Below are 144,179 nucleotides of genomic sequence, written 5' to 3' on the forward strand. Positions count from 1 at the left end.
TTTATTTCCACTGGGGTCCACTAAAGCCACAGGAGTCATAGTGTCAGGGGAATGAAAGACAATCAGGTTTGATCCAAGAAGTGAAAGTGGAAAGGTCCAATTAGTTGGATGAAAAGCCCTTCAGCATTACTGTATTATTATTATATTCACAAAATGCGCTCAACCCGCATGGAAAGCCCTCCTGCCCAATGGAAATAAGTCACCCTGAGTTTTTTTCTGGGGGGTGGAGGGGGTTATTCCAGACAACTTACACATAGGTTATTATGTATGATAATTTGTGTAAGTGTATTTGTGTGTAGCTGTGCCTAAATAAAGTTAATTAGCTACAGCGTCAGTCAGGGACCCCAAGTCTCTCTTAACAACCACATCCTGCCATCTATAAGCTTGCTTCCATACGCCGCTGATATCCATAGCTACTTTATTCCAAAAGATAGTGTAGTTTAGACATTAGTGAAGTGACAGTATGGTAAATAGAAGTATAATTTATGAAGTTAACTCCGTGTGAGATGATGTTGAGGTGAGCGACCACCTGACTTGCTTTAAGCTTATTAAGCTGATCTCAGCTTTCCTGCGTATTGCTCTCCTGTAACATTAATATAAATTACAATTTTAATGCAGAGAACTATCCTGAAACTCAAAAAGAGATGACATTGCATTATAAACAAATAATAATGGCGGGTAAATACGGACGGCAATCTGTTGAACCAAAATGAATAGGAATTTCTTCTACGGTTATAATATTAATATAAAAAAAATATGGGTATCTATGATAGAGTTAAGAAAAAAAATGGCTAGATCAAGGCCTTACCACGTCTCCAAATTTGAAAACTTCTTGGTGACCACCTTGCCCAGATCAATACCTAGGCGGTCTACCACCCGCTGGGCCAAGTCTGGGTGCGAGGAACCCGAAAAGATCTTGATATTGGGCATTGTGGTGTTGGTTGGGGGATGGAGCGGGCGAGGATCTCCAGTAATGTTAATGAGACAACTCAGGGTGATGGCTGGAGACCTCGTCCCCCTCCCTGCTACATCCAGCATTCCAATAATCTCCCTATACACAGCCGCGTTATTCTCACACCTAGCCAAACTCTTCCAAAATACTCGGGGAGAAAAAATATACGATAATTACAATGCTTTCCCGTTTAACTATATTTTTGTAGTGAATCTGTCTATATACACATTGGCAGTTTCCTGTTGGAATTAGTGAAAGCAGCAAGATATCTAATATTTAAGTAGTCCTCATTCCTGCCTAAATAAACTAGTCAAGTTATTTCTTATATATTAAACACAGGTCTTGCTACTATAGAAATTAAAATGTTACGATTTATCTTTCTTGATATATAAATACAAATCCGGTTTTTTGTTTGCTTGTCCGCGCAAATAAATTTACTTAGGTCGATTTCGTCTTACACGTAGATATTATATAAATTGTCTGCAAGTGTTTAATATTACGCATAATCAATAAGGAGGCAACGGGGGAAATTTATGATTAACCTACGATAAATTAAATAGAAAACATATTATGTCGAATGTTTCTAGGAAAAAAAAACTATGATCAAAATTAGATACACGACATTGTGTGACTACCCTGATTTATATGACATTTTACAAGGTTACAACACTAGCTGTAACTGTATTTACCTAACAGACCCAGGATGATTGTCATGCCCTACTACAACACATTCTCTCTAGGTTTCACACACAAGGCAATGAATTATTTTTATATGATACATCTTAGGCATTGTATATACATTTATTGAGGCGCGCTAAATACGGAGGGGTCTTACAGTGAGGCAATTATATTCGATCCAGGGAAAGGGATAGTAGCTCCAGTTCTTTGGATCACGACCCCTTCAGCGGCGTTAAGGCACCTAAGGGAAGATATTTTATGTATTAACAAGGTGATTTTGGAATCAAAGATGGTATGTCAAGGTCGATTTTTTTTATGAGGTAGGAGGTAGGCGGCCATGGTAGAGGTCAGATATATCCAGTTACAAGAGTAACTCTTCCAATATACTTGGGACAATCTTATTCCTGTTTTATCTGCCTTATTTACTGCTACTCTTTGACAAACACTGATCCGCGTTACTCTTCACTATTTCCTGTTATTTTATTTCAGACTCTCTAATCAAGATATTTAGTACTTCTAAGGCAATTAGTGTTGCCGATATTGACCAGAACGAAATATATAGGTAACATCGCTAATATAACACCTGCTGAACGATATCCAGTCTTCATGCATCATATAACTAAATTAAACTAATTTAAACAATCATAGTAGAGAATATTCACATCCTTTACCAAGTTTAACGTATAGCAAAGCTTATTTGTGAATTGTCTCAGATTAAAAGACCATTATAATTAAGACTATATAATGAGAAGAGAACTAGAAAGTACGGGCTGGCAGCTTCGTACTATGCTGCTGCTGCTGATGTTGTTCATCATGTAACTTATTACGTCGTGACCATAAGTCTAACAGCGCCGCCTCTTTCAGTCATGCAAGCTGTGTTGCAGTTAGACTAGTTTAATGGTACTTAGGAAAGCATCCTTAAAATGTATGTAAAATTCAATAATTCTGTGTCATGACCATTTGGCTAATAAACACAACTGGCGTACTAATTTCTAGTGTGGATTTTTTTTTTTTAATTTTCTGAACACCCGCAGTGCATAATTATGAGGGTTTTGTAGTAAAAATAAAGGGTATATATAACCCCACAGAAAAGGAGCCTGGAGTACTGTACATAAACTAAAATGTTGTGTAGTTTTAAAAAAAGGTTAGACACATGACTGGGTGTGAGTTCGACCTGACCAGCATGGGCCAGTAGGCTTGCTGCAGTGCTCCTTTTTTATGTTCTTAAGCATATCGCTGGGCACGCACATACACAGAACAGCGTCGGTGGCATATAAAGATAATTTCTTTCGGATTATTAACCTGGAGGGTTAGTAACTAGATAAGCCAACGAGGCCATTTTATTTGGCTTATTTCCACTGGGAATCTTTGATCTTCCACATGATGCAATTTACAATATTACATACATAGGGAACAGGGAAGGTGAGCACCATAGGTACACGGCGGGGTTTGGGGAGACAGCCTAATACTACAAAACTGAACATTTTCTGGGTAAATAATAAGCATTTTCAATGCTAAATAAGGCAGACTCTTTGATAATTCATTGATCATTTTGTGTTTGAGATTGATAAATTGCTTATAACCTCACCATCATGACTCACAAAATCGTAATGACATGACTGCAAACAAACCATACCACGGGTAGGGATAGAACCCGCGATCAGAGAGTCATAAAACTCCAGACCGACGCACTAACCACTTTTATCAAGAATAATAAATCTTCGTTATATGTACTGATATTTTATAAACATAATATTATATGGATATCAGGGTACTCTTAAGAAAAGTCAGGACAAATCTCTTCCACCCTCCTAACTCTAAGTAAAGTGCCACCCCATATAATAAGTAAGTTTATTAGGTATACACAAATACAGTTACATAGATTATCATACATAGCAGCATATGTGTAGAGAACTTTGGATAACTCAAAAAAGTCAGAGTGACTTATTTCCATTGGGGTCCTTTAACCACCTTATTATTGTACTAGCAAGGAGATAATATCTTATTATTACACAGCCTCAACTCACTTAGTGGTGCAAAGGTGACACTGAAACATTATCAAAGATGGCTGACACAAACCCACTACCATTATAGTATGCTCCTCACTTGGCGATGAATTCGTTTACCGACGTGGCATAAGGAATGGAACTTCGTCGTTAAGTGAAGAGAGACTGTACGGTAAAGGAGATATACTAGGAATAAGGTAAAATGAGTTACTAGCTAAAAAAAAATAAAAAATCATGCTCCTCCCTTTCTGTCCCTACATTCAATAGGCACCTTTTAGCTCTCTTCTTGAACCGGTTCATGCTATAACTGGCTTTGACATGTGCAGGCAGCCTGTTCCACTCCTTTATTGCTGTACAATAAAAGGTGTTTGAAGCCTGGCCACTGACTGTGGGTACTACAAAGTTGTGCTCTCTCCCCCTAGTATTATGATTGCTTTGGTTCCCAGCCTTTAGAAAATTAGCAGCAAGATATTCTGGACACTGTGAGCAATTTTATAAACTTGATATAACTTGAGTTGTATTATTCTGTCTTCAACATTCAGCATATCCAATTGTTGTAATTCATCCTGACCTACATGTTCTCTTGGACCCAGGTCCAGGATGAACCTTGCTATTTTGTTCTGGGTGATTTGCAGTCTTTCAGCACTAAACCCACAGAGGATCATACAGCGTCTGGGGGAATTAGAGGCAACGAGGTTCAACCTAAGGAGGAGGAGTATGGATCCAATCATTTGGATCAAGAGCATTTCACTAGCATCAAAGCACCTTCCTTGAGGGGCGACATACAACAATTCCACTCAACTACGTGGAAAAGAGCAACAGATGTAAGGAAATATGCCTACCATTTCCACTTGTGCTGGAATTAAACCCAGGTCCTTCAGCTGTGAGTTAAAGGTGATACCAAATGACCCACAAGCCTCCTGATGTGGGTCTGTATTTTTATTATTATATTTATGGGAAAGGTAGGTAGTAGGTTGGTAGACAGCAACCACCCAGGGAAGTACTACCGTCCTGCCAGATGACTGTGAAACAAAAACCTGTAACTGTTTTGCATGATGGTAGGATTGCTGGTTTCTTTTTCTGTCTCATAAACACGCTAAGATAACAGGGATATCTTGCTACTCCTACTTACACTTTGGTCACACTTCACAGACACACACATGCATATATATATATATACATACATCTAGGTTTTTCTCCTTTTTCTAAATAGCTCTTGTTCTTTTTTATTTCTTCTATTGTCCATGGGGAAGTGGAAAAGAATCTTTCCTCCGTAAGCCATGCGTGTCGTATGAGGCGACTAAAATGCCGGGAGCAATGGGCTAGTAACCCCTTCTCCTGTATACAATTACTAAAAAAGAGAAGAAGAAAAACTTTATAAAACTGGGTTGCTTAAATGTGCGTGGATGTAGTGCGGATGACAAGAAACAGATGATTGCTGATGTTATGAATGAAAAGAAGTTGGATGTCCTGGCCCTAAGCGAAACAAAGCTGAAGGGGGTAGGAGAGTTTCAGTGGGGGGAAATAAATGGGATTAAATCGGGAGTATCTGAGAGAGTTAGAGCAAAGGAAGGGGTAGCAGTAATGTTAAATGATCAGTTATGGAAGGAGAAAAGAGAATATGAATGTGTAAATTCAAGAATTATGTGGATTAAAGTAAAGGTTGGATGCGAGAAGTGGGTCATAATAAGCGTGTATGCACCTGGAGAAGAGAGGAATGCAGAGGAGAGAGAGAGATTTTGGGAGATGTTAAGTGAATGTATAGGAGCCTTTGAACCAAGTGAGAGAGTAATTGTGGTAGGGGACTTGAATGCTAAAGTAGGAGAAACTTTTAGAGAGGGTGTGGTAGGTAAGTTTGGGGTGCCAGGTGTAAATGATAATGGGAGCCCTTTGATTGAACTTTGTATAGAAAGGGGTTTAGTTATAGGTAATACATATTTTAAGAAAAAGAGGATAAATAAGTATACACGATATGATGTAGGGCGAAATGACAGTAGTTTGTTGGATTATGTATTGGTAGATAAAAGACTGTTGAGTAGACTTCAGGATGTACATGTTTATAGAGGGGCCACAGATATATCAGATCACTTTCTAGTTGTAGCTACACTGAGAGTAAAAGGTAGATGGGATACAAGGAGAATAGAAGCATCAGGGAAGAGAGAGGTGAAGGTTTATAAACTAAAAGAGGAGGCAGTTAGGGTAAGATATAAACAGCTATTGGAGGATAGATGGGCTAATGAGAGCATAGGCAATGGGGTCGAAGAGGTATGGGGTAGGTTTAAAAATGTAGTGTTAGAGTGTTCAGCAGAAGTTTGTGGTTACAGGAAAGTGGGTGCAGGAGGGAAGAGGAGCGATTGGTGGAATGATGATGTAAAGAGAGTAGTAAGGGAGAAAAAGTTAGCATATGAGAAGTTTTTACAAAGTAGAAGTGATGCAAGGAGGGAAGAGTATATGGAGAAAAAGAGAGAAGTTAAGAGAGTGGTGAAGCAATGTAAAAAGAGAGCAAATGAGAGAGTGGGTGAGATGTTATCAACAAATTTTGTTGAAAATAAGAAAAAGTTTTGGAGTGAGATTAACAAGTTAAGAAAGCCTAGAGAACAAATGGATTTGTCAGTTAAAAATAGGAGAGGAGAGTTATTAAATGGAGAGTTAGAGGTATTGGGAAGATGGAAGGAATATTTTGAGGAATTGTTAAATGTTGATGAAGATAGGGAAGCTGTGATTTCGTGTATAGGGCAAGGAGGAATAACATCTTGTAGGAGTGAGGAAGAGCCAGTTGTGAGTGTGGGGGAAGTTCGTGAGGCAGTAGGTAAAATGAAAGGGGGTAAGGCAGCCGGGATTGATGGGATAAAGATAGAAATGTTAAAAGCAGGTGGGGATATAGTTTTGGAGTGGTTGGTGCAATTATTTAATAAATGTATGGAAGAGGGTAAGGTACCTAGGGATTGGCAGAGAGCATGCATAGTTCCTTTGTATAAAGGCAAAGGGGATAAAAGAGAGTGCAAAAATTATAGGGGGATAAGTCTGTTGAGTGTACCTGGTAAAGTGTATGGTAGAGTTATAATTGAAAGAATTAAGAGTAAGACGGAGAATAGGATAGCAGATGAACAAGGAGGCTTTAGGAAAGGTAGGGGGTGTGTGGACCAGGTGTTTACAGTGAAACATATAAGTGAACAGTATTTAGATAAGGCTAAAGAGGTCTTTGTGGCATTTATGGATTTGGAAAAGGCGTATGACAGGGTGGATAGGGGGGCAATGTGGAAGATGTTGCAAGTGTATGGTGTAGGAGGTAGGTTACTGAAAGCAGTGAAGAGTTTTTACGAGGATAGTGAGGCTCAAGTTAGAGTATGTAGGAAAGAGGGAAATTTTTTCCCAGTAAAAGTAGGCCTTAGACAAGGATGTGTGATGTCACCGTGGTTGTTTAATATATTTATAGATGGGGTTGTAAGAGAAGTAAATGCGAGGGTCTTGGCAAGAGGCGTGGAGTTAAAAGATAAAGAATCACACACAAAGTGGGAGTTGTCACAGCTGCTCTTTGCTGATGACACTGTGCTCTTGGGAGATTCTGAAGAGAAGTTGCAGAGATTGGTGGATGAATTTGGTAGGGTGTGCAAAAGAAGAAAATTAAAGGTGAATACAGGAAAGAGTAAGGTTATGAGGATAACAAAAAGATTAGGTGATGAAAGATTGAATATCAGATTGGAGGGAGAGAGTATGGAGGAGGTGAACGTATTCAGATATTTGGGAGTGGACGTGTCAGCGGATGGGTCTATGAAAGATGAGGTGAATCATAGAATTGATGAGGGAAAAAGAGTGAGTGGTGCACTTAGGAGTCTGTGGAGACAAAGAACTTTGTCCTTGGAGGCAAAGAGGGGAATGTATGAGAGTATAGTTTTACCAACGCTCTTATATGGGTGTGAAGCGTGGGTGATGAATGTTGCAGCGAGGAGAAGGCTGGAGGCAGTGGAGATGTCATGTCTGAGGGCAATGTGTGGTGTGAATATAATGCAGAGAATTCGCAGTTTGGAAGTTAGGAGGAGGTGCGGGATTACCAAAACTGTTGTCCAGAGGGCTGAGGAAGGGTTGTTGAGGTGGTTCGGACATGTAGAGAGAATGGAGCGAAACAGAATGACTTCAAGAGTGTATCAGTCTGTAGTGGAAGGAAGGCGGGGTAGGGGTCGGCCTAGGAAGGGTTGGAGGGAGGGGGTAAAGGAGGTTTTGTGTGCGAGGGGCTTGGACTTCCAGCAGGCATGCGTGAGCGTGTTTGATAGGAGTGAATGGAGACAAATGGTTTTTAATACTTGACGTGCTGTTGGAGTGTGAGCAAAGTAACATTTATGAAGGGATTCAGGGAAACCGGCAGGCCGGACTTGAGTCCTGGAGATGGGAAGTACAGTGCCTGCACTCTGAAGGAGGGGTGTTAATGTTGCAGTTTAAAAACTGTAGTGTAAAGCACCCTTCTGGCAAGACAGTGATGGAGTGAATGATGGTGAAAGTTTTTCTTTTTCGGGCCACCCTGCCTTGGTGGGAATCGGCCGGTGTGATAATAAAAAAAAAAAAATATTTATGGGAAAGCACTAAACCCTATATAGAATCATACAGCACCTTAGAAATGAGGTAAGCCAGTTTGTTCCAAGGAAGGCAAGGGTAGTTCCAATTCCTTGGATCAAGAACCCATTGCCAGGATTACGACACCCCTTTGAAGGGTATGTGCTCCTATAGAAACAGCTTTCAGGAACCTTTAAAATAATTTAAGACTATTTATGACATATATCTGACCTAACATAAAGAATGCATTTGCTTGGCACCTACAACTGATGAAGTATGTAAAAAATAGAGAAAATCCAGAGATTCACAATATGACTTGGTCATGGAGCTAACAGGGCTCACCTATGAAACTAAAAGACTGAACCTGATGATCGTACATGAAAGGACAAAGAAAAACATAGTGCATTAGATACTCAGAAGAATTGGCAGGACACTGTAAGGTGAGGATTGGGGACAAGAGGCCATAAATGGAAGTTAAAAATGAAAATTAGTCACTAGTATATTAGAAAATACTTCTTCAGCTTCACAGTGATGAGGAAACAGGATAAGTTCTTATACACATACAAGAAATACTAGCGGAAGCAAACACATTACACATATTTAAGGATAGATATGACATGTCCCATGAGGTAGTAAGCTGGTTGTCTGCTGTTAAGAAGTGAAGGACCTGAGACTGAGAAGTGAAGGACCTGGAACTACAACTAGTCAGGGAATTATAATACAAGAGCTTGTGTTATAATTCGAAATGCAGACTGAGATGATAATTTTCTGTATCCAAATCCTTTTATTTTTCAATGACAAATTTAAAAAGAAATCTACAATGATCACAAGAGATGGGCTCATTGTTACTAGAGGCATAGTAGTGTTATAGTTTCATTTTACAAGGCCATAACATTATAAATGAACACTGAAATTCCAGAAAACACATACTGTACTTACCAAAGATGGGTTCCATGAAGGTATTAGAGGAGGTAGGGATAGAGTGAGGGAGTTAGGGCCATAATCTCTTCCATACATTGTTCATTGGAGTGACTGTCAATTCCTTCCTAGTGTCATCAATGATGATGATGGCATTCAGGATATTAAAAATCTTCCCAAATTCCTTAATTTTTGGCTTATTCTTTCTAGCAACAGGTTTTGTGAAAGTTTTCTTTACATAAGTTGATTTGAAAGAGTTGATAACACACCGACAGAATTAAAGCTGTAGTGTTCTGAAGAAGTCGAAGCTTGACATGCTTGAAAGCATGTGCTATTGTCACTGGATGCATTGTTGCTGCATTGTCTATGAGCGGTAATGCTTTATGAGCTAAGTATTTGTCAACACAGTATTTTTCAACAGCAGGGAAAACATAAGACTTTAATCACCTGGTATACATTGCCTTAGTTACCCATGCTTTCTTGTTGGCACACTACATTACTGAGAATAACCTCAATATTTTTCATGGGTTGTCAGAGAATGGCTTCAGCCTGAAATCCCCAGCTGCACTGTCATTTACAAAAATAGCTAGTTGGTCTGTTTGAGGTAAATGTTCCTGATGGCATATGCTTCCAGAACTGTACAGTTTCATCCACTCAGGATTTCAGAATATAAGACAGCTGCTTCAGCATCACTACTTCCTGCCTCACAAACTATCCCTTTCAAACTATCCCTTACTAGTAGTGAGAGTAATGTCTTGATGCTACCTTTTCCTTTCAATCATCAAACAAACTTAGGGCATGTTCATCTGGGTTTGGTCCTCAATCCACACACATTGAGATGGCCACTTCATATCCTGCTGTGAATCCTGTTTCTTGCAGGAGCAACAGGATTCACAAAGCTAAGACTTTCATCACCTATCTCGCATTTACAAAAGATGGCGCATACAATAGATTTAGCCAAACCAAGAGGCTTCGTTATGTCACGTAACTTTTCATCCACATCCACATGCCAAAAAACGCCCAAATATAGTTTATGAGTAATGCTCTTCCTCTTGACCTTAGGTGTAATGGCACTTTCAGAAACCACTGGTCATTTAGCAATCATGCTGTCATAGGTAAAACATGCAAAAAGTTCCAGAAAAACCAGAAGGAACACTGACACTTATGAAACACTGACACTTATGGAACACTAGTGGGCATATGTGAGCTGCTCTACTAAAACATTTTCTCATGAATTTTCACAAGTCATAACTTTAACAAATAGTGAGAAGTGAATCTGCTGCATCTTGTCAGTAGGCTAGCAAGCATCACACATGCCACATGTTGGTTTGCCTATGCTGCCCACTTAGAAGAAGTCACTGATCAGGGTAAGTTCAGCACAAACTGTGTGCACATATGTTGGTTATGTCAGTTCAGTCATTGTTCCATGAAATGGTCGCTAATCGAGAGCAAAAGTCTGCAGCCAGTAAATTTGGTCATTTAAAAAGTGGGAGCAGGTTGTTAAGTGGAAGGAGGATCCTTCTGTATGATTTTATTGGTTGTTATCTGGTATTAAGCTATGCAGATATTTAATAAAAGAGGGATCACTGCATTAAAAACTCCACTATAGGCTCAGTAGCTATGGTGGCTTAGAAAGTTTCAATTTAGCAGGGTTGGAGTTATTCTTATGCAGTATTATCTTCTCTCATGACAGTCCCAACACCAAAGTAGTGAAACTGTTTTGTGTATATCCAGTATATGGATGGGTGGCTGCATGAACTTGACCTTGCCCTTGGCTAGCTGGAGTGCTCTGATACAGGCACAGTACTCTGTACTATTCTATCAGGTGGCAACTGTCCCTTACAATTCCTTTTCTTTTAAGAATGTTAATCCTGAAAGTAGAGTTCATTTAATTTGCTAGTTTTATTGTGTAACTCATGCTCAATCTTAGGTCCAGATTCTAACATGTGAGGCACTGAGCTATGTTAAGCTTAAAAGGCCATATATAGTTATGTTTCAGGTTATTACTTTTCATAAAAGAAATAAAATATACAAATATAAAACCATAAAGCTCTAAAAAAAAAGACAAGGGGTTTAGTTCCAGAAATTTTAGTTCAACTCTAAACTTACCAAGAGAAAACTAATAATTTTTTTTTTTTTTCAACAAGTTGGCCGTCTCCCACCGATGCAGGGTGACCCAAAAAAGAAAGAAAATCCCCAAAAAGAAAATGCTTTCATCATCATTCAACACTTTCACCACACTCACACATAATCACTGTTTTTGCAGAGGTGCTCAGAATACAACAGTTTAGAAGCATATACGTATAAAGATACACAACATATCCCTCCAAACTACCAATATCCCAAACCCCTCCTTTAAAGTGCAGGCATTGTACTTCCCATTTCCAGAACTCAAGTCCGACTATATGAAAATAACCGGTTTCCCTGAATCCCTTCACTAAATATTACCCTGCTCACACTCCAACAGATCGTCAGGTCCCAAGTACCATTCGTCTCCATTCACTTCTATCTAACACACTCACGCACGCTTGCTGGAAGTCCAAGCCCCTTGCCCACAAAACCTCCTTTACCCCCTCTCTCCAACCCTTTCGAGGACGACCCCTACCTCGCCTTCCTTCCCCTATAGATTTATATGCTTTCCATGTCATTCTACTTTGATCTCTTCTCTCTAAATGACCAAACCACCTCAACAACCCCTCTTCTGCCCTCTGACTAACACTTTTATTAACTCCACACATTTTCCTAATTTCCACACTCCGAATTTTCTGCATAATATTTACACCACACATTGCCCTTAGACAGGACATCTCCACTGCCTCCAACTGTCTCCTCGCTGCTGCATTTACCACCCAAGCTTCACACCGATATAAGAGTGTTGGTACTACTATACTTTCATACATTCCCTTCTTTGCCTCCATAGATAACGTTTTTTGACTCCACATATTCCTCAATGCACCACTCACCTTTTTTCCCTCATCAATTCTATGATTAACCTCATCCTTCATAAATCCATCCGCCGACACGTCAACTCCCAAGTATCTGAAAACATTTACTTCTTCCATACTCCTCCTCCCCAATTTGATATCCAATTTTTCTTTATCTAAATCATTTGATACCCTCATCACCTTACTCTTTTCTATGTTCACTTTCAACTTTCTACCTTTACACACATTCCCAAACTCATCCACTAACCTTTGCAATTTTTCTTTAGAATCTCCCATAAGCACAGTATCATCAGCAAAAAGTAACTGTGGTAATTCCCATTTTGAATTTGATTCCCCATAATTTAATCCCACCCCTCTCCCGAACACCCTAGCATTTACTTCTTCTACAACCCCATCTATAAATATATTAAACAATCATGGTGACATTACACATCCCTGTCTAAGACCTACTTTTACCGGGAAGTAGTCTCCCTCTCTTCTACACACCCTAACCTGAGCCTCACTATCCTCATAAAAACTCTTTACAGCATTTAGTAACTTACCACCTATTCCATATACTTGCAACATCTGCCACATTGCTCCCCTATCCACTCTATCATATGCCTTTTCTAAATCCATAAATGCAATAAAAACTTCCCTACATTTATCTAAATACTGTTCACATATATGCTTCAATGTAAACACTTGATCTACACATCCCCTACCCACTCTGAAACCTCCTTGCTCATCCGCAATCCTACTTTCTGTCTTACCTCTAATTCTTTCAATTATAACCCTACCATACACTTTTCCTGGTATACTCAATAAACTTATTCCTCTATAATTTTTACAATCTCTTTTGTCCCTTTTCCCTTTATATAAAGGGACTATACATGCTCTCCGCCAATCCCTAGGTACCTTCCCCTCTTTCATACATTTATTAAACAAAAGTACCAACCACTCCAACACTATATCCCCCCCTGCTTTTAACATTTCTGTCATGATCCCATCAGTTCCAGCTGCTTTACCCCCTTTCATTCTACGTAATGCCTCACGTACCTCCCCCACACTTACATTCTGCTCTTCTTCACTCCTAAAAGATGGTATACCTCCCTGACCAGTGCATGAAATTACCACCTCCCTTTCTTCCTCAACATTTAAAAGTTCCTCAAAATATTCTCCCCATCTACTAACTCCCCTACTCTATTTTTAACTGACAAATCCATACTTTCCCTAGGCTTTCTTAACTTGTTTAACTCACTCCAAAATTTTTTCTTATTTTCATTAAAATTTCTTGACAGTGCCTCTCCCACTCTATCATCTGCTCTCCTTTTGCACTCTCTCACCACTCTCTTCACCTTTCTTTTACTGTCCATACACTCTGCTTTTCTTATAACACTTCTGCTTTGTAAAAACCTCTCATAAGCTAACTTTTTCTCTTTTATCACACCCTTTACTTCATCATTCCACCAATCACTCCTCTTTCCTCCTGCCCCCACCCTCCTATAACCACAAACTTCTGCCCCACATTCTAATACTGCATTTTTAAAACTATTCCAACCCTCTTCAACCCCCACTACTCATCTTTGCACTAGCCCACCTTTCTGCCAACAGTTGCTTATATCTCCCCCGAACTTCCTCCTCCCTTAGTTTATACACTTTCACCTCCCTCTTACTTGTTGTTGCCACCTTGAAATAAAATGAAATAAACATTCAAGGATGATACCCCTCAGTGTACTGCTAGCTGGAAACTGACAAATACTCTGTGTAACCAAAGGTTTGAGACTGCAGCAGTGCAGAACACATACATTTGCACAAAAGAAGAAAGATGAACTAGTGGTAGAAATTATTTTGTACAAAAGATTGAGCACAGGGAATTATTTACTCTACTAACAAAATTTAGTCAATAAATTCTAGAATTACATGCAAACATAAACAATTCAGACTATTAATAATCACCAAGTTAGGGAATTGAAATCAAGTAGGTACAACATTCTTGTGTTATATCATAAAGTTAAAATTTTTCCCTAATTCTACACCATCTGTATATATTTGAAAGTTGCGCCTCAGACACTCACCCAACAACTAAGGAGCTTCCCTGCTGATGGGATATGGAGACTCTATAATTAGAGCCCAGGTGTGTTACTCCCACTGCACCCTCTTTTAACGGTTTCATCATTACACTGCATAAAATTTGCCTAATTATAACTGTATTGTTTTATTTTATCTGTTTTGATTCAGTCTCATTTCTGTTTTATTGCTTATTTACTTCACTGTATAGTTGCTTTATTATATCATCCTTGCTTTATTGTATCACTGCTGTATTTTACTGAAAGAATATTTTATCTATGAGGAAGCGCTAAACTCACAGAAGTCATACAGTACCTAGACAATATGAACTAATCAGGTTTGATCCAATTCCTTGAATCAAATACTTCACTATCATCCTAAGACTTCTAAGCTGAGTGAACCCTATGCATTTAACGCTTCCACATCAATGTGATATGAGAATAATAGTAATGATGATGATAATGATAATAATTTTTTTTTTTTTTCAACAAGTCGGCCGTCTCCCACCGAGGCAGGGTGACCCAAAAAAGAAAGAAAATCCCCAAAAAGAAAATGCTTTCATCATCATTCAACACTTTCACCACACTCACACATAATCACTGTTTTTGCAGAGGTGCTCAGAATACAACAGTTTAGAAGCATATACGTATAAAGATACACAACATATCCCTCCAAACTGACAATATCCCAAACTCCTCCTTTAAAGTGCAGGCACTGTACTTCCCATTTCCAGGACTCAAGTCCGACTATATGAAAATAACCGGTTTCCCTGAATCCCTTCACTAAATATTACCCTGCTCACACTCCAACAGATCGTCAGGTCCCAAGTACCATTCATCTCCATTCACTCCTATCTAACACGCTCACGCACGCTTGCTGGAAGTCCAAGCCCCTTGCCCACAAAACCTCCTTTACCCCCTCTCTCCAACCCTTTCGAGGACGACCCCTACCTCGCCTTCCTTCCCCTATAGATTTATATGCTTTCCATGTCATTCTACTTTGATTCATTCTCTCTAAATGACCAAACCACCTCAACAACCCCTCTTCTGCCCTCTGACTAATACTTTTATTAACTCCACACCTTTTCCTAATTTCCACACTCTGAATTTTCTGCATAATATTTACACCACACATTGCCCTTAGACAGGACATCTCCACTGCCTCCAACCGTCTCCTCGCTGCTGCATTTACCACCCAAGCTTCACACCCATATAAGAGTGTTGGTACTACTATACTTTCATACATTCCCTTCTTTGCCTCCATAGATAACGTTTTTTGACTCCACATATTCCTCAATGCACCACTCACCTTTTTTCCCTCATCAATTCTATGATTAACCTCATCCTTCATAAATCCATCCGCCGACACGTCAACTCCCAAGTATCTGAAAACATTTACTTCTTCCATACTCCTCCTCCCCAATTTGATATCCAATTTTTCTTTATCTAAATCATTTGATACCCTCATCACCTTACTCTTTTCTATGTTCACTTTCAACTTTCTACCTTTACACACATTCCCAAACTCATCCACTAACCTTTGCAATTTTTCTTTAGAATCTCCCATAAGCACAGTATCATCAGCAAAAAGTAACTGTGGTAATTCCCATTTTGAATTTGATTCCCCATAATTTAATCCCACCCCTCTCCCGAACACCCTAGCATTTACTTCTTCTACAACCCCATCTATAAATATATTAAACAATCATGGTGACATTACACATCCCTGTCTAAGACCTACTTTTACCGGGAAGTAGTCTCCCTCTCTTCTACACACCCTAACCTGAGCCTCACTATCCTCATAAAAACTCTTTACAGCATTTAGTAACTTACCACCTATTCCATATACTTGCAACATCTGCCACATTGCTCCCCTATCCACTCTATCATATGCCTTTTCTAAATCCATAAATGCAATAAAAACTTCCCTACATTTATCTAAATACTGTTCACATATATGCTTCAATGTAAACACTTGATCTACACATCCCCTACCCACTCTGAAACCTCCTTGCTCATCCGCAATCCTACTTTCTGTCTTACCTCTAATTCTTTCAATTATAACCCTACCATACACTTTTCCTGGTATACTCAATAAACTTATTCCTCTATAATTTTTACAATCTCTTTTGTCCCTTTTCCCTTTATATAAAGGGACTATACATGCTCTCCGCCAATCCCTAGGTACCTTCCCCTCTTTCATACATTTATTAAACAAAAGTACCAACCACTCCAACACTATATCCCCCCCTGCTTTTAACATTTCTGTCATGATCCCATCAGTTCCAGCTGCTTTACCCCCTTTCATTCTACGTAATGCCTCACGTACCTCCCCCACACTTACATTCTGCTCTTCTTCACTCCTAAATGATGGTATACCTCCCTGACCAGTGCATGAAATTACCACCTCCCTTTCTTCCTCAACATTTAAAAGTTCCTCAAAATATTCCCTCTCCCAATCTACTAACTCCCCTACTCTGTTTTTAACTGACAAATTCATACTTTCCCTAGGCTTTCTTAACTTGTTTAACTCACTCCAAAATTTTTTCTTATTTTCATTAAAATTTCTTGACAGTGCCTCTCCCACTCTATCATCTGCTCTCCTTTTGCACTCTCTCACCACTCTCTTCACCTTTCTTTTACTGTCCATACACTCTGCTTTTCTTATAACACTTCTGCTTTGTAAAAACCTCTCATAAGCTAACTTTTTCTCTTTTATCACACCCTTTACTTCATCATTCCACCAATCACTCCTCTTTCCTCCTGCCCCCACCCTCCTATAACCACAAACTTCTGCCCCACATTCTAATACTGCATTTTTAAAACTATTCCAACCCTCTTCAACCCCCACTACTCATCTTTGCACTAGCCCACCTTTCTGCCAACAGTTGCTTATATCTCCCCCGAACTTCCTCCTCCCTTAGTTTATACACTTTCACCTCCCTCTTACTTGTTGTTGCCACCTTGAAATAAAATGAAATAAACATTCAAGGATGATACCCCTCAGTGTACTGCTAGCTGGAAACTGACAAATACTCTGTGTAACCAAAGGTTTGAGACTGCAGCAGTGCAGAACACATACATTTGCACAAAAGAAGAAAGATGAACTAGTGGTAGAAATTATTTTGTACAAAAGATTGAGCACAGGGAATTATTTACTCTACTAACAAAATTTAGTCAATAAATTCTAGAATTACATGCAAACATAAACAATTCAGACTATTAATAATCACCAAGTTAGGGAATTGAAATCAAGTAGGTACAACATTCTTGTGTTATATCATAAAGTTAAAATTTTTCCCTAATTCTACACCATCTGTATATATTTGAAAGTTGCGCCTCAGACACTCACCCAACAACTAAGGAGCTTCCCTGCTGATGGGATATGGAGACTCTATAATTAGAGCCCAGGTGTGTTACTCCCACTGCACCCTCTTTTAACGGTTTCATCATTACACTGCATAAAATTTGCCTAATTATAACTGTATTGTTTTATTTTATCTGTTTTGATTCAGTCTCATTTCTGTTTTATTGCTTATTTACTTCACTGTATAGTTGCTTTATTATATCATCCTTGCTTTATTGTATCACTGCTGTATTTTACTGAAAGAATATTTTATCTATGAGGAAGCGCTAAACTCACAGAAGTCATACAGTACCTAGACAATATGAACTAATCAGGTTTGATCCAATTCCTTGAATCAAATACTTCACTATCATCCTAAGACTTCTAAGCTGAGTGAACCCTATGCATTTAACGCTTCCACATCAATGTGATATGAGAATAATAGTAATGATGATGATAATGATAATAATTTTTTTTTTTTTTCAACAAGTCGGCCGTCTCCCACCGAGGCAGGGTGACCCAAAAAAGAAAGAAAATCCCCAAAAAGAAAATGCTTTCATCATCATTCAACACTTTCACCACACTCACACATAATCACTGTTTTTGCAGAGGTGCTCAGAATACAACAGTTTAGAAGCATATACGTATAAAGATACACAACATATCCCTCCAAACTGACAATATCCCAAACTCCTCCTTTAAAGTGCAGGCACTGTACTTCCCATTTCCAGGACTCAAGTCCGACTATATGAAAATAACCGGTTTCCCTGAATCCCTTCACTAAATATTACCCTGCTCACACTCCAACAGATCGTCAGGTCCCAAGTACCATTCATCTCCATTCACTCCTATCTAACACGCTCACGCACGCTTGCTGGAAGTCCAAGCCCCTTGCCCACAAAACCTCCTTTACCCCCTCTCTCCAACCCTTTCGAGGACGACCCCTACCTCGCCTTCCTTCCCCTATAGATTTATATGCTTTCCATGTCATTCTACTTTGATTCATTCTCTCTAAATGACCAAACCACCTCAACAACCCCTCTTCTGCCCTCTGACTAATACTTTTATTAACTCCACACCTTTTCCTAATTTCCACACTCTGAATTTTCTGCATAATATTTACACCACACATTGCCCTTAGACAGGACATCTCCACTGCCTCCAACCGTCTCCTCGCTGCTGCATTTACCACCCAAGCTTCACACCCATATAAGAGTGTTGGTACTACTATACTTTCATACATTCCCTTCTTTGCCTCCATAGATAACGTTTTTTGACTCCACATATACCTCAATGCACCACTCGCCTTTTTTCCCTCGACAATTTTCTTCTTCTTATTCTTTTTAGTAATCTTTACAGGAAAAGGGGCTACTAGCCCATTGTTCCCGGCATTTTAGTTGACTTTTACAACACGCATGGCTTACGGAGGAAAGATTCTTATTCCACTTCCCCATGGATATAAAAGGAAAAGTAATAAGATCAAGAACTAAAAAGATCAAATCAAAGAAAACTCAGATGAGTGTGTATAAATAAATGTATACATGTATGTGTAGTGTGACCTAAGTGTAAGTAGAAGTAGCAAGACATACCTGTAATCTTGCATATTTATGAGACAGACAAAAGACACCAGTAATTTTACCATCATGTAAAATAATTACAGGCTTTTGTTTTACATTCACTTGGCAGGACGGTAGTACCTCCCTGGGTGGTTGCTGTCTACCAACCTACTACCCATATGATGATAATAATAATAATAATAATAATAATAATCCTAGGTAGTAGGTTGATAAGACAGCAACCGCCCAGGGAGGTACTACCGTCCTGCCAAGTGAGCGTAAAATGAAAGCCTGTAATTGTTTTACATGATGGTAGGATTGCTGGTGTCCTTTTTTCTGTCTCATAAACATGCAAGATTTCAGGTACGTCTTGCTACTTCTACTTACACCTAGGTCACACTACACATACATGTACAAGCGTATATATACATACCCCTCTGGGTTTTCTTCTATTTTCTTTCTAGTTCTTGTTCTTGTTTATTTCCTCTTATCTCCATGGGGAAGTGGAACAGAATTCTTCCTCCATATGCCATGCGTGTTGTAAGAGGCAACTAAAATGCTGGGAGCAAGGGGCTAGTAACCCCTTCTCCTGTATATATTACTAAATGTAAAAGGAGAAACTTTCGTTTTTCCTTTTGGGCCACCCCACCTCGGTGGGATACGGCCATTGTGTTGAAAGAAAGAAAGAATAATAATAATAATAATAATAATAATAATAATAATAATAATAATGATGATAAACTCCCTCTCATGTAAATTAATAAATGTAAAAAAAGGAAAACTTTTGTTTCTTCTTTTTAAAGTCACTCTACTTCGGTGGGAGATGGCTGGTGTGTTAAAAACAATGAGGAGGTGGAAAAGAATTCTTCCTCTGTAAGCCATGTGTGTCGTAAGAGGCAACTAAAATGCTGGGAGTGAGGGGCTAGTAACCCTTTCTCCCATATACATTACTAAATTTAAAAAAGAGAAACTTTCCTTTTTCTTTGTAGGTCACCCTACCTCAGTGGGATATGGCCAGTTTGAGAGAAGTCGACGAATTCTTAACTCAAACTTGACTTATTACACCAAATGTGACTCTTGCCTATTATATCCATATCCACCGTGCTAACTTCTACACCTTGTTAACTTCTCTTTACTCACTCTTATCTAATGTGCTTACATAAGCCTACTGGATGCTCAAGCCCCAAGTACTCAAAACCTTTACCCTTTCTGGGACAACCCTTACCACTCCTTCCTCCCACCTGCAACTGGTACACCCTCTAAGTCATTCTATTCTGCTCCACCCTCTCTAAATGCCCAAAGTGCCTCAACAATCCCTCATCTGAATTATACAAGTTTTGACCCAACACCATTTTCCAATTGCTACATTCTGAATTTTCTGCATAAAATTCACACAACACACTGTCTTGAAACATAACATCTCCACTACCTCTAGCCTCCTCCTCCCAGCAACATTCAAGGCCCATGACTATGATTATAATAACAATATTCAGTGTGTTTATGAAAACTACTTCACTTTCTCATAGTCATACAAATCTTTCTTTCTTTCAACACACCGGCCGCATCCCACCTAGGCGGGGTGGCCCAAAAGGAAAAACGAAATTTTCTCCTTTTACATTTAGTAATACATACAGGAGAAGAGGTTACTAGTCCCTTGTTCCCGGAATTTTAGTCGCCTCTTACAACACGCATTGCTTACGGAAGAAGAATTCTGTTCCGCTTCCCCATGGAGATATAAGGAAATAAACAAGAATAAGAACTAGAAAGAAAATAGAAGAAAACCCAGAAGGGTGTGTACATATGTGCTTGTACATGTATGTGTAGTGTGACCTAAGTTTAAGTAGAAGTAGCAAGACATACCTGAAATCTTGCATGTTCATGAGACAGGAAAAAGGACACCAGCAATCCTACCATCATGTAAAACAATTACAGGCTTTCATTTTACACTCACTTGCCAGGACGGTAGTACCTCCCTGGGCGGTTGCTGTCTACCAACCTACTACCTATAAGTCATACAAATATTCTAAATAAAAATAATAATGTCTGATGGGCAGTCATGAGAGAATAGTCTCTTGCAAGTGTCTACATAGAAGTATAGATTACCAGTAAGCCAGATGTGGCATTAAAGATGTGCTCCCACATCAAATATAAAGCAGTGCAATAATCCCTAACTGCTGAGCTTTGCATATACATGTACCAATTTTTTTTTTGTTAGGAGAAGATGAGCATCTCTTAAAGAAACAGAAGAAATTCAATTAGAAATGATAGAATGATGAGTCATAAGGATTTGACTATACCAATAATGTAATGTATAGCCCATTTCTTTTTTTTTTAATGCCATTTTAAGACTCAAATTCTCAATATGTTTAAAATAAACAAAGAGTTTTAATATACAGTTTTACTGTCAGAATTGTAATGAATCTCATGAGTTACAATACAATAATGTATTAGGTGTAATATACTTCAAATCTGTAGCATACAAGTCAAACTTTCACAACTGTTTCTGGCATAATGGGGATATTTTAATGACAACACTACATTAATCAAACTACTGCTATTTCTGCACTGAACTACTATTATATTCATTTGTGCACTAAATCTTACCACAAATAACTATGATACACTCTTAACCCTATTTATATTAAAGAATACTTAACAATTAACTTGAGTGAAATGATATATTTATGAGATGAATGGTGAGTTCTTGAAGAAGTATTAAAACACACAAAATTTTTTCTTATCTTTTCTACTTTGCTGTTCTCCCTGAACTTTCTTTTCAGCTTCTTGCAATCTTTGTATCTCACTCTTTTTATTCTCTATCTTACTGTTGATTACTGATAGAGCAGCCTTATTACCACTCTGTCTCTCTCTTGAACATTCCATTCTTTCCACCTCTTTCCGAAGTTGACGAATATTTTCACTGAGCTGATAATTCTTCATGTTGAGATCTTTGGTTGAATCTTTTTGCAGTGCAGCCTTACTGACATTCATGAGTGGCTTTGAATTTGATTCATCATCGCTATCTTCTGCAGTCTGATCTGAAATTAATGATGTATGAACATATAAATGCTGCACTGAATTATCATAACCACATTAACATACCAAAATAGAAAAAAAACATAAATACAGTGATGTAAAAACAATGATCAGAGGTGGCATAAGTAATTATAATTTCATCTCTGTGATACATAACATAGCTATCCTGCTGTAGAACTGCACAGGACACAGCGAATCATCTAAAATTTAATAAGAACTCCTGGGACTGTATGTTACCAGCCAAATGTTGACTAGGGCCAAAAATCTGATTGTTACATATCCCTTAGTCTGTCATAGGGAAAGGGATAGAGGTATACTTTTATTCCCTCAAATTATTGTTTATTTTGAACATGAAATAATCAGATAAGATTTGTTTCAGTAGTTTTTAAATATGATTAAATAAGACAATTTTTTATAAAAAATACCTAGTATATTAGTTATTCTAATATACTGTTAGAATAGATAAGGTTTATTCAACTTTGCTTAAATATGATTAGGCTAACATACTACCATAATGGGTATTGAACTGGAAAAAATGAGGACAATTTACATGTAGATCACAAGAAGGAAATCATCAGATAAAGTATTTTAAGGTAAAATGACAAGATATGTACCTTTCCCTCCTAATTTTTTATTAATGATATCAAACACTGATGTTCTCTTTCTGAGTCTTTCTGCAGTTTGAGCTGATTTGGCTTCTTCCTTTCTTCGTTCTCTGTCAAGTCGCTTCTCGACGTCTAACAACTCCTCTCCATTTGATGCTTCTCGAAGTTCCATGCAACGATCTGTATTAATTTAAAAAAAGAATTATATACAAAATTTTAAATAATTATCTGACCATTTTGTACAATTAGGTACAGTAACAGTTAGTCATGCTTGAAATGAGGATGATATATATAATGTATTTATACATGACAGGCTAGACAAGTTATTCTCATAGGAAAACAACAGTAAGAATTAGGACTATGTGCTCCATGAACTGTGCAATGATGCCTTTAAGAAGCTCAACTCATTTCTCTTAAGAAATGAGTTGAGCTTCTTAATCCACCTTATTAAAAAAAAATTATTTTTAGTTATGAGCAACTTTACAGCAATTAACATGAATAAATGGTGTCAATCAAGCTAAACTCTTGAAATATTACTATAACCTGTGTCATTATAATTATCTAGGGGAGGGACTAAACTCACTAGGGTCATGCAACACCCAAGGAATGGAAGGCAATCAGGTTCAATCCAAGGAAGGTGAGGATAGACCCAATTCATTGGATCAAGAACCCCTCATCAGCATCAAGGCACTCCCTTGAGAGGTACTCCTAACCAAATTTATACTTAAATTAACCAAAAGCAAAGGAAATTTTGATTTACTTTGAGAGGTTATTTTGAAACCAGTAAGTCTATGTGACTGCCAGACTTAGTGATTTTATTAAACCCAAGTTTATGGACATTAGGGAGCACTGAAATTTTGGTCAAAGCTGCACTCTTCAGGCACTGTTCCTGATATATCTTAGATTCAGTGCCAAATATGAAGTTGATTGGCTGAGATTTAGCCTACAGCATCTGTGATTGAAATTTTGGAATATGTCTGTATTACTGAGTAGCATAGCACAGTGTTTTAGATGCTGTATCTATGTATGAGGCGACTAAAATGCCGGGAGCAATGGGCTAGTAACCCCTTCTCCTGTATACAATTACTAAAAAAGAGAAGAAGAAAAACTTTATAAAACTGGGTTGCTTAAATGTGCGTGGATGTAGTGCGGATGACAAGAAACAGATGATTGCTGATGTTATGAATGAAAAGAAGTTGGATGTCCTGGCCCTAAGCGAAACAAAGCTGAAGGGGGTAGGAGAGTTTCAGTGGGGGGAAATAAATGGGATTAAATCTGGAGTATCTGAGAGAGTTAGAGCAAAGGAAGGGGTAGCAGTAATGTTAAATGATCAGTTATGGAAGGAGAAAAGAGAATATGAATGTGTAAATTCAAGAATTATGTGGATTAAAGTAAAGGTTGGATGCGAGAAGTGGGTCATAATAAGCGTGTATGCACCTGGAGAAGAGAGGAATGCAGAGGAGAGAGAGAGATTTTGGGAGATGTTAAGTGAATGTATAGGAGCCTTTGAACCAAGTGAGAGAGTAATTGTGGTAGGGGACTTGAATGCTAAAGTAGGAGAAACTTTTAGAGAGGGTGTGGTAGGTAAGTTTGGGGTGCCAGGTGTAAATGATAATGGGAGCCCTTTGATTGAACTTTGTATAGAAAGGGGTTTAGTTATAGGTAATACATATTTTAAGAAAAAGAGGATAAATAAGTATACACGATATGATGTAGGGAGAAATGACAGTAGTTTGTTGGATTATGTATTGGTAGATAAAAGACTGTTGAGTAGACTTCAGGATGTACATGTTTATAGAGGGGCCACAGATATATCAGATCACTTTCTAGTTGTAGCTACACTGAGAGTAAAAGGTAGATGGGATACAAGGAGAATAGAAGCATCAGGGAAGAGAGAGGTGAAGGTTTATAAACTAAAAGAGGAGGCAGTTAGGGTAAGATATAAACAGCTATTGGAGGATAGATGGGCTAATGAGAGCATAGGCAATGGGGTCGAAGAGGTATGGGGTAGGTTTAAAAATGTAGTGTTAGAGTGTTCAGCAGAAGTTTGTGGTTACAGGAAAGTGGGTGCAGGAGGGAAGAGGAGCGATTGGTGGAATGATGATGTAAAGAGAGTAGTAAGGGAGAAAAAGTTAGCATATGAGAAGTTTTTACAAAGTAGAAGTGATGCAAGGAGGGAAGAGTATATGGAGAAAAAGAGAGAAGTTAAGAGAGTGGTGAAGCAATGTAAAAAGAGAGCAAATGAGAGAGTGGGTGAGATGTTATCAACAAATTTTGTTGAAAATAAGAAAAAGTTTTGGAGTGAGATTAACAAGTTAAGAAAGCCTAGAGAACAAATGGATTTGTCAGTTAAAAATAGGAGAGGAGCGTTATTAAATGGAGAGTTAGAGGTATTGGGAAGATGGAAGGAATATTTTGAGGAATTGTTAAATGTTGATGAAGATAGGGAAGCTGTGATTTCGTGTATAGGGCAAGGAGGAATAACATCTTGTAGGAGTGAGGAAGAGCCAGTTGTGAGTGTGGGGGAAGTTCGTGAGGCAGTAGGTAAAATGAAAGGGGGTAAGGCAGCCGGGATTGATGGGATAAAGATAGAAATGTTAAAAGCAGGTGGGGATATAGTTTTGGAGTGGTTGGTGCAATTATTTAATAAATGTATGGAAGAGGGTAAGGTACCTAGGGATTGGCAGAGAGCATGCATAGTTCCTTTGTATAAAGGCAAAGGGGATAAAAGAGAGTGCAAAAATTATAGGGGGATAAGTCTGTTGAGTGTACCTGGTAAAGTGTATGGTAGAGTTATAATTGAAAGAATTAAGAGTAAGACGGAGAATAGGATAGCAGATGAACAAGGAGGCTTTAGGAAAGGTAGGGGGTGTGTGGACCAGGTGTTTACAGTGAAACATATAAGTGAACAGTATTTAGATAAGGCTAAAGAGGTCTTTGTGGCATTTATGGATTTGGAAAAGGCGTATGACAGGGTGGATAGGGGGGCAATGTGGCAGATGTTGCAAGTGTATGGTGTAGGAGGTAGGTTACTGAAAGCAGTGAAGAGTTTTTACGAGGATAGTGAGGCTCAAGTTAGAGTATGTAGGAAAGAGGGAAATTTTTTCCCAGTAAAAGTAGGCCTTAGACAAGGATGTGTGATGTCACCGTGGTTGTTTAATATATTTATAGATGGGGTTGTAAGAGAAGTAAATGCGAGGGTCTTGGCAAGAGGCGTGGAGTTAAAAGATAAAGAATCACACACAAAGTGGGAGTTGTCACAGCTGCTCTTTGCTGATGACACTGTGCTCTTGGGAGATTCTGAAGAGAAGTTGCAGAGATTGGTGGATGAATTTGGTAGGGTGTGCAAAAGAAGAAAATTAAAGGTGAATACAGGAAAGAGTAAGGTTATGAGGATAACAAAAAGATTAGGTGATGAAAGATTGAATATCAGATTGGAGGGAGAGAGTATGGAGGAGGTGAACGTATTCAGATATTTGGGAGTGGACGTGTCAGCGGATGGGTCTATGAAAGATGAGGTGAATCATAGAATTGATGAGGGAAAAAGAGTGAGTGGTGCACTTAGGAGTCTGTGGAGACAAAGAACTTTGTCCTTGGAGGCAAAGAGGGGAATGTATGAGAGTATAGTTTTACCAACGCTCTTATATGGGTGTGAAGCGTGGGTGATGAATGTTACAGCGAGGAGAAGGCTGGAAGCAGTGGAGATGTCATGTCTGAGGGCAATGTGTGGTGTGAATATAATGCAGAGAATTCGTAGTTTGGAAGTTAGGAGGAGGTGCGGGATTACCAAAACTGTTGTCCAGAGGGCTGAGGAAGGGTTGTTGAGGTGGTTCGGACATGTAGAGAGAATGGAGCGAAACAGAATGACTTCAAGAGTGTATCAGTCTGTAGTGGAAGGAAGGCGGGGTAGGGGTCGGCCTAGGAAGGGTTGGAGGGAGGGGGTAAAGGAGGTTTTGTGTGCGAGGGGCTTGGACTTCCAGCAGGCATGCGTGAGCGTGTTTGATAGGAGTGAATGGAGACAAATGGTTTTTAATACTTGACGTGCTGTTGGAGTGTGAGCAAAGTAACATTTATGAAGGGATTCAGGGAAACCGGCAGGCCGGACTTGAGTCCTGGAGATGGGAAGTACAGTGCCTGCACTCTGAAGGAGGGGTGTTAATGTTGCAGTTTAAAAACTGTAGTGTAAAGCACCCTTCTGGCAAGACAGTGATGGAGTGAATGATGGTGAAAGTTTTTCTTTTTCGGGCCACCCTGCCTTGGTGGGAATCGGCCGGTGTGATAATAAAAAAAAAAAAAATAATCTATGTACTCTGCAATATTTATAAACATTAACTAACTTTCTTTTCAGATACTCTGATTACTTATATACTTTACTACTCAGATGGCTACAATGTCAATGAGGAAAGCCACGCAACATGCACTGCTTGGCCATGCCAGTGTTCTTTCAATGAACAAACTTTCGTCCAAAGGCGATATAAATGTGATGAAGGAAAGTTTACTGATGTTTCAGTGATTATCAAGATAGCAGCTAAGGATTGCTCTGAACTATGGGAGAAATCAATTGGAAACAGAAAGACTATTCCTATTCTCAGCCAGAAAAATACTAAGGAAAGATTGAGAAGATTGTACAGTAGAGAAATAGAACTTAATAGGAACAAAAATGTCTCCAAAAAAGCTACATTTCAGAAAGAAATGAATGAGTTGTTTGATATATGTAGTTGTTTCTGTCCTGCTGCCTCCTGTCAAGATGTAGGGTGCAAAATAAAGGAGTGTGACGGATACCAACTGGCCTGTAATTGTGATGTGAAAGTTCCTAAACGTGAGGTACAGTTCCTCCTTGACCTGAGTTGATAGGAAGATGAAAATTGGCTGTGTTGACATGACAGTAACGAGGATGTGGGATAGAGTGACGGTAAAAGAGGAGCAGGATGCAGCCAGAGCCAGGAAGCAGCTGGAGGAAAGACAGAGTGAACCGGCAGCTGGAGAAGTTTCTGATTCTGACGATAATTCAAATGATGCGATACTGATGCTGACTGTGTCTTGAGTTGTCTGACTGCCAGTAGCTCACAGCAGAACAGAACAAGACTCCCCACACTGGAAGCCACATGTGACTGATACTTGATCAGTAATTATGCTGGAGCTGCCATTGCTACAGCCACCTTAATGGTCTATGGCATTATCACCAAGGGCAACAAAAGTCAAGTTATTGGGCTACAGAAGTTACAAGATGCCAGACACAAATACCCAATGGAGAGGCAAGAAAATGAGCTAGCAAACTTGGAAAATATCACATCACTGTATTTTGATGGTGAGAAGACCTCCACTTGTGTAATGACAAAGAATGAGAAGATTAAGAAATGGAGTCCAAAGATAGTGGTGAAAGATTATTATGTCATCATGGTGGAGCCCAGCACTAAATATCTCACTCATGTGACTCCCAAGTCAGGCCATGGAAAGAAGATTGCCAAGACTATCTATACATTTCTGGTGGAACAGAAACTAACTCAGCAACCTGTTGCATGTGTTGGTTGCGAAGGAACCAACATAAATGTCGGAGCTGACAATAGAGCCATTCATCATCTTGAAATGTTGCTTGGTCATCCGGTCCATTCTTTCATCTGTCGGCTTCATGGAAATGAGCTGCCATTCCGGGCTGTTTTCTACCACTATGATGGTAAGCCAAGTAGTCCTGATCATTGGAGAGGTCCCATTGGCAAGCAAATCAAGGATCCTCTGAGCTGCCAGTTGTTGCTTTCCAGCCAGTCAATTTCACTGATTTCCCTGCTCTGAATGACAAGGTGGCTGGCAGAGGATCTGACCTGGGACCAGAAATACTTGTATAGGATTTGCAAAGGAGTGATCACAGGTGTGGCTGATGATGACTTGGCTGCTCTTGAACTAGGTCCACTGTGTGTGTCAAGGTGGAATACTTTATGGAGTAAGATCCATAGGCTGATGTGGCAACATCAAGACCCAGTCAGGAGCTGAAAAGAGCCATCATTATGATTTTAAAGTTCAGTGCTCCAATGTGGTTCCACATTAAGTTGCACCCTTATGTCACACACGGTCCAAAGAACGTCTTCCAGTCACTGCAATTTATAAGGCATCTGAACAGTGAAGAAAAGAAGATAGTAAAGAAGACTGTCCAAAGAAATTCCTACTTGGCCCACACAAATCAGCTGCTTCTTGGTATGTGCACTGATGAAGACATGACTGTGTGAGTCATAGATGTCTCAATGATAAGTAAAATTAGAGAATAGAATCAGCAGACAAAAGAAAGTACTGAGAGCTCTGATGAGGATGGAGAAGAGCCTGCCGATGCTGTTCATGAGGACTTGTTAATCTATACTGATGAAGAGGATGAAAGTGAAGATGAAGAGAATGACAATGTGGCTCCTACTGTCAACTCAACGAAAGTAGTGATTCCCAAACTAAAGTGGCAAGCAAAGAACTATCATTCTATGATTGACTCAAAGATTGAACTCAAAACTAAGCCTCCTTTCATTGTCTCTCTATCAGATCAACAGGTTCTGAAAATTACTGAGACTCCACTGGAGGTGCCCAAGTGGCCAAACAACACTCAGGCTGTTGAGAGAGGGATAAAATTGATGACTGAAGCTTGCAATGAAGTGACTGGACAGAAGGCAAGAGATGGATATATCGGCAAAGAATATTTTCCAGGAAAGTAATACCTAAGTTCCACACCAAGAAAGACTTCACTTATAACTAGTAATAGTTTAAAATTAAATAGTTAATGATTGATATATATAGCTGTATAGCCCTTGTGGCTTAGTGCTTCTTTTTGATTATAATAATAATTTTTTTTTTCAACAAGTCGGTCGTCTCCCACCGAGGTAGGGTGACCCAAAAAAAGAAAGAAAATCCCCAAAAAGAAAATACTTTCATCATCATTCAACACTTTCACCACACTCACACATTATCACTGTTTTTGCAGAGGTGCTCAGAATACAACAGTTTAGAAACATATACGTATAAAGATACACAACATACCCCTCCAAACTGCCAATATCCCAAACCCCTCCTTTAAAGTGCAGGCATTGTACTTCCCATTTCCAGGACTCAAGTCCGACTATATGAAAATAACCGGTTTCCCTGAATCCCTTCACTAAATATTACCCTGCTCACACTCCAACAGATCGTCAGGTCCCAAGTATCATTCGTCTCCATTCACTCCTATCTAACACGCTCACGCACGCTTGCTGGAAGTCCAAGCCCCTCGCCCACAAAACCTCCTTTACCCCCTCTCTCCAACCCTTTCGAGGATGGCCCCTACCCCTCCTTCCTTCCCCTATAGATTTATATGCTTTCCATGTCATTCTACTTTGATCCATTCTCTCTAAATGACCAAACCACCTCAACAACCCCTCTTCTGCCCTCTGACTAATGCTTTTATTAACTCCACACCTTCTCCTAATTTCCACACTCTGAATTTTCTGCATAATATTTACACCACACATTGCCCTTAGACAGGACATCTCCACTGCCTCCAACCGTCTCCTCGCTGCTGCATTTACCACCCAAGCTTCACATCCATATAAGAGTGTTGATACTGCTATACTTTCATACATTCCCTTCTTTGCCTCCATAGATAATGTTTTTTGACTCCACATATACCTCAATGCACCACTCACCTTTTTTCCCTCATCAATTCTATGATTAACCTCATCCTTCATAAATCCATCCATCCGCCGACACGTCAACTCCCAAGTATCTGAAAACATTCACTTCTTCCATACTCCTCCTCCCCAATTTGATATCCAATTTTTCTTTATCTAAATCATTTGATACCCTCATCATCTTACTCTTTTCTATGTTCACTTTCAACTTTCTACCTTTACACACATTCCCAAACTCATCCACTAACCTTTGCAATTTTTCTTTAGAATCTCCCATAAGCACAGTATCATCAGCAAAAAAGTAACTGTGTCAATTCCCATTTTGAATTTGATTCCCCATAATTTAATCCCACCCCTCTCCTGAACACCCAGGCATTTACTTCTTTTACAACCCCATCTATAAATATATTAAACAACCATGGTGACATTACACATCCCTGTCTAAGACCTACTTTTACCAGGAAGTATTCTCCCTCTCTTCTACACACCCTAACCTGAGCCTCACTATCCTCATAAAAACTCTTAACAGCATTTAGTAACTTACCACCTATTCCATATACTTGCAACATCTGCCACATTGCTCCTCTATCCACTCTATCATATGCCTTTTCTAAATCCATAAATGCAATAAAAACTTCCCTACCTTTATCTAAATACTGTTCACATATATGCTTCAATGTAAACACTTGATCTACACATCCCATACCCACTCGGAAGCCTCCCTGCTCATCTGCAATCCTACATTCTGTCTTACCTCTAATTCTTTCAATTATAACCCTACCGTATACTTTTCCTGATATACTCAGTAAACTTATTCCTCTATAATTTTTACAATCTCTTTTACCCTCTTTCCCTTTATATAAAGGGACTATACATGCTCTCCACCAATCCCTAGGTACCTTCCCCTCTTTCATACTTTTATTAAACAAAAGTACCAACCACTCCAACACTATATCCCCCCCTGCTTTTAACATTTCTGTCATGATGCCATCAGTTCCAACTGCTTTACCCCCTTTCATTCTACGTAATGCCTCACGTACCTCCACCACACTTACATTCTGCTCTTCTTCACTCCTAAAAGATGGTATACCTCCCTGGCCAGTGCATGAAATTACTGCCTCCCTTTCTTCTTCAACCTTTAAAAGTTCCTCAAAATATTCTCGCCATCTACCTAATACCTCCCTCTCCCCATCTACTAACTCCCCTACTCTGTTTTTAACTGACAAATCCATACTTTCCCTAGGCTTTCTTAACTTGTTTAACTCACTCCAAATAATAATAATAATAATAATAATAATAATGATGATGATTGATATAGCCCATGTACATTTGATTATACAATCTTCACAATCAAAAATTATATAAGCCATATACACTTGATAATTAACCTGGCAACCAATAAATTATAACTAATTGCTTTCAATGGTGTATAATTTGAAGAAAAGTCAATCGCAATGCTGCAGGGTAAATGGGCATGAAATGGTCTGAAATTTTTCACAGAAGTTTGTTGTGATCATACAAATAATGCCTGAAAAGTGCAGCTTGCATCTCTAAAATTTGTATTTTTTTAAATGCTCCCTAGTGGACATATCCCAAACCATAAGAATCTATCTCTAACTTTTCTTATGTTGATTTCCATATTTATTCTTACCATCTAAGGATATGAGTTAAATATTAGTAAACACACTGGCAGCAAAACAAAGTTAAAAGTGATGTTTGGTATGTAAAAAGTGTGGCATTCCATGTTTACATAACCCTGACACTACAAAGGATTCCTTCTCCCTCAAATTACAACTCACTGATAACAACATATCTGTGTTTGCAGTCACTTTTATTTTAATACAATGGATCTTTTCCTCCAAGGTAGCATGGTCCAAATAAGGAAACAGATTCAACATCAATCATACAAAGCTATCTTGCCAGAAATGAGCAGACATCACAATCCAACATTCCCACCCATCCTTTAGATTGGGAATCCAAATACAGACTCATTATGTTTTGTGATAATTACTCATAACTAAATGACAAGTGTACAATATCTGTAACTTTGTCTAACATCTATCTAGAGAGGTATAACTGAGTGACCTACCCAGTGACACTCCTTGTGGGTAAACATAGGCAGTCACAGGTTCCACTCGGCCATCTCCTTGTGGGCCAAGGCCGGTGCCAACCACATATCCCATCTTCTCCATCAGCTTTGATCCAATGCCCTAAGAAAAGAATTTGAAGCTGTAGTCACACATACTTGCATATATATGTGGTGCAATAAAGTAAACTACATGAATAATATTGGCAGATGATGCAAAAAAACAAAATCCTTTGCAGAATAAGAATTCAAGATGACTATAAAGTCCTACAAAAGAAATTAGATAAACTGAGCAAACAAACTCTCAAATGCATGGAGGAATTTAACATAGATATGTGCCATATAATAGAAATGTGAGGAAAAAAAAAAGGCTACATGAAGAATATAAATTAAGTGAATTACAGAAACAACAAATTACCAATATTAAACAACATATATGTCATAGTAAAATACTCATATATTATTCTGGCATATGATTACTACATGACATTCATAATTTTACAATGTAGAAAGTAATTTTTTTAAGATAAATCATGGAAATAAAGTAACTGCAAAATATATAAACTTTTTCAATGCTAATTCAAGCATAAATATTGCTCTAACCAGAAATACAACAAACTTTATAAAAGTGCAAAACACAAAAAAAAAAAAATTCAAATGGGAATTATAACCTTGGTATGCTTTTCCCAGTCACCGAGACGTTGTGATAGTGTGTGCTGAAACCAACTTGCAGTTGGAACGAAGATTGCTCTTTCATCCTCACTGCTATCAGGGTCACTAGCTTCATCAAAGGTAGGTCTCTACAAAAAATAAAAAAAAGAGAGAAATAACAAATGTGGCTCAGTCAGTAAGTCAGTAAGTTTGTTAATAAGCTCACCATTTAACAAAAGCTTTATTGCTGTATACTGTACAACAAAGTAATGCCATTTAAATCATAACAACAGATTATTATAAAAATAATCAAAGATCACACATAATGGTATAAATACAGTGAATGGAATTTACACAATTAAACTTATATAGGTTAACAACATGTGGAAAGCTCTGTATGTACAGTTGCAGAAAAAAATGCCTGTACTCACTCCTTGGCAGAAATAATATCAGGCAACTCAGACGTAATAAACAGAGTAATGATTTTTTTCATGAATGAATTAAAACAGCTTATAATGATGATGATGACTGGCTGACAAAATTAACTGCCGGTACTGTCTGTGTATCTATATAAAAGTAATTTTATGAATGCAAATACGAATTAATTACCAGTCGGACATTATATCCAATATATCATAAAACCATAATAACTATTTGAAAAGGTGACCGAATATACTGCAAAGGAAGTGTAAAGATTGATAACAGATCTGTAATCATCATACTTTACTCACATCTACTCACGTGAAGTATAATTTTGACAGATGAGTTAGGTGACTAAGTGAAAATAAATAAATACAGTGTTACCTCGGGACACGACCTTATTTCACTCCAGAAGGCTGTTCGAGTGCTGATACCGAACAAATTTGTTCCCATAAGGAATAATGTAATTAGATTAATCCATTTCAGACCCTCAAAATACACTTACAAAAGCACTTACATATAGTATACACTTACATAACTGTTCGCGTTTTGGGCTGTTCGTATCCCGCGGTACCACTGTATATAACAGAGGGTGTATAAATCTGTAGTGGAGGGAAGGAGGGGTAGGGGTTGTCCTAGGAAAGGATGGAGGGAGGGGGTAAAAGAGGTTTTGTGAGCAAGGGGCTTGGACATACAGCAGGTATGTGTGAGCATGTTAATAGGAGTGAGTGGAGATGAATGGTTTTTAGGACTTGACAAGCTGTTGGAGTGTGAGCAGGGTAATATTTTGGGAAGGGATTCAGGAAAACTAGTTAGCCAGACTTGAGTCTTGGTGGTGGGAAGTACAGTGCATAAATTCCAGAGGAGGGGTTTGGGATATTTGCTATTTGGAGTGGCATCTGAACTGTCATATCTGTGTGCCTCTGGCAAGACAGCAATAGTGTGAATGATGTTGAAAGCATTTCTTTTTTGGGTCACCCTGCCTTGGCAGGAGACAACCAGCACATTAAAAGAAAAAATAATAATAATAATAATAATCTCCATGAGTCTAGGTAGTAGGTTGTAGACAGCAACTACCCAGGGAGGAACTACCCTCCTGCCAGGTGAGTGTGAAACAGAAACCAATAATTGTTTTACATGACGGTAGGATTGCTGGTGCCTTTTTTTCTGTCTCATAAACATGCAAGATTTCAGGTACGTGTTGCTACTTCTACTGACACTTAGATCATACTGCACATGCATGTACAAGCATATATATACATACATACCCCTCTGGGTTTTCTTCTATTTTCCTAATAGCTCTTGTTTATTTCCACTTATCTCCATGGAAAAATGGAACAGAATTCTTCCTCCACAAGCCATGCATGTCATAAGAGGTGAATAAAATGCCAGGAGCAAGGGGCTAGTTACCCCTTCTCCTGTATATATTACTAAATTTAAAAGAACAAACTTTCATTTTTCCTTCTGGGCCACCCTGCCTTGGTGGGATATGGTTGGTTTGTTGAAAGAAAGAAAGAAGAATCTCAATGGAGAGGGAGAGAAGAATCCTTCCTCTATAAGCCATGCATATTGTAAGAGGCAACTAAAATGTATAAAGAAGAAAAACTTTATGAAAGCATTTTTTTGTGGGGTCACCCTGTCTCGATGGGAGATGGTCAGTGTATTAAAAAATAATAATAATAATAACAGAAGCAGCTAAAGGACAATTCTCCAAGCCTTCCTTCCAACCAGACTTCCCCTTTTATATAGAAATTCTGGAGCTGCCACTGATATTACAGTATTGTAGAATGCATCCTCCCTAAGAAATGTAAAATAATCCAAATTTCAGTACCGACCTCTTCTCTCTGCTCCTCTCCATCATTGTCACACTGTAGAGGAACCATCTGTGACAGCTGCACTTCTGCTATTTCTTTGTTTTTGTCGTATTTCACACAGAAGGCTGATCTATCTTCAAGTACATCCTCTACTGTAGCACTTGTCCATAGATCATTATTATATTGGACCAAAACCCGGCTTCCAGTTACTATGGTGTCGTATTCAGGTTCTCTGTAAGATACAGAATTGCTATACTAAATTCACCAATAGACAAAGACATAACATATTTAACTGTAGTAGTAATATACATACAGTATGAAGATATGAGAAGTACAGCAAATGTCTAAATGAAATTAATGTTACAATAACACATTCATTTTGAATAATTTACTTAACTGGAATTATTCCAAATTCTAAACTAGAAAATGCATCCTCAGGTTGTTCTTATATTCATAAATAACCCACAATTTAGAGGAGAACTTTTAGATCACTTTTTGTTCCATCATAAACTGTCATTAAGTCCAAGAGAGACCAAAATATTATTGAAAGTTTTCTCACCAAGTTGTGGATTAGTTGTAAACATTTCACCCACTGTATTCAGATCTTCAATTTTCTAATTTAAAATTTTGAATTAGATATTTGCTCCAAAATTATTAGGTTTCCAAATTATAGCGGTAATTCTGAATTGCAATTCACATTTTGAAGGAAAAAACTGCACATTTTCAGAATGAAAGAATGTTTTTCAAAATGTCGAATTCAAAATGATCTGAAATCCAAATTTTTCAAGATAAAAGTGAAAACTTGAATTTCATTTCAGATTCTGAAAAAAAAAAAATAGGGACCGCAAAGAATAAAAAGTTATACATGTACTACCATGGCTGGAACAATACGCAAATAACCAACACTTAGGAGAGGGAAACTTATGATGACATTTTGGTCCGACTTGGACCCATGACAAGTCATGATGTTTTGGGCCAAGTCAGACCAAAATGTCATCGTGTTTCCCTCTCCTAATGTGGGTTATCTGTGTAATGGGAACCTTTTCTAAACGAGAAAGAATGCTTCCAAAATTATTTACGAAAATTCCTCTAGTCAATATTCTTCTTATCTGCATTTCTCAAATTCGAACACATCACTGCATGCCTTATTCTGAATGAGAGAAAAATCACTGCAGCGTACTGCAAGACAAGAGTGGAAGAGGTAGCATGTACAAGGAATGGACTGAGAATATAACTGAATCAGAGTATGGTATATGTCAGTGGAGAGAACCAAGAAGTTGAAAAGAGACTTGGTACTAAATAGGAAAATTATGCATGGAAAGTTCATGAGTTAATCTGCTCCAATCAGGAAATATACACAAGTCGAGGGCATATGCCCAAAATGATTTCACAGTAATGGGACTGTGAACCTGAGCACTTCCACTGACTAGCACTTGGTCTAATGCATCCAAGCACGTTTCCCATCATCTTAAGATGATAGATGAATGAAGCAAAAGCTTGTAATCACAGTGTGTCCTACAAGGAAGCATTTTTTGCAACTGTACCAGCATATGCATTTTAATGGATACCAATGTGTTCAGAGAACCAGCAACAAATAGCAAAATTATGCCTAGCAGTAATTAGTAATAATATCATTAGATTATTTGCAGCAGGAGACTGGCAGAGTTTAGGATTCTAATATCTGCAACACATTTTAAAATGATCCAGAATACATTACAGAGGACAAAGCATGCAATTTCAAGATTTTTTTGAGCACAGTAAACATAACATAAATTTCTGCCATGAAGACAGATGCAGTAGCCAAGAGGGAGCCCCTGCTTTAGCAAATTTAGGAAATACAGTATAGTACTACGAAGTTCACAACACATGACTTGCAGACTTCGATAAACTTGTACAGATAGAAAATTATTTAGCATATGTGCAAGCACATACAATTAATAAACTGAGACAGTACAAACTAGCACAAAAAAAGAAAATCCCCTCTCATAGTCCTGCTGTTAGAGGTACCTGTTCTCTTATCCAGCCATTTTCAGCTAATAATTGCAAGCTTAAGAGAACATCTACTGTAGTTCAATAGTGAAATACTAAAAAAAATGTTGGATCAAATTTATAATCTGCAGACATAGTGGTGGTTTTTAATATAAAATAATAGATATATTAGAAAGTCCAACTACATACAATAAAACAGATCCTAAAGTTAAGCAACATGAATTACAATGAAAGATTGAGAATACTGGAAATGCTCTTCTTGGCAGACAGAAGAGATTTGATAACCACATAAGACCTTATAAAATATGAGATAACAGATACATTAGATATTTTAGAACCACCAACAGGAAGAACAAGATGGTTGAAAGGCAAAGTGCCAACAAATATGGGCAACACAAAGACACTTAGAGTAGAGTAAGTTCAAGGAAAGTTTTATTAAGTCATCCTGGATAAAGCCCTCATTCAGCTAAGCAATGTATTAACAAAGGCTTGCTCTGCTCTATGTGTCCTTGTATTAGAATAAACAAGAACCAACATCTATAAAGTAAGAAAGGCAGTGCTGAAAAACATGAGAAAAAACTTCTTTTACAATAGAGGGGTAGACTGCTGGAATAGGACTCAAAATGAGACAGTATGTACTACAACCACTGCAAATTAAAACACAATGACAACCAAAATATCAAAGACAGGATACCACGAGCATAGCTCTGCTCATATAACTACAGTACAAATAAGTACAGTAATTACACAGAAAGATAAAATCCATAAACAGACCTGTGTTCCTTAATATCAGAAATGGAGACAATTTTTCCATGAGAGAAGCGGCATTCATCATCAGAATACTTGCACCGGCCAGACAAGAAGAACCGGCATGGTAGCATTTCCAAACACGTTGGCTGACTAAACAAGACTCGAACCTAGAATTTAGTAATTAATTTACTAAGTGATAAAAACTTATACTCTATAAATATTTTTGGGCATAAATTTAAGACAAGCTGGGAAATGCAGCAGATGCTGGGCAATTTTTACACAACCTTCCTAGACGTAAAACGAATTTCATTTGGGAAAGATTCCTCGGGGACTCCAACCCCCTCTCCCAATCACATTCTACCTTTTCCTATGCCTAAATTAATGATAACATAAAATGTTACATAATATCACTCTAAAGGAGGGGTGTTAATGTTGCAGTTTTATAACTGTAGTGTAAGCGTGCTTCTGGCAAGACAGTGATGGAGTGAATGATGATGAAAGTTTTTCTTTTTCAGGCCACCCTGCCTTAGTGGGAAATGGCCGATATGTTAATAATTAAAAAAAAACTATCACTTTAAAATTGCAGACAATTAACACTCACCATGTTGGTTGAGATTCAATGGCACCAAAACATGAAGTAATTTGCCCAAGTTTTTCATTCAAATCAATCTGCCAAGTTGGATTAAGAAGAGAAAATTTCTTTAGTGTGCAAGTGCCCATCAGTGTCTTTTGCATTTTCTTTGATGACCAATTTTGATGAGGAAACACGATGCGCTTGCTCTCTTCAATCTATGGACACTTAAAATAATCACAGTCCTGAGGTCTGAACTGCACCTCCTTTATTGACATTAGTCCTCTGGCTGATTTCATGTCTTTTTCTTTAGTAAAGCAATGTACTGTACTGCAATAAATTACATAACTTACATTTCAACTCATATTATGCTCTACTTACTTCAGAGATGGTATCACCAGCAAGCAGAGTCAAGAAATTAAAATTTCTCAAATTATTTTTAGCTTCTCCTGGCACACGCACAGAACCAGCTCCTATTCATATTAGTAGTATAGGTTTCTCTTGCTTTCTGCAAGTTATGCTTATGAGAATTCACTATTATGCAATGTCCTGTCTCTGTCGGTAGTTCCTTAAGTGTAATATATATTTGCTACATGATCTTTGGGGTTTGCAAAGTATACCTGAAGATTCTTATTATGTGGAATTACATGTTGATGACCTTATTGTGAATAGTACAACTGCCTAGGGCCCAGAAAACAACCATATAAAGTGAAGGACAAGTCGACTATCATGGATATCTGAATAAGCCTGCATAATTCAAAGAAATCAAGAGATATATGAGTGAAATCTCTGTACAGTAAGTCCTCTCTTAACATCATTTTGTTCAACATCGTTTTGTTATAACGTTGATGAGAAAAAAATCAATTCCTGGCTGGGGCCACTGTCTGTGTGGAGTTTGCATGTTTGTTTTTGAACTGTCTGGTGGCATGAGGTACTCCTTGCAATTTTTGCTTTGCAAGCATTTATTCCTTGATTTAACCCTGTTGCAATGAGTGCTAAAGGTGCAGTGACACCCCTGATGTTTACAACAATTAGCCTATGGTAAAACTGGTTTTGTTATACGTTGTTTACAGCCTATCTATGACGTTAAGTGAGGATTTACTATATAACAATAATTGAGGGCACAATATGCCTACCTGTTTGTGAATCAATCATACATGCCCTGAGTACCTGTAACCAACAATGCATTCACAGATGAAGTAAAAATACAGTAGTATAAATTCCTTAACACTTAATGACACAGTACGGAATCTAAACTACAAATACAGTACAGTGCATAATTTAGAAAACTATGTGTACTAGTACCATCCGACTTACAATCTGCTCGACACACGACCACTCTGACTTACGACCATAACTGGCAGCAGGGCTGGGTGGGTCGATGCACACTGTCATACGACAGCTGACTGCTACTTGTGGCAATGTGCCATCTTGGGAGAGTTCTCACATCACTCAGGCAGCATCACTTTGAGTTACCCTGCCCTATCAGCAGCATCATATTGTATTAACTGTACTGTACGGTATGTGCAAGAATGGTATATAATACCGACAAGATGAAATTAAGACACATGTGCAACATCTGGGTATCTTTATTGTAGACGTTTCGCCATCCAGTGGCTTTATCAATACAAATTCTAGGACATAGCTTGAAGACAGTAGGACTATATACAGAAGATGAGGTAATCAGTCCCTCAACCTAGGAGTAGGTGCGAAGAGCACCATAGTCGTGGAGATTCTGAAGCAGAAGCAAGGAGCCTGGCGCTTATATAGTAACGTCAGGTGTAGCAGACGATGGCATAGTCACTGGTAGGTGGGATTCCCCAGTGGAAGTAGGTCCTTCCCAAAGAGATGGGTTAGTTGTAGTAGTAGTTGTCGTAGTCGTGAAGGTTATGTACATGTCCTCAGAATCAAGATTCCATGATGTTGCAGTGTCTGACAAGTTGTGCAAGAATGGTATATAATACTGACAAGATGAAATTAAGACACATGTGCAACATCTGGGTATCTTTATTGTAGACATTTCACCATCCAGTGGCTTTATCAATACAAATTCTAGGACATAGCTTGAAGACAGTAGGACTATATACAGAAGATGAGGTAATCAGTCCCTCAACCTAGGATTAGGTGCGAAGTGCACCATAGTCGTGGAGATTCTGAAGCAGAAGCAAGGAGCCTGGCGCTTATATAGTAACGTCAGGTGTAGCAGACGAGGGCATAGTCACTGGTAGGCGGGATTCCCCAGTGGAAGTAGGTCCTTCCCAAAGAGATGGGTTAGTTGTAGTAGTAGTTGTCGTAGTCGTGAAGGTTATGTACATGTCCTCATGGAATCTTGATTCTGAGGACATGTACATAACCTTCACGACTACGACAACTACTACTACAACTAACCCATCTCTTTGGGAAGGACCTACTTCCACTGGGGAATCCCACCTACCAGTGACTATGCCCTCGTCTGCTACACCTGACGTTACTATATAAGCGCCAGGCTCCTTGCTTCTGCTTCAGAATCTCCACGACTATGGTGCTCTTCGCACCTACTCCTAGGTTGAGGGACTGATTACCTCATCTTCTGTATATAGTCCTACTGTCTTCAAGCTATGTCCTAGAATTTGTATTGATAAAGCCACTGGATGGCGAAACGTCTACAATAAAGATACCCAGATGTTGGACATGTGTCTTAATTTCATCACTGTATGGTATATATGTACCTGGACAGTAAACTTATCCATGGCCCCTAAGAGGAAGTCTGAATCTTGCACTAAAAGCATAAAAAGTCAAGTAAAAAAATTAAATACAAAAATAAAACAATAAAATAAAATCATTACAATAACTGTCATGTTAATATACAGTAGTAAGATATTTAGTTAAAAGTAACATACGATACTATGTAGGTACTTAAATAGCAAAGGTTTAACATTATGCCCTACCCAGTATGTCAGCAATTTTCTAAGGTTTGACTTGCATCCATTTTGACTTATGACTGGCTGGTCGGAACCCAGCTCTGTCGTAAGTCGGATGGTACTAGTATACTGTAAATATTAACACAAAATTTGGTAAAACAATGGAGTTTACCTGGAAGGAAGATAACTGAAAAAATTGGAATTAAGAAAACAAGAGAATAATATGATATCCTAAGTAATCACTGTAAAAACAAACTTTTAAAATGAACCATATTACAAATAAATTCCTATGACCAAAATTGATGTCTAGTATATGCAACTTATAATGAAATATGTACCTGTGGCTTATGTAGGTCAGCTTCACCATCTTGTGTCACAATACTCAGAACAATAGCATTGTGATAAGAATGTCCACCCCATTTTTCAGTGAATGGTGAACGACACTGAGTTCCAACCATCTCCTCCAGTCCTTCTTTGGAGTACTTGGGTTCACTTTTCTCATCATCACTTCCTCCTGATAATGCTGCAATCTCGGACTGGTGAAAAACAGATTACATTCCTGACAAAATCATGAGTGTAATGTCACCATGACTGTTTAACATATTTATAAGTGAGGGGTATCAGAGAGAGGTGTGAGATTAAAGGATTATGAATCTGATACAAAGTAGGTGTCACAGTTGCTCTATGCCAATAACACAGTTCTATTTGAGAGACTCTGAAGGAAAGTTGAAAATGTGAGTAGACAAAATTGGGAGCAAGGCGATGAGAGTAACAAAAAGTCTACGCAACAAATGCTTGGATAACACAGTGAAGGGAGTATGGAGAAAGTAAATGTATTCAGACACTGAGATATGGACACATCAGCAGATGAGTCTATGAAAGACAAGGTGAACCATAAAATAGACAAGGGTACACAAAAAAAAAAGGTAGCTGGTGTGTAGAGGAATTTGTGGAAAGAAAGAGGTGTATCTATGGAGGCAAAAAAGAGGATGTACTAAAGTATAGTGGTATCAACACCTTTATATGGGTGTGAGCATAGACTTTATACCTTACAGTACGTAAAGGCTAAAAGCAATGAAGACGCCATGTTTGAGAACAATGAATGGAGCGATCATTATACAAAGACTTTGGAATGCAGACATTAGAAGATGGTGTGGGGTTATCAAAGGTATAATTCAGTGTTGAGAAGGGGTTATTGAGGTTCTTTGGGCAATTAGAGAGGATGAAGCAGAATACAGTGGACCCCTGGATATAGGTCGGTGCGGAAATAGGCCAATTCGGAAATTGAGGACTTCTTCGGCGAAATTCCCCCCCAGATAAGGGCCATCTGCTCGGAAATCATTGGCATGAGACGTGTCCACCCTCTAGCAATGTGCTTCCTCACACGTATCACATTCAGTCTGGGCGTCTCTCTCATTGGGGTAAGAATACTCTGTGCGTTTGTCCATTCTTTTTGGTGCTTGTTTATTGATTGCAACTGTGAAATTAGCCACCACAGGGCCAAAGGTGAGAAACACGAAAGAATTCAAGAAAGAAGTTATGGCAAAATATGAAAGTGGTGTACGTGTGGTGGAAGTGGCCAAGATTTATGGGAAATCTACATCAACAATCAGTTCCATCCTGTTGAAGAAAGCAGAAATCAAGGAAGCTCATGTTGCAAAAGGTATAAATATTCTAACAAAACAGAGGTCTCAAACTATCAAGGATGTGGAGAAGTTGTTGTTGGTGTGGATCAACCAAAAATAATTAGTGGGAGATAGTGTTTCGGAGGGGATAATTTGTGAGAAGGCAAGGCAACTGTATGTGGATCTCGTAAAGTAAATGCTGGGAACGAGTGCTGATGTTAGTGAATTTAAGGCCAGCAAAGGCCGGTTCGACAGATTCAAGAAGCGTAGTGGCATATAAAGTGTTGTAAGGCATGGTGAGACTGCAAGTTCAAACAAACGTGCGGCTGCAGAATTCATGCATGAATTCAAGGGTTACTCAGAGGCTGAAAGATTCCTCCCCCAACAAGTGATCAATTGTGATGAAACAGACCGATTTTGGAAGAAAATGCCAGAAAGGACCTACATCACACAGGAGGAAAAGGCACTGCCAGGACACAAGCCTATGAAGGATAGGCTAAATCTTTCGTTCTGTGGTAACGCTATTGGGGATTTCAAATTGAAGCCTTTACTCGTGTATCACTTTGAAATTCCAAGAGTGTTCAAGAAAAACAATGCCATGAAGAGTAAATTGTGTGTGATGTGGAAGGCTAACAATAAAGCATGGGTCATGAGGCTAATATTCATTGAGTGGGTCAGTGAAATGTTTGGCCTGAGTGTGAAGAAACACCTCCTGGAAAATAAATTGCCACTTAAGTGCCTCCTGTTCATCCTCCAGACTTGGAAGACCTGTTGTTTGAGGAGTGTAAGTTCATCACAGTGAATTTCTTGCCCCCTTAATACCACTCCTCTCATCCAGCCCATGGACCATCAGGTCATTTCAAACTTCAAAAAACTGTACACCAAAGCAATGTTTCAAAGGTGCTTTGAAGTGACCTTGGACATTGAACTGACCATAAGAGAGTTTTGGAGGAATCACTTCAATATCCTCCACTGCATAAGTCTTATATGTATGTAGATAAGGCTTGGCAGGGAGTGCCTTCCAGGACTTTGAACTCTGCCTGGAGAAAACTGTGGCCAGAATGTGTCCTCAACAAGGATTTTGAAGGGTTTGAGGCTGACCCTAACAACCCACGCCTATTGCGGAATCTATTTTTTCATTGGGGAAGTCAAAGGAGTTGGATGTGAGTGGCCAGGATGTGGAAGAGTTGGTGAATGACCACAGGGAAGAGCTAAGCACTGAAGAGTGGCAACACCTTCAACTGGAACAGCAACAGACCACAGCTCAGGAACTTGCTTCAGTGGAGAAGGAAGTGAGATGGAAGGATGTGTCTTCTTCAGTGATTAAGGACATGTGTGCAAAGTGGAATGAGTTGCAAAATTTTGTTTAGAAATATCACCCTGACCAAGCTGAAACAAGCCATACCTGGAACATGTTCAGTGACAAAACCTTGTCCCATTTTAGGGAAATCTTAAAGACACCAGAAACAGAACACTCTGGACAGTTATTTTGTGCGACAGGGGTCCAATGACTCTCAAGCTGGTCATAGTGCCATTAAAAGACAAAGAAGGGAAGTAACCCCAGAGAGGGACCTGTTACCTAAAGTCCTTATGAGGGGGATTCCCCCTTCCAAACAATAACCCCAACTCCTTCTCTCCTCCTCCTATCTTCCATAAGTCAACAAGTCTTCAATAAAGGTATGTAATAGTGATTTAATTTTTCATGTATTTATTTGATTTAGTTCTCACTGTTTTGTGTATGAAAAAGAGTACTTAATCTTTAAAAAATGTATTTTGTTAATATTTTTGGGTGTCTGGAACGGATTTTTTTTTTTCAACAAGTCGGCCATCTCCCACCAAGGCAGGGTAACCCAAAAAGAAAGAAAATCCCCAAAAAAACAATACTTTCATCATCATTCAACACTTTCACCTCACTCATACATAATCACTGTCTTTGCAGAGGTGCTCAGATACGACAGTTTAGAAGTCCCTCCAAACTGTCAATATCCCAAACCCCTCCTTTAACCCTTCCAGGGTCCCCAGGCCCTCTCCCAGACTTGTTCTCAGGATCCCCCAAATTTAAAAAAAAAAAAAAATAATTATTTCTTATGAAAAGAAAGAGAATCTTTTCCCGATCATAATGACACCAAAAGTATGAAATTTGATGGAAAATTTACGGAATTATGCTCTCGCAAAGTTAGCGGTCTCAACGATGTTTACACATTGGCAATTTTGCCCATTTTGAGCCCTATTTTCGGCCAATTCCAGTGTGCTAGTCGACAAAAATCATAACTATTTCACTAGAACTTTATTTTTTCTATCGAATGAGTACAAGAAACCACCCATTTACCAATTTCAACTATCCAATACAGTGGTCAGAATTTAGCAATTTTGCCAATTTCACACAAATTTCAAAAGATGCCAATTTCCAAATAGGGTCCAGAAAAAACAAGAAAGACATTACTGGCACTAAAATAACATTTCCTCTGTTGATTAGTCATGTCCCCATGCCCCTCTTACATTCTTTTCCTTTCCACTTTGAATTTTTTATTCTCACAAAAAAATATAGAAGATTTACTGTTATGCAGACTACTGCATTAGTGAAGAAATGGTATAAATAATATCGGTGCACTTCTGAAAGAATATTAGACTCATCAGTTGACGTGTATTGGACGCTTAGCATGATTTGTTTACTTTTGAACTTTGGTAAAAATCGAATATTTCTGCTACTTTGAGCTCAATTTCAAGGTACTTTTCATTGTAAAACCAGTCAAAATCATCTCAATTTCTGTAATATGTCTTCCATTCTATAAAATGAGACCAGGAAAACTAGAATACAATAATAAATACCATGCGAAAATACAGTGCAAATTCGCTGTTTTAATCCAAAAACACAGTCAAAGATTTTTTTTTCTCATTACACACTGTGTGCTGCAGGATTTTTTTTATACTGCGCACACTGACCACACAGACCCATTCTTTCATATGTAGGCCTACCAGCTTTCTCTCAATAGATTTGAGGGCGCTAGAATTTAGGCATACTAGTAGTACATCAAAAACCCTGGTGCGTAAGCTGTACTAGTACGTCCGAAACCCTGAAAGGGTTAAAGTGCAGGCATTATACTTCCCATTTCCAGTACTCAAGTCTGGCTATATAAAAATAACCGGCTTCCCTGAATCCCTTTACTAAATATTACCCTGTTCACACTCCAACAGCTCGTCAGGTCCCAAAAAAACCATTTGTCTCTATTCACTCCTATCTAACACGCTCCCACATGCTTGCTGGAAGTCCAAGCCCCTCGCCCACAAAACCTCCTTTACCCCCTCCCTCCAACCTTTTCGACGATGACCCCTACCCTGCCTTTCTTCCCCTATAGATTTATACGCTCTCCAAGTCATTCTACTTTGATCTATTCTCTCTAAATGACCAAAGCACCTCAACAACCCCTCTTCAGCCCTCTGATTAATACTTTTATTAACTTCACACCTTCTCCTAATTTCCGCACTCCGAATTCTCTGGATAATATTTACACCACACATTGCCCTTAGACAGGACATCTCCACTGCCTCCAACTGCCTCCTTGCTGCAGCATTTACAACCCAAGCTTCACACCCATATAAGAGTGTTGGTACCACTATACTTTCATACATTCCCTTCTTTGCCTCCATGGATAAAGTTTTTTGTCTCCACAAATATCTCAATGCACCACTCATGTTTTCCTTCTCCAATTCCATGATTACCCTCATCCTTCATAAACCCATCCGCTGACAAGTTAACTCCCAAATATATGAAAACATTCACTTCTTCCATACTCCCTCCCTCCAATGTGATATCCAATTTTTCTTTATCTAAATCGTTTGATACCCTGATCGCCTTACTCTTATGTTCACTTTCAACTTTCTACCTTTACACACCCTCCCAAACTCGTCCACTAACCTTTGCAACTTTTCTTTAGAATCTCCCATAAGCACAGTATCATCAGCAAAAAGTAACTATGTAAACTCCCATTTTGTACTTGATTCCCCATAATTTAATCCCACCAATCCCCAACACCCTAGCATTTACTTCTTTCACAACCCCATCTAAAAACATTAAACAACCATGGTGACATTACACATCCCTGTCTAAGACCTACTTTTACCAGGAAGTAATCTCCCTCTCTCCTGAGCCTCACTATCCTCATAAATACTCTTTACCTATTCCATACACTTGTGACACCTGCCACATTGCCCCCCTGTCCACTCTATCATTTTTTTTTTTTAACAAGTCGGCCGTCTCCCACCGAGGTAGGGTGACCCAAAAAGAAAGAAAATCCCCAAAAACAAAATACTTTCATCATCATTCAACGCTTTCACCTTACTCACACATAATCACTGTTTTTGCAGAGGTGCCCAGAATACAACAGTTTATTTAAGCATATACATATAAAGATACACAACATATCCCTCCAAACTGCCAATATAACGAATCCCTACTTTAGAGTGCAGGCATTGTACTTCCCATTTCCAGGACTCAAGTCCGGCTAAATAAAAATAACCGGTTTTCCTGAATCCCTTCACTAAATATTACCCTGGTCACACTCCAACAGCTCATCAGGTCCCAAATACCATTTGTCTCCATTCACTCCTATTGAACACACTCACGCATGCCTGCTAGAAGTCCAAGCCCCTCGCCCACAAAACCTCCCTTACCCCTTCCTTCCAACCTTTTCAAGGATGACCCCTACCCTGCCTTCCTTCCCCTATTCTGCTTTGTAAAAACCTCTCATAAGCTACCTTTTTCTCTTTTATCACACCCTTTACTTCATTCCACCAGTTACTCCTCTTTCCTCTTGCACCCACCCTCCTATAGCCACAAACTTCTGCCCCACATTCTAATACTGTATTTTTAAAACTATCCCAACCCTCTTCAACCCCCCCCCTTCCAATATTCATACAGTGGACCCCCGGTTAACGATTTTAATCCGTGCAAGAGGGCTCATCGTTATGCGAAATAATCGTTATGCGAATGAATTTTCCCCATAAGAAATAATGGAAATAAAATTAATCCGTGCAAGACGCCCAAAAGTATGAAAAAAATTTTTTTTTACCACATGAAATGTTAATTTTAATACACACAAACTGAAAAAGGCATGCACAATTAAATGACACTTACTTTTATTGAAGATCTGGTGATGATTGATGGGATGGGAGGAGGGGAGAGCATTATCTTCTTACTGTTTAGAAGGGGAATCCCCTTCCATTAGGACTTGAGGTAGCAAGTCCTTTTCTGGGGTTACTTCCCTTCTTCTTTTAATGCCACTAGGACCAGCTTGAGAGTCACTGGACCTCTGTCGCACAACAAATCTGTCCATAGAGCTCTGTACCTCCCGTTCCTTCAAGACTTTCCTAAAATGGGCCATAACATTGTCATTGAAATAGTCACCAGCACGGCTTGCAACAGCTGTGTCAGGGTGATTTTCATCTATAAAGGTTTGCAGTTCAACCCACTGTGCACACATTTCCTTAATCTTTGAAGTAGGCACAATGGATTCCACAACTGGCATAGGCTTCTCAGGGTTAGCCCCAAACCCTTCAAAATCTTTCTTAATTTCCATACTAATTCTCACCCTTTTTACCACAGGGTTGGCACTAGAAGCTTTCTTGGGGCCCATGGTCACTTATTTTCCAGAAACAGCACCGAAAACACTGTAATAATACGAAATATTCCGAGTGTATGCTTGGATGTTACCGCGGAGGCTGGCTGGTAAACAATGGGACGGCCGGCACATGTGAGGGCACATTGGACGCGTCTCGGACGAAAATCGGTAAGCGGGTTTTTAATCGGTATGCGCGGCAAAAATTTTGCGATAAAAGTAATCGGTATGCGGAAAAATCGCTATGTGATGCCATCGTTATGCGGGGGTCCACTGTACTTGCATTAGCCCACCTTTCTGCCAATAGTTCCTTATATCTCAAAATCTAGATGCCCAAAGTTCATACATTATTAATACTACACTGTAGTATAAATACCTACCCAAAACAATACTGCCTTACACCCAATTGTAGCATTCTCATACTACTTTCAACAACTCACAATGTTATATTCCCATAATATAATTTAAATACTCATTATTGAAACTATTGTAATTAGAGTAAAATTACTGTCTACTATAAACAAAAAAAGATGTACAACTAAAACAAACTATGATCAATTTCTTTAGTATTAAGTAGTCTGTAAGCCATTAAATTAAGTCTGCCCATAATGCCTAGGCATGATAGTGGCTCTCTTTGTACTGCAACTCATTAATGTAATTTCATAATCTTAATGTAATCTTGCAAAGAAATAAAATTTGTTTGTTTTGTTTGTTTGTTTGTTTAAATTCCTCCTCTCTCTTATTTGTTGTTGCCATTTTCCTTTTGTCCCATCTACCTCTAACTCTAACTGTAGTTACAACTAAATAATGATCCGATACATCCGTTGCCCCTCTATAAACACGTACATCCTGAAGCCTTCCCATCAACCTTTTATCCACCAATACTTAATCTAACAAACTACTTTCATTACGTGCTATATCATACCTTGTATACTTATTTATCCTCTTTTTCATGAAATATGTATTACCTATTACCAAACCTCTTTCTACACATAGCTCAATTAACCCTTAAATGGTCCAAACGTATATATATACGTTTTTTCAACATCTGAAAGTATGTAAAAAAATGTAGATCTTTTTTTTTTTTGTTTTACATGTGAAAACGTGTAAAAAAAACTTTTATCTACATTTTTTTTGTTATATTTGAAAATATGTAAAAAAAAGTAGATCTACTTTTGTAGCACTACGAATTTGAACGTCGATCTGTTTGGACCATTTAAGGGTTAAAGGCTGCCCATTTTCATTTACCCCTGGCACCCCAAATTTATCTATTACTCCCTCCACAACATTCTTACCTACTTTAGCACTGGGATCCCCAACCAAGAGTACTCTCTCACTTGGTTCAAAACTCCCCATGCACTCACTCAACATTTCCCAAAATTTCTCTCTCTCCTCTACACTTCTCTCTTCTCCAGGTGCATAAACACTTACTATAACCAACTTTTCACATCCAACCCTTATTTTACACCGCATAATCCTTGAATTTATACATTTATATTCCCTCTTTTCCTGCCATAACTTATCTTTCAACTTTATTGCTACTCCTTCTTTAGCTCTAACTCTATTTGAAACTCTTGACCTAATCCCATTTATTTCTCCCCACTGAAACTCTCCCAGTCCCTTCAGCTTTGTTTCACTTAAAGCTAGGACATCCAGCTTCTTCTCATTCATAACATCCACAATCATCTCTTTCTTATCATTCGCATGGATTAACTGTATTTACATTAATTCTCATGGGAAATACTGCTTCGAATTTATGCCATTTCAAATTTAGGCAGACCTTCTGGAATGGATTACGGCCAAAAAACAAGGTTCCACTGTACATTATTTCTTATGGAAATATTACTTCAGCTTTCAGTCATTTAGAATTTAGGCCAACCTTCTAGAACGGATCTCGGCTGATAACCGGGGGTCGACTGTATAATGATCCCCTCCCTCCAACTCAGGAAAGACTGGAGACAGGGGATAAAGAAAGTTCTTAGTGCTAAGGACTTGAATATCTAGCAGGCTTGCATGAGTGTATTAGACTGGAATGAGTGGAGACAAGTGGTTCTTATGGTTTGATGAGCTGTTGGAGCATAAGTAGGATAATACATATCAGACAATTTAGGAATGCCAGTTAGTAAGACTTGAGTCCTGGAGGGATTCATTGGAGTGCCTGCACTCTGAAGAAGAGGTGGGAATGTTGCAGTTAGGAGGGTCATTTGAAATGTGATGTTTGTGCACATCTTTCAAAACTGCAACCGAATGAATTATTGTTAATTCGTTTTCTTTTCGGAATCACCCTACCTTGGTGAGAGATAGTTGACATGTTAAAATAAAAAAATCATATCCAATTTAAAAGTAATATACAATTACAAAAATCAAAAAAATTTTAAATACTGTTTTCACATAAATTATATTATGACTAATATAAATCCAGTAAAATCAATTTTGATATGTTGTACATACCTGAAATAGAGCGAATTCATCATCTAATTTCTTTTCATCATCAGATATCAAATCCCTCTGTTCTGTCTGATGATCTTTTAGTTCAGTATGAGGTGAAGTTTCTTCCTGCTCGTGTGCTTGCTCTTCTTTTGGCTCCTTACTCAGCTCTTGTAAAGTAAGATCCAACAACTGAAGTAGGTTTGCCTGAAGCTCCTGAAGTTGAATCTTTTCTGCATTATCAGCTGTAGCAAGAGCACCTTGAATTTGTTGCAGCTGAAAGAAGAAAATTTATAATTACAGTACAATATATGCAGTACAGTAATCTTTCTGTAATTTTGCTTAACTCCTTATCCAACACTTCACACTTTCACTTTCATCTGACAAGTCCACTTGTTTCTTAAGTTTCCTCCCTCTCCAACTGCCTCAAATTTCTGTAAGGCATTGTAATAGTGTATTAACCTTTTACCATTGCTACATCAAAAAAATAGAAAGATTTCAGTGTGTTTTTAGTATGCTCCAGATTGGTCTACTCTAAGACATTTTTACTCATATGACTTTTGCTGCAACTTTCATAGTTTTTTATGTATTTTTTGAAAGTCCAAATGGTAGTTATTCATACTAATGAGCAACTGGGAACCACCCTCTCCCAAATCTAACTCTACACTGCTTCACATCTTACCTTCTCACTACCTTTGGGAAGGAGATACGGCTCTTTGATATGTTACCTGACGATAACAATGAGTTTCCCTATTGCCTGGAGGTAATTTCAACAATTTCAAATGCTATGATTAGGTTCTGGAACTTTTCAGATGTGAGTCCCAAACAGGGCCCTGGGACACTTATTTAGTTTTATTATACCTCCTCAACCTTCTCATTCCCTGCTTATCTCTCATCCAGTAACACCATTCCCCTACTCCATCTTCTTACTGTAGTTTTTCCTTTTGTTTTTTTAACAAGCTGGCTGTCTCCCATCGAGGCAGGGTGACCTAAAAAAGAAACACTTTCACCATCATTCACACTATCACTGTCTTACCAGAGGCATGCAGATACTGCATCTACCACCACTAAGTACTGATCAGATATACCTGTCACTCCTATAAATGCAGTGATCCCTCTCATAAAGTGACACTAAACAGTGATTTTTGTTTAAACACCACTGAAAAAGAGCACCCATTTTTGCATAGAACTTGAAATGCCTTGAGAGTATGCTCCATATGCACCAAAACATTATGTGCAAAAATCATGTAATATGTAATTATTCCTTAACTTGACTCTAGATTCCCTAAACATTTACTTAATTTCTTCCATGATCTCTCTCTTCTACATTCTTTTGATCTCCAGGTACATAAATACTAATTAGTACCTGCATATCACACTTTCATAGTACTGAAATTACACTCTGAACCAAACAATTCATCAACTGAAACACAAATACTGTATATATGTGCCTTTGGCAACATAAAAATTGGAAGCAAACACAGAAATGTATTACAATATTGTATTCTGATGTTACAGTGAAAATAAATGAAACAAGTTCCTGAAACAAATGTGTTATCTGAACAATCACATTCAATGTAACATGTTATAGTCATGGAAATAAATGGTCTAAAATACCGACACAATGGAAATATAAACACATATGCCTTATACTGCATATGTGTTTATATTTCCATGTTATAGCCACGATGAATGTGTCACACAAGAGTTCCTGAACATCTACAAAAGCTACCCATGCAGTTTTTGCTCAGGGATATAAGTCCTGATGGAAAACTACAAATGTCTGCAGCACAGTGATTGCAACTGTAATGAACTAATTTCAATTCACGACAAATTAAAAATGGAAAATTAAATAAACTTCCAGTCATAGCTTAAATATTCAATGCTTGTGCAAATATCCAGGAACATGTGTGTTAAACTATACACAAAGAACAATCATATCTAACAGAAAAGCTTTTGAAAATGTACATAAAAAAATGTGAACGAACCTGAGTTTGGTATACTTCTATTGAGGCTAGCAGTTCTTCTTTTGCCATGGTTATATTGAGTTCCTTCCAGTCCATGCAGACAGTAGTCAGCCTTTAAAGGAACTGGTAAAAGTCAATAAATATAACCCAAGAACCTGCAAAATCAATAATAGAATTGAAACATTGCATAATAAAATCTCTTATGCAGTAAAGATATTAACATTTAAAAAACTATGTTGTTATATACACTCATTGGCTACTTTATGAGGTGCACCCATCTAGTACTTGGTAGGGCCCCCTTTTGCTCCCAGAACAGCCTGAAGTTTTTGTGACATGGATTCAACAAGGCTCTGGAAACATTTCTTAGAAATAATGGTCCATGTTGAAATGATAGCATCATTCAGTTGCTGCAAATTTGTCAGCTGCACATTCATACTGAATATCTCCCATTCCACAACAAGCCAAAGGTTTACGCCAATTTATGACCCTACCATCTGCATGTCGTAGTAAAAATCATGATATTTTAGACAAGGCGACATTCTTCCAATCTTCAACAGTCAAGTTGTAGTGAGCCTGTACTCACTGTAGCCTCGGTTTCCTGTTTTAGCTGACAGGAGTGGAACCCGGTTGGTATTCTGCTGCTGTAGCCCATCCACTTCAAGATTCAAGGCATTGTGTGTTCAGAGATGCTCTTCTGCATACCACTGTTGTACACATGGTTATTCAAGTTACTGTCATCCTCCTGTCAGCCTGAAGCAATTTGGCCATTATCCTCATTATCAATCCATTTTTGCCCACAGAACTGCTCCTCACTTGATGTTTTGTGTTTTTCATACCATTCTCTATAAGCTCTAGAAACTTTTGTGTGAAAACTCCAGAAGATCAGCAGTTTCTGAGATACTTATACCACCTCTCTGGTACCAACAATCATTCCTTAGTCAAAGACACTTAGATTGCATTTTTTTTCCCCATTTTGATGTTCAGTCTGAACAACAACTGAACCTCTTGGCCATGTCTGCATGCTTTTAGGCACTGAGGTGCTGTCACATGATCGGCTGATTAGATATTTGCATTAGCAAGAAAGTGTATCTAATAATGTGGCCACTGACGGTGAGTGAGTATGCTTGTGCGTGAACACATGCACACACGTACTCATGCAGGATGTTCCAGAGATGGGGCTCAGAAACAAGGGGTCACAATTAGAAGCTGAAGACTCAGATGAGTCAAAGGGATGTTAGGAAGTATTTCTTCAGTCATAGAGTTGTCAGGAAGTGGAATAGTCTGGTAAGTGATGTAGTGGACGCAGGAACCATACATAGTTTTAAGACGATGCATGATAAAGCTCGTGGAGCAGGGAGAGAGAAGACCTAGTAGTGACCAGTGAAGAGTCAGGGCCAGGAGCTGAATCTCGACCCCTGCAACCATAAATGAGTACAAATAGGTGAGTACACACACACACACACACACACACACACACACACACACACACACACACACACACACACACACACACACACACACACACAGGCAGGGCCAGGAGCTGAGTCTCGACCCCTGCAACCACAATTAGGTGAGTACACACACACACACACACACATGCACACACGCACACACACACACACACACACACACACACACACACACACACACACACACACACACACACACACACACACACACACACACACATAAAGTGTTAATCCAAACATACCTGAAGTAGAGTCGAGCTAATGTAAAAAAAAAAAAAAAATTTTTTTTTCTTTAAGATTCTTCAAAAACTCTCGATTTTGAACACTAATATTTCCACCACAAAACCTAAATATTACACCTGATTTACACCTGATTTACACCCCTCAGGGAAGGTTCCTTGAAGCTGGTGAGGGGCTCTTGATCTGGGGAACTTGATTTGTGTTCCAGTTCCCCAAATTGAGTCTGAATACCTTCCATCCCCCCATAGGCACTGTATAATCCCTATGGGTTTAGCGCTTCCCATGATTAGTTAGTAACTTGTAACTACTAAATACTAGTATATACAAGTATGTATAGAAATAATGAATGTTAATGAAATAGTAATTTTAAGAGACAATTCAGCAAATACAATATTTGTATTTAAGAACTGTAGGGATGACTGACCTGATGAGCTAACAGAATAGTAAGCTAGTAGCAAAAGATAATTTAACCATATATTATAAACACTTATGATAATTAAATACAAAATATTACATCAATTCAGATATTACTGTTAAAAAGAAAAAACTTTATTCAGTTATTAACCTTGAAGAGTTAATAGCCCAGGAAAACCCAAGAAAGCCATGCAGTGCTCTTATGTATGTTGGAGTCCTTATGTCTTTGCCTAGCATGTGACCCAACAACTGACTAACTCCCAGGTATGTATCTATTTATTGCTAAGTAAACAGAGGCAGCAGGTGCTGGAAAACTTTTTCAAACATCTTACCCCACTCAGGCCTGAACCTGGGTCCTCTTGGTTGTGATTATTATTATTACAGTCATAACTAAGTGTTAAAACCACTAGGGTCACACAGCCTCTTGGTTGTGAGTCAAATACCCTACCACTAACCTCGAGCAGCATTTCCTCTTAATAACAGGCAGCACTTCACTGATGCTAAGACAGTCAAAGAGATGGCTGTTTAACGAACCACATAAACAGTGATTATCTGACTTATATATTACTAGTGCATGCTGCGAGTTCATGTTTCTGTTCACGCTTCAAAACATTTGAGTGCAGTTATCTTATACAGCCTCACCTCACTTAACAACAGAGTTCCGTTCCTAAGACCACGTTGGTAAACGAATTCATTGCTAAGTGAGGAGCATACCATAATGGTAGTAGGTTTGTGTCAACTATCTTTGATATTGTTTTAATGCCACCTTTCTGCCATTTATAACATTTCTGGTATATTTTTAAATGTTTATACAGTAACGTACTGTATATTGTAATAAACAGAATAGAGGAAATAAATTCTAATATACATTACATTATTGAAGTATGCATACTGGTCAGAGAGCCCGTCGTAAGTCTGAGTCGTTGGTAAACGAGTACATCGCTAAGTGAGGACAGGCTGTATTTCATTTATTGGCATTGTGGTGCCTTATAATTATTAATGAAAGACAATCTAACCTAACCTAAAGTACCCTTGGCTAAATAACATATACTGAGAAAACTGCTGTAAACTGTATGAAAGAAATCCACAAAGAATTTGTCAGGATGGGTTGAACTATGAGGTTTCTCCATTACACATTTTAATAATAATAATAATTATTATTATTATAATCATAAGTAATCACTAAACACACAAGGGTCAAACAATAATAATAATACATGTACTAATAAATGTATTTATCTTCTGCAGTAGTATACAGGTAGCATAGTTTACATGTAATAAAATACTGTTAGACACACAAAAAAAGCCACTAGCATGCAATGCATTTTGGGCAGACTAATCCTAATGCATAAGGCCTACTTAACAACCAGACATGGGTTATTACCTGGAATATACCTGGAGAGGGTTTTGGGGGTCAACGCCCCCGCGGCCCGGTCTGTGACCAGGTTTCGTGGTGGATCAGAGCCTGATCAACCAGGCTGTTGCTGTTGGCCACACGCAACCCGACGTATAAACCACAGCCCAGCTGGTAAGGTACTGACTTTAGGTGCCTCTCCAGTGTCTTCTTGAAGACAGCCAGGGGTCTATTGGTAATCCCCCTTGTGTATGCTGGGAGGCAGTTGAACAGTTTAGGGGCCCCTCACACTTATTGTGTTGTCTCTTATCTTGCTAGTGGCACCCCTGCTTATCATTGGGGGGATGTTGCATCGTCTGTTGAGTCTTTTGCTTTCATAGGGAGTGATTTTCGCATGAAAGTTTGGTTCTAATCCCTATAGGATTTCCCAAGTGTATATTATCATGTATCTCTCCCGCCTGCATTCTAGGAAGTACAGGTTGAGGAACTTCAAGCGTTCCCAGTAACTGAGGTATTTTATTGCAGTTATGTGTGTCGTGAAGATTCTCTGTACATTTTCTAGGTCAGCAATTTCACCTGCCTTGAAAGGTGCTGTTAGTGTGCAGCAATATTCCAGCCTAGATAGGACAAGCTACCTGAAGAGTGTCATCATGGGCTTGGCATCCCTAGTTTTGAAGGTTCTCATTATCCATCCTGACGTTTTTCTAGCAGATGCGATTGATACAATGTTGTGGTCTTTGAAGGTGACATCCTCTGACATTATCACTCCCAGGTCTTTTACATTAGCTTTTCACTCTATTGTGTGGTTGGAATTTGTTTTATATGCTGATATAGTTTTAATTTCCTCACGTTTTCCATGTCGGAGCAAATGAAATTTCTCATCATTGAACTTCATACTGTTTTCTACTGCCCATTTAAAGATTTGGTTGATGTCTGCCCAGAGTCTTGCAGTGTCTTCAATGGAGGACGCTCTCATGCAAATTCAGGTGTCAACTGCAAAGGAAGACAAGGTGCTGTGGCTTACATCTCCATCTATGTCAGATATGAGGATGAGAAACAGGATGGGAGCAAGTACTGTGCCTTGTGGAGCAGAGCTTTTCACCGTAGCTGCCTCAGACTTTACTCTGTTCACTACCACTTTCTGTGTTTTATTTGTTAGGAAATTATAGATCCATCTACCAACTTTTCCTGTTATTCCTTTAGCACACATTTTGTGCATTATTACACCATGGTCACACTTATCAAAGGCTTTTGCAAAGTCTGTGTATATTACATCTGCATTTTGCTTGTCTTCTAGAGCATCCAGGACTTTGTCATAGTGGTCCAGTAGTTGAGACAGGCAGGAGTGACCTGCTCTAAACCCATGTTGTCCTGGGTTGTGTAACTGATGGGTATCTAGATGGGTGGTGATCTTGCTTCTTAGAACTCTTTCAAAGATTTTTATGATATAGGCTGTTAGCACTATGAGTCTGTAGTTCTTTGCTATTACTTTACTGTCCTCTTTGTGGAGTGGGGCTATGTCTGTTGTTTTTAGCAGCTGTGGGATACCCTTGTGTCCATGCTCCCTCTCCATAGGATGTTAAGAGCATGTGATAGGGGCTTCTTGCAGTACTTGATGAACACAGAGTTCCATGAGTCTGGGCCTGGGGCAGAGTGCATGGGCATGTCATTTATTGCCTTTACAAAGTCATTTGGCATCAGGATAATATCAGATAGGTTCGAGTCTACCAAATTTTGTGTCCATCTCATAAAAAATTCTTTTAGTCTTCGACTCTCGGTCTGGTTAGCGACTCGCTAAAAACTGAGCCATACTGGGACTTGAGTAGCTCACTCATTTCCTTATTGTCATCCATGTAGGACCCATCTCATCTAAGTAGGGGCCCAATACTGGATGTTATTCTCGACTTTGATTTGGCATAAGAAAAGAAATATTTTGTGCTTCTTTCAATTTCATTTATGGCTTTTAGTTCTTCACACATTTCTTGACTCCTGTAAGATTCCTTTAGCTTTAGTTTGACGCTTGTTATTTCTCTGACCAGTGCCTCTCTAAGTATTACAAAAATGAGAGGGAGTTAAATTAGCATCAGAATACCAACAAGTTAAATACTGTTGCTGCCTTCGTTCAGATATTACAGCCTCAGATTTATGGCGACCCAGAGACGACTTATTGCACGTATATACTTATTGTATATATTATTATTATTATAATAAAAAAGAAGCGCTAAGCCACAAGGGCTATACAGCGCTGCCTTATTATATATAACCCATCGAAATGCACATGCATGCTAGTGGCTGTCTTTTGTACTTAACAGTATTTTATTATATATAAAATAAATTTTTAAACAAAACAAAGAATTTAAATTTGTTTTGTCTGCATGACTGCAGCTCATGTAATACTCTAGCTTATTCTTGCAGCCTTTCTAAGGTAATATTGACACGCCAGGCAAGTATTTTCACCAATAACTTAAGTTTGAAGCCAAGAATGACTACACCTGAAGAAATACATGAATCTTTAAAAAATTATACATCTGCTTACAGCAAAAAACAAATACTCAATAAGATTTTATTTGTTCATTAGTATAATACAAAGGCATGAACCCCTCAAGAACTATTACTGAATTGGAACAAAGTGGTATGAGCGCTTGAGTGAAGAATTCTGGTACACACCTGTACCACGGAAACAGCTCTGGAAACACATATGGAAAATTCAAGACATACAAGCCATTAATCTTGTTTATGTTGTTGTTGGGAGTGAAGGTTGAGAGAGATGGTGGAGCCGCATGAACTTTACCGTCTGGACACCAGAGTCCTGTGCCGCCACCTACCTCTCAGGAATCACTCTAACTTCAACTAAATACTAAATAATAATAATAATAACTATTTCTACACGTACATGTACAAGGCATACAGGCCTAGCTGACATCACTGACTTGCTACTATATAGAAAATCCCTTGTTATGCAGAGCATTTTGGGCAAATTAGGTCAATTTTGTTCCAGGATGCTACCCATTCCAGTTGACTAACACCCGGGTACCCGTATTGCTGGTGGGTGAGCAATGGACAGCGAGTGTCTTATGGAAACACTTCCTAATGTTTTCCAGCCGTTCTTCGAGATCGATCCCCGGATCTCAGTGTCTTAGCTGAGTGCCTTGTATAAGTACATGTACAAGGTATACATGCCTAGTTGACATTAATTACATACTACTATGTAGAAAACCTTTTATTATGCAGAGTATTTCGGGCAAATTAGGTTAATTTCGTTCCAGGATGCTACCCACATCGGGCAAATTAGCATGCAGCCCACACCAGTCCACTAATACCCTGGAAAGGGTCGCAACTGGAAGCTGAAGACTCAGACAAGTCACAGGGATGTTAGGAAGTATTTCTTCAGTCATAGAGTTGTCAGAAGGTGGAATAGCCTAGCAAGTGATGTAGTGGAGGCAGGAACCATACATAGCTTTAAGATGAGGTATGACAAAGCTCAGGAAGCAGAGAGAGAGAGGACCAGTAACATTCAGTGAAGAGGCGGGGCCAGGAATTGAGTCTCGACCCCTGCAACCACAATTAGGTGAGTACAATTAGGTGAGTACCCAGGTACCCATTTTACTAAAGGGTGAACACTGGACAGCAGGTGTCTTAAATTCTGATGTTTACTGAAGATTGCTTTAAGTCTCACCAATGTACTGTTAACTACAACCACCACAGGGTATCAAATCAAATCAAATCAAATCAAATCAAATCAAATTTATTCTCTAAAAACATTACAATGTGGGGTTTACATATTATAGGAAATTGTTTGGTTTACATATTATATAAAACTAATTATAGAGAGGGCCACTATCACACCTAGCATGACTAGGCCTTTCGGGCAGACTAAGATTAATTCAGAACTCTATATTGGTACAGATTAATGCTAAGTAACTGCATTGCAGTTCGCAAATTTAGCAATGTACAGAATGGGGTATAGAATGAGTCACATAACCAGAGACCAAACAAAACGTTACTTATCAATTCTAACCAGCCTGATAAGAGGGGCAAAAAAAAAAAAATTGTATTATGAGAACAGATTATCCAACTTAAAAGGTGATATAAAAAAGACCTGGAAAACCCTATCTGAAATTCTAGGTACAAAAAAGATATCAGGAAACAGAGCACTCAAACTTACAAAGCCAGATGAACCTCAACTCCCACCAACTGAAACAGCAAACAGACTCAATGTTTTCTTCTCCACCATAGGAAAAAACCTTGCCAATAAAATCCCAAGCTCAAATACCCCACCCAATGACTACCTCACTGGCACCTACCCGAACACACTGTTCCTAGCTCCGACTAACCTAACAGAAGTCTCCCTTATTATCAACACATTAAAAAACAAGTCAGGAGATTTAAATACCTTACCACCCCTTATATACAAAAAAGCTTTGCAAGTGCTGCCACCAATCACTGCAACACTCTTTAACAAATCCATCGAATCCTCTACCTTCCCTACAGTTCTCAAAATAGCGAGGGTCACCCCGATACATAAAGGAGGAGATCAAACAGACTTGAATAACTATAGGCCAATATCCAACTTACCCCTTCTCTATAAAATCTTTGAAAAATTCATTCATAAGCGAATCTATTCCTACCTCATCTCCCACAACATACTCAACCCCTGTCAGTTTGGGTTCAGGCCTAATAAAAATACGAATGATGCTATTAAACACATGCTAGACCAAATATACACTGCACTCGAGAAAAATGAAGTCCCATTGGGGATCTTCATTGATATACGTAAAGCTTTTGATACAGTTGACCATGATTTGCTGCACATAAAATTGTCTCACTATGGTATAAGAGGGCACTCCCTCAACTACCTAAAGTCGTACCTTAGCAACAGAAGCCAATATGTGTACACAAATGGAGCAAACTCTTCCACACAGCCAATTACAGTTAGTGTCCTACAGGAAAGTGTCCTTGGCCCTCTTCTCTTTCTCATTTACATAAACGACCTACCAAATGCATCGCAACTACTCAAACCCACACTATTTGCAAATGACACTACATACGTCTTCTCTCACCCAAGCCCAGTCATGCTAGCCAATACTGTAAATACAGAACATATCTACCTGGATGATAATTAACAAACTTACTCTCAATATTGACAAAACCTACTTCATGCAGTTTGGAAACAGAACCACAGATGTCCCTCTTAACATAATGATAAACGGATCACCTATCACAAAGCTCACAGAGGGAAAATTCTTAGGAATCCACCTTGATAATAGACTCAAATTTCAAACACATATACAACACATTTCCAAGAAAATCTCCAAGACCGTAGGCATACTATCGAAGATACGGCAGGTGAAATTGCCGACCTAGAAAATGTACAGAGAACTTTCACGGCGCGCATAACGGAGATAAAACAGCTCAATTATTGGGAGCGCTTGAGGTTCCTAAACCTGTATTCCCTGGAACGCAGGAGGGAGAGATACATGATTATATACACCTGGAAAATCCTAGAGGGACTAGTACCGAACTTGCACACGAAAATCACTCACTACGAAAGCAAAAGACTTGGCAGACGATGCACCATCCCCCCAATGAAAAGCAGGGGTGTCACTAGCACGTTAAGAGACCATACAATAAGTGTCAGGGGCCCGAGACTGTTCAACTGCCTCCCAGCACACATAAGGGGGATTACCAACAGACCCCTGGCAGTCTTCAAGCTGGCACTGGACAAGCACCTAAAGTCGGTTCCTGACCAGCAGGGCTGTGGCTCGTACGTTGGTTTGCGTGCAGCCAGCAGCAACAGCCTGGTTGATCAGGCTCTGATCCACCAGGAGGCCTGGTCACAGACCGGGCCGCGGGGGCGCTGACCCCCGGAACTCTCTCCAGGTGAACTCCAGTTTCTATTGAAGCTCCTGTACTGGAGTATCACAGGGTACGATGTATATATTCCAGCACTGATGTTATCATGCTTTGTTTGTCCTGTTCTGGTGAAATTTCTAATGATTTTTGTAAAGAATGAAGATAATAACATGTGCTACTGGGAAATAAAATAAATAAAACAGTATTGCATAACTGTAATTTAATAATTCTGTCAGTAAGCTGTTCAGTTCCCAATTATTTCACGGAAAAAAGTAGCATGTAACCTTAAATATTCCATGAAGGTTATATTCTGTGCATACAGCTGTAGTTTCCCAAACATTTTACCTCTTCAAACAAAAAACTCACCCGAGTGTATTGGAGTGGAAGGGAATTACTTCATACATATGTATTTCGAGAAGTAACTTCCCTACTTTACACTCTTAATGACTGTGTTAATGATGGTTGTCCGAAATCAGTATTAAATTGATTCCGTTTATTAGTTAGTAGTGGAAGAGTTGAGATGTTAATTGTTGTTTGTACACGAGAACACAGGCAAGTTTTATCTTGCTGGGAACAGCACCATGAATTTACTGCAACCTTATCATGCAGTTAGCAAAAATTAGTTATTACTGCTGTTATGTCTCTGAATCCATCAATCAGAGTTTGTGTCTCGGTGGGACCTAACCGTAGTCCTTTTTAGTTAGTTTAATATGTTTATTATGCACCCCATACCCATCCTGTGGGCGGTAGTCAAAAGATTACAGAGGTACATAATTGGTCCAGGGACTGGACTCCAAAGTTTTGATAGCTGAGCAAGTTACAGAGGTAATGAACTCACAATTTACAAAGGTAATGAACTCACAATTTACAAAGGTAATGAACTCACAATTTACAAAGGTAATGAACTCCAGGTAGGTCTGGTCACAATCATGACAAGTTACAAAGGTATTTACAGATTACAGAGGTACGTAATGGGTCCAGGGACTGGGTCCCCAAAGTTTTGATAGCTGAACTAGGTACAAAGGTAATGAGGTCACAAGTTACAAAGGTAATGAATTCTGTAGAATGGTTACTTATGTTTATACATGGCTACAGTCATGAACAAATTATAGAGTAATGAGCAATTCACACTTCCACACCCGGTCACAACTGTGGCTCGATTGCTAGCGCACTCACCTCACACACTGAGGTCCGGGGTTCGAATCCCGGTATGGCTGGGAAAAACACTAGGACGTGTTACCATAAGATACCTGCTGTTCCTGTTCACCCATTAGTAAAATGGGTACCTGGGTGTTAGTGGACTGGTGTGGGTCACATCCTGGAACAAAACTGACCTAATTTGCTCCTAAATGCTCCGCATAACAAGCGGCTTTCTTGGTAGTGGTCAATGATGTCAGCTAGGACTGTATACCTTGTACATGTACTTGTAGAAATAAAGATATTATAATTGTTATTAACAATGCCAACATCAAAATAACAATAATAACTAACAACGACAGCAATATTGTTTCTAATAACATTACAATTATTATTATTACTACTACTTTCAATGAACTAGCCGTATCCCATCGAGGCAGGGTGACCTAAAAAGAAAAACGAAAGTCTGTCTTTTTAAAATTAGTAATGTATACAAGAAAAGGGGGTTACTAGCCCTTTGCTCCCGGCATTTTAGTGGCCTCTTACGACACGTATGGCTTACGGAGGAAGAATTTTGTTCCACTTCCCCATGGAGATTATTAATATTATTATGATTATTATTATTAGTAGTAGTGGTATAGTAATAATAATATTAATAATAATAATAATAATAATAATAATAATAATAATAATAATAATTATTATTATTATTATTATTATTATTATTATTATTATTATTATTATTATTATTATTATTATTATTATTATTATTATTATTACAAGTACATGTACAAGGTATACAGGCCTAACTGACATCACTGACATACTACTACCAAGAAAGTCCCTTGTTATGCTGAGCACTTCAGGCAAATTAGGTAAATTTTGCCCCCAGGATACGACCCACACCAGTCCACTAACACCCAGGTACCTATTTTACTGATAGGTGAACAGGGACAGCAGGTGTCTTAAGGAAATACGTCTTAATGTTTCTACCCGCACCGGAGATCGAACTACGGACTTCAAAGTGTGTGAGATGACTGCGCTAACAATCGACCTACGGGACACAATAATCAGAGAATGTGTGGGGTGCCAACTGATATAACAATACTGACACAATATTGCATTAATATTAGTCTCTGTGCAATAACCAGAGAATGTGTGGGTGCCAACTTGCAGTTTTATTTAATAAACAAAATTGGGACATGCGATAACATGTGAAGGTCTCTTCTGATTGGCTCAAAATCTTCAATGCTGATGTTTAACTATATTACAATGCACCACTCTGTGCTATTCCTTTTGCTTGCATTGAGATAGAGTGGGCTGATCTTATGGGATACTGGGATATTTTTCCCAGATTGCGCAGTAATGGAGAGACTTCTAGAATTATCACTAATTACTATGACTAATTTTTGCTCTAATTTTATTTATGCGCACTCATGCGCACATGACTTCATTCACATTCACACATATACACACACAAACATGCGTTCATTACCAGTGTTAACTTGTTTAGTTATCAAAACTTTGTGGCATAGTCCTTGGACCCATTATGTGCCTCTGTAAACCTTTGACTACCGCCCACAGGATGGGTAATGGGTGCATGATGAAGCTAATAACCTAACATACATGTGCGAACGCCTTCATAAACAAAGCTGGTGGAACTGCATCTTCTTATGTAGGTGTAATTTGAAGGAAAAAAAAAATGACAGTATTTCTCTTCAAGGAATAGGTATAATGTTTGTCAGGAAACAGGCCAAGTGTTTCCTGATTTGGGTGTTAGTCATATGATGACCAGCAACTGGAGCTTTTGCTCGTCTGACCGAGGCCTTCGGTTGGCTAAGGGTCCACATCTTTTATAATTATGGTTATTTTTATAACAATTTGTACGCCATCCAAGGAATTTTTATACTTATCAGTATTGCTAACAAATGTAGATGCCCAAGCGGATTTTATGGTCTTCTGTTTTAATGTTTTTTTTTATTATTTTTAGTGTATTCATTATATCATGGAAGAATTAGCCAATGAAACTATTTTCACAAAGGTGATTTATTTGTTTATTTATAGAGTTATAAACAATGCGGGAAATTCATTGTATGTGAACCACGTTACATTGTAAATTAAGAACAAAGTTTGTATTGTCATTGTTACAGTCAGGAAGTAATTTTCTAGATTTCCCAAATATATGCCAGTCTGTTTTTATTCTCTTAGCGTTTGCTGCATGATTATTTAAAGCATATTAACATGTCGAGAAAATGTTTACGTCTCCTCTAAAACGGTAGCATTAGTTGGGTTGGGTGTTGGTCGGGTACCACAGTCAACATTCTCGGCCCAGTCGCATCTCATATTCACGTCGTCGAAGTACGGGTCTTCTCCACATTCGAATAGATAAGCAACTCCCTTAGAGCACTCACAGTATTCTTGGCAATCATCAGGAACGGCAATGTAATACGAAATCTGTTGTTGTGAACAGCAGAGAAGAGGTGGAGTGATTATGATGCGAAGTATATAGGAAAAGTATCACATTATGTATTTACTAACAAATCCACACACTAATATGGATTTGTTCAAGCGTATACAAATAAAAAAAACAACACGAGAAATGAATCCCACCATCGGGACCATTCGGAGGGAACATGTCGGATATTTCTTGATCGCAGGGGGTCCCTGACTCACCTAGGTTGAAAGCGGCTGACAATAAGGCCACTGACAGCAATATTAGCAACGACTTCTGTAGATGAAGAAGAATATCACGTAGCGCTAAAAAATTAACATCGGGTGGGTTATATATATAAATCCTAATGTAGTAATTTTCCAAAAGACTTTGAGAAGTCACTTAAAGATTTATTAAGACGTGAATGTCAAAATTGGCAAGATATTTGTGTGTTAAAGAAAACTACAGGACCACTGTAACTAGATGTTAACTAAATACTACAAACCGACCGTATCTCGACGAGGCAGAGTGGTTCAAAAGGGAAAACAAAAGGTTCTCCTTTAAACATTGCCTGGAGTTTACCTGGAGAGAGTTCCGGGGGTCAACGCCCCCGCGGCCCGGTCTGTGACCAGGGCTCATGGTGGATCAGAGCCTGATCAACCAGGCTGCTACTGCTGGCTGCATGCAATCCAACGTACGAGCCACAGCCCGGCTGGTCAGGCACCGACTTTAGGTGCTTGTCCAGGGCCTGCTTGAAGACAGCCAGGGGTCTATTGGTAATCCCCCTTATGTATGCTGGAAGGCAGTTGAACAGTCTCGGGCCCCTGACACTTTTTGTGTTGTCTCTTAACGTGCTAGTGACACCCCTGCTTTTCATTGGGGGGATGGTGCATCGTCTGCCAAGTCTTTTGCTTTCGTAGTGAGTGATTTTCGTGTGCAAGTTTGGTACTAGTCTCTCTAGGATTTTCCAGGTGTATATAATCATGTATCTCTCCCGCCTGCGTTCCAGGGAGTACAGGTTCAGGAACTTCAAGCGCTCCCAGTAATTGAGGTGTTTTATCTCCGTTATGTGCGCCGTGAAGGTTCTCTGTACATTTTCTAGGTCGGCAATTTCACCTGCCTTGAAAGGCGCTGTTAGTGTGCAGCAATATTCCAACCTATATAGAACAAGTGACCTGACGACTGTCATCATGGGCTTGGCATTCCTAGTTTTGAAGGTTCTCATCATTCATCCTGTCATTTTTCTAGAAGATGCGACTGATACAATGTTATGGTCCTTGAAGATGAGATCCTCCGACATGATCACTCCCAGGTCTTTGACGCTAGTTTTTCGCTCTATTTTGTGGCTGGAATTTGTTTTATACTCAGATGAAGTTTTAATTTCCTTATGTTTACCATATCGGAGTAATTGAAATTTCTCATCGTTGAACTTCATATTATTTTCTGCAGCCCATTGAAAGATTTGGTTGCTGTCCGCCTGGAGCCTTGTAGTGTCTTGAATGGAAGACACTGTCATGCAGATTCGGGTGTCATACGCAAAGGACACGGTGCTGTGGCTTACATCCTTGTCTATGTCAGATATGAGGATGAGAAACAAGATGGGAGCGAGTACTGTGCCTTGTGGAACAGAGCTTTTCACCGTAGCCGCCTTAGACTTTACTCTGTTGACTACTACTCTTTGTGTTCTGTTTGTGAGGAAATTATAGATCCATCGACCGACTTTTCCTGTTAATTCTTTAGCACGCATTTTGTGTGCTATTACGCCATGCTCACGCTTGTCGAAGGCTTTTGCAAAGTCTGTGTATATTACATCTGCATTCTTTTTGTCTTCTAGTGCATCTAGGACCTTGTCGTAGTGATCCAGTAGTTGACAGACAGGAGCGACCTGCTCTAAACCCATGTTGCCCTGTGTTGTGTAATTGATGGGTATCTAGATGGGTGGCGATCTTGCTTCTTAGGACCCTCCCAAAAAATTTTTATGATATGGGATGTTAGTGCTATCGGTCTGTAGTTCTTTGCTATTGCTTTACTGCCCCTTTTGTGGAGTGGGGCTATGTCTGTTGTTTATAGTAACTGTGGGACGACCCCAGTGTCCATGCTCCCTCTCCATAGGATGTTATAAGCACGTGATAGGGGTTTCTTGCAGTTCTTTATGAACACGGAGTTCCATGAGTCTGGGCCTGGGGCAGAGTGCATGTCATTTATCGCCTGTTCGAAGTCATTTGGCGTCAGGATAACATCAGATAGGCTTGTGTTTACCAAATTCTGTGGCTCTCTCATAAAAAATTAATTTAGATTTTCGACTCTCAGTCTGGTTAGCGGCTTGCTAAAAACTGAGTCATATTGGGACTTGAGTAGCTCACCCATTTCCTTGCTGTCATCTGTGTAATATATACAGGAGAAGGGGTTACTAGCCCCTTAATCCCGGCATTTTAGTCGCCACTTACGACATGCATGGCTTACGGAGAAAAATTCTGTTTCACTTCCCTATGGAGATAAGCGGAAATTAATAAGAACAAGAACTAGTAAGAAGATAGAAGAAAACCCAGAAGGGTTAGTATGTATATGCTTATACATGTATATATAGTGTGACCAAAGTGTAAGTAGAAGTACCAGGACATACCTGAAATCCTGCATGTTTATGAGACAGAAAAAAGACACCAGCAATCCTACTATCATGTAAAATAATTACATGCTTCCGTTTCACACTCATTTGGCAGGACGGTAGTACCTCACTGGGCGGTTGCTGTCTACCAGCCTACTACCTAGGTCAACCTACTGCCTAAATACTACTACTAATTTTAATAATAATAAAACAACTATACAATTAGGAAAATAAGAGCGAATGGTTATAAGGGCGTTGCATCACCATGGTTACTGTTCTCCTGCATAAACTTCTGTAGAATACAAGCAGCAGTGGAGGGTGTGTCACATTATATACCAATTTATTTGTTTATCTGCGTCACTCTGGATATCTCAAAAAGAGTCCTGGGTGCTCCTGATAATATTAAGGCTGGGAAGAGAGCCACCTTTGTCAACCTTGAAACTGAGAAAAGCTTTGTTGTCGACGCCATTTACACAAGTGTTGTCCTTTCTCCTTGACTTTGAATTAATTTGTGGGTAGTAACTGGAATATACTCCTCAAGGGAGGTTTCTTGATGCCGTTGATGGGCTCTTGATGATAGGAACTGGACCTAACCTCAGCTTACCTGAATGGAACCTGATTATCTCTCTTCTCCAGGCGATATATGACTCCTACAGGTTTAGCGTAGCACTGAGGTAGGTATACTGGCGTTCACAATGCCTTGCGATAATTTGAGAACGCCACTTCTGATATTTTGATATAATGTGCTGGAAAACAACGATATTCTGATATAATATTCTGGAAAATACTGAGATTGTGTTAGTAGGTATTGGAAAATGATTTTTTTCTATAATGTGCTGGAAAACTTAAATATTCTGTTATAATTTAATGTTATACACTCATACATTGTTCCCATACATTGATACAGTATACTGATACAATGATACATTGCTTCTGGTCTCTGTGCAGTAACCATAGAATGTGTGGGTGCCAACTTGCAGTTTTATTTAATTGAGAAATTGGGGCATGTGTTGCCATGCGATATGTGAAGGTCTCTTCTGACTGATGTTTAACTGCATTAGAATGCACCACGCGGTGCTATTCCTTTTGCTTGGATTGAGATAGAGTGGGCTGATCTTACAGGATACTGGCATACTTTTCCCAGATTGAGCAGTGATCCAGAGACATCTAGAATTATTACTGTGGTTGAGCTCTGCTCTATTTTTATGCGCACTCATGCGCACATGATTGTATTCTTATTCACACCTACACACGCACACACACACACACACACACATACACATACACACACACACACACACACACACACACACACACACACACACACACACACGCCCACACGAGGTGTCAGAGTGGGCGCCTGTGACAAGCGGGGTTCCACAGGGGTCAGTCCTAGGACCTGTGCTGTTCTTGGTATATGTGAACGACATAACGGAAGGGATAGACTCAGAAGTGTCCTTGTTTGCAGATGATGCGAAGTTAATGAGAAGAATCAAATAAGATGAGGATCAGGAAGGACTACAAAGAGACCTGGACAGGCTACAAGCCTGGTCCAGCAACTGGCTCCTTGAGTTTAACCCTGCCAAATGCAAAGTCATGAAGATTGGGGAAGGGCAAAGAAGACCGCAGACACAATATAGTTTAGATGGCCAAAGACTGCAAACCTCACTCAAGGAAAAAGATCTGGGGGTGAGTATAACACCGAGCATATCTCCTGAGGCGCACATCAATCAGATAACTGCTGCAGCATACGGGCGCCTGGCAAACCTACGGATAGCGTTCCGATACCTCAGTAAGGATTCGTTTAAGACTCTGTATACCATCTACGTCAGGCCCACACTGGAGTATGCAGCACCAATTTGGAATCCACACCTAGTCAAGCACGTCAAGAAATTAGAGAAAGTGCAAAGGTTTGCAACAAGACTAGTCCCAGAGCTACGGGGATTGTCCTATGAAGAAAGGTTGAGGGAAATCGGCGTGACGACACTGGAGGACAGGAGGGTCAGGGGAGACATGATAACGACATATAAAATGCTGCGCGGAATAGACGAGGTGGACAAAGACGGGATGTTCCAGAGAAGGGACACAGACACAAGAGGTCACAATTGGAAGTTGAAGACTCAGATGAATCAAAGGGATGTTAGGAAGTATTTCTTCAGTCATAGAGTAGTCAGGCCATGGAATAGCCTAGAAAGTGATGTAGTGGAGGCAGGAACCATACATAGTTTTAAGGCGAGGTATGATAGAGCTCATGGGGCAGGGAGAGAGAGGACCTAGTAGCAATCAGCGAAGAGGCGGGGCCAGGAGCTGTGACTCGACCCCTGCAACCACAAATAGGTGAGTACAAATAGGTGAGTACACACACACACACACACAACACACACAACACACACACACACACACACACACACACACACACACAGGTTCATTATATGTCTCTCTGTAAACCTGTGACTACCGCCCACAGGATGGGTAATGGGTGCATAATGAAGCTAATAACTTAACATACATATGCACCTGCATTCATATGTAAACATGATCGTAATTTTGAACTGCATTTTCTTACTAAGGTGTAATTTTAACCAAAAACAAAAAGAACAACAGTGTTTTACTTTTGTGATTTACAGACAATATTCCAAAATATCAGTATTTTTCACCAGCAGTTGTCGATGCCCAAGTGAATTTACGGCATCGAATATACTTATTATTACGTGCTGCCAGCAGTAACAGCCTGGTTGATGAGACCCTGATCCGCCAAGAAGCCTGGTGTCAGACCTGGCCGCGGGGGCGTTGACCCCGAAACCCTCTCCAGGTATACTCCTTTATGGGAGAATAAACCAATCAATTATTTTTTTCCAGTGAAAATTTATTTATTTATATAATTCTATACAATTCGAAAAGTTCATTACAAGTGAACCACATTTTTCTAAATTATGGCGAGTGGTTGAATTGTCATCGGAGTTTCCAACAGGAAGATTTTTTTCTAAATTTATTTCTAAATATATACCTATGTTTTTATTCTTAGCGTTTATTACATGAATAGTTAGAACACATTAGCATATCGAGAAAAATGTCTGCAGTTCCTGCGGTCTACGAGGGGGGACTAGCAGTAGTAAAAGTAGAATCAGTAGCAGCAGCAGTAGTATTAATAGTAGTAGTAGTAGTAGCAGTAGTAGTAGTAGTAGTACTAGTGCTTGAGCCGGGAATTGGTCTGGTGCCACAGTTAACATGGGTAGCCCAGTTGCATTCCTTAAGCACGTCGTCGAAGAGTGTATCTTCTCCACATTCAAAGAGATAAGCCGTTCCTTGTGAGCACTCACAGTATTCTTGGCAGTTTTCAGGAACGGCAATGTATAAAGGGTCTGTTGACGTGAACAGAGGTATGAGTGTGAGCTTAGAAGGTGGAGTGATAAGAACATAAGAAAGGAGGAACACTACAGGAGGCCTGTTGGCCCATACAAGGCAGGTCCTGGTATGTATACAGGAAGACAATTATATTACCTGGGTACTAATACATATACACATTGATACAGATTTATACAACTGCAAATATCTTACCTGGGCCATCTTCTGCCGGGCACTGGTCGGATATTGCGTCATCACAAGGGGTTCCTGCACCATCTTTGATGACAGTGGCTGATGATAAGGCCACTAGCAGCAATACTAGCAACGACTTCTGTAAATTAAAAAGAATATAACGTAAAACTAAAAATTAACATCAGATGGGTTAAATATTAGGTTAAGTTCGGTAAGGTTTGTCAAGAAATAGGACAAGTGTTTCCTGACGAGGGTCTTAGTTATACGACGACCCACAGCTGGAGCTTCCGGCCATCTGACCGAGGCCTTCCGCTGGCTTAAATATAATACGCTACAAGCATATGAGAAGCGGTTGCATTTTTTGTTATATTTAACTTGCAAAATGCACGCAAATTATGTAATATAGATTATATTTCTTAAAAGAACACATTAATTATAAAGCAGAAATTTGTCCAACAAATTTACTCTTTGCACTAAATATTAAAGCGAGAAACACAGAGACATAATCATCGCAAAACAGTATTCAGAAGTTATTTTTTTTAAGGTTTATGGCGGAATGTCAAAGCTTGAGAGATATTTGTGTGTTAGAGAAAACTACATGACCACTGTAACTAAATATTGACTAAATGATAATAATAATAATAATAATAATAATAATAATAATAATAAAAATAACAAAAATACTAATATAATAATAATAATTTCAATAAAATAACAGAAATACTAATATAATAATAATAATATTAATAATAATAATAATAATAATAATAATAATAATAATATTAATAATAATAATTATTGTTATTATTATTATTATTATTGTATACAATTAGGGAAATAAGAACGTATGGTTGTAAGAGCGTTGCCTCACCATGGTTGTTGTTCTGCTGAACTTGTGTATAATACAAGCAGCAGTGGAGAGTGTCACATTATATACCCAGTTTTGTGTTTATCTGCGCCACTCTGGATATCCCACAGAGTCCTGGGTGCTCTTGATAATATTAAGATTGGGAAGAGGGGCCACCTTTGTCGACCTTGAAGACTGAGAAACAGCTTTGTCTCCAGCGTCTGTTACACAAGTCTTATCCAGCCCACTTGACCTTTGAGTTAATGTGTATTTAGTAACTGAAATATGCCCCTTAAGGGAGGTTCCTTGATGCCGGTGATGGGATCTTGATGTAAAGAACTGGATGTAACCTTTGCTTAGCTGAATAAAACCTGATTACCTCCTTCTCCTATGGGTTTAGCGTAGCACTACAGTGCGTCTACTGGCCATCAAAATTTTAAAACACTGGATGCTTCCATTTATCTGAGACACATTACACCAGTTGACGTCGCCTTCCCAGCTCTACAAGAGAGTACATGTGAAAGACAAATAAGACAGGACTTGGAAATCCACACAGTAAGGCTATCCGCTAAGAACTATATACTTCTACAATAGATTAAAATCTATCACCTAAAACCTATACCTAAAACAGAAGGTTATCTTCCTATATTTCACTGCCTTCGGACTCACCCGGTGTGAGAAAAAAGGAAGAAGAATATACCAAATCCTATCTAGATAAATGGCATTAAATTTACAAGAGAGATGGAATTAGTTGAAAGTTATGAGCTGTTTAGTGCTATTATATTATGACACATCTTCCACCTGGTATGTTTACCACCTATTAGTATTGTTATTAACTAGGCTGCCTCGTTGTTAACTAATTACCCTGATGAACAAACATCAGGAATCTGCGGACTTCATATTTCTCCAGGGAAGTATTTAGTGTAAACATGTGTTTGCAAAATGCTACTCCAGCTGATTTTTGAATGACTATTGTCTTCAAGCTTACAACTTTATCAGATAGTTCATTCCGTTCTGTTGCAATCCTATTTACACAAAAGCCTTTACACTCGTTCGTGTTGCATCTTCCGTCTCGCTGTTTCATTCATCTTTTTCGAGTTACTGACTCAAAGATCACTTCAAATAATTCTTCTTGTCTGTGTCAAGGCCTTTCAGTGTATCTTGAAGGTTCCTCTTACCTCATGTCTTCTTTACTCTAATGCATTTATAAGCTCTATATATAAGCTCTATATATGCTCTATTTGCTTCTGTCTGTGAGAAATGATGAAGGTCCTGGCCAACGGAACATTTTCTCAATAAAATGACGTAAACTTCATTGTGTCTTATTTACACATTTGTCTGCATTTTCTGCCATTGAAAATAAAATAATAAATACAGCAGTGGTAATGAGAGAAGCTTTATTAATAAAAGGGTAATAAGCTAGCACACTGAAAGTCCTTTACAAGTTAAAATTTTTTTAAGGAAGGCGGAGTATATGGAGGGGGAAAAAAAAAGCTTAAATGACTTTGAGGAGAAAGAAAATGTTAAAAATTTTGCTAGGGGAAAAACGAAGCTTTGAGGTAAACATGTTGACAAGACATGGGAAATAAATACATTTGGCAGTGAATAAAAAAAAAAAAGAGTGGCGAGATGTTAAAATAGGGAGGGAGGTGGAGGTTCAACCCACTCTTCATGTCAGAAGAGAAGGTTCGAACCTAGGCACCTTGACCCTTCATGTCAGCAAGGAAGGTTCGAACCTGGGCACCTTGAGTCTTCATGTCAGCAGGAAAGGTTCGAACTCTACGGACCTTGACTTGTTATGTCAGAAAAGAAGGTTCCAACTCTTCTATTCCTGTTTGAGAACTCTTGTTTAAGTTTCTTTTTTACTTCTGTTCGCCTCTTTTATTTGGGTAATATTTCTTCTCCTGGCACGAGGATTTAAGGCTCCAGTTAACATGGAGTCCTTTACTTACCTTGATGCTGGTGTCCTTCACCAGCCTTGATGCTGATGTCCTTCGCCAGCCTTGATGCTGGAGTCCTTCACCAGCCTTGATGCTGGTGCCCTTCACCAGCCTCGATGCTGATGTCCTTCACCAGTCTTGATGTTAATGTCCTTCACCAGCCTTGATGCTAATGTACTTCACCAGCCTTGATGCAGGTGTCCTTCACCAGCCTCGATGCTGATGTCCTTCACCAACCTTGATGCTGGTGTCCTTCGCCAGCCTTGATGCTGATGTTCTTCACCATCCTTGATGATGGTGTCCTTTACCAGTCTTGATGTTGGTGTCCTTCAACAACCTCGATGCTGGTGTCCTTCACCAGCCTCGATGCTGGTGTCCTTCAACAACCTCGATGCAGGTGTACTTCACCAGCCTTGATGCTGATGTCCTTCACCAGCCTTGATGCTGGTGTCCTTCAGCCTTGATGCAGGTGTCCTTCACCAGCCTCAAGGCTGGTGTCCTTCACCAGCCTCGATACTGATGTCCTTCACAAGCCTTGATGCTGGTGTCCTTCACCAGCCTTGATGCTGATGTCCTTCACCAGCCTTGATGCTGGTGTCCTTCACCAGCCTCGATGCTGATGTCCTTCACCAGCCTTGATGCTGGTGTCCTTCACCAGCCTTGATGCTGATTTCCTTCACCAGCCTTGATGCTGGTGTCATTCACCAGCCTTGATGCTGATTTCCTTCACCAGCCTTGATGCTGGTGTCCTTCACCAGACTTGATGCTGATTTCCTTCACCAGCCTTGATGCTGGTGTCCTTCACCAGACTTGATGCTGATTTCCTTCACCAGCCTTGATGCTGGTGTCCTTCACCAGCCTTGATGCTAATGTACTTCACCAGCCTTGATGCAGGTGTCCTTCACCAGCCTTTATGCTGATGTTCTTCACCATCCTTGATGCTGGTGTCCTTTACCAACCTTGATGTTGGTATCCTTCTCCAGCCTCGACGCTGGTGTCCTTCACCAGCCTCGATGCTGGTGTCCTTCACCAGCCTTGATGCTGGTGACCTTCACCAGCCTTGATGCTGGTGTCCTTCACCAGCCTCGATGCAGGTGTACTTCACCAGCCTTGATGCTGATGTCCTTCACCAGCCTTGATGCTGGTGTCCTTCACCAGCCTCGATGCTGGTGTCTTTCACCAACCTCGATGCAGGTGTACTTCACCAGCCTTGATGCTGATGTCCTTCACCAGCCTTGATGCTGGTGTCCTTCAGCCTTGATGCAGGTGTCCTTCACCAGCCTCAAGGCTGGTGTCCTTCACCAGCCTCGATACTGATGTCCTTCACAAGCCTTGATGCTGGTGTCCTTCACCAGACTTGATGCTGATGTCCTTCACCAGCCTTGATGCTGGTGTCCTTCACCAGCCTCGATGCTGATGTCCTTCACCAGCCTTGATGCTGGTGTCATTCACCAGCCTTGAAGCTGATTTCCTTCACCAGCCTTGATGCTGGTGTCCTTCACCAGCCTTGATGCTGGTGTCATTCACCAGCCTTGAAGCTGATTTCCTTCACCAGCCTTGATGCTGGTGTCCTTCACCAGACTTGATGCTGATTTCCTTCACCAGCCTTGAAGCTGGTGTCCTTCACCAGACTTGATGCTGATGTCCTTCGCCATCCTCGATGTTGATGTCCTTCACCAGCCTCGATACTGATGTCCTTCACAAGCCTTGATGTTGGTGTCCTTCATCAGCCTCGATGCTGGTGTCCTTCACCAGCTTGAACATTAAAATGGTATAAAATACCCACAGATTGTTAGGTAAGACACATATGCAACAGTTAGGTATCTTTATTTCGAAACGTTTCGCCTACACAGTAGGCTTCTTCAGTCGAGTACAGAACAGTAGATAGAAGCAGAAGATACTTGAAGACGATGTAATCAGTCCATCACCCTTAAAGTTTTGAGGTGGTCAGTCCCTCAGTCTGGAGAAGAGCATTGTTCCATGGAATGAAACAATATGGAGATGAAGTGACAGGATGGAGCACTTATATAGCGCCAAGAGGTGAGACGTAGGTCACTAGAAGAGGTAAGAACTCAGACTGAGGAACTGACCACCTCAAAACTTTAAGGGTGATGGACTGATTACATCGTCTTCAAGTATCTTCTGCTTCTATCTACTGTTCTGTACTCGACTGAAGAAGCCTACTGTGTAGGCGAAACGTTTCGAAATAAAGATACCTAACTGTTGCATATGTGTCTTACCTAACAATCTGTCGGTATTTTATACCATTTTAATGTTCAATCTGTCAGACACTGCAACACATGGGTATCTTGGTACAGACCTACAATCAGCTTCGACAACCTCTACTAGTGAGAACGGCTGGATTTGAGAGGGACCTGACCTCCCAACATCTGAGTTCTTACTTCTTCTAGTGACCTACGTCTCACCTCTTGGCGCTATATAAGTGCTCCATCCTGTCACTTCATCTCCATATTGTTTCATTCCATGGAACAATGCTCTTCTCCAGACTGAGGGACTGACCACCTCAAAACTTTAAGGGTGATGGACTGATTACATCGTCTTCAAGTATCTTCTGCTTCTATCTACTGTTCTGTACTCGACTGAAGAAGCCTACTGTGTAGGCGAAACGTTTCGAAATAAAGATACCTAACTGTTGCATATGTGTCTTACCTAACAATCTGTCGGTATTTTATACCATTTTAATGTTCAATCTGTCAGACACTGCAACACAAGGGTATCTTGGTACAGACCTACAATCAGCTTCGACAACCTCTACTAGTGAGAACGGCTGGATTTGAGAGGGACCTGACCTCCCAACATCTGAGTTCTTACTTCTTCTAGTGACCTACGTCTCACCTCTTGGCGCTATATAAGTGCTCCATCCTGTCACTTCATCTCCATATTGTTTCATTCCATGGTACAATGCTCTTCTCCAGACTGAGGGACTGACCACCTCAAAACTTTAAGGGTGATGGACTGATTACATCGTCTTCAAGTATCTTCTGCTTCTATCTACTGTTCTGTACTCGACTGAAGAAGCCTACTGTGTAGGCGAAACGTTTCGAAATAAAGATACCTAACTGTTGCATATGTGTCTTACCTAACAATCTGTCGGTATTTTATACCATTTTAATGTTCAATCTGTCAGACACTGCAACACAAGGGTATCTTGGTACAGACCTACAATCAGCTTCGACAACCTCTACTAGTGAGAACGGCTGGATTTGAGAGGGACCTGACCTCCCAACATCTGAGTTCTTACCTCTTCTAGTGACCTACGTCTCACCTCTTGGCGCTATATAAGTGCTCCATCCTGTCACTTCATCTCCATATTCTTTCATTCCATGGAACAATGCTCTTCTCCAGACTGAGGGACTGACCACCTCAAAACTTTAAGGGTGATGGACTGATTACATCGTCTTCAAGTATCTTCTGCTTCTATCTACTGTTCTGTACTCGACTGAAGAAGCCTACTGTGTAGGCGAAACGTTTTCGAAATAAAGATACCTAACTGTTGCGTATGTGTCTTACCTAACAGTCCTTCACCAGCCTTGATGCAGGTGTCTTTCACCAGACTTGATGCTGGTGTCCTTCACCAGCCTTGATGCTGGTGTTCTTCACCAGCCTCGATGTTTGTGTCCTTCGCCAGCCTTGATGCTGGTGTCCTTCACTAGCCTTGATGCTGATGTCCTTCGCCATCCTCGATGTTGATGTCCTTCACCAGCCTCGATACTGATGTCCTTCACCAGCCTTGATACAGGTGTCCTTCACCAGCCTTGATGCTGGTGTCCTTCACCAGCCTTGATGTTGGTGTCCTTCACCAGCCTTGATACAGGTGTCCTTCACCAGCCTTGATGCTGGTGTCCTTCACCAGCCTTGATGCTGGTGTCCTTCACCAGCCTTGATGTTGGTGTCCTTCACCAGCCTTGATGCTGGTGTCCTACACCAGCCTCTATGCTGGTGTCCTTCACTAGCCTTGATGCTGATGTCCTTCGCCATCCTCGATGTTGGTGTTCTTCACCAGCCTCAATACTGATGTCCTTCACCAGCCTTGATGCTGGTGTCCTTCACCAGCCTCAATACTGATGTCCTTCACCAGCCTTGATGCTGGTGTCCTTCACCAGCCTCGATGCTGATGTCCTTCACCAGCCTTGATGCTGGTGTCCTTCACCAGCCTTGATGCAGGTGTCCTTTACCAGACTTGATGCTGGTGTCCTTCACCAGCCTTGATGCTGGTGTCCTTCACCAGCCTTGATGCTGGTGTCCTTCACCAGCCTTGATGCTGGAAGACGACTTAAGACGGAGAAAATGCATTGAAGCTGCACTAATTTCTGTCAGTAACACTATAAAGTCAGTATTTCAAAATTACTAAGCAAGAGGATATTACCCATCCTGGGAACTGGTGTTACTTGATGCCAGCAGGTCCCTCTCTAACCTCACCTCCTTAGTTCCATTACTTCACCAGCCTTGATGCTGGCGTCCTTCACCAACCTTGATGCTGGTGTCCTTCACCAGCCTTGATGCTGGTGTCCTTCACCAGCCTTGATGCTGGTGTCCTTTACCAGCCTTGATGCTGGTGTCCTTCACCAGCCTTGATGCTGGTGTCCTTCACCAGCCTTGATGCTGGTGTCCTTCACCAGCCTTGATGCTGGTGTCCTTCACCAGCCTTGATGCTGGTGTCCTTCACCAGCCTTGATGCTGGTGTCCTTCACCAGCCTTGATGCTGGTGAGAGGCTCTTGTGATCTGAGGAATTAAGAGCTACTTTCCTCTTCCGTGAAATCAAACGTAATTGACTCTCATATACTAGGCGCTGTATAGCCCCAATGGGTTTAGAGCTTCGCCATGAATATATTACTACTACTAATAATAATAATTATAACAATAATATTAATATGCTGTTACTACTATTACTATTACTCATGCTGCTACTACTACTACTGCTACAATTACTGCTACTACTACTACTGCTACTACTACTACTACTACTACTACTACTACTACTACTACTAATAATAATAATAATAATAATAATAATAATAATAATAATAATAATAATAATAATAATAATGCGACCATCAATACCCCTATAATGAACATTCCTATCTTATCCAGAGAGATATTCCGCCACACCGCTGGGAAGTGTTCAGCTGTTTCTTGTATTGGTTAACAATCTCTTAATAGATTAACACGCACTTTCTCCTGCTATTGCGTTGTTTCTGCTGACGGATTTGTTAACTGGCCTTAAAATCTATCGACTACACAAAGGATCATTAAGAATGTATATAGTCTATTCCTCAGCACTTAAGAATACTTTGCTCCCTATAATAGGAATTTAAAGTGAACTCTCAGCATATATACATTGAAGGACGTATATCTTTTGGTGTGTATACAATGAGAGATATACATCTCTCGATGTATATACACCGAAAGATATAAACCCTTTATTGTTTCATCTGATGTGTGTATTGTGTCATATCACTAAGTGGAAGTGTGGTTATGCTCCTTGCACATTGCTATTGGTGGAAGGGGTTGCCTTGATCTAGGTGTGGGGCTCTTCTTCCAAGGAGCTAGAACCACATTTTCCCTCGAATCGAGCCTAATTGCCCACCACATCTTCCTTTCCTCAGGAAAATAAATTACCATTATTAAAACCAATATTTATAGATATAAGTAAGTGGATTATTAATAAACTAATTATGGAATATTATAAATTAATAATAATTATTATTATAGTTACTGACACAATAATTGTTACCATAACTCCTTATGTGATTATTATTTCCACAGCCCTTGATGTGATTTTTATTACTACAGTATCTTATGTGATTGTTATTACCACAGAATCTTATGTGATTGTTTTTACCACAGTCCCATGTCATAGATATTTTGTTTATTTTAAATAAGAGATACATTTAATGTACAGTATTTGCTACTTTGTGGGCAAGTTGCACTACCTCCGCCATCCTTCAAGGAAGGAAGAGCGGATCCTCCAGTCTGGTGAAGGGATACTGATACAAGGAATCTGAAGTACTTTTCTCTTCTTTGAGTCTATCCTGAATAATTTATTTCCTGGGCGTTATGTGACCCTCACGATTATCAAGTTTGAATGCGAAAATAGTTTTCCTGCGCTCATTGCAGTGCTTTCCACTTGTCGCTGGGAGCTGGTATCGTCTTCTGCAGTGCCTTTCTGTTCTTCAGTAGGTGCTGGTGTCATCCTCTGCAGTGCCTTCTATTCGTTGCTAGGTGCTGGTATCGTCCTCTCAAGTGATTTCTAGTCGTTACTTGGTGCTGGTGTCGTCCTCTGCAGTGCCTTCTATTCTTCAATGGATGATGCTGTTGGTCGAGTGCCACAGTCCACGTTATCAGGCCAGTCACAGACATGTATTACATCATTGTACAAGAGGCCGGGGTCACAGGTGAAGTGGAATGCGGTGGTCCCGTCACACTCACAGTACGAGGTACAGTCTTCAGGATCAGCTAGGTACGTTGGAACTGTGAGAGAATCTAATATGTTAGAATCGTACATAGAGATTTAAGTCTTGGCATTATATGCCCAGCAATTGTTATAGCACAATAAGGAAGACAAGTGTTACTCCTCCGATCGATCGACCAATATTAGCAGGCTACACAGTAAGCGTTTAATTGTACATGTATATATAAGTGTTGTGGATATAAAGATATAAATAAGCAAGGGAGCAGTAAGGTTTATAAAAGAACATGTTGCTGAAGGCTATAACAGGAAAGATACCACTGGCAATTGCAAATATACGTGAAACTACTAGTTACAACTCACCAGGTTGGGGACCTTCAGGGCAGAGCGCCGACACTTCAGAGCTACATTCTACATCCTGGCCTCTAGTTCTTGCTACAGCCACTACTAGCATACATACACCAACCGCGCTCACAATCGTTAAAAATTTCTGCAAGGAACAAGAATTACTAGAGAATACACCACAATATCTAAGTTAGGTTCCACTCCCCCTCCCCCTTCCTAGCTGTACCTTTAAGTTGCTGCCTGAACTGTTTTCTCCCACCTACTTTTTGATTATTTCGTTCATAACTCAAGAACCCTTCGTCCGATCGGATTCAAATTTTTAACTCTTGTGTATGGTAACAAGGACCAGGTGCCCTATGACCAAAGTTATTAAACCCATTCCCAGCATCCTGGAATGGCTCGGATAACTCACTAAGCCGTCAGCAGCGTAGCCTTGAATATTCTAACTCGACGACGGCGGAGAGTGAAATTCGTGTTGGCGAAAATCTGACTCATTTTCTATGTAAAATCAGGTGAAATTTTAATTCTCGTTTAATCATTACTGTCAAAATACATGCGTCTACTTCTTCTGAATGGCTTCATTATTTAATGACTGATGTATCATACAGTCAGGGCAGTACCCGTGCAGTTTAATGACCGATGTATCATACAGTCAGGGCAGTACCCGTGCAGTTTAATAACCGATGTATCACACAGTCAGGGCAGTACCCGTGCAGTTTAATGACCGATGTATCATACAGTCAGGGCAGTACCCGTGCAGTTTAATAACCGATGTATCACACAGTCAGGGCAGTACCCGTGCAATTTAATTTATGGACAAATTTGTAAATGCAATAATTTATCTTAAAAACTTGAAATCTTTGGAATTTTTATCAGATTGGTCTATCTTAAAAAAAAAAAAACACAAAATAAAGTTTTTTCTTAGAAGGTTATAGGGAATTTAAAAATTCATGCAAGTGCAAAAAGAAAATTGAGCTATATTGAAAACTCGCGTTATTATGATTATTTTCATTTCTTGGGTTTAATGAACTGCGCAGCGTGATGCGCATTATGGATATTAATAATCATAAACATTTATGTTTTCATGGGACATCAGTTTTAATATGTATATTAATTTTATACAACATATATAATAATATATACCATATAATATAAACAACATATATAATAATAAGATTTAAAAATACCGTAATAACAATGAATAATGAGGATCAAAGGACTATGAAGCATACCAATAACATATATAATTTAATTAATCATTTTGAATTCTCATAGAATCATTTTAACTTAGACCAGAATGATCAAAAATATTGACAGGTAGATGAAGTCTTACCATGTTTGCGGAAGTGTTGTTGAGGTACTGTCCAGGGAAGCTGTCTCACCAGACTATATTGCTACCTTGTCACCAGTCACTTCTCGTTGCCACTCTCCACCCAGAAGATCTCCATACATCTCTCTCCCTCATTTCTCTCAGTTCAAAATACTCCTTCATCAGTATTAAACACAGACATCTAGCACTTCTCATCGACCTTAATTTACTCCGAAGGGCACAGAAACATGTTGAATTAAGTTCCAATTACAAAAATTTAATTTTAATTCTCGAAGCGGCAATTGCGAGGTAGAACATAAGGGTTACTTCTCAGAAGCCCTCTCACGGTACTTTTGTTTACAACCGACATCATTTGCAGTGTTATCTGAGCTGTTCCATATTTTAGTAATCGATTTTTCTTGCAGAAAAAATCTAAACACATGAAGTATATCGATACATTCATAAATAAAACTGCTTTCCTATGACTTTTTGCTATTTTACGATCACCATCATTATCAATATAGTATTAATATTGGTAGAATTATCGACAATATGTTAAGTAAAAGGACACAAATGGAAGTAATGTGACATTTTATTGTGGCAACGTTTCGCTCTCCAGGAGCTTTATCAAGCCGTTATGGCTTGATAAAGCTCCCGGAGAGAGAAACGTTGCCACAATAAAATGTCACATTACTTGTGTTTGTGTCCTTTTACTTAACATCATCAATATTATCATCATCATAAGAACATAAGAAACTTATGAAGGGAGGAACACTGCATTAGGCCTGTTGGCCCATACTTGGCAAGTCCTTTACAAAACCAACCCACTAACATCATCATCATCATCATCATCATCATCATCATCATCATCATCATCATCATCATCATCATCATCATCATCATCATCATCATTATCATCATCATCATTATCATGGTTGCATTTGTCCCCTGCGCTAATAATTTTTTGGGATGGCGTGTGCCAGATGATAAGAATTCAGTATAGGAAATGGGGTCATTGCGGATATTCGCAACTAAATGTTGGTGTAACACACTGTCTACTGGCCCATCCTAGGCAGGTCCAACTCACACCCACCCACAACCAATCATTTACCTGTCCAACCTATTGTTAAAGCTACCTAAAGTTCTCACGTCAGTGAAGCTACTTCAGAGTTTGTTCCATTCGTCCACAAAATCCATTGTCAAACTAGTTCTTTCAAATATTATCTCTAAATCTAACTTTGTCTAAGTTGAATTAATTGCTGCAGGTCTTGTCCTGGTTAAATGTTTTCACCATGTTATTTACTTTTCCTTTATTTATTCCTGTTTTCCATTTGTTCTCTTCACTCATGATTATCTCCCCCAGTTCTACGCCTCGCCTTATTAGAGAGTGCAAATTCAGTGCCCTCAGCCAATCTTCGTAGGAAAGATTTCTGATTCACGGGATCATCTGCTGCAATAATCTCTGCATGTTTTCCAGCGTAATTTTGTCCATTCTGCAATATGGAGACCAGGATATATGAAGCTGAAATATAACAGTGTACCCTGATAACTCCTCTTATTTATACTCTTTGATATAAACGCAAGAATCCTACTAGTTTTATTGCGATAACAAATGTACTGTTATCTTAGTTTTAGAGCATTACTAACTAGAACTCTACACTATTTAGCTTGTAAGTGCCATGGCTATTTTTTTCCACAGGATTGAAACCTTAGCTTTGACCACGTTGAACTGCGTTCCGTAGCGTTCAAGTGCCTTAAACAGATCTAACTGCCTATTTTAGTTTAATAAGCATGCTTATGTCGCTATTTATTGCCTCATCTACGTCGTTACATGTCCTCATTAATGGAAACTCTGTTGCCTCTTAGTCAATCAGACCTCTACCCTGAAGATAATTATCCTCTAATTCAGCGTGCAACTTCTTCAACAGTCTCCTGTGTGAAACTCTATCAGAGGCGTTATTGAAGTCCAAATACAACATATTGTATTCATGACCATGATCTCCCGCTTTGAATGCTTTAACGCATAAGGTTAGAAAATTTGTAAAGCATGGACGCCTCTTTGAAGAACCGTGTAGAGATTCTCTGATGAATTTATCTTTCAATGTGGCTTCGAATTGCCTCTGTAATTATTTATTCCATAAATTTTCCCACAGCTGAGGTTAGACTGATTGGTCTCTAATTCGAAGCTTTGCAAATGGGGATCACATTTGCGATTTTCCACTTATATGGCACGAATATTATTATTATTATTATTATTATTATTATTATTATTATTATTATTATTATTATTATTATTATTATTATTATTATTATTATCATAACCAAGGGCTAAACCTGTAAGGGTCATACAGCCCTGTATCTGGCACGATATCCATCTGTAGTGACCTTTTGAAAAGACTAAGTTCTTTCTTATATTCTTTTAGAATCCCTGACTACGGTTCATCATGGTCCGGTGATTTGTTTGGTAAGATAAGATTTCGTTCGGATTTTTAACCCCGGAGGGTTAACCACCCAGGATATCCCAAGAAAGTCAGTGCGTCATTGAGGACTGTCAGTCTTATTTCCATTGGGGTCCTCAATCTTGTCCCCCAGGATGCGACCCACACCAGTCGACTAACACCCAGATACCTACTTGCTGCTAGGTAAACAGGACAACAGGCGTAATGAAACACGTCGAAATGTTTCTACCCCGCCAGGAATCGAATCCCATCTCTCCGTGTGTGAAGCGAGAGGCTTGCTAACCAAGCCATCTATTTGTCTGAGAACCATGTTACTAGTGACATGATTACTACATTATTTATCTTCATCCTAACCTATATAATTATTGATTTCTGGAATTTCGCTTATGTGTAAAATAAAAAAAAAAACAGAGGAAATAAGTGTTAAAGACAGAGCACATTTCTTTGTCACTGATAATAAGCTGACCTGTGTTACTTTTAAGTAGCCTAATCTTAGTCCTATATTCCTGAAAGGAACATTTTGGGTTTCCTTTTGATTCACTGGCAGCATTTTGTAATCTCTTTTAGCTTTTATTATTCCTCTTTTAATTTCACTCTTCAGCTGAATATACTACTCCCTAATTATTATTCTTTTAACCCTAACTAAGCGTTAAACAACTAGTCCCTAAAATGTCCCTCTAATTTTTTGATTCACCCATAAATGCTTCTCCATGGACTTGTGAGATGTTATAGTCTACTATGTATCTTGCAGATGAATGGTTCAGAGAACCGACATGTTGTTGAATTAGATACATGTGCAACTCTTGGGTATCTTTATTGAGGAAACGTTTCGCCACACAGTGGCTTCATCAGCCCATACAAAGGAGAAACTTGAAGAACAGGAGGAGAATGAGGTAATCAGTCCCTCAACCTTGGGAATTCTTCACTTGCCTAACCCTTGGGCACGACCTACTTCCACATTGGACAAATGTGATACCACCTACGACTGCTGCACCTCTCCTGTCTACGGTTTATAAGCTGCTTCTCCGCTCATATGCCGCATTCTATTCAAGATTGATGGACTGAACACATCGACTCAAGGCTGAGGGACTGATTACCTCATTCTCCTACTGTTCTTCAAGTTTCTCCTTTGTATGGACTGATGAAGCCACTGTGTGGCGAAACGTTTCCTCAATAAAGATACCCAAGAGTTGCACATGTGTCTAATTCAACTACTATGTATCTACCCAGGGTGATATAGAGATCTGTAGAGCCGACCCAGGATGTACTTTTTACTCCCCTAGAGAAACTACAACGAACCAGATTCAAAGTCTGTCGCTTCCATTTTATATACGTCTTATAAATCAACAGTTTCAGTTTTCCATTGAGTCTTAGTGTGGAATAATTTGTTTCTCTATGTATCATTCAGAAAACATGTCCTTCCATTTTAGACTGTACCAGGCCTTGGTTACTGCAATAACTGCAATGTGATTCCTGCACGTGCAATTAGTTTTAGCTAGCCTATCTTATTGGTAGCGTTCATATAGCAGACCTTAGTTAGGGAATTATTTACCCTCCGCCATCCACTCTCTCCGACGACCTTTACCTCTGATTTTAATAGTAACTCTGTGACGAGGCTTTATTTATTTTTCGGAACTTTTCGTAGAAGTGCCTTGGCAATTTTTCGTCCTTCCATCTCTAACAATGCCATCCACTTACATCATTGCTAGAGTAAAAGGAATCTTTGAACATTATGTGGCAATAAGTTTTCAATAAGTATTTTATTATTAATAATATTAACAATAAAAATTATAATTGTTATTACTAATTTTTTTTATCAGTGTTGCAGGTGTTCAGTCACACAGTTCTCGACACCAGGCACCAACACGCACCACCACTGGCGGAATAAAATCTAAGACATTAAATAACAAAAAAAAAAAAAGCACAATACCGTGACTGGAACTGTAAATGGCCCAAGTCGGACCGAAACGTCGTCGTAGCTCCGGTATTTTATACCATTTTAATGTTCAATCTGTCAGACACTGCAACACAAGGGTATCTTGGTACAGACCTGCAATCAACTTCCACTAGTGAGAGAGGCTGGATTTGAGAGGGACCTGACCTCTCAACATCTGAGTTCTTACCTCTCCTAGTGGCCTACGTCTCACCTCTTGGCGCTATAAAAAGCTCCATCCTGTCACTTCTTCTCCATATTGTTTCATACTATGGAACAATGCTCTTCTCCAGACTGAGGGACTGACCACCTCAAAACTTTAAGGGTGATGGACTGATTACATCGTCTTCAAGTATCTTCTGCTTCTATCAACTTTTCTGTACTTGACTGAAGAAGCCTACTGTGTAGGCGAAACGTTTCATAATAAAGATACCTAACTGTTGCATATGTGTCTTACCTAACAACCTGTCGGTATTTTATACCATTTTAATGTTCAATCTGTCAGACACTGCAACACAAGGGTATCTTGGTACAGACCTGCAATCAACTTCCACTAGTGAGAGGGGCTGGATTTGAGAGGGACCTGACCTCTCAACATCTGAGTTCTTACCTCTCCTAGTGGCCTACGTCTCACCTCTTGGCGCTATAAAAAGCTCCATCCTGTCACTTCTTCTCCATATTGTTTCATACTATGGAACAATGCTCTTCTCCAGACTGAGGGACTGACCACCTCAAAACTTTAAGGGTGATGGACTGATTACATCGTCTTCAAGTATCTTCTGCTTCTATCAACTTTTCTGTACTTGACTGAAGAAGCCTACTGTGTAGGCGAAACGTTTCATAATAAAGATACCTAACTGTTGCATATGTGTCTTACCTAACAACCTGTCGGTATTTTATACCATTTTAATGTTCATCCTGTCTTCTATGTGCGGGTTATTTGTGTATCTAAGACAGTCTTTTAGCTGGTCAACGCTTCGCACTCAAGTAACCTATATCGAAGTTATGACCGAAATTCTCACTTTTGTTTCTGCTAAACCTGTCGGCATCTATTTTTTGTTTTTTTGTGTGTGTATTTCGAACCTCAGTCCAGCATAATTATAATACCAAAAGTATGATACTAACCAGTGGATGAATGAAAGGCATCTGCCTGTCCACCTGCCTTTGTATTTGAAGGATAAAATCTGCTGTATAGGCGGAACGTACTCGGGAATTTGTTCCAGTCATCCACACCTCTATTACCAAACCAGTGCTTTCCTATATCCTTCCTGAATCTGAAACCATTGCTGCGAGTCCTGTCTTGGCTGGAAATTTTCAGCACGCTATTTACATCCCCTTTATTTATTCCCGTTTTCCATTTATACACCTCGATCATATCCCCCCTAATTCTACGCCTTTCGAGAGAGTGCAGATTCAGTTCCTCTGGTTATGGTGCAGAAAGGTCTATACTTTTCACCTCTCGTAGGCTGTTTTGGAACTGTTTTCGAGATGATTTGCGCATTGTGTTGAGGCAATTGGGGCAGGTTGCTGGAGGCTGACAGTCCAGCTGACCTGAATATCGCAAATGGGTCAAAGGGAATGCTGTAAACAATTACTGTAATGTAACATAATCAAAACATTATTCTCTGCCTTATATCTACAAAGAAACCCTTAACTTATGGACATTTTAATGAGATTCATTTTAATGAGATTCAGCTTTTAGAAAAGGCATGTGATAGGGTGGATAGGGGAACAATTTGGAAGATGTTGCAAATATGTGTAATAGGTAGTACGTTACTAAAAAGAGGAAAAAAATTAATGTGGATAGTAAAGCTCAGGTTAGGCTATGCAGAAAAGAGGGGAAAATTATTTTTTTAGTAAACGAGGACCTTAGGGATGAGTGAAGACACCACAGTTGTTTAACATGTTTATAGATGGGGTTACAAATAAGAAGTGAACGCCAGGGTGCAGGGGAGAGGTGCGTGACTAAAATATAATGAATGTTCTACGTAGTGGGAATTATCACAGTTTTTTTTTTTTCGTTGACATGATTCTTTCTCGAGATTCGGAAGAGAAGTTGCAAAAGTTGGTGCAGGAATTTGGGAGGGCATGCAAGAGGAAACTGAAAGTAAATATAGGAAAGGCCCAGGTGATGAGGATAACAACAAATCTAGGCAATGAAATAATGGATATCAAGTAGGAGGGAATACGGGATGCAAAATGTGTTCATATTTTTGGGAGTGGACTTCTCGGCCTGTGGGACTATGAAATATGTATGTGGTGAGCCATAGAAGTGACAAGGAGAGAAAGGCGGGAGGCCATCTGAGGCATCTGTGGAGATAAAGAACTTTATAAATGGAGGCAAAAGGAGGGAAGTACCAGAGTAAGGCGATAACACTGTTATGTGGGTGTGAGGCATAGGTTTAAATTGTTGCAGAGGAGATTGGAGGTAGTGAAGATATCGTGTTTGAGAGCAATGTGTGATGTGAATATTATGCAGAGAATTTGGAGGTTGAAGATTAGACGGCGCGAGATTACCAAAAGTGTTATTCAGAAGGGATGGAGCAAAATATGATGACTAGGTGCGTGTATAAATCTGGGTGGAAGGAAGGTAGGATTGGGGTCGTATAAGGAGAGTTTGGAAGGACAAGGTAAAGGATATTTTGAGCGCTTGGAGCTTTGACATCCAACAGGCTTGTGTTGGTGCTTCAGATAAGAGTTAGTGGAGGGAAGTGACTTTTCAATGACCCTTTGTACTGTAATAAAGTTGGTAGAATTACCGACAATATGTAAAGTAAAAGGACACAAGTGGAACTAATGTGACATTTATTGTGGCAACGTTTCGCTCTCCAGGAGCTTTATCAAGCCATTACAAACAATACATGGACACAGAGGGTATATAAAGGCTCAGAGTGAAGTGAATACCAGTGAGGTACCATTTCGATGTTCACTAGTGGTAGTAGTAGTAGTAGTAGTAGTAGTAGTAGTGGTAGTGACAAAAGTAATACAATATGGTAGAGAAATTAATTCGTACATGAGTAAAAGGATATAAAAGCTATTACTTGGGTAACATAAAAATAGGTTGGACAAATATAAACTGGAATGAGGCAGCTTGTTTCAGTGTTCACTCTCTGTGCTTTGTGTAGTATAACAGGAGAGACTATGTGATGGCAGGGTTTACTGTTTTCAGGAGGATTCTTGCTAAGACTTCGGAGATGGTGAAGCTGCCGTTGTTTTGTTTAATTGTATTCGAAACAGCGATCAGTGCTGATTCGAGGCACTTGCGTCTGCGGAAATTAGTTTCTTTGATCACTAATTGGGCGTCTCTGAATTTCATGAGATGATTGGTGGAATTTCGGTGTTGTACACAGGCGTTGTTCAGGTTATCGTTCCTACATGCGTAAATGTGTTCATTGAGGCGGGTGTCGAGATTTCTGGCTGTTTCACCAACGTAAATCTTGTCACAGCCTCCACAGGGTATAGTGTAAACTCCTGCATTGACTGGTCCGTGGTGCTTGGATTTTGTCCTGGTTAAATCCTTTATTGAAGTGCTAGAAGCGATGGCGACTCTAGTGTTAGCTTGTGAAAGTGCTTTTGAGACGTTCAGTGCAACCTGACTGTTGGGAAGAATTATAACTTTGCTGGGAGTGGTGTTGATGCGTGGAGAATTTATGATCTGAAGAGCTCTTTTCTTGCAGTCTTTGATGAAAAAAGAAGGAAAATGTAACTCTGTGAATGTTTGGTGATTGTATGTACACTCCTCGTCAAGAAACTCAGGACTACAAATTCGGTATGCTCTTAGGAAAAACCCGATGATGATGCCTCTTTTGGTCTTGGTATCTTGACTGGAATAGAAGTGTGTGAGATCATTTTTATTGGTGGGTTTCCGATAAACTTGAAATCTTAGGTTGTTGTCTACTTTGTGAATGAGGACGTCGAGGAAAGGTAGCTTGTCATTGGACTCTTCTTCTAGTGTAAACTGGATCGCCGGTTCAACTGCGTTGAGCCTTGCCTGAAGATCCCGTACATCAAAACGTTTTGGAGTTATTACGAGGACATCGTCCACGAAACGTAACCAAGTGACGCTTGAAGGGATGATGTTGGCGAAGTGTTCGGACTCTAGATGTTCCATGTATAAGTTGGCTAGGACGGCACTTATGGGGGACCCCATTCCCATGCCGAAGGTTTGTTTGTAGAGCTTGTTATTGAAAGAAAAACAGTTGAAATTAACACAGAGTTCAATTAAGTCAACAAAATCTCCGGGAGGTAGAGGAAGATTAAGGTCCTGATTGACTTTACGTCGTAGAACCTCGATGGCTTTTTTTTTTTTTGGTAGGTACTTTTGTGAAGAGGGAAGTCACATCCAAACTGCTTAGTTTCTTGTTACGGATGGAGAGGTTACGGATGCGGTTGAGAAGGTCACCTGAGTGTTTAAGATGAGCGGGGCTGATGGTCCCCAGAAGGCAGGAAAGATGTTTGGCAAGAACTCCGGCTAGTTTGTGTGGAGCACTGCCTATTCCTGACGTGATTGGTCTGAGAGGAATATTGTGTTTATGGGTCTTGGGTAAACCATACATGTGTGCTGGTTTAGGGTTGCTTGGTAACAAGTACAGAAGTTTCTTCCCTTCTCTAGTGCGTTTGAGTATTTGTCTGGTTTTTTATAGAAAATCTTTGGTGAGCGTCTCCCACTGTTGAGTGCTGATGGGTTCGTATTCGTGATGGACCTTTTGAATGATCAATCTACATACGAACCCATCAGCACTCAACAGTGGGAGACGCTCACCAAAGATTTTCTATACAAAACCAGACAAATACTCAAACGCACTAGAGAAGGGAAGAAACTTCTGTACTTGTTACCAAGCAACCCTAAACCAGCACACATGTATAGTTTACCCAAGACCCATAAACACAATATTCCTCTCAGACCTATCACGTCAGGAATAGGCAGTGCTCCACACAAACTAGCCGGAGTTCTTGCCAAACATCTTTCCTGCCTTCTGGGGACCATCAGCCCCGCTCATCTTAAACACTCAGGTGACCTTCTCAACCGCATCCGTAACCTCTCCATCCGTAACAAGAAACTAAGCAGTTTGGATGTGACTTCCCTCTTCACAAAAGTACCTACCAAAAAAGCCATCGAGGTTCTACGACGTAAAGTCAATCAGGACCTTAATCTTCCTCTACCTCCCGGAGATTTTGTTGACTTAATTGAACTCTGTGTTAATTTCAACTGTTTTTCTTTCAATAACAAGCTCTACAAACAAACCTACGGCATGGGAATGGGGTCCCCCATAAGTGCCGTCCTAGCCAACTTATACATGGAACACCTAGAGTCCGAACACTTCGCCAACATCATCCCTTCAAGTGTCACTTGGTTACGTTACGTGGACGATGTCCTCGTAATAACTCCAAAACGTTTTGATGTACGGGATCTTCAGGCAAGGCTCAACGCAGTTGAACCGGCGATCCAGTTTACACTAGAAGAAGAGTCCAATGACAAGCTACTTTTCCTCGACGTCCTCATTCACAAAGTAGACAACAACCTAAGATTTCAAGTTTATCGGAAACCCACCAATAAAAATAATCTCACACACTTCTATTCCAGTCAAGATACCAAGACCAAAAGAGGCATCATCATCGGGTTTTTCCTAAGAGCATACCGAATTTGTAGTCCTGAGTTTCTTGACGAGGAGTGTACATACATTCACCAAACATTCACAGAGTTACATTTTCCTTCTTTTTTCATCAAAGACTGCAAGAAAAGAGCTCTTCAGATCATAAATTCTCCACGCATCAACACCACTCCCAGCAAAGTTATAATTCTTCCCAACAGTCAGGTTGCACTGAACGTCTCAAAAGCACTTTCACAAGCTAACACTAGAGTCGCCATCGCTTCTAGCACTTCAATAAAGGATATAACCAGGACAAAATCCAAGCACCACGAACCAGTCAATGCAGGAGTTTACACTATACCCTGTGGAGGCTGTGACAAGATTTACGTAGGTGAAACAGCCAGAAACCTCGACACCCGCCTCAATGAACACATTTACGCATGTAGGAACGATAACCTGAACAACGCCTGTGTACAACACCGAAATTCCACCAATCATCTCATGAAATTCAGAGACGCGCAATTAGTGATCAAAGAAACTAATTTCCGCAGACGAAAGTGCCTCGAATCAGCACTGATCGCTGTTTCGAATACAATTAAACAAAACAACGGCAGCTTCGAACATTAAAATGGTATAAAATACCGACAGGTTGTTAGGTAAGACACATATGCAACAGTTAGGTATCTTTATTATGAAACGTTTCGCCTACACAGGGTATCTTGGTACAGACCTGCAATCAACTTCGACAACTTCCACTAGTGAGAGCGGCTGGATTTGAGAGGGACCTGACCGCTCAACATCTGAGTTCTTACCTCTCCTAGTGGCCTACGTCTCACCTCTTGGCGCTATATAAGCTCCATCCTGTCACTTCATCTCCATATTGTTTCATACTATGGAACAATGCTCTTCTGCAGACTGAGGGACTGACCACCTCAAAACTTTAAGGGTGATGGACTGATTACATCGTCTTCAAGTATCTTCTGCTTCTATCAACTTTTCTGTACTCGACTGATGAAGCCTACTGTGTAGGCGAAACGTTTCATAATAAAGATACCTAACTGTTGCATATGTGTCTTACCTAACAACGGCAGCTTCACCATCTCCGAAGTCTTAGCAAGAATCCTCCTGAAAACAGTAAACCCTGCCATCACATAGTCTCTCCTGTTATACTACACAAAGCACAGAGAGTGAACACTGTCCAACCTATTTTTATGTTACCCAAGTGGTGACGTGTACTTAGCACAGTGGTGACGTGTACTTAGCTCAGTGGTGACGTGTACTTAGCTCTGTGAAGACGTGTTCGTGTGCTCTCTGTGAATCTGTACCAGGATGCCTTCTCTTGAGCAACTTTACCAGCAGCTGAGAGAAAAGCTCAGAGTTGCTAAGATGGAGATACGGCGATTAACGGAGGAGAACAAGAGGATTCGTAGTAATCCTTCTGTTGTGAGTCCCCAGGTTAAGAGGGGAGCTTGGTCAGTGGCCGGGCAACATGGAACCAAGCTGAAGATCAAGAAAACGGTTGGAGAGGCGGAAACAACGAGAAACCAGAAGACTACAGTGGAAACTTCCAACTCATTCTCGGTGCTACCTGACGAATGTGAGTGTTCTACTGGGAATGCCACAACGAGCACCAAAGAAGCATTGGCAGACGTGAGTGAGACATCCCTAGAAACCCCAACGAAGACCATCGAGAACGTCTTGACGAATTCTACAAGTGGTGTAATGCTACCTGGCGAATGTGAGTCGACTACTCGGAGCATCACGACGGACGACGCCAAGGAAGGTAACAACATTGTTGTTGTTGGGGATAGCCAGATTAGGTACATGGATAGGGCATTCTGTTTGAAGGATAGGAGTAGGAGGCAGAGAGTGTGTTTTCCTGGGGCTGGGATGAAGGATATTGTTAGCCGTCTGGATGACATCATGAGAGGTAATGGGAGCAATCCTATTATCTGTCTCAGTGCTGGAGGCAACGATGTTGGCAGACGTAGGAGTGAGGACCTGATTAGCAGGTATAGGTCAGCAATAGAGATAATTAGGAGGAAGGGTGGGAAACCTGTCATATGTGGCATTTTGCCAAGGAGAGGAGTTGGAAATGAATGGTTGTCCAGAGCAATTGGTGTCAATTGCTGGCTGGACAAGTACTGTAAGGAAAATGCGGTAACATTCATTGACAACTGGGACCTCTTCTATGGCAGAAATGACATGTATGCCAGGGATGGGGTTCACTTATCTAGGTGTGGGGTGGGAGCACTGGCCAACGCAGTGGAGGGAGCTGTTAGGTCTTTAAACTAGGAATAGTTAGTGGTATGGGTTTTGGCAGGAAAACTGTGAAGTCGCAGGGTAGTAACATGAGTACTAGGAGAACTAGTAATAGGCAAAATGAGGTGGATATTGGAAAGCCAGTGGCACTAATTGACAAGGACAGTAATAAGTTTAGTGGAATAACAGAAAGGAGCAGGAATGATAAAGAGAAAGGAGGGTCCTTAAGTATATATTACACAAATAGTCGCAGTGCTAGGAATAAGATGGACGAGTTGAGACTAGTTGCTAGTGCAGGTAACATAGATGTATTTGCCATTACTGAGACGTGGTTTAATTCAAAAAGTCGGGACATGCCTGCAGAATGTCACATTCAGGGTTTTAAATTGTTCCAAGTAGATAGAAGTATCGGGAAGGGGGGTGGGGTGGCATTGTATGTCCGAGATCGCTTGAACTGTTGCATAAAAACGGGTATAAAGTCTGAAGTAACACATACAGAGTCTGTTTGGATAGAATTTTCAGAGGGGCATGAAAAATTAATTTTAGGTGTGATATATCGTCCCCCAAATTTAGATAGGGACCAAGGGAGACTACTATGGGAGGAAATTGTTAGGGCCACAAGGCACGATAATGTAGTAATTCTAGGAGACTTTAACTTTAGTCATATTGATTGGAATTTCTTGACTGGGAATTTAGAATCATACGATTTCTTAGAAGTAGTTCAGGATTGTTTTTTGAAGCAGTTTGTGACAGAACCTACAAGGGGAAATAACCTGCTTGACTTAGTTCTGGCAAACAATGAATCCCTTGTTAATAATTTAGAAGTTTCAGAGGAACTGGGTGCTAGCGACCACAAATCAATTACATTTAGAATTGAATGGAAGTATGATAGTAGGGATAACTCAGTAACAGTCCCAGATTTTCGCTTAGCAGATTACGATGGGCTTAGAGAACACTTATCATCTGTTGACTGGGGTAACGAAGAGAGCTATCAATATGACAGTTTTCTGAACACAATACATGCTGCTCAAAGAACGTTTATCCCTTATAAGGAAATTAGATCAAATAGAAATGACCCAAAATGGATGAATAATAGGCTGAAATATCTACTAGGGCATAAGAAAGGAATTTATAGGCGTATCAAAAGAGGCGAGGGTCACCTTATGAATCAGTATATTGACATTAAGAGGGACATTAAAAAGGGGATAAGAAAAGCTAAAAGGGACTATGAAATTAAAGTTGCTAGGGATTCTAAAACTAACCCAAAAAGTTTTTTCCAGGTATATAGAACAAAAGTCAGAGATAAGATAGGTCCCCTTAAAAATAACTATGGGCATCTTACTGACAAAGAGAATGAAATGTGCTCGATTTTAAATAATTATTTTCTCTCGGTTTTTACACAGGAAGACACTAATAATATTCCGGTAATTAATTTTTATAGTGGATCAGAAGAAGATAAATTATGTAACATCACAGTCACTAGTGAAATGGTTGTGAAGCAGATAGACCGACTGAAGCAAAATAAGTCACCGGGTCCTGATGAGGTTTTTTCAAGGGTTCTTAAGGAATGCAAAATGGAAGTCTGTGAACCATTAACTAATATTTTTAATTTATCTCTTCAAACAGGTGTAGTGTCTGATATGTGGAAGATGGCTAATGTAATTCCTATTTTTAAAACAGGGGACAAGTCGTTACCGTCAAATTACCGCCCAATAAGCCTGACCTCAATTGTAGGCAAGTTGCTAGAGTCAATTATAGCTGAGATTATAAGAAGCCATCTCGATAAGCATAGCTTGATTAATGATACTCAGCATGGATTCACAAGAGGCCGGTCTTGTCTAACTAATTTATTAACTTTCTTCAGTAAAGCTTTTGAGGCTGTTGACCACGATAAAGAATTTGATATTGTTTACTTAGATTTTAGTAAGGCGTTTGATAGAGTTCCGCACCAAAGACTATTGAAGAAAGTAGCAGCTCATGGCATTGGGGGGAGGGTGCTCTCGTGGATCGAGTCATGGCTCACAGACAGGAAGCAGAGAGTGTCCATAAATGGGGTTAAATCCGAGTGGGGATCAGTAACAAGTGGCGTTCCACAGGGATCAGTCTTGGGCCCGTTGTTGTTTATAATATATATCAATGATCTTGATGAAGGAATTGCTAGTGATATGAGCAAATTCGCCGATGACACGAAGATAGGTAGGATAATTGATTCAAACGTAGATGTTAGGGAACTTCAGGAGGATTTAGACAAACTCTACTCTTGGTCAGAAAAGTGGCAGATGCAGTTCAATGTGGATAAATGCAAGGTTCTGAAGCTCGGGAGCGTCTATAACCCTAGCACTTATAAGTTAAATAATGTAGAACTTAGCCATACAGATTGCGAAAAGGACTTGGGGGTTATGGTAAGCAGCAACCTTAAACCAAGACAGCAATGCCTAAGCGTACGTAATAAGGCAAATAGATTACTGGGATTTATATCAAGAACTGTAAGCAACAGAAGTCCAGAGGTCATACTGCAGCTTTATACATCATTAGTAAGGCCTCACCTAGATTATGCAGCTCAATTCTGGTCTCCATATTACAGAATGGACATAAATTCGTTAGAAAACATTCAGCGTAGGATGACTAAATTAATACATAGCATTAGAAATCTTCCTTATGAAGAAAGATTGAAGACTCTTAAGTTACATTCACTTGTTAGACGAAGAATGAGGGGAGACCTGATCGAAGTGTATAAGTGGAAGATAGGTATTAATAATGGGGATATTAACAAGGTCTTGAGGATATCTCTCCAAGAGAGAACCCGCAGTAATGGATTTAAATTAGATAAGTTTAGATTTAGAAAGGACATAGGAAAGTATTGGTTTGGAAATAGGGTAGTTGATGAGTGGAACAGTCTACCTAGTTGGGTTATTGAGGCTAGGACTTTGGGTAGTTTCAAATTTAGGTTGGATAAGTACATGAGTGGGAGGGGTTGGATTTGAGTGGGACTTGCACATCAGAGCTTATTTCTTGGGTAGCATTGAAAATTGGGTTGGTCAAATGTTTGTTAGTGGGATGAATTGTAAAGGACCTGCCTAGTATGGGCCAACAGGCCTGCTGCAGTGTTCCTCCTTTCTTATGTTCTTATGTTCTTATATCCTTTTACTCATGTACGAATTAATTGCTCTACCATATTGTATTACTTTTGTCACTACCACTACTACTACCACTACTACTACTACTACTACTACTACTACTACTACTACTACTACCACTAGTGAACATCGAAATGGTACCTCACTGGTATTCACTTCACTCTGAGCCTTTATATACCCTCTGTGTCCATGTATTGTTTGTAATGGCTTGATAAAGCTCCTGGAGAGCGAAACGTTGCCACAATAAATGTCACATTAGTTCCACTTGTGTCCTTTTACTTTACACCCTTTGTACTGTTGGGGTGCCAGCAAGGCAACATTTATGAAGGAATTCAGGGGAACCGGTTATCCGAACATAAGTCTTGAGTGTGGGAATTATAGTGGCTACACCCTGAAGAAGGGGTGAGAGTTTTCCAGGTCTGAGGGCCATCTGAACAGTGACGTCAGTACGTTCCTGGCAAAACATTGATTGAATGACTGTGAAAGAGTTTCTTCTTCATTTGGATCACTATACTTCTGTGGGCGACGGCCGTGTATATAAAAAAAAAAACTTATAATCTATCATAGTCATTCCTATCAATATTATCATCTACAAAGACCAGACAAAAAAAAAAGTACAAAATAACACGATTATAGGTAGAGTTTATATATTTTATTTGTAACCATTATAAAAAATTATCTAAATGTTATAATCTCAATATCAGGAACAATTTTTTTGTTATAAAACAAGAATTCGGGCTAGAAATGATTTTTCTATGAGCTCTTGAAGGCGAGTATCAAAAAACTTATTACATTTTCACATTGTATTCATAATCTATACGCAAGACATAACCTGTGTCAAAGACCTTGGGTAGCTTTAGGACCTTGGGTAGTAGATGAATGGTTCAGAGAACCGACATGTTGATAAATTAGACACATGTGCAACTCTTGCACGTGTCAGGAACTATCTGAAGATCTTCAGATAGTTCCTGACTATGGAACTGAACTTCTCCAGGCCGAGGGACTGACAACCTCAAATTCTACGACTACAAGGGTGATGGACTGATTACATCGTCTTCACGTCTCTACTCTTCCTGCCTATTTTCTGTATTCGACTGAAGAAGCCTACTGTGTAGGCGAAACGTTTCGGAATAAAGTTGTCTAACTGTTGCATATGTGTCTTACCTAACAAGATTCATCCAACTAGGTATATTTCTACACCATAGGAAGGTTAGCACAGGCACCTCTGTGACCACAAATGCAAGTTTTTACAGACGAATCTCCAGCTAGCGTGGCCGTGACGAACTCTAGCTCAAGTCCCTTCACTGCAGAGGTGCCTGTGCTAACTTTCCTATGGTGTAGAAATATACCTAGTTGGATGAATCTTATTGTGGCTAGCTGGTCTAGTGGCTAACGCGACGGGCTGGAGTTTTGAGACTCTATGACCGCGGGTTCAATCCCGGCCGGGGGTATGTTTTAATTATTTATCTCAACACCTGGAAATAAATGGTATAAAATACCGACACAATGGAAATATAGACACATATGCAGTATAATGTGATCCTTTATTGACTACGTTTCGCCCACACAGTGGGGTTTTTCAAGTCACAAACAGATCTACCTGGGGTGGAAGGGACGCGTCTCTTCCACCCCAGGTAGATCTGTTTGTGACTTGAAAAACCCCACTGTGTGGGCGAAACGTAGTCAATAAAGGATCACATTATACTGCATATGTGTCTATATTTCCATCTCAACACCTGTTGTGAATATCTGGATACGTATTTCATGCATTTTCCTGTCAACATAATCTGAACAAGCTGCAGTTATGCAACTATCTGTATCACCTCCCTCGTAGTTCTTCACGACTCTATGGAAGACACTGTTGGTCGGGTGCCACAGTCCACGTTCTGAGGCCAGTCACAGACATTTAAATTTTCATTAAAAAACAAACCGGGTTTACAATGGAGGTAGAATGCAGTAGTCCCGGAGCACTCGCAGAAGGCGCCGCAGTCGTCAGGGTAAGGAAAGTACACTGGATCTGTTATGACGCAACAAAAGATATATGTTACTCCTGAAACAAAAGTTTCTTTTGGACCAAACTGATATTAAAAGATTGAATGCTACAAAAGATTGTTTGCCATTAAGGTTTCTGAACTTGATTAGAATAAAAATAAGCATAAGATATATCCCTTTGCTCTTTCAGAGACTCAGTGTTGCGATCCAGAGAGGAAATGCCTGCAGCATTCTGGGCACGCGGCCCACCGCAGGGGAGCTGGACGAAGTATTCGAGATGTAGCTCTGAGTTACCTATGTTGTTTTACTTTGTATCATATTTTTGTGAATGTTTTGTCAATGTATTTTATCTTTAAATAATATATATATATATATATATATATATATATATATATATATATATATATATATATATATATATATATATATATATATATATAATATAGTGGGTGGTAGGAGAAAATTCTCAAACAGCTTCAGGGAGAATCTTGAGTTTTCCCTGAAGCAAGTTTATTCTTTTCTCTTAGGATGAGGGTCCCTACAACAGTTCTAGAGGTGGTACCTCCCTATATTATATATATATATATATATATATATATATATATATATATATATATATATATAAATATATATATATATATATATATATATATATATATATATATATATATATATATATATATATATATATATATATATATATATATATATATATATATATATATATATATATATATATATATATATATATAACCTCAACTCACAGTCAGTGTTCCCTGGGCAAAGGTCGGAGATTTCTTGGGGACATTCAACCTCATCCTGGCCGTTTGTCGTGATCACAGCCACCAGCCAACACAGGACACTCACCCACACCGCCAGAGATTTCTTCAATGAACAAGAATACAGTATTATAAGACAAAGAAGTTCACAATTATCAGAAAACAAAAACAAAGACATTATAGAAATTATTTACAAAAATTATCTCTCAGTCTATATATATATATATATATATTTATATATATATATATATATATATATATATATATATATATATATATATATATATATATATATATATAGATAGATAGATAGATAGATAGATAAATACAGAGATAGATAGATAAACAGACAGACAGATAGATAGATAGCTAGAGAGAGAGAGAGAGAGAGAGAGAGAGAGAGAGAGAGAGAGAGAGAGAGATGAGCACTTACCATGTTTGACTGGTTGCAACTGAGGTACTGCCGGGTGAAGGGTATCTGATAGTAATATATTGCTGTAATATATTGATAGCAGTCACCTGCTGCCTCTCATGGTGAGTAAATGTCCGCTTCTATAACGCTCCGAACTTTCCTATATAACATGCTGATTCATCAGCATAATACACACGTTCAGTATTTCTTATCAGCATTAATTTCAACTGCACAGTTAAATGCTGAAAAAAGTAACGAATATTGAAAATTATTGTACGTTTCTATGCTGACAACTGTTTGGTTTAGCCTTAAGGTAACTTCCCAGAAGCGCTATGATCAAGGACTGATGATAGTGCAGTTGTATAGTCCCATGGGTTAGAGCGTCATGGAATTTTAGCTCACCATGAGGCGGGCTAAATCAGCATGGGTTCGAATAAATACAACTTGTTCGTGGTTATAATAACAATAATATATATATATATATATATTATATATATATATATATTACAATTTATATATATATATTATACATTTTATATATATATATATATATATATATATATATATATATATATATATTATACATTTTATATATATATATATATATTATACATTATATATATATATTGTATAAAGGCAAAGGGGATAAAAGAGAGTGCAAAAATTATAGGGGGATAAGTCTGTTGAGTATACCTGGTAAAGTGTATGGTAGAGTTATTATTGAAAGAATTAAGAGTAAGACGGAGAATAGGATAGCAGATGAACAAGGAGGCTTTAGGAAAGGTAGAGGGTGTGTGGACCAGGTATTTACAGTGAAACATATAAGTGAACAGTATTTAGATAAGGCTAAAGAGGTCTTTGTGGCATTTATGGATTTGGAAAAGGCGTATGACAGGGTGGATAGGGGGGCAATGTGGCAGATGTTGCAAGTGTATGGTGTAGGAGGTAGGTTACTGGAAGCAGTGAAGTGTTTTTACGAGGATAATGAGGCTCAAGTTAGAGTATGTAGGAAAGAGGGAAATTATTTCCGAGTAAAAGTAGGCCTTAGACAAGGATGTGTGATGTCACCGTGGTTGTTTAATATATTTATAGATGGGGTTGTAAGAGAAGTAAATGCGAGGGTCTTGGCAAGAGGCGTGGAGTTAAAAGATAAAGAATCACACACAAAGTGGAAGTTGTCACAGCTGCTCTTTGCTGATGACACTGTGCTCTTGGGAGATTCTGAAGAGAAGTTGCAGAGATTGGTGGATGAATTTGGTAGGGTGTGCAAAAGAAGAAAATTAAAGGTGAATACAGGAAAGGGTAAGGTTATGAGGATAACAAAAAGATTACGTGATGAAAGATTGAATATCAGATTGGAGGGAGAGAGTATGGAGGAGGTGAATGTATTCAGATATTTGGGAGTGGACGTGTCAGCGGATGGGTCTATGAAAGATGAGGTGAATCATAGAATTGATGAGGGGAAAAGAGTGAGTGGTGCACTTAGGAGTCTGTGGAGACAAAGAACTTTGTCCTTGGAGGCAAAGAGGGGAATGTATGAGAGTATAGTTTTACCAACGCTCTTATATGGGTGTGAAGCATGGGTGATGAATGTTGCAGCGAGGAGAAGGCTGGAGGCAGTGGAGATGTCATGTCTGAGGGCAATGTGTGGTGTGAATATAATGCAGAGAATTCGTAGTTTGGAAGTTAGGAGGAGGTGTGGGATTACCAAAACTGTTGTCCAGAGGGCTGAGGAAGGGTTGTTGACGTGGTTCGGACATGTAGAGAGAATGGAGCGAAACAGAATGACTTCAAGAGTGTATCAATCTGTAGTGGAAGGAAGGCGGGGTAGGGGTCGGCCTAGGAAAGGTTGGAGAGAGGGGGTAAAGGAGGTTTTGTGTGCGAGGGGCTTGGACTTCCAGCAGGCATGCGTGAGCGTGTTTGATAGGAGTGAATGGAGACAAATGGTTTTTAATACTTGACGTGCTGTTGGAGTGTCAGCAAAGTAACATTTATGAAGGGGTTCAGGGAAACCAGCAGGCCGGACTTGAGTCCTGGAGATGGGAAGTACAGTGCCTGCACTCTGAAGGAGGGGTGTTAATGCTGCAGTTTAAAAACTGTAGTGTAAAGCACCCTTCTGGCAAGACAGTGATGGAGTGAATGATGGTGAAAGTTTTTCTTTTTCGGGCCACCCTGCCTTGGTGGGAGTCGGCCAGTGTGATAATAAATAAAAATATATATATATGTCGTGCCGAATAGACAGAACTTGCGATCTTAGCTTAAATAGCAACGCTCATCTTGCCATATAGGATAAGCAAAAATCTGTGTATTCAATAATTTCGCCAAAATCATTCTGAACCTAACGAAAAATATATATTTCACTCTGTTTGTTTATTGTAAACAAATCTAAAATATATTTGGTTGGGTTAGGGTAAAATAAAGTATTCTTGTTATAATAAGGTTAGGTAAGTTTTCTAAGATTCTTTTGGTGCAAAATTAAAATTTTTTACATTAACATTAATGAAAAAAATATATCTTTAAAAGCATAAGAGAAAATTTCAGAAAGGACTTAATTTTAAATGAGTTCTTGCTAATTGACCAGTTTTACATATTCGACACGACATATATATATATATATATATATATATATATATATATATATATATATATATATATATATATATATATATATATATATATATATATATATATATGTATATATATATACATATATATATATATATATATATATATATATATATATATATATATATATATATATATATATATATATATATATATATATATATATATATATATATATATATATCCAGTATTATACACGCACAAACACAGACACACACACACAAGCAGAGGATATGTATTTCATTTTTCAATATATATCTAAAAGTTTCTTTAATTCATATTTTATCTTCCGGATCTAAGAAATGCGAGTAACGAATCGTTAAAACACGGAAAATGGCATCGCTGACTGATGGGAGGAAAAGATGAGACTTGACAGACATGAATAAGATTATCACAAAAGAAAACATATATATTTATATATATATATATATATATATATATATATATATATATATATATATATATATATATATATATACATATATATATATATATGTATATATACATATATATATATATATATATATATATATATATATATATATATATATATATATATATATGTATATATACATATATATACATATATATATATATATTATATATATATATATATATATATATATATATATATATATATATATATATATATATATATATATATATATATATATATATATATATATCGTGCCGAATATGTAAAACTGGTCAATTAGCAAGAACTCATTTAAAATTAAGTCCTTTCTGAAATTTTCTCTTATGCATTTAAAGATATATTTTTTTCATTAATGTTAATTTAAAAAAATTTAATTTTGCACCAAAAGAATCTTAGAAAACTGTAGGAGGTTACACTGGAATTCGACCGCAAGATCTCAAAGGGATGGTATATCCAGTACTTGGCACATCTGCATCAAATCTTCTTTCCGAGTTAACAGCCTTCGTCAACAGCTGTCTGGCTGGGCGGATTCCAAATGAAATTAAACCTTTCTTTTTTGGAGCCTCATTATGCGCTTTGAAGAAGGATGGGTGAATCAGACCCATTGTTGTTGGTAACACTCTTCGCCGTCTTGTTGCCAAAGCAGCAGTAAGAAACATTCGCCTAGAAACTGCCAGTTTACTCCAGCCGCACCAGCTGGGCTTTGGGGTCTCTCAAGACAGTGAAGCCGCAGCTCATGCGGCAAGGGCCTACATCAGGGACTTAGCAGATGACAAGGCCATAGTAAAACTTGACTTTAGAAATGCCTTTAATATGTTGAAAAGAGACGTGGTCTTGCCAGCCGTTCGAGATCGATTTCCCGGTCTTTTTCCCTTCATTTCAGGTGGCTACAGCAAATCCCCAATTCTTTTGTTAGGCGAACATGCAATTCCCTCATCAGAGGGTGTTCAGCAGGATGATCCACTTCTCTTCTGCTTGGCAGTAAGAAAACTAACTTCCAGCCTGCGCAGCGAGCTCTACATCTGGTACCTAGATGATGGCACTCTGGCCTTGGGACTCATCCTCAACCCCTCCAAGTGTGGAATCATCACAACGAACCAGGAAATAATCAGGGCTGTGCGAACAATCCTTCTTGTCTCTACTACCATTCCAGCCAAGAGCACCCTCTTGGAAGCACCTCTGGGTAACCAGGCCATCGACACAGTCCTCAAGGACAAACTGAATGACCTGAAGAGAATGGAGGAGAGAAAAAGATTCTGATGCCCATGGTGCTCTGTATCTCCTCACAAGGTGTCTTACTCTGCCAAGACTCACTTCCTGAGGAGCGCACCCTCTTTTGACAACCCAACATTCGACGAATATGATTCACTTCTGAGATCAGTCTTTTATTAAAGAAGGCGCTGAATCTGCCTCTGGAAGACCAGGAATGGGATCAGGCAACCTCCCAATGCGACTGGGAGGTATAGGGGTGGGCAAAGCAACGCAGGCAGCTTTACCTGCATTTCTGTCATCGTGTTTGGCTTCCAGAGGATTTTTTTATATTTTATTTAAAAGAGTACATAACAGCAAATAAATAAAATACAGGCCCTATCCGGCAACAGAGGATTAGACAAGGGATTGTCCCCAAACGCTTGAGAGATGCGGTAGGAGCTCAAGACCCCAAGTTCATTGTAACAGCCGTGTGGTGGGACACCCTTGCAGACTCCTCCAGTTGACCAGCTCCTCCCAAAGAGCACAAACAGTCCCACTGGGACAAACTTATCACGGAAAAAATCGCCAACACAATGCTCACCAGCTCTTCAGGAAAGGACAAAGCTCGTGAAGGACAAAGCGGTGAAGACACCACATTCAGGAGATTTCCTTCCAGCTGCTCCTAATTCCTCTTTGGGCACTCGACTCGATTCTCAGGCTATTCGAATTGGTGTTGCTCTTCGCCTAGTCGCACCCATACTCACCGTACATAGGTGTATTTGCGGCAGGGCGACAGCTGATCAGTTCGGACTTCATGGTCTCGTGTGTCACACATCAGAAGGGAAGTATGCTAGACATGAGGAGGTGAACAACATCATAAAGTGAAGCCTCGCCACAGCCCGTTGCCCAGCTGAATGGGAACCCGAAGTACAGAGGTCTGACGGAAGTGTACTGATGGAATCACTATGTTCCTCTGGAAGGATGGTAAGGAGGTTGCCTGGGATTACACCTGTGTTGCTACATTGGCAGACACCTACTTGCCATACTCCGTAGCTGAAGGGAGTGGAGCTGCCAGCCACAGGGAGACCCAGAAGTCCCTCAAATGTGAAGGCCCTCCCCCTTGCTATAACTTCATCCCAATAGGGTCAGAGACCCTTGCAGCATGGGGCAAGTGTGCTCTAAAGTTCCTCAAAGAACTGGGTGAAAAACTCATCATAGAAACCAGGGATCACAGGGGGGCCAACTTGCTCTTTCAGAGACTCAGTGTGGCGATTCAGTGGAGAAATGCCTGCAGCATTCTTGGCACGCGACCCACTGCCGGGGAGCTGGACGAAGTATTCGAGATGTAGCTCTGAGATGTTATCTATGTTGTTCTACTCCCTATTGGATTTTTGTCAATATATTTTGTCTAAATAAACTCCACATAGAATATAGAAGATAGGGGGTGGTAAGAGAAAACAATATTCAAACAGCGTCAAGGAGAACTTTGAGTTTCCCTGAAGCAAGTTTATTCTTTTCTCTAAGGACGAGGGTCACCAGCACAGTTCCAGAGGTGGTACCTCCCTACACACACACACACACACACACACACACACACACACACACACACACACACACACACACACACACGCACACACACACACACACACACACACACACACACACACACACACACACACACACACACACACACACACACACACACACACACACACACACACACACACACACACACACACACACACACACACACACACACACACACACACACACACACACACACACACACACACACACACATATCCCACTGAGGCGGGGTGGCCCAAAAAGAAAAACGAAAGTTTCTCTTTCTAAATTTAGTAATTTATACAGAAGGTGTTGCTAGCCCCTTGCTTCCTGTATTTTAGTCGCCTCTTACAACACGCATGGCTTACGGAGGAAGAATTCTGTTCCACTTCCCCATGGAGATAAGAGGAAATGAACAAGAACTAGAAAGAAAATAGAAGAAAACCCAGAGGGGTGTGTGTATATATATGCTTGTATATGTATGTGTAGTGTGACCTAAGTGTAAGCAGAAGTAGCAAGACGTACCTGAAATCTTGCATGTTTATGAGACTAAAAAGTCACCAGCAAGCCTACCATCATGGAAAACAATTACAGGTTTCCGTTTTACACTCACCTGGTAGGACGGTAGTACCTCCCTGGGTGGTTGCTGTCTTCCAACCTGCTGCCTAGATGTTGTGATGTTGAGATGACCATTGGCTCCCCATTAGTGCTGTATTAGCTAACCTGTATATGACACATTACGAAAGAGAACACATATACAGTAGTGTGCAAATTAATTTGGAAAGGAGTAAATTTTGATTTTATTTCATAAAATGTCATAGTCTCCGGCTTAATTAATGTAGTTTGGGTTCTTTTCTTTTCAGAAGAGTTTGTTACCGACTTCTGGCAACCATCAAACATTGGTAAGATTTGATGAGAATAAAGGAATGCCAAAGGAAATTCTTGAGTTTTCTCCTTAAGGCTGTTTGAATATTTTCTTCTTCTCCTACCACTTTTCGACTTTAAGTTCATATACAGATATTCACTTCTCCAGAAGGAAAAAAAATAAAATCAGGTTCTAAATATTACAGCATAATTGCAATTTCAGGGAAACTTATCATAAAGTGGAATAAGAAGACAGAAAATGAAAATATATTCACAAGTTAAACTTTATACTGGAGTCAAGTAACACTCTTAAGATAATCATGTTAATAGTAGTCTTTATTTTCTTCTTTAAAAATACAACGGCAAGATATAATTTAACATGTTTTATTAATATCTTAAGAAAATTTTGATCTCTAAAATGAGCGAATAACACATAAGAATCCTGTAGTGAGTTTATATGTTATGGTGGCTCTTTTATCCTTGCTCCTACACTGTTTCCTTACACACACACACACACACACACACACACACACACACACATGCATGCACATACAACAGGCCAAGTGTCTAATCGACATGTGCCTAGGACCAAATGGTAACTAACACTTGTGCGTGAGATGGTAAGACTAAACAAACACGGAAAGCATCATGAAATTAACTGAAAAAATCATTATTTTTTCACTTCGGGGAGTCTACTGATTCTTGAGTTTGATTCCTCTTCTACAAGATAAAAATTATTTAAATTCTAACGGATGAATACTTCTGCAGCGTCATTATTCAGGGTCAGCCTCATCTCCATGACGAAGTCTTTCACAATCACCTCATTTATCACTAGGAGCTGATAATTGGTCGAGACTCACAGTCCACTTGATTTGGCCAGTCACATGTATTTAAATGATCATTGAACAACAAATTCGGCTGGCACTTGAAGTGCCAGGCGATGCCCTTTGAACACTGACAGAAGGCGCTACAATCGTCGGGATCAGCCAGGTACACAGGATCTGTCAGAAATTATAATGTAATAAGACGTCGAGACCATGGATACAATTAAAGAATTAATAAGCATTAATTACTGTTGCTCAAGTAAGAAGACGATTGTTACTTCTATAATAAGGGATTTATTGACTCAATATGTCACCAGTGTACACAATAGGATATTATTATATTTCAACCGAAGGAAGGTAGTAATAAGATATATGGAAATACCTGCTGGTCAACAATTCATTAGGATAAACAACTTTGGTAGTAATATTAAACACACACACTCTCTCTCTCTCTACATATATATATATATATGTATATATATATATATATATATATATATATATATATATATATATATGTATATATATATATAAATATATATATATATATATATATATATATATATATATATATATATATATATATATATATATATATATATATATATATATATATATATATAATTTTTAGGTATAACTCACAAATTCCATCTTCCGCAGGACAGAGAGCCGAGATCTCCTGACTACATTGCACTGCCTCGCCGTTTGTTCTTGCTGCAGCAATCATCAGCACACACACACACACTACCAGTAGGGATTTCTGCAAAGTGCAAGTATCGGAACACGAATAATAATAAAAAATACCTGTCCTGTAAGTGTAGGAGAATATTTGATTAATGTAATATGATTTTTCCTTAGAAAATGCTTTAGAATTTGCATCTACTTCATGATGACTTCCAGTCGCATTCCTAACTAAAAGATGGTGTCAGCTAATGCAAAGCCTGAGTATTGATTTAGCTTTTGAGCATGAAATAATAAAAGCATGATTCTGCCTTTGTTAAATAACAATTATATTTGTAATATTATATATATATATATATATATATATATATATATATATATATATATATATATATATATATATATATATATATATATATATATATATATATATATATATATATATATATATATATATATATATATATATAATGTTCCGAATAGGTAAAATTGGTTAGCGAGAACTCATTTAAAATTAAGTCTTTTTTCACATTTTCTCTTATACGTTTAAAGATATATATTTTTCATTAATGTTGATGTAAAAATTTATAATTTTTTACCAAAAGAATCTTAGAAAACTTCCCTAACCTTATTATAACAAGCATAATTTATTTTAGCCTAACCCAACAAAATATATTTTAGATACGTTTACAATAATTTAATACTAAACAAACACAACGAAACATATTTTTTTCGTTAGGTTCAGAATGATTTTGGCAAAATTATTGCATACACAAATTTTCACTTGTCTTATATGGCAAGATGAGCGTTGCTATTTAAGCCAAGATCGTAAGTTCTGCCTATTCGGCACGACATATATATATATATATATATATATATATATATATATATATATATATATATATATATATATATATATATATATATATATATATATATATATATATATATGTGTATATATATATATATATATATATATATATATATATATATATATATATATATATGTGTATATATATATATATATATATATATATATATATATATATATATATATATATATGTGTATATATATATATATATATATATATATATATATATATATATATATATATATATATATATATGTATGTATATATATATATATATATATATATATATATATATATATATATATATATATATATATATATATATATAAGTACAAATATTAAGAGAAATGTGAGCTCTTACCATTGTTGCTTGAGTGTTGTAGATGATCTGAAACAAGGTGGTCTGTGATGGATCTATATAGCAAACTTGTCAAGAGTCAACTTCCGGTATTGCCTCACCTGGAGAAGAGTTGTCAACAACTGTCGCTCATCCAACTTTACTGATGTAAATTACTTTCTCGTTAATACTTAGTAAAAATATTCAGCGTTTGTCAGCATTAATCTTCTTTAGCGCATACTTAAACAAGTTATAAATAGTTCCCTCGAGTAAAAGTCGTTTTATATTCCAAAACTGACAATTAAAACGTCCACATAAAGGGTACAGCTCGGGCAAGATATCACCATAATTTTTTATACTGTTTTCTTTTTTTTGTCTGTCACTCAGGTGTTTCCCGTGCGTTTCTCTGACATAATTTTTCTTGCCGTTTTTTACCGTTTTTCGCCCCCCCCTTTGAGTTGACCTCTTTTTCTTTTTGAGTTACGTTACCTGTTTCAATTAGAAAAATCTTAGTACTTTGAGAATACTTGCCTATATAGGTCTGTAGATTCTTCAGCATGAACCATTGAGCACAATTTTGATTATGATAACCATTCTCAACATCACACTTTTCTTTCTCTTTAAAGACGATTTGTACGTACAATATGTAAGTGATCTCGAGACAGCAGTAAGAATATGCTCATAAAAGCTATACTCTTATGTATGTGGGAGTAATATTGCATTACAAATGGCTATATATTTTCCGCCTATAATTTTCTGCTATTTTCTCGGGAAATGTCTTCTCACGTCTTTAAAGAGAGAGAAAAAAGTGTGATTTTGAAAATGATTATCGTAATAATTATTATGGTCAATGGCTCATGCGGAAGAATCTACAGTTCAATATAGGTTAGTATTCTCAAAGTATTAAGATTTTTCCAATAAAAACAGGTAACGTAACCCAGAAAGATAAAGAGGTAGACTCACGTCGAACGAAAAAAGGAAAAAATGGCAAGAAAAATTATGTCAGAGGGACACACGGGAAATACTTGAGGGACAGACGAGAAAAAAAAACGGTATAAAAAATTATGGTGATAGCAAGTCCGAGATGTACCTTTCATGTGGACGTTTTTAATTGTCAGTTTTGGAATATAAAACGACTTTTACTCGAGAGAACTGTTTACAACTTGTTTAAATATGTACTAAAGAAAATTAATGCTGATGACAAACGCTGAATATTTTTTACTAGCAATTGACGAGAAAGTATTTTTCATCAGTAAAGTTGGATGAGCGACAGTTGTTGACAACTCTTCTCCAGGTTAGGCAATACCGGAAGTTGACTCTTGACAAGTTTGCTATATAGATCCATCACAGACCACCTTGTTTCAGATCATCTACAACACTCAAGCAACAATGGTAAGAGCTCACCTTTCTCTTAATATTTGTACTTATATATATATATATATATATATATATATATATATATATATATATATATATATATATATATATATATATATATATATATATATATATATATATATATATATATATATATATATATATATATATATATATATATATATATATATATATGTCGTGCCGAATAAGCAGAACTTGCGATCTTGGCTTAAATAGCAACCTTGATCTTGCCATATAAGACAAGTGAAAATTTGTGTATGCAATAATTTCGCCAAAATCATTCTGAACCTAACGAAAAAAATATATTTCACTGTGTTTGTTTAGTATTAAATTACTGTAAACAAATCTAAAATATATTTAGTTGGGTTAGGCTAAAATAAATTGCTCTTTTTATAATAAGGTTAGGTAAGTTTTCTAAGATTCTTTTGGTGCAAAATTAAATTTTTTTACGTTAACATTAATGAAAAAATATATCTTTAAACCTATAAGAGAAAATTTTAGGAAGGAGTTTATTTTAAATGAGTTCTTGCTAAATGACCAGTTTTACAAATTCGGCACGACAAATGTATATATATATATATATATATATATATATATATATATATATATATATATATATATATATATATATATATATGTATATATATATATATATATATATATATATATATATATATACATATATATACATATATATATATATATATATATATATATATATATATATATATATATATATAAATATATATGTATATATATGTATATATATATATATATATATATATATATATATATATATATACATATATATACATATATATTTATATTTATATATATATATATATATATATATATATATATATATATATATATATATATATATATATGTATATATATATATATATATATATATATATATATATATATATATATATATATATATATATACATATATATATATATATATATATATATATATATATATATATATATATATATATATATATATATATATATATATATATATATATATATATATATATATATATATATATGCAAAACAACCACTCTGAAAGAATAGAGAAATTCCAAGCGCTTTCGTGACTACTCACATTATCAAGGAACTATGTTCAGAGTGGTTGTTTTGCATATTCTGAAATCACCTGTTTACTGTGATCTTATTGCATATGTATGTATGTATATATATATATATATATATATATATGTATATATATATATGTATATGTATATATATGTATATATATATATATATATATGTATATATATATATATGTATATATATATATATATATATATGTATATTATTATTTTTTTATCACACTGGCCGATTCCCACCAAGGCAGGGTGGCCCGAAAAAGAAAAACTTTCACCATCATTCACTCCATCACTGTCTTGCCAGAAGGGTGCTTTACACTACAGTTTTTAAACTGCAACATTAACACCCCTCCTTCAGAGTGCAGGCACTGTACTTCCCATCTCCAGGACTCAAGTCCGGCCTGCCGGTTTCCCTGAACCCCTTCATAAATGTTACTTTGCTCACACTCCAACAGCATGTCAAGTATTAAAAACCATTTGTCTCCATTCACTCCTATCAAACACGCTCATGCATACCTGCTGGAAGTCCAAGCCCCTCGCACACAAAACCTCCTTTACCCCCTCTCTCCAACCTTTCCTAGGCCGACCCCTACCCCGCCTTCCTTCCACTACAGACTGATACACTCTTGAAGTCATTCTGTTTCGCTCCATTCTCTCTACATGTCCGAACCACCTCAACAACCCTTCCTCAGCCCTCTGGACAACAGTTTTGGTAATCCCGCACCTCCTCCTAACTTCCAAACTACGAATTCTCTGCATTATATTCACACCACACATTGCCCTCAGACATGACATCTCCACTGCCTCCAGCCTTCTCCTCGCTGCAACATTCATCACCCATGCTTCACACCCATATAAGAGCGTTGGTAAAACTATACTCTCATACATTCCCCTCTTTGCCTCCAAGGACAAAGTTCTTTGTCTCCACAGACTCCTAAGTGCACCACTCATTCTTTTTCCCTCATCAATTCTATGATTCACCTCATCTTTCATAGACCCATCCGCTGACACGTCCACTCCCAAATATCTGAATACATTCACCTCCTCCATACTCTCTCCCTCCAATCTAATATATCTAATATAATCCAATATATATATATATATATATATATATATATATATATATATATATATATATATATATATATATATATGTATATATATATATATATATATATATATATATATATATATATATATATATATATATATATATATATATATATATATAAATAGTGCTGATTTCTACAGTATGGCTCCCACAGTATGGCTCCCACAGTATGGCTCATCCCGAAAAGGCCTTCTACAGAGTGGCTCATTCCTGAGCGACTCCTTTTCACACCTATATGCTAATGACCTTGACCTCACCCTCGAGACCACCTCGCCCTGGAGACCACCTCGCCCTCGAGACCACCTCACCCTCGAGACCACCTCACCCTCAAACCGCCCAGCACGCCCCCCCACCCACGACCCCCACCCCGCGCCCCCGCCCTCGCGCCCGCCCGCGCACCCGCGCCCCCCACCCGCCCCTGCCCTAGCGCCGACCCACCGGCCCCGCCGCGCCCTCGCGCCCGCCTGCACCCCTCGCGCCTCGCGCCCCTTGCGTCCCGCGCCCCGCGCCCTCGCGCCCGCCCGCGCCTTCTGCTGCGCCTTCTGCAGCGTCGTCCGGATCGCCCCTGCTCCCCGATTTTTTTTGGAATTTCATTTTCTTGTGGTCTCCTCGGATCACGTTTTTGGGTACCTCTCCTTTCACCCCCAAATTCCCTACTCCAATTCCTCGGATCAAATTTTTCTCGAAATCAAAGTCTCCATCTCCTTGGATCAAGGTTTTCTCGATAATACAAAGACTCTACTTCCTCGGATCAAGTTTTTTGGATTCCCCCCCTCTGGAGGTAAGCATTCAAAATGGACTCCCACTTGCATCCCAAATTCTCTGCTCTACATCCTTGGATCAAGTTTTTTTTTTTTTGGATTCCCCCCTCTGGGGGTAAGCATTCAAATGAACTCCCACTTGCATCCCAAATTTTTTTTTCTCGATAATACAAAGACTCCATCTCCTTGGATCAAGTTTTTGGGTACCCCTCCTTCCACCCCCCATCCCAAAATTTCTCCTTGGATCAAGTTTTCTCGATAATACAAAGACTCCACTTCCTCGAATCAAGTTTTTTGGATTCCCCCCTCTGGGTATAAGCATTTCAAAATGGACTCCCACTTGCATCCCAATTTTTTTTCTCGATAATACAAAGACTCCAATTCCTCGGATCAAATTTTTCTCGAAATCAAAGTCTCCATCTCCTTGGATCAAATATTTCTCCTCCATCTCCTCGGATCGAGTTTTTGGATTCCCCCTCTGGGGGTAAGCATTTCAAATGAACTCCTCCTATGGGGCATGGTACTGTCTCTTACTACAGGTCTAAACATGTGTGACGTCACCCCACCTGTGTTTACTCGGCGGTCAGTGACGTCACGTGATGACCTCACACATACAAGCTGAATCTTGTCGACTTCCCCCTATGTCAGTGACGTCACGTGATGACCCCACACACACAGGCTGAATCTTGTCGAGCAGACATTAACTTAAAAATGCAGGATAACACTATTTATTATACAACCAATGCATTTCATATACAACATAGGGAAAACATTTTCACTCTTAACCCAGGATAACCCAAATAATTTCACATTTTTTTTTCGTTAATACCCACAACAATCCACAATTTCTTTACAAAATACATCACAAGTCTAGACATTTTACTCGCTTTAACTATTTCATCAGAAAAAGTCACCACAACACTTATAACCACTTTTTCGATAAATTCACTAGTCACAATTTTACATATTACGAAGTTAATACGCACACACACCGCACTTTACTTTGAACACCTTCAAAAACACCTTTGAATAGTCTCAAACACCATTTGAATACTCCCAAATACACCACTGAATACTACTAAAAACACCACTGAATACGGTCAAAACACCACCAAAATCACTATAAACTAAGATCAACATCACAGACTAACACCCATTTTCACACAAATCCCCTCAAATCACTATAACCAAGACGATTACCAATTTCTATGAGTACACTCACCTCCAACTAAGATATAACATGAACACAAAAAAACATGAACACAATCCAAACACACACGAACACTTATAACAGAATCACTTCTTTTTCGGTATCTCTAGTTCGACAACAATGCCCACAACCCACAACACCCACATCCCACAACACCAACAACCCACAATTTTTTCTCGTTTTAACTAATTTCATCAGAAAAAGTCACAACAACAACCCACAACTTATAATCACTTTTTCGGCATCTCTAGTTCGACAACAACGCCCACAACTCACAACACCCACATCCCACAACACCCACATCCCACATCACCCACACCCCACAATTTTTTCTCGTTTTAACTAATTTCATCAGAAAAAGTCACAACAACCCACAACTTATAAACACTTTTCAGCATATCTAGTTCGACATCAACACCCACAACCCACATCACCCACAACCCACAACACCCACAACCCACATCACCCACAACCCACAATTTTTTCTCGTTTTAACTAATTTCATCAGAAAAAGTCACAACAACCCACTTATAACGTCTTTTCGGTATCTCTAGTTCGACAACGACGCCCACAACCCACAACACCCACAACCCACAATTTTTTCTCGTTTTAACTAATTTCACCAGAAAAAGTCACATCAACAACCCACAACTTATAACCACTTTTTTGATATCTCTAGTTCGACTACATTACCCACAACCCAAAACCTATACTTGACATATTGCGGTATGAATATTCATACCGCATTTATCATTTCTCACCTATGTTGCATATCACATTCCTCATCCACATCATCCCTGAAACATCCTTTCTTATTCATTCCTTATATCTCTTAGAGTTGTTTTAACCCCGACGGCCCATCATGACATTAGAAGCCAGAGCAACCATCACCACTCCAACACCACCTACTACACTCTGGCTCCTAATGTCATGATGGGACGTCTGGGTTAAAACAACTCTAAGAGATATACGGAATGAATAAGAAAGGATGTTTCAGGGATGATGTGGATGAGGAATGTGATATGCTACATAGGTGAGAAATGATAAATGCGGTATGAATATTCATACCGCAATATGTCAAGTATAGGTTTTGGTGTATGTCTTAGTTAAGATGTGTATTTCTTAGTTGGAGGTGAATGTCTTAGATTTGATGTGTATGTCTCATGCCTTAAATTTGTGATTGAAATGTATAAGTTGTGGGTGTCTGTGTATTATTTTTTTTTTTTTTTTGTGATGGAGATATGTTATAGTGCTCATGTTATGTTATAGATGATGGTGCAAGTGTCGTGGTATTTTTGTATGTCTTATTTTTGTGCGAATGTTTAAAAAATAAGTGTTTTCAATGATCATATTAGTTTTGAGATGCATGATCTTAGATTTTTTGGTGATCTTGGTGATGAGTGTTGATAGATGATGGTAAACATGATATGGAATTGGTGATCGTGATATTTGTGTGAATAATTATAAAAATGTGTGTTTTCTGTGATATTAGTGGTGGGGTCATAAAATCTGGTAATTGTCTTGGTTATAGTGTTCTTAGATAATGTGGGTACAACAGGTTGAAACAAGGTGGGTTGGGTGTGATGTTACTAAGCACCAAGTAAACACAGATGGGAGTGTGACGTCACTGGAGGTGACCTCGTCGGTCCTGTGAGGTGTGACATCGTGTGTTGGTGGTAGTGAGGTGAGTGCGCTTAGATATTGTCAAATATGATTTTTTTGTGTGAATGTTTATAAAAAATGAGTGTTTTCTGTGATATTAGTGATTTTTGAGGTAAGTGAACATGGGTGATTGTTGTTGGTGGTTGTCTTAGATTTATGTGTGTACAAGATGTGTTTTCAGTTGATAGTGATCATGTACTAAATGTTTGCGTATTAGGTTTGTGTTCAAGTTTTTCTTTTTTTCTTTTTTTTTTTTTTGCGTCCATGGGGAGGGAGTTCTTGGTTATAGTGATTTGAGGGAATTTCTATAAAATGGATGTTAGCTGGTGATGCTAAACTTAGATTCTGGTGATTTTGACGGTGTTTTTGGTAGTATTCAGTGGTGATTTGTTAGTAATCAGCAGTGTTTTGGGAGTATTAGGAGGTGTTTGATGGTGTTTATTTTGAAGGTGTTCAAATGATGTGCAGAGTATTTTTTGAAGATGATCAGTGGTGTTTTGGTGATGTTCAGAGTTGGTTCAAAGTTAGTCATTGTGTTAGATATGGTAATGTCTCATGTCATAAGTGTACGAGTTATTTTTTTTTTTGTGCTAATGTTGTAAAGTCTGGAGAATGAGGGAGGAGTTTGGTGGATGAGCCGTAATTTCGGTTAATGAAATGTGTAAGTGTGAATGAGAATGTAAATTGGTGGGTGAGTTAGAGAAGATAAAATGTTAGGTGATCTTAGTAAAAGTATAGATAGTTTTAGTGATCTTCGTTATGAAGATGTTTTAAGAGAATGTGTACAAAAAATGTGTGATCTTAGTGGAGGGGTTATAGAATTTCGTAAACGTCTTGATTGTGGTGATCTTAGATATTGGAGATATAACAGGTTGAAACAAGTAACTTCCTCTCGTTAAGTTAAATGAAGTAAAAGTGGGGTGTGACTTCGTTGATCGCCAAGTAAACGCAGGATGGAGTGTGATGTCATGGGAGGTATCCCTATCTGTGCTGGTATGTGTTGGTGGTAGTGAGAGGAGTGTATTAGATATTGTATGGAGTTGGTGATTGCGATCTTAGTGGTTTTGAGGTGTGTTTTCTGCGATCTTAGTGGTTTTGAGGTGAGTGGGATCGTCTTGGTTATAGTGATTTGAGGGGATTTCTATAAAATGGGTGTTAGTTGGTGGTGTTGATCTTAGTTTCTAGTGATTTTTAGTGTTGTTTGGGCAGTATTCGGTGCTGTTTTGGTAGTATTCAGTCATGTTTTGGGAGTATTCAAAGGAGTTTGATGATGTTTTTGAATGTGTTCAAATGATGATTTTGGAGTAATCAATGGTAATTGATGTTGTTTTTGGCGTCGTACAAAGTAAAGTGTGGTGTGTGTGGGTGTGTTTGTGTTAGTTTTGGTAAAATGTCTCATGTCATAAGTGTATGAGTTAGTTTTTGTGATAATGTTGTAAAGTCTGGAGACTGAGGGAGTAGTATGGTGGATGAGTTGTAATTTCAGTTAATGAAATGTGTAAGTGTAGATAAATTAGAGATGATTAATCTTATTTGGGAGTATTCAAAATGATATTTTGGAAGTGCTTCAGTGTTGTTTGGAAATGTTCAAAGGTGTTTATGTGAGTAATCAAATGATTTATGAGAGTGTTCGAAGTAATCTTGGGGTTGTTCTGTAGTGAGATGATAAAGGTTGTGTACGAATGGTACATAATACCGACAAGATGAGATTAAGACACATGTGCAACATCTGGGTATCTTCATTGTAGACGTTTCACCATCCAGTGGCTTTATCAATACAAATTCTAGGACATAACTTGAAGACAGAACTATGTACAGAAGATGAGGTAATCAGTCCCTCAACCTAGGAGTAGGTGCGAAGAGCACCATAGTCGTGGAGATTCTGAAGCAGAAGAAAGGAGCCTGGCGCTTATATAGTAACGTCAGGTGTAGCAGACGAGGGCATATTCACTGGTAGGCGGGATTCCCCAGTGGAAGTAGGTCCTTCCCAAAGAGATGGGTTAGTTGTAGTAGTTGTCGTAGTCGTGAAGGTTATGTACATATCCTCAGAATTAAGATTCCATGATGTTGCAGTGTCTGACAAGTTGTGTACGAATGGTACATAATACCGACAAGATGAGATTAAGACACATGTGCAACATCTGGGTATCTTTATTGTAGACGTTTCACCATCCAGTGGCTTTATCAATACAAATTCTAGGACATAACTTGAAGACAGAACTATGTACAGAAGATGAGGTAATCAGTCCCTCAACCTAGGAGTAGGTGCGAAGAGCACCATAGTCGTGGAGATTCTCCACGACTATGTAGAGTCTTTGTATTATCGAGAAAACCTTGATCCAAGGAGATGGAGACTTTGATTTCGAGAAAAATTTGATCCGAGGAATTGGAGTAGGGAATTTGGGGGTGAAAGGAGGGGTACCCAAAAACTTGATCCGAGGAGACCACAAGAAAATTAAATTAAAAAAAAATTCGGGGAGCGGGGGCGATCCGGACGACGCTGCAGAAGGCACAGCAGAAGGCGCAAATGGGCGCGAGGGCGCGGGGCGCGAGGGGCGTGGGGCGCGAGGGGCACGGGCGGGCACGAGGGTGCGGCGGGACCGGTGGGTCGGCGGTAGGGCGGGGGCGGGTGGGGGGGCGCGGGGGCGCGGGCGGGCACAAGGGCGGGGGGGCGCGGGGTGGGGTCGTGGGTGGGGGCGTGGGGGGGTTGAGGGTGAGGTGGTCTCGAGGGCGAGGTGGTCTCGAGGGCGAGGTGGTCTCGAGGGTGAGGTCAGGGTCGTTAGCATATAGGTGTGAAAAGGAGCCGCTCAGGAATGAGCCACTCTGTAGAAGGCCTTTTCGGGATGAGCCATACTGTGGGAGCCATACTGTGGGAGCCATACTGTAGAAATCAGCACTACTTATATATATATATATATATATATATATATATATATATATATATATATATATATATATCTATATATATATATATATATGTATATATATATATATATTACGTATATCATTGCTATTTAACAAAGGCAGAATCATTCTTTCATTAATTCATGCTCATAACCTAAATCGCTACTCAGACTTTGCGTTAATAGACGCCATCTTTCAGTTAGGAATGTGACTGGAAGTCAACATGAAGTAGATGCAAACTCTAGAGCATTTTCTAAGAAAAATTCAAATTACATTTATCAAATATTCTCCTACACTTACAGGACAGGTATTTTTTTATTATTATTCGTGTTCCGATACTTGCACTTTACAGAAATCCCTACTGGTAGTGTGTGTGTGTGTGCTGATGATTGCTGCAGCAAGATCAAACGGCGAGGCAGTGCAATGTAGTCAGGAGATCTCGGCTCTCTGTCCTGCGGAAGATGGAATTTGTGAGTTATACCTAAAAATTATATATATATATATAAATATATATATATATATATATATATATATATATATATATATATATATATGTATATATATATATATATCCTCCATGGGGAAGTGGAACAGAATTCTTCCTCCGTAAGCCATGCGTGTTGTAAGAGGCGACTAAAATGCCGGGAGCAAGGGGCTAGTAACCCCTTCTCCTGTATATATTACTAAATTTAAAAAGAGAAACTTTAGTTTTTTCTTTTGGGCCACCCCGCCTCGGTGGGATACGGCTGGTATGTTGAAAGAAAGAATATATATATATATATATATATATATATATATATATATATATATATATATATATATACATATATATATATATATATATATATATATATATATATATATATATATATATATATATATATACATATATATATATATATATATATATATATATATATATATATATATATATATATATATATATATATATATATATATATATATATATATATATATATATATATATATATATATATATATATATATATATATATACATATATATATATATATATATATATATATATATATATATATATATATATATATATATATATATATATATATATATATATATATATATAGTGTGTGTGTGCGTGTGTGTGTGTTTAATATTACTACTAAAGGTGTTTATCCTATTGAATTGTTGACCAGCAGGTATTTCCATATATCTTATTACTACCTTCCTTCGGTTGATATATAATAATATCCTATTGTGTACACTGGTGACATATTGAGTCAATAAATCCCTTATTATAGAAGTAACAATCGTCTTCTTACTTGAGCAACAGTAATTAATGCTTATTAATTCTTTAATTGTATCCATGGTCTCGACGTCTTATTACATTATAATTTCTGACAGATCCTGTGTACCTGGCTGATCCCGACGACTGTAGCGCCTTCTGTCAGTGTTCAAAGGGCATCGCCTGGCACTTCAAGTGCCAGCCGAATTTGTTGTTCAATGATCATTTAAATACATGTGACTGGCCAAATAAAGTGGACTGTGAGTCTCGACCAATTATCAGCTCCTAGTGATAAATGAGGTGATTGTGAAAGACTTCGTCATGGAGATGAGGCTGACCCTGAATAATGACGCTGCAGAAGTATTCATCCTCCATTAATCAACGTCTTTGTTAGAATTTAAATAATTTTTATCTTGTAGAAGAGGAATCAAACTCAAGAATCAGTAGACTTCCCGTAGTGAAAAAATAATGATCTTTTCAGTTAATTTTATGATGCTTTCCGTGTTTGTTTAGTCTTACCATCTCACGCACAAGTGTGTGTGTGTGTGTGTGTGTGTGTGTGTGTGTGTGTGTGTGTGTGTGTGTGTGTGTGTGTGTGTGTGTGTGTGTGTGTGTGTGTGTGTGTGTGTGTGTGTGTGTGTGTGTGTGTGTGTGTGTGTGTGTGTGTGTGTGTGTGTGTGTGTGTGTGTGTGTGTGTTTGTGTGTTTGTGTGTGTGTGTGTGTGTGTGTGTGTGTGTATGTGTGTGTGTGCATGTGTGTGTGTGTGTGTGTGTGTGTGTGTGTGTGTGTGTGTGTGTGTGTGTGTGTGTGTGTGTGTGTGTGTGTGTGTGTGTGTGTGTGTGTGTAAGGAAACAGTGTAGCAGCAAGGATAAAAGAGCCACCATAACATATAAACTCACTACAGGATTCTTATGTGTTATTCGCTCATTTTAGAGATCAAAATTTTCTTAAGATATTAATAAAACATGTTAAATTATATCTTGCCGTTGTATTTTTAAAGAAGAAAATAAAGACTACTATTAACATGATTATCTTAAGAGTGTTACTTGACTCCAGTATAAAGTTTAACTTGTGAATATATTTTCATTTTCTGTCTTCTTATTCCACTTTATGATAAGTTTCCCTGAAATTGCAATTATGCTGTAATATTTAGAACCCGATTTTATTTTTTTCCTTCTGGAGAAGTGAATATCTGTATATGAACTTAAAGTCGAAAAGTGGTAGGAGAAGAAGAAAATATTCAAACAGCCTTAAGGAGAAAACTCAAGAATTTCCTTTTGATATACCTTTATTCTTTTCAAATCTTACATAAGAACATAAAAAAGGACACTACAGCAGGCCTACTAGCCCATGCGAGGCAGGTCCAATTCTCCCACCGGCTTAAGCCAATGCCTTAACCTAGTCAGGTCAGGTCACATTCACTTAATGAAGGTGCACGGCATCTGACATAGTAGAACAAGCTAGTCAGGTCTAACTCACACCCACTCATATTTATTTAACCTATTTTTAAAACTACACAAAGTCTTAGCTTCTATGACGGTACTCGGGAGTTTGTTCCACTCATCCACAACTCTATTACTAAACCAGTGCTTTCCTATATCCTTCCTGAATCTGAATTTTTCCAACTTAAAGCCATTGCTGCGAGTCCTGTCTAGGCTATATATTTTTAGTACTCTATTTACATCCCCTATATTAATTCCTGTTTCCATTTATACCCCTCAATCATATCTTACCTAATTCTACCCTTTTCTAGAGAATGCAGATTCAGGGGCCTCAGTCTATCCTCATAGGGAAGATTTCTGATACATGGGATGTTTTCCAATACATTTACATCTATTCTTTAATACGGTGACCAGAACTGTGCAGCATAATCTAAATGAGACCTAACCAAAGATATATAGAGTTGAAGAACAACCTGAGAAGTTCTATTTATACTTCTTGATATGAAGCCAAGGATTCTGTTAGCTTTATTGTGAACACTGTTGTCTTGGTTTCAGATTACTGCTAACCAGTACTCCTAAATCCTTTTCGCAATCAGTAATATTTAGATCTACATTATTTAGTTTATATGTGGCATGGTTATTTAACTGTCCAGCATTTAGAACTTTGCATTTGTCAATATTAAACTGCATCTGCCACTTCTCCGACCATTACGTCAGTCTATTCAAATCATCCTGGAGTGCTCTAATGTCCTCATCAGAATGATTTGGACGGCCTATTTTGTTGTCATCAGCAAATTTGCTTATGTCGCTATTTATTCCCTCATCTGTGTAGTTTATGTAAACTGTGAGCAACAAGGGACCCAACATTGACCCCTGAGGAACACCGCTTGTGACGTGCCCCCATTCTGTTCACTCCCCATTTATGCAAACTCTCTACTGCCTATTTGTCAACCATGCCTCTACCAAGGAAAAAATTTCTCCTCCTATTCCGTGTGCCGTAAGTTTCCTCAATAGCCTCTGATGTGGAACTCAATCGAAAGCTTACTGAAGTCCATATACACAATATCATATTCAATACCATGATCTACCTCCTCAAACACCTTAGTGGAAAAAGTTAGTAATAAGACAGGAACGCATCTTTGTAAAACCGTGCTGAGATTCAATAATCATTTTTTTTCCTTTCAAGACGGCTACGAATTGCCTCGAGTAAGGCTTGTTTGTATGTAGTTCGAAGCTAAATACTTCTATAAAATGTTATTCCTACTTGCCCTATACACAAAATCACAGCTTTCCAGTCTTCATCAACATTTGACAATTCCTCAAAATATTCCCTCCTCTTTCCGATACCTCTAACTCTCTGTTTAATAACTCTCCTCTCCTATTACCTGGAGTTTACCTGGAGAGAGTTCAGGGGGTCAACGCTCCCGCGGCCCGGTCTTTGACCAGGCCTCCTGGTGGATCAGAGCCTGATCAACCAGGCTGTTACTGCTGGCTGCACGCAAACCAACGTACGAACCACAGCCCGGCTGGTCAGGAACCGACTTTAGGTGCTTGTCCAGTGCCAGCTTGAAGACTGACAGGGGTCTGTTGGTAATCCCCTTTATGTATGCTGGGAGGCAGTTGAACAATCTCGGGCCCCTGACACTTATTGTATGGTCTCTTAACGTGCTAGTGACACCCCTGCTTTTCATTGGGGGGATGTTGCATCGTCTGCCAAGTCTTTTGCTTTCGTAGTGAGTGATTTTCGTGTGCAAGTTCGTTACTAGTCCCTCTAGGATTTTCCAGGTGTATATAATCATGTATCTCTCCCGCCTGCGTTCCAGGGAATACAGGTTCAGGAACTTCAAGCGCTCCCAGTAATTGAGGTGTTTTATCTCCGTTATGCGCGCCGTGAAGGTTCTCTGTACATTTTTTAGGTCAGCAATTTCACCTGCCTTGAAAGGTGCTGTTAGTGTGCAGCAATATTCCAGCCTAGATAGAACAAGTGACCTGAAGAGTGTCATCATGGGCTTGGCATCCCTAGTTTTGAAGGTTCTCATTATCCATCCTGTCATTTTTCTAGCAGATGCGATTGATACAATGTTATGGTCCTTGAAGGTGAGATCCTCCGACATGATCACTCCCAGGTCTTTGACATTGATGTTTCGCTCTATTTTGTGGCCAGAATTTGTTTTGAACTCTGATGAAGATTTAATTTCCTCGTGTTTACCATATCTGAGTAATTGAAATTTCTCATCGTTGAACTTCATATTGTTTTCTGCAGCCCACTGAAAGATATGGTTGATGTCCGCCTCGAGCCTTGCAGTGTCTGCAATGGAAGACACTGTCATGCAGATTCGGGTGATCTGCAAAGGAAGACATCCTTGTCTATGATATCCTTGTCTATGTCAGATATGAGGAAGAGGAACAAGATAGGAGCGAGTACTGTGCCTTGTGGAACAGAGCTTTTCACCGTAGCTGCCTCGGACTTTACTCTATTGACTACTACTCTTTGTGTTCTGTTAGTGAGGAAATTATAGATCCATCGACCGACTTTTCCTGTTATTCCTTTAGCACGCATTTTGTGCGCTATTACGCCATGGTCACACTTGTCGAAGGCTTTTGCAAAGTCTGTATATATTACATCTGCATTCTTTTTGTCTTCTAGTGCATCTAGGACCTTGTCGTAGTGATCCAATAGTTGAGACAGACAGGAGCGACCTGTTCTAAACACATGTTGCCCTGGGTTGTGTAACTGATGGGTTTCTAGATGGGTGGCGATCTTGCTTCTTAGGGCCCTTTCAAAGATTTTTATGATATTGGATGTTAGTGCTATCGGTCTATAGTTCTTTGCTATTGCTTTATTGCCCCCTTTGTGGAGTGGGGCTATGTCTGTTGTTTTTAGTAACTGTGGGACGACCCCCGTGTCCATGCTCCCTCTCCATAGGATGCTAAAAGCTCGTGATAAGGTCTTGCAGTTCTTGAAGAACACGGAGTTCCATGAGTCTGGCCCTGGGGCAGAGTGCATGGGCATGTCATTTATAGCCTGTTCGAAGTCATTTGGCGTCAGGATAACATCAGATAGGCTTGTGTTAACCAAATTCTGTGGCTCTCTCATAAAAAATTAATTTTGATCTTCGACTCTCAGTCTGGTTAGCGGCTTGCTAAAAACTGAGTCATATTGGGACTTGAGTAGCTCACTCATTTCCTTGCTGTCATCTGTGTAGGACCCATCTTGTTTAAGTAGGGGCCCAATACTGGACGTTGTTCTCGACTTTGATTTGGCATAGGAGAAGAAATACTTTGGGTTTCTTTCGATTTCATTGATGGGTTTTAGTTCTTCCCACGATTCCTGACTCCTATAAGATTCCTTTAGCTTAAGTTCGATGCTTGCTATTTCTCTGACCAGTGTCTCCCTACGCATTTCAGATATATTGATCTCTTTTAGCCGCTCTGTTATTCTTTTCTGTCGCCTGTAAAGGGAGCGCCTGTCTCTTTCTATTTTACATCTACTCTTCCTTTTTCTTAGAGGAATAAGCCTTGTGCATACATCGAGTGCCACTGAGTTAATCTGTTCTAGGCATAAGTTGGGGTCTGTGTTGCTTAGTATATCTTCCCAGCTTATATCGGTTAGGACTTGGTTTATTTGGTCCCACTTTATGTTTTTGTTATTGAAGTTGAATTTGGTGAATTCTCCCTCGTGACTAATCTCGTTATGTCGGTCTGGGGCTCCGCGCATACATGTCTGAACCTCAATTATGTTGTGATCTGAGTATATTGTTTTTGATATGGTGACATTTCGTATCAGATCATCATTGTTAGTGAAGATGAGGTCTAGTGTATTATCCAGTCTAGTAGGCTCTATTATTTGCTGGTTTAAATTGAATTTTGTGCAGATTTTTAAAAGCTCGTGTGAGTGTGAGTTTTCATCAGAGCTGCCTCCTGGTGTTATTACTGCAACAATATTATTTGCTATGTTCCTCCATTTTAGGTGCCTTAAGTTGAAATCCCCCAGGAGCAAGATGTTGGGTGCAGGAGCTGGCAGATGTTCCAGACAGTGGTCAATTTTTAACAGCTGTTCCTGGAATTGCTGGGATGTTGCATCCGGAGGCTTGTAGACTACCACAATGACTAGGTTTTGGTTCTCGATCTTTACTGCTAAAGCTTCCACTACATCATTTGAGGCATTAAGCAGTTCTGTGCAAACGAGTGACTCTGCAATGTACAGGCCAACCCCTGCCTTTTGCCTGTTCACTCTGTCGCATCTGTATAGGTTGTAACCTGGGATCCATATTTCGTTGTCCAAGTGATCCTTTATGTGGGTCTCAGTGAAAGCCGCGAACATTGCTTTTGCCTCTGGAAGCAGTCCACGGATGAAAGGTATTTTGTTGTTTGTTGCTGGCTTTAGACCCTGTATATTTGCAAAGAAGAATGTCATCGGACTGGTGGTATTGTTGGTACTGGGGGGGAGGGGATTTTTTTTTCCGGCATTAGTATCTGTATTTGTTGGTTTGGAGTGGAGGCCATCGACTGTGGTTCCACTCCAGGAATGACTGGATTTGGTGTACGATTTCTGCCATTTCCTGCCAGTTTTTTTTCCTCCCTGGCACTAAAAAACCTCTCCCTCTTGAGTGGCTGTGGCTACCCAGGTTTTCCCATGGCCTGGATGTTTTGTATCTTTTTGTTCCCTTTAGATGGTGTGCCTGGCAATTTAAGTTATAGCACAGTCTTTCCTGTACTGAAGAGGTACACATTTCAGGGTGAAAAAGCTTACGGGAAGGGAGTTTGCATTTTCCTGTTGTCATATGGGCACGGCATTTTCTAGGGTGGTCATAGTTGCACTTCCCATCTGTTTTTCCAGATTTCCCATGCCTGCAGATACCAAGTGCATAGTATGTGCACAAAATTTTCAAAACATGCATATACAAGCATATAAATACTAACCCCTCTGGGTTTTCTTCTATTTTCTTCCTAGTTCTTGTTCTTGTTTATTTCTGCTTATCTCCATGGCGAAGTGAAACAGAATTCTTCCTCCGTAAGCTATGCGTGTCGTAAGAGGCGACTAAATGCCGTGAGCAATGGGCTAGTAGCCCCTTCTTCTGTATAAATTACTAAAAACATGGAAAAGAAAAACTTTATAAATTTGGGATGTTTGAATGTGTGTGGATGTAGTGCGGATGATAAGAAAGAAATGATTGCTAATGTTATGGATGAAAAGAAATTGGATGTCCTGGCCCTAAGCGAAACAAAGTTGAAGCAGGTAGGGGAGTTTCAGTGGGGAGAAATAAATGGGATTAAGTCATGAGTATCTGAGAGAGTTAGAGCTAAGGAAGGGGATAGCAATAATGTTGAAGGATCAGTTATGGAGAGAGAAGAGGAAATATAAATGTATAAATTCATGGATTTTGTGCATTAAAATAAGGGTCGGATGTTAAAAGTGGGTCATAATAAGTGTGCATGCGCCTGAAGAAGAGAGGAGTGTAGAGGAGAGAGTGAGATTCTGGGAGATGTTAAGCGAGTATGTGGAAACTTTTGAGCCAAGTGAGAGAGTACTTGTGGTAGGGAACCTCAGTGCTAAAGTAGGAGAAGCGTTTAGAGAGGATGTGGTAGGTAAGTTTGGGGTGCTAGGTGTAAATGATAATGGGGAGCATATGATTAAACTTTATACAGAAAAAGGTTTGGTTATAGGTAACACATATTTTAAGAAAAAGAGGATAAGTATACTAGATATGACATAAGGCATAATGACAGTAGTTTGTTGGACTACGTATTGGTAGATAAAAGACTGTTGGGTAGACTTCAGGATGTACAAGTATATAGAGGGGCCATTGATATATCAGATCACTTTTTAGTTGTAGCTACAGTGAGAGTAAAAGATAGATGGGATACAAGGAAAATAGAAGTAGCAAGTATGAGAGATGTGAAGGTTTATAAACTAAAAGAAGAGGCAGTTAGGGTAAGATATAAACAACTGTTGGAGGACAGATGGTGAGTATAGGCAATGGGGTAGAAGATGAATGGGGTAAGATTAAAAGAATATAATGTTAGAGTGTTCAGCAGAAGTTTGTCGTTACAGGAGAATGGGTGCGGGAGGGAAGAGTGATTGGTTGAATGATGATGTAAAAAGAGAAGGAGTTAGCATATGAGAGGTTTTTGCAAAGTAAAGGTGATGCAAGGAGGGAGTAATATATGTAGGATCGCTGGCTCCGTGGTAAGGTGATGCGTGCATTGTGCTGTACAAGGTTCGTAGGGTCGAGTCATGGCTTGCCGCAGTTTGGTAAATGATTTAAAATCACTTGTTTCGTGATATATATATATATATATATATATATATATATATATATATATATATATATATATATATATATATATATATATATATGTATATATATATATATATATATCAGCTATAGACCCTAATTGTGGCTGAGATTTGATCCTACGATATACCTTCCTGGCTTTTAGCAAACAACTACTGAATAGTGCTCTAACCTACTCAGCCATTGGGCTCCAATAAGTGTTGCCATGCGAGGGTCTTCCTATAAAAACTTTAATGTACAATAGCAGGTTTCACAGACTGATTAATCTGAAACGTGAGCGCAGGAAAAGTTTTGATTTTTGTTTTTTTGTTTCGTGGTGTAGCGATAAGGCCGGTGTCTGGCGCTGTGCTAGATTAGTCCGAGTGTGTGAACGCCTGTGTGTTTGAGTGTTTTTACTGAGTTGTATTCACCGAGCTATGTTTGCTGTGGGTGAGCTTCGGATCCTGGATCTGCCTCCTATATAACTTTGATCGGCATGATTTCCAGCTACTTGGGCCTTATCTGCTTTTATAGCTGTTTATTAAGTTCGCCTCCGCCGCCTCATTCGAGTCGTTTCACTTCTCAGCGATCCTAGGACTAAATAAATACATCCTTAGCGCTCAAATGTGTGTCTTCATCTTTTAGTTGTATCCCCTTGACAGCGGCCCTCCAGTCTGTGATTATCTTCCAGGTTCCCTTCTCTGGAACAGGCTGTCCCTATTCACCTTGTTAATTCCTCTCGGTATCGTGTACGTTATCATATCCTACGTAGTCCTCCAGTGCCATCAGGTTGAGTTCCTTCAACCTATCCTTAAAGGACATACTCTTTAGCTCCGGGACTAGTTTTTTTTTTTTTTTTTTTTGCTAACCATTGCATTTTCTCCAGTTTCTTGATATGCTTGACCAGGTGTGGGTTAAATACTGGTGCTGCATCCTCCAATATGACCTGACGTACATCGTGTACAGCGTCGTGAATAACTCCTTACTTAGTTGTCAGACGCGCAATTGCTGCTGAAGTTATTTGGTTGAAGTACACCTCAGGTGGTATGCTCGGTATGATACTCGCCCCAAGGTCCTTCTTCTTGAGTGAGGCTTGCAGCCGTTGTTCCCCGAGCCTGTACTCCGTCTGCGGTCTTTTGTCCTTCTCCAATCTTATCTTTGTATTTCGTGGAACTAAACTCCAGGAACTATTTGTCAGACCAGATATGCTGCCTGCTCAGATCCTCATTCACTTATTTCCTCATTAGTTTCACGTAGTCTACAAACAGGGATACCTCTGACTCTATCCCTTCCGTCATGTCAGTGACGTATACAAGAAACAGCACCAGCCCTAAGAATGATCCTTGTGGATTATTATTAGTATAATCAAGGGGGAAGCGCTAAACCCGGAGGATTATACAGCGCCTGGGGAGAGGGATGTGGAAGGCATTCAGGCTTAATTCGGGGAACTGGAGCACAGATCCAATTCCCTAAATCAAGAGCCCCTCACCAACATCAAGGAAGCTTCCTTGAGGGGTGATCCTTGTGGAACCCCACTCGACACATGCACCCATCCTGACACCTCTTCACGGACCATCATTCTTTGTTTCATTCTTGTTAGATATGCCTTGATCCATTGTAATGTTTATCCTGTTATTCCTGCCCATTCCTCTATTTTTTGCACCAGTCTGTGTGTGTGTGTGTGTGTGTGTGTGTGTGTGTGTGTGTGTGTGTGTGTGTGTGTGTGTGTGTGTGTGTGTGTGTGTGTGTGTGTGTGTGTGTGTGTATGTGTGTGTGTATGTGCGTGTATGCGTATGCTTACTGGGGGATGGATACTGCTCACTTTGACATCTACCATCCACTTACACATTGCTGTTTGAGACAAAATATTAAATTTTCTGAAAACCAGCTGTAATTCTCGCGCAGTCTATTGAAACGAATCTTTCGTGGATGATGTGAAGAGGACTAAATTAAGCAAGCTCTTTTATTAATATATCTATCAATCATGGCACGATTGATAACTCACTTCCCCCCCTCACTCTCTCTCTCTCTCTCTCTCTCTCTCTCTCTCTCTCTCTCTCTCTCTCTCTCTCTCTCTCTCTCTCTCTCTCAATAAAGAAGGGAATATTCTAAATTGAGTCACTGTGTGATTTTGCAAGATGTGCACGCAGGACGAACCATTCTGTCTTTTGCGAAGTGTTGCAATAATATGTATGTCAACACACAGGATAAACATAAAGAAAAATAGTCTCAATTACAATGGCTTTTTTATTATAAATCCATTACTCTCAAAAGTTTTTACAAAATCGTCTCCCACTAAGGAAGGGATATTCATAAAAGGAAACATTCACAGTATATCCACTAGCTATGTTACCAGAAGTGTGTAGACATCACAGGTTAAACGACCCTCGGAGCTGCAGCATCCCCACTCCTCCTTCAGAGTGCATTAGCTGTGTTGACACCTCCAGGACTCAAGTATGGGTAACCGGTTTCTCTGAATCCTTTCATGTTACTCATTCATACTCCAGCAGTATGTATGCTCTCCTCGCCAGGTCAAACCCTACCCAGTTAATAACGCAACACATGAAAATCTAACAGCCTACCGTATTTTGTTTACCAAGGGTGTAGATTACAATAAATAAAAAAAATTTGCTGATCTGAGATGCGCTCAGTGGGCGAAGGATTGAGCCTCCAACATGCTGAATGACTCATATGGGTTTAGCGTCTCATGAAATACAGTCATAAAATGCAGTACCTGTTTGGTTCTCTTTATTCCTCTCCCATTCAATTTTTGCTAAATGAAAAAAATATCCTTTCAGCGAAAATATTAAGTCTAATAACTATTTTTCTCAATGTCTACATTAAGAAACCATCTAACACCAGTAGAACCATTTTACCACAACGTAAATCAGGTGATTGATGGCAAACAACAGACAACAAACATGCGAATAAAACACGAAATATAGCTTAGAAAAACACAGGTATTTCATGGTAAAGAAATTCATTTCAGATTTGCTGTCACCGTCTAGAGGTTTATGTAATTTACCATCTCTAGATTTATTACATATAATTTATTCTCTGCCCAAGATGTGTTAAAATCATATGGCTGTATTTTTATTTTATTATTATCACACTGGCCGATTCCCACCAAGGCAGGGTGGCCCGAAAAAGAAAAACTTTCACCATCATTCACTCCATCACTGTCTTGCCAGAAGGGTGCTTTACACTACAGTTTTTAAACTGCAACGTTAACACCCCTCCTTCAGAGTGCAGGCACTGTACTTCCCATCTCCAGGACTCAAGTCCGGCCTGCCGGTTTCCCTGAACCCCTTCATAAATGTTACTTTGCTCACACTCCAACAGCACGTCAAGTATTAAAAACCATTTGTCTCCATTCACTCCTATCAAACACGCTCATGTAAGCCCGCTGGAAGTCCAAGCCCCTCGCACACAAAACCTCCTTTACCCCCTCTCTCCAACCATTCCTAGACCGACCCCTACCCCGCCTTCCTTCCACTACAGACTGATACACTCTTGAAGTCATTCTGTTTCGCTCCATTCTCTCTACATGTCCGAACCACCTCAACAACCCTTCCTCAGCCCTCTGGACAACAGTTTTGGTAATCCCGCACCTCCTCCTAACTTCCAAACTACGAATTCTCTGCATTATATTCCCCTCAAGGAAGGTTCCTTGATGTTGGCGAGGGGCTCTTGATTTAGGGAATTGGATCTGTGCTTCAGTTCCCTGAATTAAGCCTGAATGCCTTCCACATCCCCCCCAGGCGCTGTATAATCCTCCGGGTTTAGCGCTTCCCCCTTGATTATAATAATACTAATCTGCATTATATTCACACCACACATTGCCCTCAGACATGACATCTCCACTGCCTCCAGCCTTCTCCTCGCTGCAACATTCATCACCCATGCTTCACACCCATATAAGAGCGTTGGTAAAACTATACTCTAATACATTCCCCTCTTTGCCTCCAAGGACAAAGTTCTTTGTCTCCACAGACTCCTAAGTGCACCACTCACCCTTTTCCCCTCATCAATTCTATGATTCACCTCATCTTTCATAGACCCATCCGCTGACACGTCCACTCCCAAATATCTGAATACATTCACCTCCTCCATACTCTCTCCCTCCAATCTGATATCCAATCTTTCATCACCTAATCTTTTTGTTATCCTCATAACCTTACTCTTTCCTGTATTCACTTTTAGCTTTCTTCTTTTGCAAACCCTACCAAATTCATCTACCAATCTCTGCAACTTCTCTTCAGAATCTCCCAAGAGCACAGAGTCATCAGCAAAGAGCAACTATGAGAACTCCCACTTTATGTGTGATTCTTTATCTTTTAACTCCATGCCTCTTGCCAAGACCCTCGCATTTACTTCTCTTACAACCTCATCTATAAATATATTACATATATATTACATATGGCTGTAGTCAATGGTTATTTCTTTTAGCATTTATGCTCATTGTTGAATTAAGTGGACGTAATATGGGTAGCCTACTGTCACGGCTACGCTTGTGCCATTGTACGGGATAATGTTTGTTGTTGCTTGTGATGGATGCAGTCTTTAATTATTCCTTTTTATATAACTAGATTTACAGACTGTTACTTTACATTATCTCTTAAAAAAACAGACTTGTCTAAGGTACCCTATTACTTAACAGAGTAATATTCACAACGGTAGACTATATAGGTACTAATTTACTGCTAGATGAACAGGGACAAATACGTTTAAGGAAATTTCTTTTATTTTCCAGCCCAGGAGTAGAATTTGCATCCTTTGTGTTCGGAGCCGAAATCTCTACCAATGAGCTGCAATTTTTTGTTATGGTTGTTACTGCTTTGGTGTTCTTCGTTAATAAAATACTAAATCTGTATTATCTTCATAATATATTATTAGCAGTAGTAGTATTAAAGCCTAAATTACCGTTGACTAAATTTTAAGATTAATCCAAATTTGTAGATATACCTATATATGTCATTCTTCAGTCATCGAGGTTTATGATGTTTAGTGTTGATTGGAAACAAATTTATGCTCTCACAGATCAGAGATTTAATTCGAAATGTGATATACAGTCAGAGATTTATATGATTCCTTAAAGTTCCAGCTAATTATTTTACCGTATTCCTTTCGTGATTCATATATTAGCTAAGCTTTCTTCAAAATTTTTCCAATGAATGCATTTATTGTTTATCGATTCGTAGGACTGGGAGTCATCTGCTAGAACATAACAGGTTTTTTTTCGGCTAGTTGTATCACGTCGTTGTCCTCTACAGTGTTCCTGGGACATCTGCAGGTACTGCTACTTGATATGGTCTATTCCCACAGTCGACGTCGTCAGCCCAGTCACACATTTCTAAAACATCATTATACAGCAAGCCGGGGTCACACAGGAAGATGTAGGCAGTGCCTGCAGAACACTCACAGAAGGCTCTGCAGTCATCGGGGTTGGCAAGGTACACAGGCACTGTCAGGTAACGTAATGTTACGAGGTGTTTACAGAAGTTTCCTTAGTGCAAAGAAATGATTAAATATGAACTGTGAAAGTCAGTGTTACTCCTGTAACATGATCATTTTTTTTATGTTTTATTTAGAGCACACAGTATACAATATACATGTAATCATACATGATGGACTGAAATCACTAAACATGAAGCTATATGTAAGAAATACACCATCCTTATAACTAAACGATTTACTACCCACACCTGAACATACGTAGCAAAAAATGCTACAAAACTTGCATGTACAAACTCTGTATATGTAACTGTAAACCATACATGAAAAACGTGCATCAAGAACATAGCACTTAACAAAAACAGTACCAGGGTTGTGACTTAAATTAATATAAACTTTAAATGAAACAAAACCAAACATATATAAATTTTTACATAAAACAATGTGACATTAAACAATAAGTTGATACATGCCTCCTCTCACCACACACAAGGTACACAGTATGAACAGTTTCAAAAAATAACCCCATAATCCGTATGTGTGTATATAATCCTATCTCATTAACCTCCAATCAGAGATGAGCCCGTAATAGGGCAACGTTCAATGCTGTCTCCTATAACAAAACATTCTATTACACCCCCCTCCCTCTTCCCCGTCATTTAGACAACCACCACTGTCTCTCGGCAGTATACATTTCCCTGTCACTCAGTCTCCCAGCTGTACATGAGCATATAAGCCTGTCACATCGCAACAGTATCTCAATCACAACAAACCACACCCAAGCATTCTTACTGCATACATGCGTACAATACCTCTAAACAATGATATTTACCTCAACCCTCTGACATAGGTGTGATGGTAAGTGACCAAGCATAGCAAGGCGTTATATACACAGGGGGTAATACAGTCATCCCATGGGACGCGCATACAAAAATATAAACCTAAATTCCCCACTATCAAACTGGATCACACACTTAATCCAGCTAGCATCACACGTACCTCCTAACACCTACTAACACACTGAACCTTCCCTCGTTTGCATCTAAGCCATACACCCACACCACACCACACGCACACACACACACACACACACACACACACACACACTGCAGCATATGGGCGCCTAGCAAACCTCAGAACAGCATTCCGACATCTTAATAAGGAATCGTTCAGGACCCTGTACACCGTATACGTTAGGCCCATATTGGAGTATGCGGCACCAGTTTGGAACCCACACCTAGCCAAGCACGTAAAGAAACTAGAGAAAGTGCAAAGGTTTGCAACAAGACTAGTCCCAGAGCTAAGAGGTATGTCCTACGAGGAGAGGTTAAGGGAAATCAACCTGACGACACTGGAGGACAGGAGAGATAGGGGGGGACATGATAACGACATACAAAATACTGAGAGGAATTGACAAGGTGGACAAAGACAGGATGTTCCAGAGATTGGACACAGTAACAAGGGGACACAGTTGGAAGCTGAAGACACAGATGAATCACAGGGATGTTAGGAAGTATTTCTTCAGCCACAGAGTAGTCAGTAAGTGGAATAGTTTGGGAAGCGATGTAGTGGAGGCAGGATCCATACATAGCTTTAAGCAGAGGTATGATAAAGCTCACGGCTCAGGGAGAGTGACCTAGTAGCGATCAGTGAAGAGGCGGGGCCAGGAGCTCGGACTCGACCCCCGCAACCTCAACTAGGTGAGTACAACTAGGTGAGTACACACACACACACACACACACACACACACACCATACATAGTTTTAAGAAGAGGTATGACAAAGCTCAGGAAGCAGAGAGAGAGAGGATCCAGTAGCGATCAGTGAAGAGGCGGGGCCAGGAGCTGAGTCTCGACCCCTGCAACCACAATTAGGTAAGTACACACACACACACACACACACACACACACACACACACACACACGCACACACACAAACAAACACACACACTCACACTCCCGACGGCGAGCCCATTGAAACCCCGGATGACATTCTCAATCCTTGCCCCAGCCATGCCAACCCCCCCCCCCACCTATAAAGCGAGTAAGATCCCAATAGTTAAACTACGATAACCTACGGGGAAGGCTCCCTCCCACCGCGATGTTCCTGCAAACCGTCCTATAAAAAGTAGCTGCCAGTACCCGTTTCCTCACCACCCAATCCCCATTCCCACGCATACCCCACGACACGCACACGAAATCTACCATTAAATATGCTAATGTACGTTGTGTACTCTCTGGCACCCCTCCCACATCCAAAACGAGCGCTCTCAACACCGGTATGCCCTTCCCCTCCCACTAGCCTCACAATCCTACTCATCCAATCCATAACATTCCCCAAACATTCGCAAAAATGCACCGCATGATATGCCGTATCCTCGCCACCACACACTCCACACCCACTCTCCTCTACTATTCGCCTCGCCCGCAGGACTGCTCCTGATGGCAAAATGCCATGCAGGAAACGGAACATAACCTCCCGCACCCGAGGTCTGAGCTTCAACTTACGAAAACGACACCAAATATCTCCCCATCCATAGATGGGGTATATTCCCTCCACCGGCACCACCACCCGGCTCCCAATTACTCTCGCCAAAACCCCTATGCGAATCTTGCCAGGCTCCCGTAGCACCATGAGGGTATGCAGCACCTCCTCACATTCCCTCATCTCTGCACCCACATACCACCTCTGCACTCCCTCATACAAAATCTTAAACCCCCCTCCCCACACCCGACCCGTACATATTCCCTTCGTAAGAAAACACATTTTACCCAACGCCGTAGATCCAATAACCCTAACCCCCCCCCTGACGTACCGGCAGCATTACCACCTCCCTCCTCAGCCAATCACACCCAGAACGCCATATAAAGCTAAACACCTGCTTTAAAATTCTTGTAATTCCTTGCCCCGTTAAGGGGTAAACTGTCGCCACATGCCAAACCTTACTGTATAGTAACGTGTTTACCACGATGGCCCTCTGCAACAATGTCAAATGATACGGGCGCAAACTCCCCAATCTATGCTGCACCCGTTCCACAATACGCTCTGAGTTCACCTCTCTCGACCGCACCTGATTCTCCATAAACACTATTCCACATATCTTTAAGCTATCCACCACCCTCCACTCCACACCAGCATCCCAATCCCCCTGGCAGTTCCAATTTCCCAACTTTAAGAAGCAAGATTTCTCCACATTAACCCTCATCCCCGTAGCCTCCCCAAACGTACGAATGACCTCTCCCACCTCTCTCAAACTATTTCCCTCCCGCACAAGTACTGTCGTGTCGTCGACGTATCCTACAATCCCCGGCCCACACCCCACCTCCCCTGTCCCCACTACCCCACAGATACGTGCCTTAATGAGTCTGTAAAAAGGGTCTTGAACACAGGCAAACAGGATTTGAGATAGTGGACATCCTTGCCTGAGACCCCGCCCCATACACACTGCTTCCCTTATGCGACCATTAATTTGCACACACACCCGCGCCCCTCGATACAATGTCTCCACCCATTCCACAACTTCTTCCCCAAATCCCTGCTTTAGAAGGATCTGCCGCAACGCCTCCGTTCCACACGATCATAAGATGTTGCATGATCATTTTTTTAATTAGATCAGCATATCAAGAGGAATGGTCTTGCATGCTGATCTTGTTCCCATAGAAAGTAGGATTTGCTATAATACACTTTAATTTGAGATATTTTAACAGCAAGTCTAGGAAAAGGCGACTGAACGGCCCCGAGAGCTAGTGAGGCCTTCTGTATACATTTCAACATGTGAAAAGGAAAGCTTTCTCGATTTTTCTTAGGTCACTCTGCCTGGGTGGGACACGCCCGGTGCGTTAATATATATATATATATATATATATATATATATATATATATATATATATATATATATATATATATATATATATATATATATATATATATATATATATATATATATATTGGGCACACGCCCCAGCATTGAGGAGCTGGATGAGATTTTCGCCCTAGAATCGGTGATACACAAGTAACAACATGTACCGTATATGCCACCTTTATATCAATAATGTATCTCTTAAATCTTCTGTACCATATTATGTAATAAAATATTCCTATTAGTAAAAAAAATAAATATGAAAAGATGGGGTGGTAGGGGAAGTGGAATATTCAAACGGCTTCAGGAAGAAATCCAAATATTTTTCCTTGAAGCCTTTTTATCCACTTCTCCGAGGCTATGGGTCCCACAATTTACACCAGAGGTGGACCCCATCCTATATAATATATATATATTATATATATATATATAATATATATATATAATATATATATATATAATATATATATATATATGTATATATATATATATATATATATGTATATATATATATATATATATATATATATATATATATATATATATAACAAGCCTTTAAACATTCTGTACTGACAATAACTTACAAGCAGGGTCGACCTCCGGGCAGAGGGCCGATACAGACTCGTCACACTCCCAATCATAGCCGCTTGCGTGTCCCACAGCCGCCTCCAAGAGGAAGGCGCCACAAACTGCCACCACCAGCAGAGATTTCTGTAAGAAATGCATTCACACTACCATATGGACTAGACAAACACGATTGGAGCAGATAAATATTTGCATAAGATTTAATTAAAAGTCTATTTTAAATAAACATTCATATTTGTTATATTCTAGAGGTATCCACGCTTCCAAAGTAAGTTCCCTTGTAAAGAGCATTTGGCCATTATTAATCAAATATGTTTAGTTGAGTGTATGTGTGTGTGCATGATTTTCTTTTCACAAATATCCCACACTTGGAGGGAATTTTTTTTTTTTTTTTTTTTAGAAAACGTCTCTGTCCGTCCTAGACCATTATCAATTATAGTGGTTTAATTATGGCCCGTAGAGGACCGAAATGTAGTCTAAAGATTTCTCTCTTCGTAATTATATATAAAAAAATGTTGAGCACTTACCATGCTTGCACAGCAGTTATCGAGTGACTGAAGGATGGGAGTGTTGAGCTGGTCTATATACAGCTTCCCATGTCATGCAACCATGTTATCTTTGGGGCAAGACCTTGTTCCTATTCTTTTCTGTAAGCAATCTTCAGGTTGTGGATCACTTCTTCACCCATATTATTCAAATCTATCACCAAGAGTGGCAAATTATTATTTTTATTGCAATCATAAGAATGTGCTAACCCCGTTATGGTCAAACAGCTCTGAAGGGTAGGGTATGCTGAAAGGCGTAATATATTTGATCAGAGATCAGCGAGGGTAAAGAGCTTAATAGAGTTAGAGTTAGGACGGGTAATAAGGAGTACTATATGAGGTTCATTTAGTCAAAGTTGGTGTAATTAAGCAGTTGCTGAAAAAAAAAATCAAAGATGACGTCGGAGGTAAATTCTTCATGCCTTCTGGTAGACAGGATAGTTTAATTGAATGTGGCAAACTGATATTGAAACTTGACAGTATTAACAAGAGTGGCACTGAGCGCCTCTCCATGTGATACCTGTGAGTGAGACGTGTGTGCCTGATACGAAGACGGGACAGTGTAGTCTCCCAACCACTACATCTATGATAAGATGACCAGAACCCTGAACACGGCTTGATAGAATATAATTTGTTATGAAATAACTGAGACCAACGCTGCTGCCAATGATTACGAAGGTGGCTGGAGATTACAGTAAAATAGTCTGAGAATGGAAAACCCCTATGTGAAACGTAGAGGTCATAAATGGCTGACCGCGCAGCAAAGTCTGCTTGCTCGTTGCCCTGAACATCCATAAAATTTTCTGATAGCCTGCAAGACACCAAGAAAGTCCGAAATTACCACGAATGTTGAGGTAGGCATGGATGCAAATACATATAACTGCGATGAGAATTGCATACAGTTCGGTTGCGAAACTGCTGAGCCTATTAAATGACCTCGCACAACACTATCCGGAAACACTGTTGCAAACCCGACATCGTAATGGGACTTGGAACCATCAGTGTAAACTGCAACGGCATGAAAATGAGATCGAAGTGGTTATGAAAAAGGGAGCTAGAAGCAACAGTAGGTATTTGGGCTTTCGCGTACGGCAGTGGAGAAGAAAAGGCTCGAATTGTCGGAACCTCCCATGGGGGAAAGAGAAAAATTATATGCTAGATGAATATATGATAAATTAGACACATGTTCAACTCTTGGGTATCTTTATTGAGGAAACGTTTCGCCACACAGTGGTTTCATCAGTCCATACGTAGGAGAAACTTGAAGAACAAGAGGAGAATGAGGTAATCAGTCCCTCAACCTTGAGTCGAGGTGTTCAGTTCATCAAGCTTGATGGACTGAACACATCGACTCAAGGTTGAGGGACTGATTACCTCATTCTCCTCCTGTTCTTCAAGTTTCTCCTACGTATGGACTGATGAAACCACTGTGTGGCGAAACGTTTCCTCAATAAAGATACCCAAGAGTTGCACATGTGTCTAATTTATCAACATGTCGGTTGTAATAAAGTTGGTAGAATTACCGACAATATGTAAAGTAAAAGGACACAAGTGCAACTAATGTGACATTTATTGTGGCAACGTTTCGCTCTCCAGGAGCTTTATCAAGCCATTACAAACAATACATGGGCACAGAGGGTATATAAAGGCTCAGAGTGAGGTGTAATACTAGTGAGGTACCATTTCGATGTTCACTAGTGGTGGTAGTAGTAGTAGTAGTAGTGGTAGTGACAAAAGTAATACAATATGGTAGAGCAATTAATTCGTACATGAGTAAAAGGGTAACAAAAAAATAGGTTGGACAAATATAGACTGGAATGAGGCAGCTTGTTTCAGTGTTCACTCTCTGTGCTTTGTGTAGTATAATAGGAGAGACTATGTGATGGCAGGGTTTACTGTTTTCAGGAGGATTCTTGCTAAGACTTCGGAGATGGTGAAGCTGCCGTCGTTTTGTTTAATTGTATTCGAAACAGAGATCAGTGCTGATTCGAGGCACTTGCGTCTGCGGAAATTAGTTTCTTTGATCACTAATTGGGCGTCTCTGAATTTCATGAGATGATTGGTAGAATTTCGGTGTTGTACACAGGCGTTGTTCAAGTTATCGTTCCTACATGCGTAAATGTGTTCATTGAGGCGGGTGTCGAGGTTTCTGGCTGTTTCACCTACGTAAATCTTGTCACAGCCTCCACAGGGTATAGTGTAAACTCCTGCATTGACTGGTTCGTGGTGCTTGGATTTAGTCCTGGTTAAATCCTTTATTGAAGTGCTAGAAGCGATGGCGACTCTGGCGTTAGCTTGTGAAAGTACTTTTGAGACGTTCAGTGCAACCTGACTGTTGGGAAGAATTATAACTTTGCTGGGAGTGGTGTTGATGCGTGGAGAATTTATGATCTGAAGAGCTCTTTTCTTGCAGTCTTTGATGAAAAAAGAAGGAAAATGTAACTCTGTGAATGTTTGGTGAATGTACGTACACTCCTCGTCAAGAAACTCAGGACTACAATTCGGTATGCTCTTAGGAAAAACCCGATGATGATGCCTCTTTTGGTCTTGGTATCTTGACTGGAATAGAAGTGTGTGAGATCATTTTTATTGGTGGGTTTCCGATAAACTTGAAATCTTAGGTTGTTGTCTACTTTGTGAATGAGGACGTCGAGGAAAGGTAGCTTGTCATTGGACTCTTCTTCTAGTGTAAACTGGATCGCCGGTTCAACTGCGTTGAGCCTTGCCTGAAGATCCCGTACATCAAAACGTTTTGGAGTTATTACGAGGACATCGTCCACGTAACGTAACCAAGTGACGCTTGAAGGGATGATGTTGGCGAAGTGTTCGGACTCTAGGTGTACCATGTATAAGTTGGCTAGGACGGCACTTATGGGGGACCCCATTCCCATGCCGTAGGTTTGTTTGTAGAGCTTGTTATTGAAAGAAAAACAGTTGAAATTAACACAGAGTTCAATTAAGTCAACAAAATCTCCGTTTCGAATACAATTAAACAAAACAACGGCAGCTTCACCATCTCCGAAGTCTTAGCAAGAATCCTCCTGAAAACAGTAAACCCTGCCATTGAACATTAAAATGGTATAAAATACCGACAGGTTGTTAGGTAAGACACATATGCAACAGTTAGGAATCTTTATTTCGAAACGTTTCGCCTACACAGTAGGCTTCTTCAGTCGATGGACTGAACACATCGACTCCAGGTTGAGGGACTGATTACCTCATTCTCCTCCTCTCCTTACGCCTTCCTCTTTGTATTGGACTGATGAAGCCACTGTGTGGCGAAACGTTTCCTGAATAAAGATTCCCATATGCTGCATAAGTGTCTCAATATATTGTATTACTTTTGTCACTACCACTACTACTGCTACTACTACCACTAGTGAACATCGAAATGGTACCTCACTAGTATTACACCTCACTCTGAGCCTTTATATACCCTCTGTGTCCATGTATTGTTTGTAATGGCTTGATAAAGCTCCTGGAGAGCGAAACGTTGCCACAATAAATGTCACATTAGTTGCACTTGTGTCCTTTTACTTTACATATTGTCGGTAATTCTACCAACTTTATTACAATCTGTCGGACACCGCAACATAATGGACATTTCATGCAGACGTTATTTGGACAC

The 144,179-nt window shown here is 39.2% G+C and overlaps 2 protein-coding genes and 2 long non-coding RNA genes across 7 annotated transcripts in view; all 4 read right to left on the reverse strand.

The window, feature by feature from the left end:
• Prps (phosphoribosyl pyrophosphate synthetase) overlaps positions 1 to 1,066 on the reverse strand; it is a 56,617-nt gene extending 55,551 nt beyond the window's left edge. Inside the window, exon 1 of one of the 2 annotated variants that reach the window (XM_070084203.1) lies at positions 809 to 1,066. In XM_070084203.1, the coding sequence (XP_069940304.1) occupies positions 809 to 1,038 (230 nt within the window). In that variant the 5' untranslated portion in view covers positions 1,039 to 1,066. The remainder of the gene's footprint in view (positions 1 to 808) is intronic. The other variant, XM_070084204.1, reaches the window with a different exon arrangement.
• Positions 1,067 to 21,380: 20,314 nt separating this feature from the next.
• Positions 21,381 to 59,385, reverse strand: LOC128686537 (zinc finger CCCH-type with G patch domain-containing protein). Of its 3 annotated transcripts, none has more exons than XM_070084212.1 (10): positions 59,235 to 59,385; positions 53,112 to 53,213; positions 51,148 to 51,399; positions 41,795 to 41,992; positions 38,010 to 38,152; positions 35,268 to 35,478; positions 33,033 to 33,161; positions 32,365 to 32,485; positions 22,648 to 22,818; positions 21,381 to 22,035 (listed from the first exon to the last, which is right to left on the reverse strand). In XM_070084212.1, exons 2-10 carry the CDS (start codon positions 53,184 to 53,186, stop codon positions 21,713 to 21,715), a joined length of 1,623 nt encoding a protein of 540 aa, XP_069940313.1. In that variant the 5' UTR covers positions 53,187 to 53,213; positions 59,235 to 59,385; the 3' UTR covers positions 21,381 to 21,712. The 3 variants fall into 3 exon arrangements, with proteins under 3 accessions (XP_069940313.1, XP_069940312.1, XP_069940314.1); XM_070084211.1 differs by having other exon boundaries at positions 53,112 to 53,202; positions 59,235 to 59,382; XM_070084213.1 differs by having other exon boundaries at positions 53,112 to 53,245; positions 59,235 to 59,360.
• A 12,053-nt stretch (positions 59,386 to 71,438) lies between these two features.
• On the reverse strand, positions 71,439 to 73,157 carry LOC128686664 (uncharacterized). Its single transcript, XR_011391891.1, has 3 exons — positions 73,002 to 73,157; positions 72,152 to 72,269; positions 71,439 to 71,955 (listed from the first exon to the last, which is right to left on the reverse strand). It is a non-coding gene; the product is annotated as an uncharacterized lncRNA (long non-coding RNA).
• A 35,951-nt stretch (positions 73,158 to 109,108) lies between these two features.
• On the reverse strand, positions 109,109 to 111,105 carry LOC138852595 (uncharacterized). The gene is made up of 3 exons (XR_011391892.1): positions 110,988 to 111,105; positions 109,716 to 109,833; positions 109,109 to 109,250 (listed from the first exon to the last, which is right to left on the reverse strand). It is a non-coding gene; the product is annotated as an uncharacterized lncRNA (long non-coding RNA).
• Between the last annotated feature and the right edge of the window lie 33,074 nt (positions 111,106 to 144,179).

Source organism: Cherax quadricarinatus, chromosome 12 (assembly GCF_038502225.1).
Source record: "Cherax quadricarinatus isolate ZL_2023a chromosome 12, ASM3850222v1, whole genome shotgun sequence".
NCBI lineage: Eukaryota > Metazoa > Arthropoda > Malacostraca > Decapoda > Parastacidae > Cherax > Cherax quadricarinatus.

Coding starts and splice junctions, on each gene's coding strand:
- LOC128686537 (XM_070084212.1), bottom strand. CDS start 53,186: ATGGACTGGAAGGAACTCAATATAACCATGGCAAAAGAAGAACTGCTA. Junction 33,162..35,267: donor GAGAGGAGCAGAGAGAAGAG/GTCGGTACTGAA, acceptor TATTTTTTGTAG/AGACCTACCTTTGATGAAGC. Junction 32,486..33,032: donor ACTGGGAAAAGCATACCAAG/GTTATAATTCCC, acceptor TTCTTTTCTTAG/GGCATTGGATCAAAGCTGAT.